The sequence below is a fragment of the Meles meles genome, chromosome 12 (assembly GCF_922984935.1).
Source record: "Meles meles chromosome 12, mMelMel3.1 paternal haplotype, whole genome shotgun sequence".
Lineage (NCBI taxonomy): Eukaryota > Metazoa > Chordata > Mammalia > Carnivora > Mustelidae > Meles > Meles meles.
In genome coordinates this window covers 58954784-59073991 of record NC_060077.1, presented here as the reverse complement: position 1 = coordinate 59073991, position 119208 = coordinate 58954784, and the positions used below count along the sequence as shown (strand labels likewise).

Genomic DNA, 119208 nt, shown 5'->3' with positions numbered 1-119208 from the left:
GTTTCTGCTGAGAAATTTGATAATCTTATGGAAGTTCCTTTGTATATGACAACTTGCTTTTCTCTTGCTGCTTTCAAGATTCTGCCTTTATCTTTGACTTTAGACAATTTCCTTATAAATTCCTTTAAATTTATTCTAGTTGGAGTTCTTTGAGCTTCTGGAATATATATGCCTATTTCTTTCCTCAGATTTAGGAAATTTTTGGTTTTAATTCCTCCAAATATACTCTCTGCCCCCTTTTCTCTTTCTTCCTTCTGAGACTTCTATAATGTGAACGTTGGTCCATCTGCTAGTGTCTCTTAAGTCCCTTAGGTTCTCTTCACTATTCTTTATTCTTTTTGCTCTTTGAATTGATAATTTCAAATGACCTGTTAATGAATTTGCTTGTCTGATCAAGTCTGCTGTTGAATCCTTCAAATTTTTTAGCTCAGTATTGTTGGATCTATCAAAGTTTCTCCCTGGTGGGCTATACCCTGGAGCTCCGGAACCAGATAGACCAGCAGAAAAAAATCTCGAGATCCTACCTCTGGAGGCTTTTCCCAGAAATTCTGATGTTGACTCAGTTCTCGTTGTTTGATCCCGGATGAGCCCCCAAATGTTGGGTCCGTTATCAAAGGAGTGAGACTGGGACGAAGTGAAAGTTATGCAAAGCCTTATTCTATGCCAAGCATTAGAAGTCAGACTGACCAGCCAGGGCCGCCTCCGAAGAGAGTGACCCCCCCTTGGTCGTACAGGCTAATTTTTATAGGGCGCAACCGCAGACCTCTACGTATGTGACTTTGGCTGATTGGATGTCTTTTACCTGTTTGGCCTTATTTTAGGTGTATGTTTTAGCAATGGTTACCCGGAACCGATATCACTAACTGCTGAGGCGTTTATTAAACAACAAAAATGTCTACCGAGGCAACATGGCAACAACAAAATGGCTATCTAGGCAACAAAATGGCTACCTAGGCAACATGGAGTCACTCTGGCTAAGTAGGCCCAGGCAGGCCCTAGGGGTTTAACAGGTTTTAACGTGGAATCGGCTTCAACAGTACTTGTAGTTTTCAGCTCCAGAATTTGTTCGCTGCTGCTGCTGCTGCTCTGGTGGCTTTTTTTTACCTTGATACAAGATAGCATTATGTCACTTTGTTCTTCTTTCTCAAAATTGCTTTCGCCGTTCAGGGTCTTTTTGTGGTCCCATACAAATTTTAGGAATATTCTATTTCTGATGAAAAAAAAAATGACATTGGAATTTTGATAGGGGTTACATTGAGTATTTTGGCATTTTAATATAAGCATTTTAACAATATTAATTCTTCCAGTCCATGAGCATGGGATATCTTTCCATTTATGTGTGTCTTCAGTTTCTTTCATCCGTGTCTCATAGTTTTTGTTATGTAAGTTTTTATCTCCTTATTTAAATTTATTCCTAGATATTTTTTTCTTCTTCCTAATCTTAGAGGAAAAGCACTTAGCTTTTTGCCATTCAGTGTGGTGTTAACTTTTTGTTGAGGTATGTTCTCTCTATACTCACTTTGTTGAGATTTTGATATGATTTTTATCATAAATAGATGTCTATGACAGATGCTTTTTATGCCTCTATTGAGCTGATCATGTTTTTTTATCCTTCATTTTGCTAATTTTTTAGAAAGATTTTATTTATTTATTTGACAGATAGATCACAAGTAGGCAGAGACAGGCAGAGAGAGAGAAGGGAGGAAGTAGGCTCCCTGTTGAGCAGAGAGCCCAATGCAGGGCTCAATCCCAGGACCCTGGGATCATGACCTGAGCTGAAGGCAGAGGCTTTAACCCACTGAGCCACACAGGCACCCCTCATTTTGCTAATTTGATGTGTTATATTGGTTGATTTATAGATGCTGAACCATCCTTACATCCCTGGGATAAATCCCACTTGATCATGGCACAATCTTCCTTTCTTCCCCTGAGTTCAGTGAGCATCTTTAGGACAATTACTTTGAACTCTTTATCAGGTAGATTGCTTATCTTCACTTCATTTAGTTCTTTCTCTGAAGTTTTGTCTTGCTCTTTGTTTGGAACATATTCCTCTGTCTCCTCACTTTGTTTGACTCTATGTTGGTTTCTGTGAATTAAGTGGAACAGACACTTCTCCTGACTTTGGAGGATTGGCCTTGTGTAGGTGATGAAACATCATTCATCCTTACTTTGCTCTTGGCTATCTGTCAAACCTTGTGATTGACCAGGAAGCCTACTTTAAATAACTCCCAGCATTCAAAGGTCTACTAGGGTCCTTTTATGTCCCAGATGGGAGGATGTTGCTCATCATCATTATCAGATTTAGGCTGACTGGAAACCAGTCCCTTCAGCAACAGCTTTTAAAGGATGCAAATATATATAATCCTGTAGGACTGCATAATCCCCACTGGCCGCCAGAGCCAGGATATTAGGAGATGTCTCACAAAAATGAGAGCTCCAGGGGCACCTGGGTAGCTCAGCCAATTGGACGTCTGCCTTTGGCTCAAGTCATGATACCAGGGTCCTGGGATCAAGCTCATCATCAGGCTCTCTGCTCGGCAGGAATCCTGCTTCTCTCTCTCCCACTCCTCCTGCTTGTGTTCACTCTCTCCCTTTGTCTCTCTGTCAAATAAATCTTTTTTAAAAATGAGGGCTCTAGATGAGCACGAAAGTTCCTTTCTGGAAGATAATTGTCAGCTGTAGTGAGGCAGAGGGAGAACTCAAAGGTGTATCCCTCAGTCTGTGTTCCCTCCACCTATGTATCTCCTAGATCTGTGCCAAAGCAGAAGCCTGCCCCTCAAGTCTAAGCTTCAAGACAAGCACATAGGCCTCTCTTACAGGAAGACTCAGGGTGTGTTTTTGCTATCTGTATAGTATACCCTCAGGATGGTAGCTTGCCAAGGACTCACTCTCCAATTGTTTTAGTCCTGAGGGACCTAGGAACACAAAATCCCTTGACCACCAGCGAAGCAATCAAGGGGCATTCCGTGAATGGCTGCTGCAAAAACCAGGTCACCAGACATAACAACTGGGGCACCAGATGCATGCAGAAGCTCCCACTGGGGACACTGATGCTCTGGAGTGCAGCAGGTGGAGAGCATGAAGATGGTACCTGCTGTCTAAAGCAAGGCAGAGGGGGAGTGCAAAGACAGCATCCACTTGAATAAAAGCATGGAGCCCACCAGCTTTAACAAGGCAGAGGGAAAGTGAGAAGATGACGTCTACCAGCTTCTTCCCCTCGAGAGTATCCTAGCAGGCCCCTGCCCCTCAGACTGATGGTTTAAATTTAGCAAAGAGCCTTTCACATAAAGTCTGGATGCCTTTCAAAGGGCTATTTCTATTCTAAGCAATGGGGGGAGTGAATCTACATGTAAACATTTGAAGACACATTTCTCAAATCACCACTCTCCCATGGGTCTCATGGGCATGAGTCCCATTGGTTTCCAAAGCTAGATGTTTTGGGGCTGTATCTCAGTTGCCAACCTTAAAAATTGGGATTCTTAATGTTGGGTAAGAAGCCATTGTTCCTCAGGGAGAAGCTCTGAGTTTTGTGTTCCCTCCCACTTGTGGCATCATAAGCCTGGGCATGGAGTTTATGGCAAGATTGTGTCTCAGCCTTTCCTACCTTTGGGGTGTGTGTGTGTGTGTGTGTGTTCATTCTCATTTGCCTGATGTGAAGGCATTTGTCCACTAGTTTTTAGGATTTTTTCGGAAGAAATGATTATATATGGAACTGTAGATTTGGTTTTGTCCATGGTAGATGGTGAGTTCAGGATCTTCCTACATTGTTTTCTTGAACCAGATTCCAAAAGCTCTTAGTTTTGGCCTGCCTGGGTGGCTCAGTGGGTTAAGCCTATGTCTTCTACTCAGGTCATGATCTCAGGGTTCTGAGATCAAGCCCTGCATCGGGCTCTCTGCTCAGCAGGGAGCCTGCTTCCCCCTCTCTCTGCCTACTGCTCTGCCTACTTGTGATATCTCTCTCTGTCAAATAAGTAAATAAAATCTTTTTAAAAAAAGCTTTTAGTTTTGATGAAGCTCTATTTCTGTATTTGCTTTCTACCTTTGCTGTTGCTTTTGGTTTTACATCTAAGAGATTAGTGCCCAGTGATCATGTCATGAGGATTATGGATATGCTTTCTTCTAAGGGTGTTCCAGTTTTAGCTCTTATATTTAGGTCTTTGATATATTTTGAGTTAAAAATTTTTTTGTATATGGTGTGATACAGGGGGCCTAACTTCTCTTCTTTTGCATGTAGATATCCAGTTATCCCACAACCATTTATTGGTATTCAGATAAATTTTCTTCACACCTTTATTCAGTATCTATTGAACATAAACATAGGGGTTATTTCCAGACTCTCAATTCTATTCCATTTATCTATATTTCTACCCTTATTCTACTGTCACACTGTCTTTATTACTATAGCTTTGTAGTAAGACTGGAAATTGAAAAGTCAACTTTTTTCTTCTTTTTCAAGATTGTTTTGGTTATTCCAGACACCTTGAATTTCCATATGAATTTTAGGATCAGCTTGTCTATATCTGCAAAAAGGCTTTGGGGATTGTGATAGGAATTGCATTGAAAACTGTAGCTCAATTTGGGAAACATTACCATCTTAAGAATACTCTTTTGGGGGTGCCTGGGTGGCTCTGTGGGTTGGGCCTCTGCCTTCGGCTCAGGTCATAGTCTCAGGGTCCTGGGATCAAGTCCCACATTGGGCTATCTGCTTGGCGGGGAGCCTGCTTCCCTCTCTTTCTCTGCCTGCTGCTCTGCCTGCTTGTGATTTCTCTCTCTCTCTGTTGAATAAATAAATAAAATCTTAAAAAAAAAGAATACTCTTTTGATTCATGAACCTGTGATTTTTTAAGATAATTTCTTTCATTGACCTGCTTTTCATTGTGTATGTCTTGTATTTTTTGTTAAATTTATTGTTAAGTATTTTATTCCTTTTGACACTATTTTTGAATTATTTATTGCTAGTGTACAGAAATACAACTGATTTTTCTATATTGATACTGTATCCTACAGCCTTGCTGAACTCATTTATTCTAATAATTTTTTAAAAAGATTTTTTATTTATTTGACAGACGGAAATCACAAGTAGGCAGAGAAGCAGGCAGAGAGAAAGGAGGAAGCAGGCTCCCCGCTGAGCAGAGAGCCTGATGCGGGGCTCGATCCCAGGACCCTAGGATCATGACCCGAGCTGAAGGCAGAGGCTTAACCCACTGAGCCACCCAGGCGCCCCTCATTTTCTTTTTGATAGTGATTTCATTATTTAATTTGTGGGTGTATAGGGGAGTGGGTTGTTTGTTCCTCCAAAAGACATTGTATTCTAGTGGTTTCCAGCAAGTGCCGTCTGTCTAGATTCACTTTTTTTCATCTGCAGACATCATAACTGTGGTTTAAAACTCTTGATCTAGGGGCACCTGAGTGACTCAGTTAAGTGTCTGCCTTGGGCTCGGGTCATGATCTCAGGTCCTGGGATGGAGCCTTACATTGTGCTTCTTGCTCGGTGGGGAGTCAGCTTTTTCCTCCACCCCTGCCCTTCCCCCCACTGGTACTCTCACTCTCTCTCAAATAAAATCTTAGATCAAGAGTTGTTTTTATTTAAACAGGCCTTGGGATGCCTGACTGCCTCAGTTGGTGGAGCATGTGATGCTTGATCTTGGAGTTGAGTTCAAACCCCACATGGCTGTAGAGATTATGTAAAAATGAAATCTTTAAACAGAAGCAGGCCTTTTGATCATAGAGGTGGCATCATCCTCATCACCACTTGTTATCTAGGAAAAGGGCAGAGTCAGTCAGAATACTCTTTGGTCTCCTTTACAGAGCAGGAGACTCCTTTATGTACCCTTTGACTCATAGGTGTAACCGAATTTTCCAATTTTATGTAGGGATCTTCAGTTCAATTCCCCAACTTTGTTCAGGCCTAAGGCCTAGGAGCTATCATTTCCCAAACTCTGGTTATTCTCTTTTGTTCTTAGGAGAGAAAGGGCTTTCATAGTTAACAGTTACTTCTTTGGCTCATTTATGTAGATTAAAAAAATTTTTTTTCCTGGACCTTACAGATTTTTCTGTATTTTCTTGTGTTCAGTATCTCACTTAATAGCACATTTATTGCAATTGAGCCAGCTTTGGGGAATTCTGTAGCAGTGGAAGACTTTTTAGAAAACTTGATGCCAGCAAGCTAAATATCTTACTGGCCCCCCTGTACTTTATTGCAGTATTACTTACATATGATAAAATGCATATATCCTCTTAAATATATAGCTCAGTAAAACTTTAAATTATGTGCATGTTGCCATTATCTAAATCAGTTAAGACTAATTCCATCATTCCAGAAAGTTATCATGCCTCTTTTGAGTCTATCTACTCACCCAGAGGTAAGCACCTTAGGGTTTGTTTTGCCTATTCTTGAGCTTCATATAAATATGTCTAGCATTCTTCCTTCAGTATTTTTATATTTATCCATATTGTTCTACCAGTAAATCATTTTTAAAAAATTGTAGACTAGTATTTCAATAACCATTACTTGATTATCCATTATGTTATTGACAGGTATTTGAGTAGTTTCCAGGCTAGGGGTTCTTTTAGATCTGCTCTCAATATTCTTGAATGCATCCCAATGTGGGCGATACATCCTTATTTCTCTTGGGTTTTATCCCTAGAAGTGGAATCCCAGAGTAGGCATGCATTTGTATAAAACTGGCAAGCAGCTTCCCATGGTGATTATACTAACTTCACACTTCTGCCACTGCTGCCCTTGCTCGCCATTCAGGCAGGTGTGCAATACTGTTTGCTGGAGGTTTCATTCTGCCTTCCCTGGCAGCTGATGTTGAACACCCTTTTCTATGCTAACTGTGCTAACTGTGCATCTGGATAGCTTCTGTGAAGTGTGTATTCAAGTCACTTATTAACTTTTATACTGTGTTGCTTTTGCAGTGGCTTTTAAACAGTTTTCCTGCGTGCGAGTCCTTTGCAACTGTTTTGTCCTTGGCTGCAGCATTGTTTTTCACTTTAGTATCTGATGAGAAGAGTGTAATTTTGGTGAAATCATTTTTTTTTCTTTTATGAAGTTTATGTCCTAAGATATCTTTTAGTATCCCAAGAGTCATGAAGATAGTTTGTTTTCTTCTCCATGATTTGCTTTGCCCTTCACATTTGGGTCCTGAGATCCATGATGAACACCTTGTGTATTGTGTGAAAGCAACAATGTTCAGAGATTTTTCCCTATGGAGTTACTTGTGTATTTGTTGAAAAGCCAATGACCATGTGTATGTATGGGTCTGCTTCTGGACTCTGTTCTTAATCCACTGATCTGTTTGTCCTAACTCTAATATCACACTCTTAATTACTGTAATTTTAAAGCAGTTCATGAAATCGAGTAGTGTTTTCTTCCAACCCTATTCCCCCAACCCTCTTCTTCAAGATTATCTTGGCTGTTCTGGATCTGTTGGATTTCTATATATATCTGCAATTTTTTATAAGAAAACCTCACAGGATTATTTCATTGGAATCTGGTTTCTAGAAATCAATTTGTGGGAAACAGATCTTGACAGTATGCAGCCTTTCAATTCATGAATATATTTATTGCAGCGTTCTGTAGTTTCAGCAACATTTTGTAGTTTTGTAGGGTAGAAGTCTTACATATTTCTTGTTAACATTCTACGTATTTGACTTATTTGATATGATTACACATGGTAAGAATTTAAAATTTAATTTTTTAAATTGTTGCTAGTATATAGACAGTATGACTGAGTTTTGCCACATTTCCTGCAAAACTATTAGTTCTAGTAGATCAAGCAAATTCTTATTAAACTTCAGGAAGTCAGAGAATGGTAAAAGTGTTATATAATTGAGAACACATCTAATTTTCCAGAGTAAAAAAATGGTTTAGTCTTTGTATACCTCTGCTCGCAGTTATTGCCTCAGAAACACTACCTTCTGATTTTCTTTCTTCTTTAAAAAACATGTAATTCTGGAGTCCAATCTGCTTTTGGTGTATTTCTTGAAAGATGGGGAGAGCACCAGACCTTTACAGAACTTCTCTTTTTCAGCTAAATGTAGACTAGGGAAATGAGGACATGGCCTACATGCTGCCCTTCATTTTACTATTTTTTTCAGACTGCCGATTAGAACAGAAAGACGTTAAAATGGATTGGGATTAGAATAAGGTGAATACATTTGAGAGATTTAGATTATCCTAGTCACACTTATGAATTCTTCAGTGATCCAATCATAATCCCCTTTTCATCTTTGGCTTTCTTTTTGATTCATTTTTTTTCCTTCCCAGTTTGACTTATTAAGAGTAGTTAGCATACAGCCTGACCTACAAATGGATATAATGACTAGGGATCCATTTTAACTTCAAATAAATCAATGTAAGGCACAACTATTGAGGAATATTTTATATTTTTCAAAGTATGTAGGAATTCTTTAATTAGAAAAATAAAGGCAATGGGAATATCATCAGGTTCTAAAAGTACCCATGAATTAAATCACTCACATCCCCCTCTTAAAAAAAACAGAACAAAACCTTAAATCACATTGCTATTAAGCTTTCTTACAGTAAGAAATAAGACCAAGCTATACTAGAGTACAAAAACCTGAAATTCTGAGCATGAAAATAATTTATTAGACATCTGGTTTATTCAAACATAGAGGCCTACTGAAGACAATTAACAGAGCTCATGGAGGGGGGAAGGGGAACCAATCCAGCACCTACTTTCCTGCAAATTTCCTGGGGACAAAATTTCTGCATTCTGTACTAGAGTCTCACCCTAAAGCATCCACATGTGCTTCATATTCTTGATACTGATTAACTTGAATAGGAGATGAGAAACTTTCCGTGGACTCAACTTCGCAAGTAGCATTAGTGACAGAACTTTCAGAAACATTCTTAGGCACAACAAATAGCACTGCCTGCAGTGAGAGTCCTTGATAATCAAAGAAAAGAATGTCACTAAACATAACCTTACAAATAAGGAAATACACTTTTGCCAATGAACTGCTTTACATATCAGAAAACATGTCACAATGAGATCTTTTATGAAATTAACTTTTGATTCTGAAGTTATTTTGTGGTATTAAAAATCAGAAAAAAAAAGGATTTAACCTAAACGGAAGAAATGCAGGACTATGTGGAGCAGTAGCTGCAGTTCCTCGGTTAACTCATTAAAACAAGGTCAAACATTTTCAGTCAAATTTTATTAAAAAAAAAAAAAGGGCAGCAGATCACCGTTACAGTTCAAGAACCTAATCTAAATATGCACTTGACAATAAAGCACATCTGAGTATGGAGTGAAAGTTTTCCAAAAACACTTCCATCATATCCTCTCTAAATATCCAAATAATCATTCTGCAGGCCTTTTGTTGAGTGGAATCATAAAGAACTGAAGATTTATTGCTGTGAAAATAAATCTGTAGTACAGTAGTATGAATCTTGGGTATTAAGCATAATCAGCTGAATCAAGTTAAGAAGTTCAAGATCTAATAAGAAATTTGTATGTGAAAGTCTACAAGCCAGTTGACCCAAGAGCAACTGAGAAATCTAACGTGTTCAGTGAGACCAGACATTGTGTTAAATCTTCATTCTTTGAAGGCAATTAAAAATTACAATTCCAACAGCCCATAAACCAAATAAAAAATTGAAGAAAGCAATTAAAACTATGTTCAAAGAGCTTTTTTTTTTCAGCTCAATTTCAGCACCCCAAGGAAAAAAAAAAGCATCCATGACTATCACAGATGAAAATGAATGTCATTGGAATCAGTTATTTTTCCCCACTGAGGTATAAAATCTATATAGAAATTTGATACTATACTATAACAAATTGTACTTCTCATAGTTCTGTTTTAATTTCCTTTAAACCCTGTTTAATATAGTTTCTTCTTAAATTGTAAAAATGTTGTTTTCATGATTCTGAAACTGGTTCCAGTTCTTTTTCACTTATTTTTATATCAATATTTAATATACTGGTTACCAGTTCTAATCAGAAAAAAAATCTTGGAAATCTCTTCATTAGGATCACACGTTCAGCAGCAGTTACTGACGTGCAAGCAAACCGTACGAGGGGCAGCTCTGGAAAGCACATTGTGTTGATTGGATCATTGTCTGAATATTCTTTACCATGATTCTTGATGACTCTTATGACTCTTTCAATCTTGTAAACATCAGTGTGCACAGTCTCGCTACTATGTAGTTTCACGTCCTTTGGACAAGAAGGCTGGTTCACAGCTAGTGAAAAGCGAGAGGAGTCTGTTTTAATGGCTGATAAACCTTACATCCCCGGAGGAGGAAAGCACTTTTCCTTTTTTGCTACTTAAGAATGTCGCAGAAATGTATGCTGAGGTAGCCCAGTCAATCCTTATTTTTTTTCTTTTTTCTTTTCTTTCTTTCTTTTTTTTTTCTTTTTTTCCTTTTTTTTTTTTTTGTAAATTTGGTCTCAGAATATTTCTGGAAGGGTGACATTTCGAAGAAGCCACTGCTGGGACCGGCTTCCATTGCAGTCTCTTATGCTGGGCACCTGGCTATCCTCTTCTGTGGCTTTATCCAGGCACTGATTACTGTTCACATGCTGCAGGGTTAATTTCTGAAAGTGACAGAAAAGAAATCTTAACATGAAAGTGAAAAATAAAATTCACACATCTCAACCATCATTTTTGGTAAGACTTAAACTGCTCTGTAGGAAAGTGTCTACATAAAGACCGCTGCAAGAGCTATGTGGGAGGGAAAAAGGCACTGGGGTATAGTGGGTTATGCTGAACTTGAAGTAAGATAACCAAAATGCTAAGTCCCAATTCTGCACAAGCTCTAAAGCACTGGGAGAAATTTCACTTTTGTGCTTCAGCTTCCGGGAAAAAAAAAAAAATCAGATTAGTGGTTCCTAATTTAGGATCCTCAACCTATTTTCAAAAAGCTATTTCAAAATCACTTCAACTTCCCTGTGATAAGGCTGTTCAAATTAATTCTGTGAGTCCAAACCTCAAGTCCTTAGAAACTCAGGTCCTTTAGAAGACTCAATCTTAAGAGATTCTAAGATTGATGAAGCAGCCCTTAATAAATGGCTGAGAGATGCAGCTATATAATTTTCTATGCCCTTGTCTGTGCTACAGATCTGATGCTGTCACGTTGATTTTGAATAATTTCAAAACGTTAGGACAGTGTTAGGAGTGATCAGTGTAGGTCAGTTCATTTGTTACTCAAAGAAGCAGTATAGGAATTTGAGTTAAGCATTATCCTGTAAACATATACAACTATACGGAAATGTGAAATATGTTTACTAACACACATTTATTTGACTCATACTCATCCCTCTATTTTATTTTATTTTTTTAAGATTTTTTTTTTATTTATTTATTTGACAGAGAGAGAGATCACAAGTAGGCAGAGAGACAGGCAGAGAGAGAGGAGGAAGCAGGCTCCCCGCGGAGCAGAGAGTCCGACGCGGGGCTCGATCCCAGGACCCTGAGATCATGACCTGAGCCGAAGGCAGCGGCTTAATCCACTGAGCCACCCAGGCGCCCCTCATCCCTCTATTTTAATGTAATTCTTTTATCTGGAACATGTCCTTTTCACGGGGAGTGTTGTCACTGTACTCAGAAGAGGACCCAGTCAGCACTGACTAGTCTCCATAAACAGTTGACAGCTGTAACCTTTGAAGGAGAGGATAAGAGCTGTAATTTTAATTGCCTGACGTCTACTTGTAACCTAGAAAAGATAATTTGCTGGCTCTTGCCCCTAATCTCTAGATATAACTGGATCAACATCTGCAATTTATTCTAGAGAGGACAGTTACGATCATCAAAGCACATGAACCGAATGTAATATAGAATATAAGTAAGGTGAAGATAGTATGGGACCGTGCAAAGAATCCTGGGTCTAGAATTCAGGCCTTGAGATACCGTTACATCATTTTATCTGCTCTGTGACCAATAATCTTTAAATACCTTTATGTAACAAAGGGTAAGTTCCATTCTCAGCTTCAGTGTCTCTACACCTATAAAACAAGGCCCTGAGTTTTATTTCTAGGGTTCCTTTGGAACCTAAGACATCATGACTTTAGGTTTATAAAGGGGCACCCAGCTGGCTCCAGGGAGCATGTGTGACTCTTGATCTTGGGTTCTTGAGTTCAAGCCCCATGTTGGGTACAGAGATTACTTAAATAAAACTTAAAATATGTATGTCAGTAATTTATTATTTTTTTTATTTCTCTAGCTTGCTGTGTTTCTGACCGATGGAGGCAGGACAACACTGACAGGCTGTCCCGGAGCTCCCTGTGCAGCTGGCTGAGTCTGGGGGAGCTGCAGCACGGTGCGACTCCTCCCTTTGCCCAACTCGGGCCTTCTCCCTCTCCTTTTCATTGGTGCGGATCCAAAGGCTGCTCCCTAATAAACACTGTGAACACTTAACTTATATCTGAGTCTGCTTCTGGTAGAACCCAGCCTGCAAACTAAAATTTTATCTCAGACAAGACTCTGTGCAAAGAGCTCCAGAGGTTTTAAAATTTTACACTCATAACTGCTGCTTTCTAAATCCTCTAAACCCACTTTAGCTCCTTAAATTTCTAACCAGATATCTACTTCTGGAATACCAGGTGTGGCGGACTGCGTACACAGGCTACCAGCAGTCATTCCCACTTCTGTCCCCCTTACACCAGCGACACCGGAACCCCAATGCCTGTTTAACCAGCCTCCCTTTCAGCTGGTGGAGGGGGTGTCAGGATGGGATGAAGTTCTGGCCCATAAGACAGCAGACTCTGCAGGGGATGTCCAGGAGAAGCTCCAACTTTCCTGATAAAGAGTAAAACATGAGGTAGGGCGATGTCCCTTGTTCTCTTCCTCCTCTCTTGAGTTGGGATATGAGGGTAAGAGCTGCAACAGCCATCTGTGGCCACAAAAAAGGCTAGGAATATGCAGAAAAATTATCCCTGACACCACTGTGCCACTGAATCTCTACCCCAGAAGCCACTTACTTCCACTTATTAAGAAGAGTAAGCCCGTATTTGTTCATGCTACTATAAACAGGTTTTATGTTTCCTAGTAGACTGTCATTTTTCACTGAATGATTGGGAGATTTTATTGATTTTTTTTCAAAGATTATTTATTTTAGAGAGAACATGAGCTGGGAAGGAGGGGCAGAGGGAGAGAATATCAAGCAGACTCCTGCTGAGCACAGAGCCAGCCTCAGGGCTCGGTCTCACAAGCCTGAGCTCACGACCTGGACACTTAACTGACTGAAGCACCCAGCACCCTTCCTGTTGAGTAACTGTGCCGTACCCTGGCACGTAGCCTCTGAGGGCCGAGAGGCTGCATGGCCTGCAGTGCTGGAGCAGCTACGCCCAGAGCGGCAGCAGCCTGTGCCCACGACCAACCGCAGAACAGCTGGTTCAGGCCATTTCTAACAGTGCTATTAACTGAACTCTCATATTTAGTATTACTTTTACCATAGTTTGACACTATGGAGGGAGACCTGGGATTTATAAAGCACAGTCTCTGCCCTCTAGGAGTTAACAGTCTAATAGTGGAGAGAAGACTGGAAGAGAAACGTACAAAGCAGTTGAGCATGACGGGTCAGGGAGGATTGGAACTAGAAGAGAGGGAGCTGATTTCTAGCTGGGCTTCAGGGAAGTGATGTCAGAGCTGGACCCTCAAGATGGAGTAGGATTTGTCAGAGGCAGAGGTTAACTATATGATCTTCAGTGCAGGTGCGAGGGTACAGGGCATGTTCCAGGAACGGTAGGGTTGATGATTAAAGCAGCCCAGGGTTTGCATATGACATGGTCATATGGTACAATCTCCATGGAAGGGGAAGAAAGCAGCAGCGGAGTAATCCAAGCAGATGGAGAGAGAGAAAGCTAAGAGGAGACACTAAGCAGCAGTGCACCTAAAGCCAATGGATAAAAGAATTTTAAAATCTCATCTGTTCCCCAACAGTAAATGCTAACAGAGAAGTTAGGGGAAAAGAGACAGGAATGGTCGTGGCTTTGCATCCAGGAGCTGTTTCAGTAGTGTCAGGCTGAGGCAGGAGCTAAGGCTGGAGAACCAAAGGCATGAATGTCGGCCACTCACTGTCATACAACACATGATGGACTGCAGAAAGTCAAGCAGGAGAAGTCTTTCCTAACGTGAAAGAGAAAACTGCAGGTGCAGAGGAAAAAGAACCAGAGAAAGACCTACTGAAGATTCTGGAATTGGTTCCAGAACTATAAAGCAAAAGCACAAGTTGGGAGATTAGCCAGGAACAAGGCACAGGAGAGAGACTCACTGGGCATGCTCTGACTGATTCTTCATGCACCTCTGTGTGAGTACAATATACAGTGTGTGGCAAGTGGGAGAGGTTCCAGAGGAAAGCAAAGATAAATATAAAAAGTTTAGTTATATGTCACAGAACAATCATGAGCCAGGGAATTTCATTATTTAAAGCTCACCTCATACTTAAGTGTTTAATTCAGTAATTTAAACTGCCTCTTCCTGGCTCCATTTCTCCCACGCAAGACAACAGAGCTTGAGGACAGACAGAAGAAAGAGTGGCTATAGTAGCAACAAGGACCAGAACTGGAGGCAAGGCCAATTACTGGGGAGATTATAAAACATGTCTCTTTTACTTGGGTTGTTTTTCCCATCTGTCCACTTTTTTTAAATTTATTTTTTTAAGATTTTATTTATTTGACAGAGAGATCTGATCACAAGTAGGCAGAGAGGCAGGCAGAGGGAGAGGAAGAAGCAGGCTCCCTGCTGAGCAGAGAGTCCGATATGGGGCTCAATCCCAGGACCCTGGGATCAAGGCCTGAGCCAAAGGCAGATGCTTAATCCACTGAGACACCCAGGCGTGCCAACATCTGTCCATTTTTAGAGTGTAAGAACAATTTGATACCTATTCAAACTCTAAGAATTAATTCTTTTCACTATAAAGAATTCCTTCTTCTAGCTACAAAACACACTTAACTTCACTCCTATATGCAATTGATTAACTTACCACTGGATCATACTCCCAAAGTTGGTTGCCTTTTAGGTGGTGACATTTGAGCATTGTGACTGGGCCATTAAGTTTAGAGACATCCAAGCAAAGGTCATCTGTTCTAATTTCTTTGTTGGCAGTATAAGAGAAAACCTGAAAAAGATGCACACATATAAGCTTTAACACTAAAAGAAAGCAGCCAATAATCTGGAAGAAAAAAAAAATCTCAAGATTTTTTTGAACTTGAGTAATGTAGTAATGTAATATATTGAGTATTTATTATAGTATTTATTATATTTCATATATATGCATATATTTCATATATATATTTATTATATATTCAAATATATTTATTATATTTCAGAAAAGCTACCGCTAATTTTGCACAGAGGAAAGAAAAAATGACCTTGAGCTCTCTGTATACACTGAGTGTATTGTCAAGAACTGTCATCTGTTTGACTAAAAAGGGCAAAGGAAATCTCATGCACAGCAATGTAAATACAGTTCTCACAAAGGGGCCTTTTACAAATGTTTCATTTCACAATTATCATTAGATTAAAAGCTCCCTTCCCCTAAAAGGTCTTTATTATTGTCTCTTCATAGGTTGGAAAATATTTCCTGAATGATGTAATGAGATAAAAGGGGCATAAGATTAAAACAAATCCAAAAATTATTCCTTTTAAAGCTTTACTAAAATACTCACCTGGTTACCTCCCATACCATGACAGTTAAAAATTCCAACTTTTTCATTCTCTTTTCTGGCCATGTTATCTAGACACTGATTTGTTTCCACATTTCGTATCTATGGGACAATAATGAAAACAGAGGAAGTTAGAGGTAAACTAGACAAACACACAGATACGTATGCACAGTAAGGTCTGCACTTTCCACTACAAACACACAGCGTGGACCAGACCAACAGCAGAATGCTCAGTAGCCTTGCTGCACTATCAATCCTTCTAGTTTCCTCACATTCCAAGTTCCATCTTGATGACTGTCTAGGAAGGAGAGGTAAGAGATGTCCTCTTGGGTAAGATATTTGGTAATCATCAGGATGTCTAATGAAACCGAGATTCTAAATTATCAGTGATCCTTAAACTAAAAGACTTGATGTAGGAAGAGGGGAGATTTCCTCGTTAGAATAGATACTCCTAAACATAAATACGGTCCTGATGTTCCCCTTAACCTGGCAGGAGAATAACTACTGATGGGATGGTCTGGAACCCTGATACGGTACTTCCCTGTGAAAGCTGTTCTAGGACGCACCTAAATTATTTGAGAGTAATGACGATTACAGAGGGCATACAGTAATTATAAGTTTGTTTTAAAGTGGATTTGGCAAGCAATGTGGTTACCTCAACTCAGGGCCTGGGCAGGGAGAAATGTGTCGAATGACAAGGCAGACAACCTCCTGTGTTGGCTGTTTGTGTTAATGTCTCCAGTGCTGTCTGGTAGAACTTTCATTGACGATGGAAGTGTTCTCTACTTGTGCCATCCAACGTGGTAGCTACTAGCCTGTGTGGCTATTGAGTACTTTATTATATTTCTTCTTTTACTTCTTGCTATTGGGCACTAAATATGCGGCTAGTGTGACTGAGGAACTGACTTTCAAATTTTATTTAATTTTAATTCATTTAAATACATTTAAATTTATTTAAATACAGCCACTGATGGCAAGCAGCTACCACACTGGATGTGCAGGACAGATGCGGACACAAAGGCTAAATAAGTTTTCCATGGTTTGAGAGGGACTCCTTGGCAGTGATGGGAAACAATGTGAACACACGCTAATGAAGCCAAGTTACCATATCCTTATCCCTCTGTGAAAGGTACATAAAAGTGCCCACTTCAGGTTCATACTTTCTGGAATTAGTAGAAATCTTAATGGATCTAAATTATTTCCAGGAGGAAAGTTAGCAGGCTAATGGTCCTTTTTATAGGATTTGTCTATGTCTGAGTAACACATCTTTCCTTACAGAGCCAGGCTTGCCAAGGAGCCAAACCAAAATGGTCCCAGGCACCATGTACAACAGGCGAGGAGAACAGGAAATAGGGAGCTTTCCACTTGGATCACAGCAACATCTGAACTACAGTGGTCAGGGGGGAAGAGGTGTATTTCTGAGGCAGGTGGGCAGGAGTGAAAGTTTGGGGTATGGGGACATGCAGATGTGGGCTTCTCTCCCTACTCTAGCATTACTAGCTACGAGACTGTGACCAGTTTGCACTCTAAGACGGTAACTCCCAGAACCATGATCTGAACAAAATTATCCAGCCAAGTGTTGACCCATGTGCCACTATACAGGGGGGTTTTGTGATCAAATGTGTTTAAAAATTACTGGGTTAAACAGATTTAAATAGGTTTCTTTGCTGAAGGACTTCTCAAAGCAATTTACTATACCATGAATTTTGGTAGGGGTGGGGACTGGTGGTAGAGAAGGATGTTAAGATATAAAAAGCAGCATTTCCCAAACATTTCTGGTCACAAAATCTACTCCCTCCTCCCCCATCCCCTGCCCTTCTAGTCGAGCACCTTGGGGGACATTAGATCTCAGTATTCTTTAGAACACAGTAACTGGGAAAGCTGTAAGAACCTCAGTTTCTCATCTGTGTAACAGGGGTACCAATCTCTCTCAGGTTTGCTGAGGGCGCTCAGTAAGGTAACCCATGCAGAAGCCTAACAGAAACTGACATGCAGTAGGCCCAGGAAAAATGTCAGGTTTTCTTCCTTATCCACACATTCAGCAACTCATCTATCATTACATCTATCATTACAATATGGAAGTTGAAAAAAACTGTGAACACACTCATTCCTAGGAACACGCAGGAACCCAGAGCCCAAGTTTCTTAGTTTTTGCTCAGTCTCCTCCAGAAGGTGGAACAATATAGGCCATTAAAGAATTTTTGGAATCTTGTATAATGGAATCTGGATTCACTTTTCCCCCTTCTGCCATAAGAGAAATATTGGTTGGATATGAGAAAGAGTATGGCTGTTAATGGTTACGAGCACAAGCTCTCAAGCCATATTGCCTATGTTAAAATTCTACCTCTTCCATTTCGCAGCTGTGACCTGAGGATGTTGTTCAAACCATTTAGGTATGCCTCAGTTTCCTTACTGTCAAGTGGGGATAATAGCACCTGTATCTCATAGTGGTGGTTTAAGGATAACATGAGTGTTTGTATAGCACTCAGACCGGCACCTGACAGAGTTCATGCTCACTATATCTCAGGGTTGTTAGATCTGCCTAAAGAAGCCATCGGTTGGTCCGTAAGACCGGCTAAGCTGTCAAAAGGTCTGACTTACTTGGTTTCTTTGGGTGTTTATTTTATTTATCACCTTGATTAACAGTTATTAGATATCACAAAGAAACACATCTACTCAATTCCAGGTCCTACAGGAGCTATGAGAGTCAGACTTAGTGAAGGTAGAGACTAAATTCCTCCTTCTCATTCCCTTTTACTCTAAAATCCTAGTATTTCAGGCTTCTCCAGACCTTTGATGTATGACAAAAGATCCCCAAAAGTCTAAATTCCAGTTTTTAGCGCAGTAAAGCTCATGTAGCTGGAGTTATGATCCCAGCATGAGATCCCCAGCTGCACTAGGGTGGGTGCTTAAGAAAGACCCTAACCCCAAAAGTTAGAGCAACTGCATAGGATGGCCTGATCTTAAGGGCAAACAAGCTTAGGACCATCTGCTTTGTTAAAAAGGCAGTGACAAGCAGGCCACAGATGGTAAAAATCTGTTTTTAAAAAGCCAGCTGTTAAGAGGCAGGTAAAGAACAAACTTGCCTTGGCAATCATCTACTGTGGGTTAGACAAGTGGTTCTTTGTAATATGCCTGTATTCTGGCCCAGTGAACAATGCCTAGGTATTATCCAAAATTGGGTCAGTTCAAGGGGAAAAAACAACCCCTTCTCTATTCTAAAGGCAAGGTATACTCACAACTATATGGTCAACTAATCTTTAATAAAACAGGAAAGAATATCCAATGGAAAAAACACAGTCTCTTCAACAAATGGTTTTGGGAAAACTGCACAGCAACACGCAGAAGAATGAAAACGGACCACTTACACCACACACAAAAATAAATTCAAAACAGATGCTTTCATCCATTTCTAAACATGAGGCAGGAAACCATGAAAATCCTAGAGGAGAACACAGGCAGAAACCTCTCTGACTTTAGCTGTAGCAACTTCTTACTAGACACGTCACCGGAGGGAAGGAAAACAAAAGCAAAAATGAACTACTGGGATTTCATCAAGATAAAAAACTTCTGCCCAGCGAAGGAAGCAATCAACACAACCAAAAAGGTAGCCTATGGGATGAGAGAAGGTATCTGCAAATAACATATCTGATAAAGGGTCAGTATCCAAAAATCTATAAAGAATTTATCAAATTCAACACCCAAAAAACCCAAATAATCCAGTTAAGAAATGAGAAGACCTTAGAGGCTGGGGTAAAAAAAAAAAGAAATGGACAGAAGACAGGAATAGACACTTTTCCAAAGAAGACATCCAGATGACTAACAGACCTGAAAAGATACCCAATGTCACTCATCATCAGGGAAAATCAAAACCACAATGAGATACCACCTCACACCTGTCAAAATGGCTAAAATTAACAACACAAGAAACAGGTGTTGGAGAGGGATGTGGAGAAAGGGGAACACTCATACACTGCTGGTGGGACTGCAAACTGGTGCAGCCAGTCTGGAAAACAGTATGAAGGTTCCTCAAAAAGTTAAAAATACAACTGTCTTATGATTCAGCAATTACACTACCAGATATTTACCTAAAGGATACAAAAATAGATTCAAAGGGATACATGCACCCCAATGTTTACAACAGCATTATCAACAGCCAAACTATGGAGAGAGCTCAAATAGCAAATGTCCACTGACTAATGAATGGATAGATTGTGTGTGTGTGTGTGTGTGTGTGTGTGCACATGCGCACATGCACGCATGTGCATGCACCGGGATATTAGCTATCAAAAAGAATGAAATCTTGCCATTTGCAACAACGTGAATGGACCTAGAGTGTATTATGCTCTATGAAATAAGCCAGAGAAAGACAAATACCACAGGATCTCACTCACATGGAATTTAAGAAACAAAACAGATGAACATATGGGAAAGGGGAAAAAAGGAGAGGGAAAAAAACCACGAGAGACTCTTAATGATAAAGAACAAACTGAGGGTTGATGGAGGGAGGTGGGCAGGGAGACAGGCTAGATGGGTGATGGGTATTGAAAGCACTTCTTGTGATGGGCACTGGGTGTTGTATGTAAATAACGAATCACCGAATTCTACTCCAGAAACCAATATTGCACTGTAGGTTAACTAAGTAAAATTTAAATAAATTTTTAAAAAGGCAAATTACAGGAGCAACTGCTATAAATCTTCCCATGGTACATCCCCCATATACATTTCATAGTACACTGAAAATTTTGATGGCCAATATTCACACCCCCCGCCCCACACAACCTCCCTTGACTGGAATGTGGCTATAGCAAAGGGAACAGTCTTATTAATGAAGCAAGAAACTCAGCATACTCCTCATCTGCTTGAGGATGAAGTTCTTAAATGACAACAAAGTTCAGAGGCGCCTGAGTCAAGCCTGAAGTAGCCTCAGTAACAACTAAGGGCGAACAGTAACCTGTACTCACCCTGGCATAGGCTGAATAGTTTCACTCTGACTCACCACTATCAGTCCCTGGGCTCCCCTCTGTGATGTATTTGCTCTCTGACACCCTACTCTACTCTACATCTCTTCCTCGTTCCCGACCCACCCCCTGCAAATCAATACCCTCTCTTCAGTTTCAACTGACAATCTTCTGTTCAATAAGGAAACAGAAGAATCAGAAGAGCTTCCTCATACTTCCACCACAAACTACCTGCTTCTACTCTCAATTCAACTGACCCTAACATTTGTCCCCACTCCTTCCACCTCCCTTCCAATTTCAATGGATGCCCTGCCTTCTCATCCTGTCCCCCACCATGACCATCTACTAAACATGACTCCTACAATCAATGGCTCTTTTTTAGCAAACAACCCCCCGCTTTCCTCCATATTTCCCTTTAGCTAAATGGTTATTTCTCTGCTCTCCTTTAAACAAAATTTCTTACAAGACTTGCCACGCTCATGATCTCCACTTCCTTGAAGCCATTAGGGATTTTGTCCCTACCAATCTCCACGGGAACCCTATGGACACAGTGAAATGGTGCCCAATGACAACTTCTCCTTTGCCAGTCCAGTGGCCAGTTCTCTGCACTAGTCTTTCTCAACAGCCAACCACTTCCTCTTTCCTGAAACACATCTTTCACTTAGTCTCTGGGACACCACTCTCTTGGTTCTATTTCAGTGGTCACTCTTTTCTAAATCTTTTTGGCTAATTCCCTCTCATTTCATAAATTCTACATTGTGGAGTTTCCTATGGCTTGATCCTCATTCCTCCCCCCTCATCTCCATCTACGCTTGCTCTTCCCAAGGCGATCTGATGCAGTTTCGTTTTATATATTGATAGTCCCTAACTTCAGATATCCAGCCCCAATCTCTCATTCAGACTGAAGATTTGTAAATGCAATGACCTACCCTATAACTTTACGTGGATCCAATTTAACATGTCCCAAACTGCAAGATGAATGTCCCTGCGCCTCCTTCACGAGCCTTCCTATCTTGATAATGCCAACTTTCCTTCCTAATATCTCAGGCGAAAATCTTAACACAGTCCTTTACTACTCTTTCCTTTCACCAAGACTCCAACTCTACTCTTGTCCCCTTATAGTTTTGCTCAATATAGCAATCTGTTCCTTTCCTGGTGAAGGTTTGCTTGGCTCTCTCTGCCTTCCCATCCTCAGAATAAAACACAATGTGCTTACTGTTGCCTACCAGCTCTATGTTATCTCACCTTTGGTATGTTTTGACCTCATCTTCTACTACCCTCCCCACCCCTGTTCACCCCATTTCAGACAACAGGCTTCTGCTGTTTCTGGAAGTGCTAAGTACACTCTTATCTTAGGGCCTTTGTACTTGTTTTTCCCTGGGCCTGGAATGCTCTTTCCCCAGGAATTCATATGACTTCCTCATTCACTTCTTTAAATCTCTGCTCAAAATCAAAACTCCTACGAGGGGCCTTTTTCGACTGCCCCCAACAAGCCCGCCAGTCATTCTCATTCTCCTTTGCCCTTAGTACTGCCTGCTATACTGTGCACTTTAAATACCTGGCTTCCTCCACAGACTATAAGACTCGCAAGAGCAAAGACTTTATTCCCTGCTATATTCCTTGTATGTAAGATAGCATCTACAGTAGATACTCAAATATTTGTTGAATGCACGGGAAGACTGAAGAAGTGGCAGCCTCCTATGGAGTTGGGGGGTGTGTGTGTGTGTGTGTTTACTTTCCCTGAGTGTCAGGAAGGTTCAGCCCTGGGATAGGGCCTGCTGTGGCCCTCTCCACACATATCATTTGCTGCTATGACTTACATTATATATGGTCTTCCAACTTTCCTTGTCAGTTCTTCACAATTTATCTTTACTTCTTTCATTTCAGGTTAATTAACACCAGGACATTATCTTTAGGAATGTATGCCTTCAACTAAATGGGTCAGTTTGTTAAAATAAGAAGTTTGCAGAAGACACTGAAATACTGAAATAAGAGTCCAACTCTGTAAAGTCAGGAGCGGAACATTCTTATTTTAATAAACTGCAACATGACAAAAAATCAACAAGATTTCAAATTAGGAGGTAGACGGTGTTAACCGACAAGAATTTTCTCACACTTGAGGTTATGTAATTTTGTATGAAGTGATTCCCTTGTTGGATGTTTAACCTCCATTGCTTTTGATGAATGAGAACATAAATAACCACATAGATTATATATATTTTTTACCTCTCCCAAAGAGAAATAGTGACGTGGAATCTGGGAATCAGGATAAATATTCTCCAGGTACCAGGAGAAAGGTTTGCATTGTAGTTTGTGTCTTAGACCAAGTCTTGATGATATATCTCCATAATCTACCTTTGTAACACCTGTTGAAAGAAATAATTGACTCTGAATTATTCATATTCTATTAAGTAACATGTTTATATTTAAACATTGCATTTAACGAGCCAGGCAAATAGGAAAAGGGGTACCATTTTGGTGTTGTGACTACAGAAGTGATATACCATAAATCCACGGTCCAAAATAAAATAAAAAACAAGGTGATATATTTACATGTGTTTTATTTTTTTCAAAGAAAAATTAATTTTTAAAAAAGATGATGTCAGGGAGCGATAGAGAGAAAACACATGCCTACAAGCAGGGGGAGCAGCAGGGTCTCTGCCAAGCAGGAAGCCCAGTGCAGGACTTGATCCCAGGACCGTGGGATCATGACCTGAGCTGAAGGTAGATGCTCAATGACTGAGCTATCCAGATGTCCCGAAAAATTAAATTTCTGTGAGAATTAAATACAATGCTAGCAGTACTACACACAAATGTAAGTTTTCATAGGCTCAGAAGACTTTCACATATGTGAAGGCAAAAACAAGAATCAAGATCTCTTTTGCCCAAATATTAAGCAGAGCAACTGTTTTCGGTAAGGTTTCTCTTGCACAACTCACTGGTGTGTGAACTGTGACTTGACAGTATTGTGGTAATGAAAAAACGAGGCTGGAATGCTAACAATGTCAGGAAGACTTAGGGCTGATGGAACCACTGTTCCCACAACACCCTGAATGGCAGAGAAGTTCCTGGACAGAAGTCCCATGAGGCATGCTACTGTGCTCGGCACTGGCCCTGAGAGACTCAAATTCTCATATAAATGTTCCACATTACAATTAGGTTAAAAATAAAAGAGAACACTGGTAACACCTGGGCTCACAGTAATGTCTGCAATACGGGCCTGGACAACTTACTGTTACTAACACAGCGGGCACTGTGCTGGGCACTTTGTACACAGTGTGTGATTTCATTTCATCCTTATGACAACCCTATGAGGTTGGTGCTTTGCTTTTTCTCAAAGCTTTTCTACCCCCTTCTTACCTCTTCTAAGATGCACTGGGATCAGGGACAAGAAAGTTCTAGTCTTATCTTTTTTTTTTTTTTTAGATTATTTATTTATTTGACAGAGAGAGAGAAATCACAAGTAGGCAGAAGTAGGCAGAGAGGCAGACAGAGAGAGAGGGAGAAGCAGTCTCCCCACTGAGCAGAGAGCCTGATATGCGGCTCGATCCCAGGACCCTGGAATCATGACCTGAAGGCAGAGGCTCAACCCACTGAGCCACCCAGGCGCCCCTAGTCTTATATTTCTAACGCAAAATGCTAACCTGGAGAAATTATATAGAAGAAATTCTTGAACTCATCCATCCACACTTCTGCAAGTCGTCTGTTATTTTTATTGATAATCTGTCCTGTGCCTCCCGGAAATGTGTAAGGTGTGGCTTTCCGAAACACGTGTCCAACATGTGAGCAGGTGACAATCTCTAAAGTCCCTCCACATTGCCAGATCTGAAAACAATGACGGTTTATTTATTTATTTTTAAGATTTTTATTTATTTGACAGAGACACAGCGAGAGAGGGAACACAAGCAGGGGGAGTGGGAAAGGGAGAAGCAGACTTCCTGCTGAGCATCAGGGAGCCCACCACAGGACTTGAGCCCACAACCCTGGGATCATGACTTGAGCTGAAGGCAGACAATTAATCAAATGAGCCACCCGGGTGCCCCTAAATTTAAATTCAAGTTCAAATTTTTTCTGTAGTATATGCATGGCTCATAGTCATGACCATGACAATGAGGACATAGTTTTGACCAGGGATTATTCAGCCAGAGTCCTATCTGTTTCTTCTTTTTCAAACTTGTCATAGCCTGTACAATAAACAGATCCTAGAAATCTAAACTAAATCTCTCATGAGTTATTCACTTGGACAGTGACAGGATACTCTATCATCTTCATGAGAATAAAAACTAAAAATGGGTAAAAGAGGGATCAAGTTTGGGTTCATATTCTTAGTTTAATGAAATTATCCTTTTGCTTTCAAAATGCATTTTTCTGTAAGTCAAAAATCTGTTATTTATAATTGAAACAGATTTTGAGAATTTCTGATTCTGTTAAATATTCAGTGTCTCTACTTTAAAGTTCTCCCAGGATCACAAAGTGATATGGCTGGATGGGATTTCTAAGATGATCTAGAGTCCAAACCTCTCCTTTTCTAAGAGCAAAGTAATCCACTAGGAACAAAGCGAGGTAGCTGGTTTAGGTTACAATGCAGTTTTGTGTGGTTTCCACTATAAGCTGTGTGTTTCAGGATGATTATCTCAGAAATACGCAATGTCACTTAACATGTTGATTTTAGTCAATGTGAAATACTTAAGAGTTTTATATAAGGTTGACTGGGTTAAATTAAGTTAGAGCAATTTCAGAATTCTTTTGCCTTTTTCTATTGAAAACTATAAGCCAGTAAAGTGACCAGGTTTTATGTAAGCAAGAATAATTCTCACAACAGAAGGACAAAGCATATTACAGAAAGTGAAATTATGTTTTTGGCAGTCAAGTACCATAGTAGCATATAGAAACTACATATTGTTTTTTATTTTTAGAGCTTGAATTACTTCCTTGAAAATAACAGGAATTCAAAACAACTAGGGAATCTTGTGTAAGTTTTACAGTTTAACTATTAAGATCACTGATTTATTGGCTTAAAATACAGTTTATAAGGAACCTTAATAGTAACATGAAATTTTTATGAACTGAGGCTTTTGAAGTCTGACAAAACTCATACTAAATTCAATTTTTATTTAGAGCTACATAATATGAATAATTAAAGTATATCTATATTTAAGGTTAAATAAAAGATTTTTTTTTTTCCAAAAGGAACTTACCCTAAAGGAAATTTCTAGGTTTTCTCCTCCCCAAATATCCATTCCAGCATCGTATGTTCCAATTTCCTGAAAGTAATCTCTGTCTATTGAAAAAAGGCCTCCTGCCATTGTAGGTGTTCTGAAATTCAATCATAATACTATGCTGTTAATTTTAAGAATTTAAAATTTACAATCGGTTTTTATTTTTAAAAGTAGTTTCATTAACTGTTCATAACTAGAGAACAAATGCTTTATCTTATACTCTTCAGAAACTTTCATAGGGACCTAAGGATTTTCTGTGTTTTTCTGCCATGCTATTTGGTCTTCAGACATGCTGACTGTTGGGCCTACCCTCTGTCCCAGCTTGTGCTCTGAGAGCCTTCTCTGCCCCATCCCAAGGCCTCTCCTGCTTTCAGTACCTTTCTGGGTCCACAGGTCCTGATTAAGTTTCCATCTGAAACTTCTTAAACAGAAGTTAGTTATCACAATTCTCTCCATCTGACTGGGTATCTTCCCGTAGCAACTACACTGACTATATTAACTAGATTTATGTTAGCAACTCTAACATACCAGGTTCTAAAGTGAGGCAAATACTGCAAAGAGGTAGATTACATAGGATGAAAACTTTGATGTCCCTTTTCCTAGTAGATGAGAAGTAGATGAGATGAAGTAGAGAATACAATCAGTCACTCCTAAGGGGACTGTTAGCCTGACCAAGAATGGTTCATTCTCTGCAGAAGAGGGGCCCAATTCATCAGAACATGGCCCAGGGATGTAGAGTGGGTGCAAACAGGTGGAATAAGCAGAGAAATGATAACAAAGGAGGACTGATATAAATGAGTATCAGTCAACCATTTGATTTCCATGAAGGATGAGCATGGAGAAAAATGGACTCCAACTAGAAGAAAACAAGTTCCAGGGACAGAGGAGACAATGGTGATAATACTTCAGGATGAATTGTCACCTCCAATTCCATGCCCTAAAAACAGACGGAGTCCATGCTGTTAGAAGGGCTACAGCATGTGCCTTTCCAGGACAAAGTCATTTCCACATAAAAGTTAGGACATACTTCGATCTTAGAAGAGAAAAAAAATGAGAAGTCTACTATCTTAGAAGTCAGAGGAAACAGGCCAACACCCAGAGTTACCATTTAGTACCAGGGTTTCTTGACCTAGGTTTTGAGAAATCTCTACATTTCTTAGAATTGTATGCTTAACCCGCTGTTTGCGCATGCGCACTTTCCCCCTATCAGAAAAGACTCCTAGCTTTTATCAGATTTCTCAAAGAAGCCCACCATGGAACGCTTAGGAACTCCTGATTTACGTGGTTATTTGAATTGTCAACAAAACCATGGAAAAGTATCTTTGCTATAGGAAAGGGCTTAGCATAGAATTAACGAAATTCTCCTTAGCTTTGCCAGAACAGGACCCAAGTGCAAGGGAAAGCAGGCCTGAGAAGCTCCGGAGGGAAGAAAGCTAAGACCTGGCCCTGATGGGCTCTTAGTGTCGACAGCGGCAGCAACCTGATGCTGCCCCGACGAATCCCAGGATGGCTTAAAGACTCATGGTCTTGATTTCAAGGCTCTGAATAGCATCAAGATTCTTACCCCTTTCTGAAAAAAAAATCTATAGATGATCAAGTATAAAACAGGGGAAAAATCAGAATGTGTTCACAGAAATCTTTTTTTATACTTCTGTCAATTCTGGTTATTTTTATATTTGAAACAAGCTTTTCTAACCTCATCAGTCAGTAACTACTACCCAGATGGTACAAGTCTGAATTTACAAGCTTGTATTTTGTTTGGTGCTATGACCCACTTTTAGGTAATATTTTCACATTACAATTACACTTAAATTAATTCAGGGATAATTGGATTTAAAGTTAAATATTATTATCCTTAACAACTGAAAGCACAAATCTGACAGATTTGCAAAATGCTGTTCATATAGGAATAAAAGAACTTATGCATGTTACCATCACTTTCCAGGTGCACTAGATTTATATAAATGAAAAATCCCAATTTTATTAATGGATCAGAGGAGAAAGCCCTCTTTAATATAATAATGTCTGTGTGGCTCTTAACTACATATATGGTACACAAATGTCTCATGTCTCTCAAAATATACTTAGAATCCTTTTGATACGATTCCCAAAGCTCCACTGTTCCCTGTCGATAACACCTTAGGGAAAATGTCTGACAAAGTAGTTACCTGACAGGAAGAGTCCGATCCCCTTTCCTTCGATCCATCTCTCTTTGGGGAACTGGATACCAGCGGAAATTAAGCTTCCAGTTGAAGCCACCATAGGTCATATCAGAGCCTGCCATGTACTCAAAAGTATCATCACTGATCACATCAATGATAGGACAGACCACTGTTTTCCTAAAATTATAAAAGCAAATGAAAAAATCTTCACTTTCCTTTTTGAGGGACAGCATAACAACTGTATTATAATTATATGCTAAGTGCTTTTAAAATAAAAGTACATTCTACAATGTTAAAAGCAATGGTGGAAAAATTTCATGCTGTATCCTACTAAGTTAGCATAATTATTATTTTTTTTTTATGTGTGAGAGAGAGAGAGGGAGGGAGGGAGAGGGATGGGGAGAGGGACAGACAGCCTTAAGCGGACTCTGAGCTGGGCACGATGCCAGGCTCATTCTCATGACCCAAGCTGAACCCAACAGTCAGATGCTTAACTGACTGGGACACCCAGGTACCCTTAAGTTAGCATCATTACTTATCACACTTGCAACTGTTGATAATCTTCCATTCCCTTTTCATTCATACTTTTATGTATTTGCCACATGTAAAAACACTGCAAATATTTCCAGTTTTCAAAAGTAATAGTTTTAAATGATTATATATTTAATCATTTTAAGGTAAGTTTTCTTAGTAAATTCTTGGATATTTGTGTTCCTTACAGTTTTTGCTATTAAAACTACAAGCACTGGGTGTTACATGCAACTAATGAATCACCGATTACTACATCAAAAACTAATGATGTACTATATATGCCAGCTAATTGAACATAATCATAAAATATAAAATACTTTTTTTTAAAAAAATAAAAGGATAAAATACTAAGTGCAAATGTTCATATAATCAGTATTTTGCTTTTAAGATAGGAATGGGTTTACTGAATTGACGGAATGAACTTTTTCTGTAACACTAATCTTTACCACTCTCCATATACATAGGTATATGTGTATATTTCTCCCTGCAGCTTCTTTATAAAGCTATCGACTTTGGATGATATTTTCTTACATTTTTTTCACAATATAATGTTAAATAGTATCTTACAATTTAAAATTTTTTATTTTCTAGTTATTAGAAAGGATATTTTCCCTGCAGGGTTGTATGTATTCATGCAAATTGCCTGATTCCCCCAGATATTAAAAATTTTTCCTGTTGGTATTGTGGTATTTTTTATAAACCTGAAAAAACTTCCACATGACCATAGCTCCTTCCTAGGAAAGGTGCACCACATAGAGTCCCCGGCAGCCACATTCTAGAGTATGTAACCTTTGCCATCTTCCCCATCCACACCATCTTCATCTTTCCCGTATTGTTTAAGGAATCTTTCCCTACACCAAAATCATAAAGATATTCTCCTATGCCGTCTTAAAGAGGATTATATTTTTGCTTTTCATATTTAAGTCTTTAGTCCTTACGGAGTTGATTTTGGTATGATATATAGTAAGTGTCCAACTACATTTATTTTCCTTACAGATAACCAATTATTCCAGCATGATTTATTTGATGGTCTTTTTTTCCTCTGTGGCAATTATCAATGTCTTCTCTGTCATAAGTCAAGTTTCCATATAAACATGGGATGGTTTCTAGACATTACTGTTTCACTAGTCTATTTGTGAATTCCTGCATCAGTAGGTCACTGCCACAATTAAGATAGCCTCAAAATAAATCTTGGTATCTGGTAGTGCACCAGCTCTGTTGTACGTGACTCTTCTTCTTCAAGGACATCTTAGCTATTTTTTTTTTTTATAATAACAGACGTTTATTGAATGTTTCTTATGGTTTAGGCATGGGTACATACATTTTCTCAGATTTTTAAAAAAATATGCATTTCCACATAACAGAACCAGCCAGTTCCTCCACGAACATTCTGTTGAGATTGCAACTGGAAATGCACTGAATTTATAGTTCATGTGGGGAGAACAGTTATTTTTACTTTTCTATCCATGAGTATCATCCTCTTCTCTACTTAGATTATCTTCTAGTAAATTCCAAAAGTGTTCTGTTTTATGGATTTTTTAAAATATTATTTATTTGAGAGACCCCGTGAGCACAGGAGTGGAAGGGCAGAGGGAGAAGGACAAACAGACTCCCCACTGAGCACAGAGCCCAATGCAGGGCTCGATCTCTGGACCCTGAAATCATAACCTAAGCCAAAGTCAGACATCCAACTGACTGAGCCACCCAGGTGCCCCTATGGGTACTTTGTTAAACATATTCCTAATTATAGCTTTTGATTTCTACTGCTATTATAAATGGGATCATTCCTTTTTTTCTTTTTATATCGTATTTTCTAACTATTCTTTGCTGTTGTGGAGAAAGCTTTTCTATAGAGATCGTATATTTGGCAACACTGCTAAATTATTATCTCTACTGTTTTGTGTAACACTTTTTCCATTAAGAACACACCATCTGGGGGCGCCTGGGTGGCTCAGTCGTTATGTGTCTGCCTTCAGCTCAGGTCACGATCCCAGGTCCTGGGATTGAGCCCCACAGTGGGCTCCCAGCTCTGCAGGAAGCCTGCTTCTCCCTCTCCCACTCCTTCTGCTTGTGTTCCTCTCTCCCTATGTCTCTCTGTCAAATAAATAAAATCTTTAACAAAACAAAACAAAACACACCATCCGCAATTGACAGTACTTTTTTTTTTCCTTTGTAATCCTTATACCCTTTTTTAAAAAATTTTTTATTTTTTATTAACATACAATGTATTATTAGCCCCAGGGGTATAGGTCTGTGAATCGCCAGGTTTACACACTTCACAGCATTCCCCATAGCACATACGCTCCCCAATGTCCATAACCCAACCACCCTCTCCGTACCGCCCTTTCCCCAGCAACCCTGTTTGTTTTGTGAGATTAAGAGTCACCTATGATTTGTCTCCCTCCCGATCCCATCTTGTTTCATTTTACACCTTTTATTTCTTATATTCCTGTAAAACTTAAGGCTTCCAATAATACTAACTAATAGTAGTAATTCAGGGCATATAAGAATGCACTACATCTTTTAGAAAATATTTTGGGGTGGGGCTATGTGGTTTAGTCCGTTAAACATTGGGCTCTTTGATTTCAACTCTGGTCATGATCTCAGGGTCATGAGATCAAGCCCTGTTATCAGGCTCTGCACATGGAGCCTGCTTAGGATTCTCTCTCTCCCTCTCACTTGCATGCATGTACTCTTTCTCAAAGAAAAAAAAAATCAACTTTTTTCTATTAATATGATGTTTGCTAGCTAAAGCTTTTTTTTAAAAGTCATCCTTCCTCAAATTAGTAAATTTCCATTCTGTACTAGTTCACTAAGTACTTTTAATCATAAACGGATGTTCAATTTAATCACAAGTGAACACGTTTTTTATTTATTAAAGTGATGACAGATTTTTAATGATAGGTTTTAAATCAGTTTTAGAAATGTTAATGAGACTGTATTATGTGAACTGGTTTTATATTATTAAACTAAACCAATTAGTCATATGTTCTTTTACATATTTTTCACATAAAAATAAAAATATTTTGGCGTGCCTGGGTGGCTCAGTCAGTTAAGCATCTGCCTTCAGCTCAGGTCATGATCCCAGAGTCCCAGAATCGAGCTCTGCGTCAGGCTCCCTGCTCAGCCGGAAGTCTGCTTCTCCCTCTTCCCTCTACTGTTTCCCCGGCTAGTGCTTGCGCTTGCTCTCTCTCTCTCACTAACCCTCTCTCTCATATAAATACATAAAATCTACATTATATATATTACATATTTATATATGTGTGAGTGTGTATTTTATATAATTATTTTTCCCTCCCAGTGGACTCAATTTTCTGGTATTATGAGATTTTTTGTTAGTGTTCATGAGTGGGTTTGGGTAATTTTCCATATATTTCTTTTCTGGCTTTGATATCAAAGTTATATTAGTCTCATGAAGAGCTGAGTTGCTTCCCTCTTTTTCTATATTGTTTACAAATTCTTAGGGGAGACTTGTTTCCCTGTCACCACCGCATACCAAGGTTGAAACAGGAAAGCTTTCTTTGATGTGGTAGGATGTATTTCTCATTCTCACTCACACGGAGGTACAAGATCCTAGCTTTACACAGGTGTTTGCTCTTCCTTCTCCAGCCTTAGGCAGGGCCGAGACCCTGTCTCCTACCTTCCCACCCATTTGTCTATCTAGTCAGAGAGGTTCTGTGTCCTCTAAGTTTGGCAGAACCTCTCCAAGTGAGAGCTGATTTTAGTGTTTGGACCACTCACTCATCTCACTTTGCTTTGATGTTTGCAAAACTTGACTTCAGTGCCAGCTCAGTGATGTATTTAAAAATGTGTCTTACAATTTATCTGGCATTTAAGCTCTTTCACTTGGAAATGTAAGTCAGGACACCTAATCTACCATACAGCCCAAACTGGAAATTGTGGTTCTCAGTTTAGTCAATCTCCCCTTTCATTTCTGCCATTTCCTCACACTGCTGCTTTCTCTCCCTGGGCCCAAGCTCTTGCTCACGTGTGGTCTTATGCAAGCCAGGATTTCCCAAATCAGTCAGGCACTACTCCTAGAAAACAATTTACAGAGATGGTCTCTTCCTTCTTCAGGCACTGTTCTTCCTAACGCTGCTGTACCTTCTTATTGCCCCCACGCTGGTTTTCCCCATTTATTCACCTTTGAAAGGGCGAGATGTAGTCCCAGTGTTTGCTAACAGAACAGACGCAGTGGCTTTTGCCATGTTTCACTCAACTAGTACAGTTTACCTTGCTAAAATCTAAACCTTAATGCTAAGTTGGCACAGACAGCCTCTGGCACAAACTGCAATGACAAGAAGAAATTCAACTAATGTTAAGTCTAGCAGATGGAAGTTAGCTTCTCTCCGGATACACAAGAACTATGCCAGGGACCAGCAGCAGGTAATTCTTTGAAAAATGCACGCATTGGGGCGCCTGAGTGGCTCAGTGGTTTAAGCCGCTGCCTTCGGCTCAGGTCATGATCTCAGGGTCCTGGGATCGAGTCCCGCATTGGGCTCTCTGCTCGGCAGGGAGCCTGCTTCCCTCTCACTCTCACTGCCTGCCTCTCCGCCTACTTGTGATCTCTCTCTGTCAAATAAATAAATAAAATCTTTAAAAAAAAAAAAAAAAGAAAGAAAGAAAAATGCACGCATTGCTCCCACTGCTCTTCCTGTATCATCAGAGAGTACCGTGCTTCTCCATATACAATGAAGCACTTTAAGATGCACTGTGTTATCTTCCCACCCCCCTTCTTCTTCTTGCCATGCATCAAGCTGAGGGCTAGAGTTCCAGTAAGGAAGGGAACAGGGATGAGATGACTTGCCTGCCCCAGTATTAGCCTTAGACAGCGGGGACAATAAAGGGTTTTACCTTACGTTTCCTGAGGTCACTGTCTTCTGTTCTGCTCCCATTTAGTAAATAGAGCATAAGGTATACATCTGAATATGTTTCCGAACATGTTTCCTAATCCAGCCTCACCAACAAGACTACAAACATTTCTTTGTGATTATCTTCCCTTTTAGTTTGAGTTCTTCATGGGTATTTTAAAGGAAACTTCAGAAGAAATTATTTTTGCATTTATTTATATACTCAGAATTTTTCAGCTTATCATACCATTTAGGACAAACACACTGAAAACAAATGTATAGACTTGAGAAACTTACCTGTCATGTTTGATTCTGGCTAAGAGAGGCTCCAGCCATCCCACCGTACATTCACAGTGAGCATCTAAGAAGGTGATCACTTGGCCTTTAGACACAGCAGCTCCTTTTAATCTAGCTCTGATCAAGCCAGAACGTTGTTCCATTCGAATTACATGAACTGGTACTTTTAATTTTTTCACATAACTCTCTAGAGGTCTTTTTAAAAAGTCTGAAAAATTAACAAAACAAAACAAAACAAAACAACATGAAAAGACTGACCTGGTGCTACCCAGATGTAAAGCAATTCTGATGCGCAATATTCATTCACCAACTATTTACTGAGCACTTTTAGTGAAGCTCCCTGACTCACAAACCCATTTCACTACAGGGAGGAGACTTTTTATCTCCTGAGACTACGTCCAGATTTGCCTCTGTCTTATTACGTGAAGAATTAGGAGAAAGCCTTTGGGCTCAGGCTCAAAGACAATAATGTCCCCCGTTCCCTAAGCAACTGTGCCAGCTTACTTCTTCTTTTTCTAATCATGCTTAAGGATCAGGAGTAGAAAGAAAGTAGTCCAAGAGCATTAACTCCAGACCTCTGTAGACAGAAGAAACAGAACATGCAACAACTGTTAGAATTCAGACAGTTGTGGGATTTCTCCAAGATCCACCCCGAGACTCACTGTCTTATGAACTACCACAGTCTTAAACTATGTAGTTCTTCTGCAGGAGGCAGTAAGTGAGGTCAAGCTCAGAAGGGAAATGCTGGACCAAACAGAGTTCCTTAGCAGACAGGTAGATCTAAGTAACAAAGGTTTTAAGAGGGAAGCGCAATTGAAGGAAAAGGGGGAAAAAGGAAAAGGAAAGGAAGGGGCTATGTGAAACCAGCATCTATCCTGGAGTGTTCAGATAGAGGTTATGCCTCTGAGCCAAGAAAGTCTTGCCTCCAAAGTACATATCTGACTTTAAAAAGCAGGAAAGGCTCAGCTTTCTCAACACAAAGAGAAAGAATTTTTCAGCTCAGGTTAGTCTGTGGAATTTCTGCTAGAGAAGTTTTTGAGGGTGATATGGTCAAATGTCCTTCCAACTAGTCCCAACAGGACAGTTAGGAGAATAATCTCTTTAGGGGAGGAAAAACTTGAGAGAGAACTGCTGGGACTCCCAGGACTAGCTCTGTCCCATAGGATTTGGCGTAAGGGGAAGATCCCAGAGAGCATGGTATATGTATTAAGGGTCTCCTTAAGTACTAAACATGGGAATCCAAAGGGCTTCCTATGTAGCGCAGAGAGAAAGACAAATAGGAGTGACATGGTTCTTGCCTCCTTGAACTGGTGAGACCAGAATGACTCAATAATGAAATAATCAGGATATGAAAATTTGAAATTGAAGGGTCTATGACCCCACCATACCAGACTACTGATTGTTTCCAGTTCTGCTAATGTATTTCCTAATTAATTTGGGCTAAAAACAGTATCTGTAAAATAGCTGGAGTAGAACTCCTACTAGGTCACCACTGTGATTTTATGAACCAGATCTTAGGGTCAGAGAGCTGTAACTCCATTCTGAATAAAAAGGCGAGGGGAATGTCAATCCTGGAGAAGAGCAAGATTCTGCAATGGCAGCTATAATTTTCTGTCTGTTTGGCACAATGCCAGGGCCTTTACCTATTTTATATCATTTAATCCTGACAACAGCAATGCTATGAGACTGTCACAACACATATTTTAGAAATAGAAATCTGAGACTTAGAATCTAAAATGAACCAATGAAAGTCACACAACTTGTTAAGGAGTGGATCCAAGATTCAAACCCTGGTCTGCCTGACTTCAAAGCTCATCTTTTCATCCACAAGAAATCCTAGAAGGGAACTAGAGAGAGAACAATTCAGGACTGTGGAATCATCTGCACTAACACAAATTTAACTTTATGTCCAGAGTGTGATGGACTCCCACGTGATGGGGTGTGGGGTATGGTTTAGTGCTTCAGACCGGTTAAGGCTGGGTGTGTCATACACAAGATGTCTCCCAATAAGCTTTCCCAAAAATATCAGATAGCTTAAAGTCTTCTTAAGAATCAAAGCAATCTAATTCCCAAGTCCCACGTCTTTGACAGTTAAAATACTCTGTCCTGTCTATAAATAAAATGAAAAATGCATGATTCTCTGGTCTGGCAGCTCAAAAAAGTTGCCATTCCACAAATTTTCTTGGCATCTTCATTCTACATCTTTGTGGCCTTCATGCAATAAGGCTAAGAAATAGGTGTCTGGGCGCCTGGGTGGCTTAGTCTGTTAAGTGTCTGCTTTCAGTTCAGGTCATAATGCCAGGATTCTGGGATCGAGTCCTATATCAGGCTACCTGCTCGGTGGAGAGCCTGCTTTTCCCTCTCCCTCTGCCCCTCCCCCCTGCTCATGCATGCGTGCTATCGCTCTCCCACTTACTCCCTCAATTGCTGCTCTCAAATAAATAAATAAAAAATCTTAAAAAAAAAAAGAAAAGAAATAGATGTCTTCCTAAAAGAGGATATAGAATTATGTACCCAGGGATAATTCTACAAAAATGAAGCCATGGGGGGGGGGGTTAAGTGACTATGAGTAGAAGCTACTATGTCATCTAAAAATAAGGGAGAATCTTGTTTATCAGAATATCTTTATAGCTATTAGCCTATAAATGGATCCCTCAGCATCTTTCCATCAGGGAACGTGAGGCTGCCAGAAAGGGTGTCAGGGAATATTTCACTGCTTACAGGAACATCTGAGAAATCATCGAGCAGTCGAAACAACAAGGAATTTAGAGTCTAAAAACTCTGACTCCTAATCCCTACTAAATAGGAATCTCTGCTTCCTTTTGCAAAAGATGAAAAAAACAATAGTCCTCAGATTAGGAACATTGTATCAGTTCTAAGTCTTAAGATAACCTTCTGAGATGACAATTACGAAACTTCTGACATGGAGTAGGGATTCATCCAGACTGTCTTCATTTTAGACCCTGTAAAAGTGATGTTATGAGACGTGAGTTATGCAGCAGTTAAGAGGCAAGCGCTAGGTTTACGCTACGCCTCACCAGTAAAACAGGGATAATTATAGCGCCTACTTCATACCTAATAAATGGAGCTACTGACAACTCAGCAGGTCAACTGTGAAACCGGGTATCCTGAGGCCAGAAGCAAACCAGGCACGCTAACGCAACCTAATTAGAAGTCTGCACAGACAAGAAGTAAAGGCAAGAATTAACTGACTGGTAGATCACTCTTTCATTCACTCGTTAAATTCTGGACTGTTTATGCAATAAGTGCTGTGGGCAATGAGGAAAGAGTGGTAAGGACACATGCTTGATGGAGTGTAGAGTCTGGTAGGGGAGACGGTCATTAAACAGATAAATAGTTAAAACTCTGATGAGAGCCATGGAGTGTAATGTTCCAAAACATGTTCAGAGGGACACGACCTGGTCTTGGGAATTCAAGGAAGGCCTCTCTAAATATATCTCAATTCTGAGTAAACATGTGAGCTGAACTGTGGGGATGGGGTGGGCAAGGGATGGCTTGGGATGTGAGGAGAGATGCAGGCAGAGGCCGAGTCATACAGGCCTCTGAGGAACGGGGTTAGACAGAAATGCCAAGATCAGAGCAGCATGTTTAAAATCTCCCAGGGCATGCAGCAAGGAGAACAGAGGGGGAAGGGTGTGTGTGGGAAGACCAGGCCAGCAGTCTGTTTCAGTAGCCCAGGTGAGAAGTGAGGGTGCCTTGCCCGTGTCTTGTGAGTAAGAAAGGCAAACTTAAAGAGTTACATAAAAACAGAGCTTGCTCTGGTTCTAGGGCCTACCAGTTACCACCCAAATAAGAGAGCCAAAGAAAGTTACACTAGGGAATTCTCAATCTGGATAAAAGGACTACAGTTCTAAGCACAACAACACAATACCTGGTGGTTCCCAACCATCAGAAATAGTGAGCCACACATCTGAGGCTTTCCAGGCAGGAAGACGGAGAACCAGACTCCTGACCGGGTCTCTGGGGTAGGACTCCGGGGTCTTGCTGAGTGAACTGAGAGCCCCAAGTAGAGCCATGAAGTAGATCTTGGTCCACATTTCTCTTATAGATTTGTACAGGTAGGGTGGTTAAGAAGGGCCCCAGTGAGGAAGGGAAATTATTATTAGTTTATGTGACTTTGTCAAGTTAGAGCTGTGGGTACATGTGTCGTTGATTAGGTCATGTCCTACAAAAACGTGCTCTTACAAACAGTCCTCCCAGGCACGCAAGAGAAGATCAGAGAACACAAAGGAGGAAATGGAAAAATAATTCGCTTTGTCTGAGGAAAAACAGCTCTCCTTGAGGAATATTTAACTTAGCAAATATCAACATGTAAGTAAAACAAACACAAGTCACTTCCAGGCTCAGTGTTTGTATATATTCCTGCTTCAATGAACTTGGGCTAATTTTCTTAAAGAGGGATTAATTAACTCCTAGCAAACAATTATCCACACGAGGGTTTACACTTCTATTGTCAACAGTAACTCTTTAAGTGTGCTATTCTTAATTTCTAACACCTCACTCATTTTGACATTAATTACATTATACACTATTATTTAAATGCTTTGTGTGTTTATAAATGGTCTTCTTAATCACATTAAGGAGGTAAGCTATATATTTTTTTGTTTATACTTCTACAATTTGGCACAGTGGTAAGATTTAAATTGTTATTAATGTGCAAATTACTCCCCATAATTAAGACATGAAGTGATTGTGATTAAATTTACATACTTAGTATAGTTATGGAAAGAGAGGTAAAATACTAAAAGAAAACACCTTAGTAGATGCAGAGAGAGATTTGGTGAGAAAGTTGACGTAGCAAAAGAGCTTGAAATGACGGTCAGGAAGTCTAAGGCTGGTGAAGGAAGGAAGGAAGAGCCATTTTCTGTAGTTCTTCCAAATTTTTCTCATGAGAGCACAGGAACATCGGGGGGATGAACACAAGACACCAATGGTTCTCAACAGTGGTGTGAGAAAAAAGCGCCTGGGAAATGCTGGGTATGTCTGAGTTTAACAGGTTTCCCTACAGACGGGACTTAGCAGAGCCTTTTTTACATCACCCCATGGTGTAAAATCTCTAAGAAGGATTCAAAATAAATAACGTTAGCTCAAGGTACTTTTAAAAACTTTCCTAAGAGAGTGTTTCATGAGATAATTTGAGAGATTCTAAGCTTGTGAAAAATTCTGAGATTCCTGGAAGAGTAAGAGTCACTGTAGAAATTTCTTATGAGGCAGAGTCATATTACATACCACTCTCCTAAGTTCCTTCCTCACCCTTTTATATAACTAGCTATAGGTCATTCCTGAACCTAGGAATGGAGAAAATGGGAAAACCTAAGAATAATCTGGAGAACAAAGGCTCACCCAGCTAAGGTTCCATTTGCCTGTCAGAGGTACTTCCCACTACACATGGAATTCAATTTCTCCATCCTGGCTCCAAGGAGGATCCAGTCTCTCTCCTTTAACTCATGGCTGCAGCTTCCCACAAGGAAAATTCTAACAAAATCGTGTGGGTTTTTTCACTGTTCTGCATAAATGTTTATATTATATACATTATTTCTTTTTAAAAAAGATTAAGCTGTGACACAAATGTTAATTAAGGTAATATTTTAAGTTTCACAAGGGCGTAATTTTTTGCATATGTGAATGAGTCTAAATGCCACCAATACTTTTAGGATAAATTAGAAGTTTGAATAAAATTATTAGGTTAAAAATGGTACCGACATTTCTTAACCATTAATGATAAAAGCTGTAGCATATTACTGGCATTAAAATTTAAAATTTACCTCTTTCACTGGCATCATCTACTAGAACAATTTCTTCTAGCATGTGTCTTGGTGAGCGATTAATGACACTATGGACAGTTCGCAGAAGTGTGCTCCAAGCCTCATTGTGGAAAACAATCACCACACTGGTTGTAGGAAGATTATCTGGATACACCTTTGTTTTACACCTAGAGACAAAGCAAATGCCTTTATAAAAAGTGACTGTTAAAACAGCATATTCAATGCATCTGGAGTAGAAGGGATAATAGAACAATAAAGACAGTTTGCTCTAGTGGTGGGATTCCTGGTAACTGTTCATTTACTTAAGTTTGGGTTAATGCTGCATGTTTAACAAATAGTACCTATTTAAAGTTATATGTTTAGACTTAAATTATCTTAGAGATATGAACTATATTCTTAAAATTAGGCCCCTCTTCCTGATCAGTGTCTTCTGCTGATTCATTTTAATGGACAATGTACCAAGACTACATCACCAATCGGAAACTGAATGTGTTTCAAGAATCCAATTAGACAAAAAAAATCAGAAACACTAGAAGTCTATGCAGTTTAATAATCTAAAAAAAAAAAACCTTCCAAAAAGGAGAGAACTAATATTTACTGAGCATTTTGTATTAGATACAGAAACTTCCTAAGAATCCTGGAAGGTACTTGGAGCCACATTTTCAGAGGAGAAGCTGAGGACAGACACAAGCGGGAGTGCAGAGCTTGAAGAGGACTCACAGTCCGTGCTCTGTTGAACAAACGCTTGAGGCTGCCTCCTCCATGGTGAAAATATATGGTAAAAACTATATCTAGAAATACAACCAACAAAAAGACTAAACACACCCAAACTATATGCGCACAAAATCGATGTATTAGTTGTATGTTTCCAGCACTTTTTTAGGCAACAGGGTCTCTCCCGCCAGTCTCATCTGCTATAGAGCTACCGCATGGGTGAGAACGGTAACAGCAGTAGGCAAGCGGACATCAGGGGATGCGGTTTAGAACATCTGCACTCCTAAAAAATGCACATGGAATTCTTTCATAGGTATCTCCAAACTCCAACCATTGGTTCCAGCCTTCTCTTTCCACCTTGATTTCCAGCTTTCACAAGCTCCTCAAACCTCATGGTCTCTCCCATCTCATGTTATACCTGCCAGTGGGACTGGAGACAGGAAAGAAGGGGGGAGGACCGAGGAAAATGCCAATAAAGCCCTCTTCTGACGTGGCCAAGACAGCCTAGCTACTGAAAGTGTCACCCGAGGGCCGCTGGCTGGCAGCTAGAAGGAAGGAAAATGGGAGGGGAAAGACATGACAAGGGTCAGGGGCTGAAAGAAAGAGAAACAGGAGAGGGTTCACTGTGGGCCCATCAACACCAGTTCCTCCTCTCTCCAAAGAGGAAAGGAGAAACAAAACGTTTCCATTGTCCTTTATTATATCCCTCTTCAGCCCCTACCATTGTCTTGACCGTTCTCCCCTTCACAGTGTGCTCTCCATCTCCTTCTACTAGTAACCCCACTCCTACTCACAGGCCTACAGACTCCTTTCTACACCAGTTGGTGCCCCTCACCCTGGGTTCACTCCAAGCCCCACTAGGAGCCACCACACAGCCTGCCGCCCTGTCTACAGCTCCTTTCCTCCAAGTCCAGACCGCAGAGGTGAGGACCAGAAGACCAGGTGCTTGGCTCTGGGAAGGATAATGTGCCCTTAGCATTCCAAGTAATATTTCTGAGAACAGCTTCCCATTAAAACTGTTATGTTATAAACAGAGGCTAGATTATACATTTATACTCAGTACTATATGCTTTAGGTACATCATAGGTGAGCAAGCCAAGACACTCATGTTTTCAGCCTGAATGCCTGACTCACAGACTACTGGCACAGGACTATGAAATCAGGAATGGGCCTGTATATGGGTAAAGGGAGCTCAGAAAAAGAGTTTCTAATATTAATTAACTGAAGTGTACTAAGTCATATATGACTTCTCTTCCCAAATAATCCCATTCATTACTGCAGGAGAACTGGGAAGCAGAGATTAGCCAGAGTGACTACAAAGCTGCTGGCTTACCAAACAACAAAAGAATGAAATCAAGTGAGACACAGAAGGCAAACTGCACAGTGTATAAGCAGTACCAGTAGCCATGTGCACGGCTAGCAAGTGGACAGGAAGAAGAGGAAATTCTGAGAACAGATTCTGCAGAAGAGAAGAAATAGGCCAGACATTTCTTGGAAGACACAGGAAAGAATTCAACTCTGAAACTATATGGAAAAGAAGACCATAAAGACAGTAAGAACACTAGAAATAGAGACTAAAATGGAAATTGTTCAGAGGAGGATGAAAGAATCACAAAGCAAAGCACAAATCAGGATCTAGACAAAAAGGAAAATAATTTCCTAAATCAAACAGTTAAATTTAATCATTCAGAGAATATAGTGAATTCATAAATATTCTCTCAAAATAGCATAGGAAATATAAAGAAAGTATGAAAAAGTCAACATAACTGATCTCAGAACATGTAAGCCCCACCCCAACCTGGGACATACATAGGGCACTCAAGGAAGAGATCCTTCCAGCCTTTTAGTTCAGCTACTCCCATGGAGGGACCAACTGTGCCCACCAGTAGGGAATCACTCTGGGGTTAGGAGTAGGTGGGAGTAGGGGATCATTCTGGGGGTGGGGGACACAGAGCTGAGGGTGAGCAGGAAGGCCACAGCTGTGTTACCAAGCAGCTTTTTTCCACTCTGTCCCAACTGAGTCTTTCATCCTGAGGAATGAAGATTAGCTAGTGTAGGATTGTGCTACTATTAAAAAAAGTTACATGCAGGTTTCACAACAGGGTGTAGGTTGGGGAAAGAGGGAAAAGAAGAGGCTGAACTTTTTACTGAAATTATAATACACATACAAAAAGCAGACAGATCATAAGCATGAATGAGTTTCCACCAAGTGAATGCATCAGCACCGAGATGAAAAAACAGACTATGACCTACACCCCAGAAGGTTCTTTTGTGCTCCCACCCAAAGTAACCAGTATGCTGAACCTTTAGCATTACTGATGAATTGTCTTTTGTTTGAACTTTAATTTAAAGGGAATAATACAGAGCAATAGTTCTCAAACTTTTGACTCATAACCCCTTTGTGTTTAAAAACTGATGATCCCAAAGCGCTTTTATGTAGAGTACAGCTGCTGGTATTTACGTTACAAACTGAAACAGAAAATTTTAAAACCTAAGAACCTACTAACACATATTATGCTATCAGAGATGATCCATGCTATCAGAGAGTGTGCCCATTATGGATTTATTGCCTCTTAGTTCCAAATACACCCTCCACTGCCTGCTCTGTGATCATGAGACTGGCTCCTATAAACATGTCTTCTTTGCAGCTGGCAAAAGGCATACGTAAGCTTTGCCCGGCACGCACACTCAGGGTATTGGAGGGACACTGCAGGAAGTACAAATTTCCCTTCCTGGTTCCAGCGCACTTTCGTTTTTCTTCTTCCTACTTTGGCGCTGCCTGTGGAGTGGGAGCTGCACACCCAGATGCATCATCCCACTGAGTTTCAGTAGCACCTACCCTCTTAGGCACATTCTCAGTCAGTCTCCCAGGTACCTCAGCAGCTGGCTTCCCAGTTTTGGCTTTCTGTATCCCAGAAGCGTGGTCCCTGTTTGCCAGTTCTGGCTCTGATTTCCTACTCACTAAGCCTGTCTGCCAGCCCTCACTCTGGAGGGTACTGCATGCCAGGTCTTGCCAAGGGTAACCAGCAAATTCCTCCACCATCCAATGAACAGCAAACACGACTTCTCCAACGAGGTCTGAAGCCCAGCATCGGGGAGCAGGCTCCCTTCAATGTTTGTCATTCCCTGGTACTCTCAGCCCTAGGATATACTTCATAACTGTCTTTACTCCCTCACAGTTAACCCCATTATATTAAAACTTTCTGTTCAAATTATTGTGTGATTTCTGTTTCCCTCTTAGACCCTAATTCACACAGCTTCTCAAACTCTATGGTGCGCTAGCTGAAGGGTAAGAGCGAAGGGGGAAACAAATGTCTTGGTAACACTATGAATACTTTCTGACCTTGCAGGCTCCCCGAAAGGATCTGAAGGACCTCCAAACGTCCCAGGACCACACTTTAAAAGAACTACTGATACAGAGCATATGCTTTTGTGTCTCAATTCTTTCCTTCAACACTGCTTGTATATCATCCATGCTGATATGGGCAAGTTTATTTTTACTGCTGCACAGTACTCCTTTAAAGGAATATATATCTGTATGTGTGATATATGGGTACACACATACCCCACCCCATACAGATATCATAGCTTCTTTTCTACTCTAATATTTATGGACATTAAGATACTTTCCAGTCTAGGCTACTATAAACAGTGCTGTGAAAATCACTCATGTACATGTCTTCTGGTGACTGCATGTATGCATTTTTGTCTTATTGGGCAATAAGGTATATACAGGCTCAGCTTTAGTAGATACCAAGAATGGTTTTCCAAAGAGGATGCAGTAATTTCCATTGTCAACAGCAGTGTGTCACAGTTTCAGTGTTCCACACACTATCAACATTGTCATTTCTTTGAAGGGGGTAATAAATTCTCTGAGTTCTAACAAATGCATAGCTTCATAAAACCACCACCACTTTTAGGAAACAGAACAGTTCCACCTTCAAAGAACCCCTTTTGTTATCCCTATATAGGGATATATAGTCTCAACCTTCCCCACATGTAACCCCTAGCAACCAGTATCTGTTCTCCATTAGTATTGTTTTGTCTTTTCAGAAATATCCTGTAAATGGAATTACACAGTGTGTAATCTTGGAGACTGGTTTGTTTTACTCAGCATGTCTCTGAGATTCACTGAAGTCCTATGTATCAAAAGTTTATTTTTTTATGAACAGTGCATCAGAAATCTCATCTTTCAGTGTCTTCATTCACTAGCTCTTTCCAGTTTAGGGCTGTTACGAAGAGTTGTTACATGCATTTAGGTACTGATTTTTATGTGAACATGTTTTCATGTTTTTACCCCTATTTCATCGGGGTAAATATCCAGGAATGGGCTACTGGGTTACACAGTTAAGTTTTGTTTTTTTTTTTAAGATTTTATTTATTTATCTGACAGGCAGAGATCACAAGTAGGCAGAGAAGCAGGCAGAGAGAGAGGAGGAAGCAGGCTCCCTGCGGAGCAGAGAGCCCGATGCGGGGCTTGATCCCAGGACCCTGAGATCATGACCTGAGCCGAAGGCAGCGGCTTAATCCACTGAGCCATCCAGGTGCCCCTAAGTATAAGTTTTTAAGTGTAATTCTGAAACTGCTAAACTGTTTTCCAGAGACTGTATCATTTTGCATTCCTGCCAGAAATGTATGAGAGTTCCAAATGCCCTGGATCTTTGTCAGCGCTTGATACTATATTTTTTGGTAGCCATTTAAAGAGGCATAGAGTGGTACTTCATTATGGTTTTAATTGGCATTTCCTCAATGGCTAATGTCTTTTCCTGTGTTCATTTGCCATCCATATGGTATCTTGGGTAAGTGTCAAGTGTTTTGACAACATTTTAGTGCTTTCATTTTTCTTAATTGGGTTATGTTTGAGAGTTCTTCATATATTTTTGATACGAGTCCTTTGTCGGAGGTATGGTTTGCAAATATTTTCTTTCACCCTGTAGCTCATTATTTCATTCATTTTTAAAAAAAAGATTTCATTTATTTTTTTGACAGAGACACAGCAAGAGAGGGAACACAAGCAGGGGGAGTGGGAGAGGGAGAAGCAGACTCCCCGCCAAGCAGGGAGCCCAATGCAGGGCTCAATCCCAGGCCCTGGGATCATGACCTGAGCCAAAGACAGATGCTTAATGACTGAGCCACCCAGGTGCCCCATCATTTCATTCTCTTAACAGTGTTTCCATCAGAGTGTAAGTTTTAAAATTTGATATTCAACTTAACAATTTTCTATTTTATGAAATGATGCTTTTGGTGTCATGTCTAAATACTCTCTGCCTAATGCCAATCCTGAATATTTACCCTAAAATTATAAACTTTTAGAGTTTAGATTATCCAATTTGAGCTAATTTTCAAAAAACACCTGAGATTAAGGTTGAGATTCTTATTTTTGCACATGGATGTCTAGCTGTCCCAACACTATTTGTTGAAAAGATAATCTTTCCTCTACTGAGTGGTTTTTACACTTTTGTCAAAAACCAAATAGCCATATCCATGTGGGTCTATTTCTGAACTATCTCTTCTGTTCCACTAGTCTATACGTCTGTCTCTTTGCCAAGAGCACACTGTCTTGATTACTGTAGCTTTATAGTACATCTTTAATTTGGGTACTGTTATTTAATCCAACTTTATTCTTTTAATAAAATATTTTTGCTATTTCCTTTGCTTTTCTGGATATATTTTTAAATATCTGGCTGGGATTTAGAATGGAATTGTATTAAATCTATATACCTACTGGCATAGAACAGCCGTCTTTTACACTGACGTTCCAACAGAGCTAGAAAGTGGAGGCTTTAGTTCTCTCACTCAGCTGAGCACTGCTGGTGCCTGTGTCTGTGCTCTAGGACCAGCAGCAGGACAGGAAAAGAGAAGCATGGGAAATTCTACCCAGGCTCTGGAGACCAGATATCCTCTGGTCAAAGAGATTCCCTTCCCTCAGCTTTAGTTGTTTGCCTGGCACTGCTCCCATGGCTGGGCAGCCCTGGCAACAACCCTAGGGACTGGGAGAGCAGAGAAGGGGAAAAAAGAAAATACAAAAATGGGGGGGGGAGCTGTTTCTCCACTAACCCTTAAAAATCCTGTTCTCATGCCTCAGAACAGAAAGAGTGGGTTTCTCTTGGGGGGTAGGGGCTCTCCTCCTGCACCCGGTACATACTTCTGAGTTCTGGAATGCCTTCAACCACAATGTTGAATAGAAGTGGAGAACAGACATTCTTTCCTTGCTTCTGACCTTAGGGGAAAGCTTTTAGTCTTGTACTATTAAACATGAGATGACACTAAAAGCATAATACAAACTAATACATTTAACTTTATCAAAATTAAAAATTTTTGTGTTTCAGAAAAAGTACCACTAAGGAAATGAAAAGACAAGACACAAACTCAGAGAAGATATTTAGAAATTATTTATCTGATAAAGGAGCTGTATCTAGAATATATAAATAGCTCTTACAGCTCTGCAATAGGAAGACAATCTGATAAAACATGGGCAAAAAATCCAGAGAAATTTCACTAAAGATATAAGAATGGCCAATAAATACATGAAAATATCCTCAGTATCATTGGTCACAGGCAATGCAAATGAAGATCACAATGAGATACTACTTCACATGCAGCAAAACATCTCTAAGAATAAGCACAGGTACAAAAAAATGTTGGTGAAGTTGTGGAGAAACTGGAACGCTCGGACATTTTGCAGGTGGGAATGTTCACAGTGCAGCCACTTTGGAAAAAAGTTTGCCAATTTCTTAGTTAAAAACAAAGTTACCCACTGAGTTTCTCCACAACTTCACCAACATTTTTTTGTACCTGTGCTTATTCTTAGAGATGTTTTGCTGCATGTGAAGTAGTATCTCATTGTGATCTTCATTTGCATTGCCTGTGACCAATGATACTGAGGATATTTAGGCCGCTGCCTTCGGCTCGGGTCATATCTCAGGGTCCTGGGATCGAGTCCCGCATCGGGTTCTCTGCTCAGCAGGGAGCCTGCTTCCCTCTCTCTCTCTCTCTCTGCCTGCCTCTCTGTCTACTTGTGATCTCTCTCTGTCAAATAAATAAATAAAAAAAAAAAATCTTAAAAAAAAAACCAAAAACAAAGTTACCATAAGACATAGCAATTAGGAATCTACAAGAAATATGAAAACATAAAGAATAAAAGAACAGTGTAAAGCTTGTTTTAAAAAGCTGTTCTCTCCCCTCTCTACCATTCTGTCCCTGTAAGGAAACCACATGCAATTCTTTGACCTCTTTCTCTTGGTATTTACCTCCATAATTCTAAACACTCTATCTGAATTTTTATTTGCTGATTTTTTTCTAGTTCTAGATATTGCATATTAACTTACTGCAGAATATAAGGATTTATTTCCCTCCTATCCCCATCCTAACACATACAATTGCTACTCCCTCGAGGTAGCTGTATTAGAAATTTGGTTCACTGTTATTTAATGTTTATATAAGGACTATGTAAAATGCTACTTATAGCTGATTCGTATATTGTGAATACTTTTCCTTTTCTCCACGACATTGCCTTCCACTTTACCCTAAGTTATTTTTGCCACTTTTCTTTGTTTCCTATGTATCTATCACTAATTCAAATCCAGACTCAACAAATCGTTTAAATAGTCTCTAAAGATGTTTGGAAGCACGAGCCGTAATACGAATGAAATCATCTTAAAGCAATCCCTCCTCAAGTTTTCTGGGTGGGTTGCCTCTGTGCCCGCACAACTGTGGTCCAGGGCTTTCCCTCTGCCATGCCCACCGGGATTCTATTGGCTGTCCTGCACACTGAATCTCCTGTCTTTCACACCCCATGCCTTTCTCTTCCCTGGTTTACTCCTTTGTTTGTCAGAGAGCACAGACTGAGAAAGGATGAGGGGAGATGGGCAGGTTTTTGAAACTATACCATCACTACCACAGTGGACAGATGCTTTTACTGGGAGTGAGTTATATACTGGAATGGAGCTGGAGTTGATTGAAAAATCCCTGATTTTACACAATGAGTGAAAACACAAGTGGTTTCATCTATGTTTCCATGTACAACAGTAATTAAAAGATGGCCTACATAACAAGAATTCTTGTTATAAGTGAGTGAAAAAATTACTGAATTAACTCTAATGCATGAAATTTACAATGTGGTCTGAGTTAGTTTGAGTGCCTGCCTGAGTGACTCAGCAGTGTTTTGGGAAATAGACAGATTATTCAATTTGCTTAGGATAGTGATCATCTCAGCAAGACTGGGCTTACCAGAGAATCAATCCACACAAACACCTAACAGTTCAGGAATGCAGAACAACAGAAGTGCCATGATAATTACTATTTATACTATTTTGCAACTGTTAAATTCTCATTGTACTTATTTTGGCCCTTTTAGGGCCTGAAATGGCATTACGAATTTTTACACATTGCCTCACTCTATCCTCACAATAACCGTCAGACAGAGGCACTGTTCTCCCAGTTTTACAGACAAGGAAACCAAGGCCTTGGGAAAGGAAACAGCTTTATGCTAAGTCAAGGTGAGTATGTGTATATTATCCAATTCTCTTCTCCATGTTCCTTTCAGCTATGATTTTTAAAGTATTTGTCATCCACTAAAGTTAGCCTATCACTACCATTTACCAACGACACATCAATATTTCTTAAGACGGGCCACCTGTCTGGCAGTGTCTGGCAACATTTTATAATTTTTCCTCCATGTACTGCCATTCAGAAAAGATCAATGAAGATCCTTCATACAAGTGATGGCAGAGCACATTGATTAAGATTACACGTTTGTCAATGATAGATTTCACTTGGATCGCTTACTAACTGCACTTAACACAAATCATTTAATCTCCCCAAGTCTGAGTTTCCCCATCTGTCAACTGGGCATACTACTATTTTACTCAACCACTTAAAAATAATAATGTGGGGGCGCCTGGGTGGCCCAGTGGGTTAAAGCCTCTGCCTTCAGCTCAGGTCATGATCCAGGGTCCTGGGATCGAGCCCCACATCAGGCTCTCTGCTCAGCGGGGAGCCTGCTTCCTCCTCTCTCTCTCTGCCTGCCTCTCTGCCTGCTTGTAATCTGTCAAATAATAAATTAAAAAATCTGTTTAAAAAATCTGGTTTTTTTAGTCGCTGGCAAGGCTCTGTGCATTTTTCTATATTAAGTTTTTATATTTTTACTATTCCCAGAGTTCTCTAAGTATATTGTGATCATTTCTATGGCTATATTTTAGTGATTATTGTATATTTATTAGTTTACATTGTTTTTTCTATTTAGTGCTTTCCTTTTGTGTATTACATCATCTTATACATTCAGATTGGAGATGGTTTTCAATTTAGTGTTTTGCTTTTGTGTATTACATTTTATATATTCAGATTTGAGATATTTGATTCTCTTTAAGTTTATGATGATACTCGATTTTATTTGTTGAATCTCTTAAAAAATTTTTCCAATTTTTGGACCTACTTGGAGTCTACTGAAATATTTAATGTGTGTGCCTTTGAATCTTAATTTGCCATTCTTACTCATTTCACTTCAGTATTTCTTCAAGGGCATTCTTTCTCCATTGTTTTAAGAAACCTTTTTAGTATATTTGAATTCTTTTTTAAAAATTTATTTATTTAGAGGTGCCTGGGTGGCTCAGTGCATTAAAGCCTCTGCCTTCAGCTCAGGTCATGATCCCAGGGTCCTGGGATCAAGACCCGCATCAGGCTCTCTGCTCGGCAGGGAGCCTGCTTCCCACCCCCACCCCCCTGCCTGCCTCTCTGCCTACTTATGACCTCTGTCAAATAAATAAATAAATCTTTTAAAAAATGATAATGTGTGTAGTGCCTGGTACATAATAAGCACTCACTAACTGGTATTACTTTTTTGTTGTTTTTAAGATTTTATTTGACAGAGAGAGAAAGTGAGAGAGGGAACACAAGCAGGGAGAGTGGGAGAGGGAGAAGCAGGCTTCCCACTGAGCAGGGACCCCGATGCAGGGTTTGATCCAAGACGCTGGGATCATGACCTGAGCCAAAGGCAGACAATTAAAAACTGAGCCACCCAGGTGCCCCTGGTATTACTACTTTTTGAACATCTGAGACTAATTACATAGGATGGAATTGCCACATTAGATGACTTGGAATTTGCCTCAAAGCTCCTTCCCTAAGATCACACATTACGAAAGTTATTCTTTGATTGTTTTTCACTCTTCTTGACACTTGAACAATGTTATTCTTTCCCCCAGTTTCCTGCAGGAAATGTGTCCTTGGAGATCCAGCAATAGAGTAAAGGCTCCTGGCAGGCACAGGATGGTCAAGACACTGCCAACTATACTACCAGGTATGCCCACGACTTAGGTCAAGCAGGGCTTTTCTGGATTCAGAAAAGGGGGTGAAAAAGCTGCACTCTGGGGGCTGTCCACACCACTTATACTTCCACCTCTGTAAAGTAGTCTAAAAGTAGTCTGACCTGTTGGCCAGCTTTGTTCATCTTAGTGCAGAGATAAATATACATCTCATGTTTCTTGTTGCACATTTCATTATAAATACACTGCAGAAGCCAGACAGAGCTTACTAAAAACAAATGGAGTGGAAAAGCATGCTTATAATGGCTTTTCATGAAACTTGTACTTGGACCTAGAGCTTACTCTGTGAACACAGGTCTTCCTTTTTCCTAGGTGCCAGGAAGTATTCAAAGCACTACAAAGCCTCACAACAGCCCTTGTTATATTTCTTACTGTACAGATAAGGATTCTCAAGTATAGAAAGGTCACTATCTCTTCCAAAGCCACAAAGCCAATAAATGGAGAGGGAGACCTGGATGTTGCCACCATCGAGATATTAATGAGAAATTCATTATATATAACTCAAAAAGGGACAAAGGGGGAAAAAAGTATAGACTGAGAAGCTCTAGTCTATGCATATGAATAATTCCAGAAGAACAAGCTGAGGGAATTGTAACATAGCAATATTTAAGATTACAGCCAGAAATATCCTAGAACTGAAGAATATGAACGCTCACATCAAGAGTACATGATGTGCAGTGAACATGTAGATAAAGATAAGTCCACATGTTGACAATTACAATATACCCAGTTCTTACTACTAAAGGAATAAAAATAAAATGTGCAGCTTCCAAACTAAGAGATAGAAAAGCATCAATACTAAAAATTTTATCTAATGAAACTGTATCAATTAGCAATGCAGGAGAGGAGGAAAAAATAAAAAGGATGGTAAACAAAAAAACAAGGTTAGATTGAACTTTATGAAATTCATTTTCACAGGTCAAAAATGGTTGAATATCAATTTTGTATGGTTCAACCTAAAAGAAATCCAAATTTAATAGTCACAATAAATGTAGACGCATCAAACTCACCTATTAAAAAATGATTGGTGTGAAATGAAAATATAAATCCAGCCATTTAATAGAGATATACATAAAATAAAATCATAGATGGCTGAAAGAAATAGAAAAAAAATAACAGACATACACAGGAAAATGTTAAACAGACTAAAAGTAGTATAGCAATATCAAAACCAGGGTAAAAAAATTACAGATATAATGAACACTGAGTTTAAAAGCAAGAATATACTATCAATCACTGCTGATGCATCAAATGATGCAATCTTGAAAAATAAAAGAACAAATTGAGAAACTGTCAAATCCATAATTACAGGGGACTTTTTTTAAAAATACAAATTAATCAGAATCTAACACGCCATGTACTAAGAAACAGGAAAAAACCCAGAAGTAACAGGCAACCAAATAGTTATTTTCAACTGCAGAGGAAAACATTTTTAAAAAGCTGAACACTTTCTAGGTCAAAAAGGAGATTTCAGGGGCGCCTGGGTGGCTCAGTGGGTTAAAGCCTCTGCCTTTCGCTCAGGTCATGATCCCAGAGTCCTGGGATCGCGCCCCGCATCGGGCTCTCTGCTTGGCAGGGAGCCTGCTTCCTCCTCTCTCTCTCTCTGCCTGCCTCTCTCCCTACTTGTGATCTCTATCTGTCAAATAAATAAATAAAAAAATCTTAAAAAAAAAAAAAAAAAAAAAAAAAAAAAAAAAGGAGATTTCAACCCATTTGAAATAGATCATATTTATATACAGGTCATGTTCTCTGACCATGATGAAATTAATCTAGAAATCACTAATAAAAAATGAGCAAATCAAAAAGCAGAAAGAAATGTACCTAGAAACATTTAAATGTATTTCTAGGTCATCCTGAGTTAAGCAGAAATCAAATGGAATTCACCAACTACTTAGGAATAAGTAAGAATGAAAATACATAAAACAATAGGCTGCACTGAAGTGTTCATAGAGTCTTTTTTTTTTTTTAAGATTTTATTTGAGAGACAATGAGAGAGAGAGAGAGAGAGAGCATGAGAAGGGGGAGGGTCAGAGCAAGAAGCAGACTCCCCGCCAAGCATGGAGCCGGATGTGGGACTCGATCCCGGAACTCCAGGATCATGATTGCTCAACCAACTGAGCCACCCAGGCACCCCAGATACAGAGTCCTTAATGACTATTAGAAAACAAAAACATTTTTTAAATAATAGATTAAGGATTTAACTAAAGAAGGGAGAGACCAGATTAAGCACAAAACAGAAGAGATAATTACACAGAAAACAAATTTTTTAAAAAATCAGATAAAGGAAAAGCTACTTCTTTTTTGAGAATTAAAAATTGCAAATCACTAGCAAGATTATTTAAAGAAAAAGAAAAGTAATAAAATATTAGAAATGAGAATAACTATACAATTATATACCTTGTGAAAAGGTTCTAAAACTGTAAGATAATGCAGTGAACAAGTGACAAAAAACCCAGGCCTTTCAGTTATTGTGAATTACCCAAATCCTAATTGCTACTGGCCTAAGGCTAACTAAAGCTCCTGACTTCTGTGAAAATTAATGGAGAGAAACCTCATGAAAAGTCAGGACCCTGTGGGGGGGGTGGCGCGGGGTGGGGGGAGGCAGGAAAAGGGAGCCATACTACCCAACTTCAGTTACAAGAATGTCAATTACAGACCCAACAGAAGAATGGTCAACAGGAATTCACCAACTACAGGTCCCAACAGGGAAAGATGTACATGCATCTTCTACAAGAAATTGAGTACCACCTGCACCTCAGCAAATGGGAAACCATCATCACCACCAATTCCTGCTTTTCTCTAATGAAATTTCACTCAAAACAGCTTCTCCTAGGGCACCTGGGTGGCTCAGTCTCTTGGTGAAGAGTCTGCTTGAGATTCTCTCTCCCTCTGCCCCCCCCCCACCGCGGGGAATGCTCTCTCTCCCTCAAAACAAAGAAGCAAACAAACAAACCCTCTTCCCAATTTCTTCTTCCATAAAAGAAGTCTTTCCCTTTGATCACTGGATTTGCCTATGGTTTTGTGTAGTTTGTCCTGAATTGCAATTCTCTGTTATTCCCAAATAAACCCATTTTGCAGGTAAAGTAACTGGTGTTTTATAACACCAGCACACCTTTCCACTTTGGGGCCAGGAATTCATGGTTTGACACTAGTAAAATCAGCTATATTCCTAATCCCCCCTTTTTTGAAGATTTTAAAAATTTATTTACTTGACACAGAGAGAGAGAGATCACAAGTAGGCAGAGAGGCAGGCAGAGAGAGGAAGGGAAGCAGGCTCCCTGCTGAGCAGAGAACCCAATGTGGGGCTTGATCCCAGAACCCAGGGATCATGACCTGAGCCGAAGGCAGAGGCTCTAACCCACTAAGCCACCCAGATGCCCTTCTAATCCCCTTTTTTTAAAGAAGTTTTAAATTTATTTGATAGAGCAAAAGAGAGCACAGGTGGGAGAGTAGCAGGTGGAGGAAGAGGGAAAAGCAGGCTCCCCCCTGAGCAGGGAACCCGATGGAGGGCACATTTCCAGGATCCCGGGATCATGACCTGAGCTGAAGGCAGATGCTGAACCAAATGAGCCACCCAGGCGCCTCCTCATAATCCCTTTTCTGAGTATTTCCTTCATCTTCTAGCACTAATTAAAATATTGTCAAGAAGACCACTTCCTAAGTAGTCTATTTTTTCTAAAGATTATTTATTTGAGAGAGAGAGAGAGAGCAAGTGAGAGGGAGGCGCAGAGGAATAGGGAGAGAATCTCGAGTAGACTTCTCAATGAGCATGGAGCCCAACATGGGGCCTGATTTCATAACCCCTGAGATCGTGACCTGAGCCAAAATCAAGAGTTGGGCAGTGCTTAACCAAATGAGTCACCCAGGCATCCTCTGAGTAATCTTCAAGAGGAGGCTGCTTTTCTTCCCTATTTCACATACCACTCAATCTGGAGGGGGTGGTAGATAAATCGCCTGTTCCTTACTGCTGATTGAAGAGTGTTGCTTTTCCCTAAGAAGGCCCAAGTCTTTTTAAGCGTCACAGTCTCTGGTCACCATCACCGTCCCCACCCCACCCCCATCCTTGCTCTTCCAACTCAATTACTCCAATAATCCTAGATCTTTGGTTTCCTTCACAGGGGTCTCCACTCCAGACCTTCCTTCTTCTTACTTTCTGTTGCCCCCTTCATGTTCTCCAGGTCCGCTACTCGCTTAGATCCATGGCTCTTTATCATTAGTGTCATCCTGGGCTCCCTATTCTTTTCTCTTACACTTGCTGGAATATCCCAACCCTAGCTAAGTCCAACTTTCTGCTGAGTTTGCATCTCACTTGAGGGGCTGACTACAGCCAAAGAAAGCATGCTGAATGGCCTCATTTCCAGTTTATAACCACAAACCTCAAGCAGGCTCTCAGCACTGTGCAGAGTTCTCCTGAATTTCCTACTCACCTCCTTCAATGTGCTTGTTTCACATGTCCACGGATTTTCAATACCTTTCCCACCTTCCTCACTCACAGGTGGCAATTTCAGCAAAAACACAGAAGCTGTCAGAGAATGTCCATACTCCCATAAACACATTTACCATCCTGTAGGCATGGTAATCGTGAACATTGTGCCTTTTTCCTATGACTCGAGGCCCGAATTATCCTGTTCCTGTCTGAAGCCAACTACATTCCTTCTCACCCACTCAAGTTAAATGCTCTTGCTGTAATACTCCCCTCTCAAAGTTACCCTGAGTGGGATCATTCCCATCAACACACAGACTGCATTATATACCATCTTTGAAAAAAGAATCTCCTGTAATCGCACAAGCACAACACCTCCACTTCTCTTTCTCCGATGATGCCTCCAAAGCACTGCCACCCCTACTGCCTCCACTGCTGCCCCCCACTTTGCTTCCCCCACTCTTCTCTCAAGTTGATTTTATTTGAAGTAAAGCGGAGTGCACAAAACATAAATTTAGAGCTGAATGAGTTATCACACAACAAATGCTCATGTAACCATGACTCAAGGGAAGAGAGAGAACATGGCCAGCACCACAAGTCCCCTTGCTCCCATTACGTTTTCTTCCTCCCCTAAGGAATCACTGTCCTAACCCTTACCATCACAGTTTTGTGGTGCCTATATCTGGCCTTTCTAGAGACAGAATAATTCCATATATACACTTCTGTGACTCTAGCTTGGTATAAATGGTGAAATTCATTCACATTGTGGCTTTTGTTCATTTCCACTGCTTGTAAAATATTCCATTGTATGGATCTACCACAATCACTGCTGATGCACACTTAGATTGTTTCAGTTTGGAGCCAATATAAAAGTACTACTATTAACATTTTTGGCCTTGTCTCCCGAAGCATTCGTGCATGCATCTGTTGGACACACCTAGGTGCAGATCTGCTGGGTCAAGAAGCATGCTGCTGCTTATTTTACTAGATACTGGCATGTTTTTCAATGTGGGTGTAACAATTTACACTGCCACCAACACTATATGAGAGTATGAAGTGGTATTTCATTAGTTTTCTGTTTTCTTGATTACTAAAAAGGTTGAGCACCTTGTCTTATGTTTATTGGTCATTTGGATTATCTCTTCAAGTCTTTCATCCATTTTCCTTTTCCTTTTTGACGTGTAGGAGTAATTTATATATTCTGGATCTGAGCATTTTTCTGCTTATAAGTATCATAAATTTCTTCTGTGACTTGCCTTTTCAATGTATTTTTCTTTCCACTTTTTTTTTTTTTTTAATGAACAAGAAGTCTTTAATGTAGTCCCATTTATCAAACTTTCCCTGCATTTTTTGGGTGTTTCTAAGTCCTGTTTAAAAAATCTTCCTCTCTCTCAAGATCATAATAAATTCTGTGTGATCTGCTAGGGGCTTTATTGCTTTGCTCTCACATTTATATCTGTAATACACGAGAATGATTTTCTACATTTTGTGAGAAAAAGTTAGTTTCAGTTTTGTCCTCAAATTATTATCAGGATGACCCAATACTGTTTACTTTTTTCTTTAGAAGAACATCCTTCTACTACTAAGCAGTGCTATCTTTGTCCTAAACCAAGTGTTCAAGTAGTATGGGACTGGTTACAGACTCCCTATTTTGTTTCCCCAATGTGTGTGTCTATCCTTGCAAAATTATCTTAATTATTATACCTTCTTGAGACATTTGGTAACTGTTACTGCAACTCCTCCAACCTTATTCTCCTACAAAAATGTCTGGCTATTCTCAGTCTCTGCACTTCCAGTTACATTTGGGAATGAATCTGTCAAATTATACACACAAACGTGGCGACGAGAAATTCACTGAATCTATAAATCAATTTGGAGAAAATCAACATTTTATAATATTGAACTGTCCACCCATAAAGATGGGCATTGTTCCATTAATTAGATTTTTAATTTCTCTCAATAACACTTTGGAATTTTCTTTGACGAGAATTTCTGGTATTTGATATTTTTTGATTGCACTGTAAGTGGTATTTTTAAAAAAAATCTGTTGCTCATCTTTTGTTAGAAAACTGACATAGAAATATAATTATCTTCATTATAAGTATCAACCTTAAAACAATACGTACTTATTGATTCTAATCTTTTATCTATACTTCTGAATTATCATTAGATATATAAAAATGGATTCCATACCCAATGTGTGGCTTGACCGAACTCATGACTGCAAGATCAAGAGTCACATGCTCTACCAACTGAGCCAGCCAAGTACCTCTGAATTTATATTTTTAAAATTTCTACTTTCTCCACTCTACTAATATTTATCTTCTTCTAGTGATAACCTTAAAAACTGCAACACACAACCTTGATTTATTAAAGTCTAATACTAATTTCTATCTTTACAACCCACAACTTGACAATACATACACACCCCCAAAAAACCTTACAAATGTTTAACTCCATTTATCCCCACCCAAAGAAAATGCTTTGTTCTGTATTTTAATTTTATTGATATTTTATGTGATAAGATATTCTTTACATAGTTGATCTTAATTTGTCTACATATTTACCAATTCCATCGTTCTTCCTTCATTTCCATACCTGATCATTCCAGTGGGATCATTTTCTTTCTGCTTAGAGAACACCATTTAGTGTTTTTTAGGGTAATGAATTATCTCAGTTTTGTTTCTCTTATAGGTCTTTATTTTTGAAAGGTATCTGTGCTGGGTATAAAATTTTAGGCTTATTTAAAGTTATCTCAGACTTTAAAAGACACCTTGTTATTATCTTTTGGCTTCCTTATTTTTTCTGTTGAGAAGTCAGCTGAGAAGTAGCTGTCAGACTTACTGCTGGACCTTTGAAGGTGATCTTTATCTTCCCCCTCCAACCCTTTGCTTGTTTTTATAATTCTTTTCTCTAGCTCTGGCTTCTAACAGTTTTATTATGATATGCCCAAGTATTATGTGGCAGGTATCCTGCTGAAGGTTCATCAAACTTACTGATTCTGTGCCTTAATGTTTTTAACATTAGTTTTAGAAAATTCCTGGCTATTATACTTTTGAATATTGGTACTCCTCTATTCTCTTTCTTATTTTGACTACAATTTGTTGGCAATCCTAGACCTTTTTATCTCCTGTATCTCTTACTATCTCTTCTTTATTTTCCATCCTCTATGCTTCATTCTGGATGTTTACTTCTGATTTATAATTCAGCTCACTAATTCTCTCTTTAGCTATGTCTAGTCTGCTGCTAAACCCATCCATTAGTCTTTACTTTTTATTACTGTACTTCTCCAGTTCTAGAATTTCCACTTGGTTATTTTTTCTTTTTTTCTTTTCTTTTTTTAAGATTTTATTTATCTGACAGACAGAAATCAAAAGTAGGCAGAGAGGCAGGCAGACAGAGGGGGAAACAAGCTCCCCGCTGAGCTGAGAGCCTGATGCAGGACTTAATCCCAGAACCCTGGGATCATGACATAAGCCGAAGGCAGGGGCTTTAACCCACTGAGCCACCCAGGAACCCCTCACTTCATTATTTTCTAATAGATTCTAGTTCTCTGCTGAAATTCTCAATCTTGTTTTTAAATCTTGAAAATATTATTATGTACAATCATTTTAAAGTCTATTTCTGATAACTTTATTACTTGGAGTCATTCTGGCTCTATTTTCATTGTCTATTGTTTTGTTTTCTTTCATGTGCCTTGTTTCCTTGGGTGTCTAGTGTAAACCAGACACTGTGTATGAAACACCATTTGAAAATTTAACAATAACTTCCTTCAGAGAGGATTTACATTTGAATTTAGGGGGAGCCAAGGCAGCAGTAAATTCGATTTTCTGGATTAAGATGGTTTAAACTTGGGCTTCAGTTACCACCAGGGCTGATCAACTTCAATTTCATCATTATTTCTAAGAACCTAAACTAAAACATGGAGGAAGGGATATCTGACTTTCCCCCCTCAAAACACACACATACAGACTTGATAGGTTCTGGACTCCAGGTGTTATGTCCCAGCACTAAAATGTTATCAAAAGTACTATTTATGGGAGCACCTGGGTGGCTCAGTGGGTTAAAGCCTCTGCCTTCGGCTCAGGTCATGATCTCAGGGTCCTGGGATCAAGCCCCGCATTGGGCTCTCTGCTTGGCAGGGAGCTTGCTTCCTCCTCTCTCTCTGCCTCCCTCTCTGCCTACTTGTGATCTCTCTGTCAAATGAATAAATAAAAATAAAAAAAAAAATTTTTTTTAAAGTACTATTTATGAACACTACATCTGAAACTAATGATGTACTATATGTTGGCTAACTAACTGAATTTAAATAAAAAAATAATCATATGGAATGTAAAAAAAAAAAGTACTATTTAGGTATTCACCTTCTGGAATGCATCAAGGTAAAAGTTCCAGGCTTGTTTCTCTGAGTCTTTACCTTCTCCCATAGTTTGGCTCTGAAATTCTTCCCTGCCTTCTAACCTCTATATGGTTTTAAGCAAATAATTTATAGATAGATAGATAGATAGATAGATAGATAGATTTTTCCCCCCGACTTTCTAATTGTCCTCAACTGAAGAGTTGATCTAAATCACCAAGGCTGCGCCATCACAGAAACTGGAAGTCTTCCTCATTCTTTTAAATGAGTTTCATTCCTATTACTCCACAGAAACAATTTTATCTAAGTTCCAACAGCATCCATGTACAGAAATCCATGGGTCAATTTAGAGACTTCATCATTCATCTCAGCAGAATTTAACAGAGTTGACCATTTACTCCTTGAACATTTGCTTGACTTCCACATACTTTCCCCCTCATACCTCGTTCTCTTACCCTTTTGCTAGATCTTCCTCTTCTCACTCTTCAAAAGCTGAAATGTCAATCATCTCACCTAACCTCTTTTTCCTCTCATCCACTCCGAAGGCTATCTCAATGAAGCCCATGATTCATTATATTCACTTTCCAAATTCATAGCTCCAGTTTCAACATCTCCCCTGAACTCCAGGCTTTTATAAATATACACTTATTGATTTCCTTCCCCATATTTCTATTTTCCTCTTCTCTCTATCTTGGCAAGTATCACTGTAATTGAGATGACTACTCAGGCCTAAATTTACTTTTCCTTTTCTCTTTTACTCCATATCCAACCCAACCGCATTCTGATAGGTTCCATCATAAAAAAAGGCAATCAAAAATTTAAAACATCTTCACCTGTGCTAGCCTGGTCCATGCCACTATTATCCTCTGCATGAACTTCTGTAGCTGGAAAATGTAAATTGGTAAATCAGTGTGGGAGTAGTTCTTTTAAAAAAATTGAGTGAAGGGGCGCCTGGGTGGCTCAGTGGGTTAAGCCGCTGCCTTCGGCTCGGGTCATGATCTCAGGGTCCTGGGATCGAGTCCCACATCGGGCTCTCTGCTCTCTGCTTGGCAGGAGCCTGCTTCCCTCTCTCTTTCTCTCTGCCTGCCTCTCGGCCTACTTGTGATCTCTCTCTCTCTCGCTGTCAAATAAAAATAAAATCTTAAAAAAAAAAAAATTGAGTGAAATAAAAAAGTGCGTACCTCTCAGCACAATTTCACTTCTACTGTCAAACACTTCTGGTCATAACTCTTGATAACAAATACATTTTATGTTAATCTAATACATCCTGAAATAATGGTTAATGAAAAAATACTTTTACATAAAACACACCCTGCTATCTTCTATTTCATTAATTAAAGTGCTAAGAGGTATTCACTAAACTGATTTTATGATCCATTAGTGAGTAAAGGGTCCTGAACTATAACTTGAAAAGCATTGTTCTACAGAAAACTCTTAACATTGTAGAAGAGAATACATGTAAAAGGATGTTTACAGAGACACTGTAACCGTAAAATATATATACAAAAAGCAAAAGAACAACAGATAAATTGTGGCATATTCATACAATGGACTTTTACAAAGAAGTTAAAATGAATGATCCAGAACTACATGCACATCGCTTCTCGGCCTTTTGGCTAAGATCAAGTGCAGAACTATATGCACTGACATGGATAAATCTCCAAATCAATGCTTGGGCAAAAACAATTCTTAAAAAGTTGTACAAGGATATGTGCCTATGCTCTACTACCACTTGTTAAGTAAAAATATAAAACTATAAACTATATTATTTATATATATATAGATATGAAGTACTTTAAAAGCATGAACAGTAATAGTAAGTAGAAAAACCAGAACAATGGTTAGAGAGAAGTGTGATGCAACTGGGAGAAGTATACAAAGAGATTCAACTACAGCCATAAGGTTTTATTGCTAAAAGCAAAATAAAAAGAAAATATGGCAACTTAAGATTCAATAGAAGGCTGGTGGTTGGAACAAAGGTTTGTAATCTCTTATAGCTTTCTGAATGTTTACATCATTTTAAAAAAATAACAGTTAAAGAGAAGAATCGGTTTTCCAAAAAAGAAGTAAAATTTTCAAGAGATCCCTAGTAAATGATGGAAAATACATGACAAAAAATACTTTAAGACAAATATCTTAAAGCAAAAAAAACCCTTTTTTTTAAAACTATTTTATTTCTTCAAGAGAGACAGAGCACAAATGGGGGGAGGGACAGAGGGAGAGGAACAAGCAGACTCCCTGCTGAGCATGGAGCCAGACTCAGGACTCCATCCCAGGACTGTGAGAACCTGACCTGAGCCAAAGTCAGATGCTTAACTGACTGAAGCACCCAGGCACCCCAAGCATATATTTTTTAAAGATTCTATTTATTTATTTGAGAGAGAGAGAGGGAAAAAGCAAGTGCACACATGTGCTTGGGGGAGGAGCATAGGGAGAGGGACAAGCAGACTCCCTGCTAAGCAGGGAGCCTGACACAGGGCTCCATCCCAGGACTCTGGGATCATAACCTGAGCAGAAGGCAGGCCATCGACTAACTGAGTCACCCAGGTGTCTCCACCCAAGCATATTTTTAAACTACTCATTACCACATCTTTCTGAGGCAAAAGATAGAACAGAAACAACAACAAACACACACACACACACACACACACACATATATCTATCAGGGAATTTTCTAAAGTTCTATAACAGAAAATTTACATTTCATGAAGCAGGTAGAAACCAAATTAGAAGACAAAGGTATGAAAAAGTAATATTTATGCTAGAATGTACACAATAAAATTTTATGTAACTGAAACAAAACACCTATCAGCCTTAGAAATCTCAATTATTTATAGAGCAAATATGTTACTGAAAACACCTGGAAAAGTTAAAATCTTAAAAATTCAAAGCAAAGCAACATCCACAAATTCATCAAAATCATCCAGAGGAGCTTATCTAAAAAATAAACAGAATTCTACTAAATACGTTATTTAAATCTGTTTCCAGAATTTAACTTAGCATTAAAAGGAATAGTTAAGAAAATGACAAAAAATAACTTCCAGCAATTAGGTAGAGAAAGAAGAGAAGTAAGAGCCAGACCTGGATCCAAACTCAATTTAATTACCCTGGGCCACAGCAATTTTTTTGAAGAACTTTAACAGCAACACCCTGATTCATGGAACTCATTATTTTTCTTTTAATTTATTTATTTTATCTGAGAGATCACATGCATGCATGAGTGGAGGAAGGGGCAAAGGGAGAATCTCCCACAGACTCCCCACTGAGCATGGAGCCTGACGCAGGGCTCAGTCCAAGAACCTGAGATTATGATCTGAACCAAAACCAAGAGCCTAATGCTTAAACTGAGACACCTAGGCACCCCAGAACTGATTATTCTTTAAAAGAAAGTTAAATTTACTTTAAAACTAGAAAGAGTAAGATGCTTTGTTATACTAGGGGCACCTGGGTGGCTCAGTGGGTTAAAGCCTCTGCCTTCGGCTCAGGTCATGATCCTGGGGTCCTGGGATCTAAGCCCCGCATTGGGCTCTCTGTTCTGCAGGGAGCCTGCTTCCTCCTCTCTCTCTGCCTGCTTCTCTGCCTAGTTGTGATTTCTCTCTGTCAAATGAATAAAAAAAAAAAAGAAAGATGCTTTGCTATACTAAATATCTCACAACTATTTATATGTATAAAAGTGGTAAAGTGTAGGGTTTTGTATCTACATTTTTTAAATGTCAGATAACAATGACAAAAACTTAGCAATAAAAAACTTAACAAATAAAAAATTCAAGAGAATAGCTCAAAGACAGTCTAGAAATTTTCCCTGGAAGAAGAATAAAGATAAGACAAAAATATAAGAGACTAAGAGAATCAATTCAAGTAGTCCAAAGCCTGGCTAATCGGAGTTCTAAGAAAGAAAAACAGATGGATGGGACATTTAACAGACCTGTCCAGTGGGGAGGCACATGACTGACTAGACTGCACAATACCAGAAGTACACAATTCAGCTGACTTGAAGGATACAAAATGTATCCTTCAAAATGTATCAAAAAAAGGGTACAAAATGCTTTTAACCTACCAATCCATAGCCAAGAGAGGAACAGAGGAACAGTCGATGACACTGTAGTGATGCAGTCCACACAATGCTGGCTGAGGAAAGATACAGATACTCTGCCTGGTCTCTGGGGGAAAAAAATGGAGAGGGAACCTGCAGAGACCGAGAGAGGCTTAAGAGACATGTGCACCATTTGCATTGTGTGGCCCTTATTTGGATCCTGATAAAAAACACTACAGGGATGCCTGGGTGGCTCAGCTGGTTGGGTGACTGCCTTTGGCTTGGGTTGTGGCCCTCGGGTCTTAGGATCAAGTCCCACGCAGGGCTCCCTGTTCGGTGGGAAGCCTGCCTCTTCCTCTGACCCTCCCCCTGTTAATGCTCTCTCTCTCTCACTTTCTCTCAAATGAATAAAATCTTTAAAAAAAAAAAAAAAAACCTACAAAAAAAGAAAGGTATGACATAACCAGGGAAATCTGAACACCAACTATTTCATGTTATTACGGAGTCACTGTTAAATTAATTTTTTAGGCTTGAAATGGTATCATGACCTTCCTTCCTATATGAGTCTTCATCTTTCAGAGATATATACTGGAATATTTACAAATGGTACACCTTTACCTGGAACTGGATAATATGCTTCTAATCACACTTAGCTGGTTATTCACAAAAGGCCACAAACCAGAGGGGTTTTACAATAGGACTGCTGCTGCTGTCAAGTCGGTTGGCTAATTCCAGAGCTAATGACCCAAGTGAGAATAAAAACCAAATTAGAAACCACAGTGTATTTTATAACCTAATCCTGGAAGCAACACTCATTCACTTGTACTGTGTTCTACTGCTCATACAGACTTACCCTAGAACAGTAGCAAGAAGATACACAGAGGTGTACATACTTACCAGAAGACAGAGATTGCTGGGGGACTATGAAAGGGTATAAGTAAGAGACAAAACTATTGGGCATTACTGAAGCAAGGTGAGGAACACGAGGGTTCCTTATACTACTGTCTCTTTTTGTACACATTTGAAATTCCCCGCAAAGTTACGAACAAACAAAAAAACTTTAAAAGATACCTGCACAGAGATGGAGCAAGAAGGTGCAAAAAGGCTACTCAGCGACAGTAGCGACTTTGTGCCAACTTCATAAGCGGCCCACTCCCACAGAGAACAAACGGTTGGCAAGGACTGCATATCAGCAGCTTGTGCGAGGTAAGACTTTCAAATCTAGGCAGTCCTCATCAACCCCAAAATTCAGTGCACAAGCATGTGTATCACACCACTTAAACACTGTTCAAAACATAAATGTTCAATAAAATGTGTTGAGAACAGGAATGTATATAGGGGAATACTCTACCAGGAACACTAACAATCAAGGCTCCTTTTAGCACAGACACCATTAACACTTCAACTGCAGGCTTCCCTGAAGAGTGCAGCTCTCTGTCTATATCGTTCAAGAGGGTTAACAGCTTGGGAAAACTTAAGGTTACAACGAAGCTTCTTTTGACTGACCGCCACTTAGCCAATCTGCTGGACGAACACACTGATACTTTCCATTCCCCACATAGTTTAATTTTTATATGAATAATATTAAATGGTGGCCTTCTAGGATGCATTCACAGCTGTGCCATGTACTAAACTATAACTGCTTATGCTTTCTCTGTACAACTTTTTAAATCTTCTCTGAAATTATAATATTTTCCCTGCTATGGTTTTCTATGCACTTACTAATTGCCTCCCAAACTCCCCATCGTCTAAATCTCTTCCAGAGGCCTTCAGCTGTATCATCATCTGTCTTCTTAAAGTCCTGCTTCCATCTGGGTGGTTGCCTCTTGGCCTAAAAACTGTCACCGAGGGCTCTCCCTTCACCATCCTCAAGGAATTCCTACTACATTTGTTTTAGGCCAAATCCCGTCTTCCATATCCTCTGTCCATCTTTTCCTGAGTTTAGGTCCTCATTTGGTGGATTATAATCTCCAGTAACCTTCCAAGAAAGGGTGTGTGGCAGTTCCAAGTTATGAGACTATTCATTTCCAAAAATGTCCTTTTTTTAACCTATGCATTTGATTGCAAGTAAGGACAGATACAGAATTCTAGACTAGTAATTCTTTTCCTCTGAAATTTTGCTCCTTTATTTCCAGGATTCCTGTTGAGTTGCACTAAGTTTTGCCCTTTTCTTTCTGTCTTTTTAAACACTCTTGGTTTTCCTAATTTATCATTTGAATAACAGCCTATTGCTTTATGGTTGTAATATGCTTTCTTATTTCATTGGGATTAATTCTTTTTAAGTTTTCTTCTCCCTTAAGAGTTTTTGCTTCCTCCAACTTGCATTATTTCTCTTCTGGGGACTATACTTTTCATGTTTGAGTGTTTCTTGTGATTGTCTAGTATTCCTTGGTTATGTATTTGTTATAAAACTAGGGAACCAAAAAGCTGAATATTGGCTTGGAGTGATGATTACTATGAGGTTTTTTTTTTTCCTCTATGCCTAGTCCTATTCTATCAAGAATGATCCTCCAATCTCAACCTGGCTGTTGGTGCTAATGGGAGGCCCAGAGGGCAAGGCGACTATGGTCCCAGGAGCCAAATGTGCACATTCACCTGCTCCATGTGTTTTCTATATAGTTCCTTTGCTTCTAATGGGGTCTGCTGTCCTCTAGCCTAGATACTTTATGTTACCTTCTTCATGTGGGGCAACTGGTCCTCTTACATTGGTGGTGGGAATGTAAATCAGTACAATCATCCTGGAAAAATGTCTGGTAGCACACACTAATGCTATACAAATGTATAATCTATTCCTTTCCCCTGTACATGCCAAACAGAAATGAGCGCCTAAGTCCTCCAAAAGACATGCACAAGAATGTCACAACTGCTTTACTCATAAGAGTCAAAGGTGGAGACAACCCAAACGTCTACGAGTGTGTAAATAAGTTATGGAATTCATCCACACAACACACATATCTTGATGTGGGTGACGATTAGACAGGTACATATGTATATGTAAAAATTTAGTCATCTGTACGCCTATGACTATATACATTACCGTTTTAAGTTACGTACCTCTTAAAAGAATCCTTTTTAAAAAGCTGATTATAGGAAGTTTAAAATCCCTTACTAATCTATTAAGATAAATTATTATTTTCCAAAGCCTAAAATTTATAGCCTAATGATCAGCAGTATTTTTATCAGTATTTAAATTTAAGTGGGTAAGTAATAACTTAGTGATCAAACATTCACTTTAAGAACAGTCAACACTAAAGTGTAATTTATTGGAAACTCAGAACACACTTTTCACTCAAATTCAATGCTGTTAGGACCACACCACATACTTACCCTTCTAACCTGACGTCTGGTAAAGATCTGTTGAGTGCGATCATCTCACTTGCCATTAAATTGAACTGATTGATTTTAAACATCTCTTTCATCTTTTCTTGATCCTCTTTAGGAATGACGACTGGTTTCCCCATTTCTCCAGGGCCTTCATGAGGCTTTTGTACTGGCTCTAGAACTAAGAATACAGAAGAAACTTAACTAACATCAATTTTATAGCAATTGATAAATGTTTTTATTTTAATAATATGAGTTTAAACTGGGCCCTCAGCAACCGGAGCCATTTCTGAGCCCTTCCTCTCCCAGTCTGTAAAACCTCCTAGCGGCTGCCCTGTCCTCCTCCTCCACACCAGCGTCCTCACTCAAGACCTCCTCACCCTGCACTACTCACCTGCATCACGCACGGCCTTGGCATTCCCATCTCAAATATCATTACCACATTAACCCTCTAAAGCACGACTTTCATTGTGGTATTCCTATGAGCTCTAGAGTCTAACTCTTTAATAGGGAATTTAACCTAACTTTCAAAGCTGACCATCTACTCAGCCCTCTACCAAGCCACTCCCCACCCCCACTTCGTACTTAATCCTTCAGTCAAACAGCAACTCGCTACTTTCTTTCATATGTGTCTTGTATTTTCCTGCTTTGGTGCCTTTGCTCACAGAAGTCCCCTCTCACTGCACCTCCCCAGTCTTATTTCTGTGATACCAAACACCTACTTGTCTTTTAAGGTCCAGCTAAAACAGATTCTCTTGTTTGCAGCTTTTCCAAATCTCTCTACAGTGATCACCTACTACTCTTGACTGCCACATCATTTCATCATCAAGGGCTCTTACGTCTCTTATCATCTGCTACCTCCTATGATTGCTAACATGTCCTGTGGGCCCCCCACTAGATTATATCTCTTTTTAGCTCCAGTTTGATTCATTTGTGTACCTTCTGTGGACTCACGATATTGTCCTATAGGAGTTTTATAACTATATGCTCAATTAAATGTGAGCACTATTCAAAATAAGTCAAAATGAAATCCTAGAATCAATTAAGACATCATAATAAGCACTAAGCAAGGTGGAGCATCATGAAAGATAATTCTAACCAGAAGTAATATTATCTTTTTTTAATTTTTAAAAAATTTTTTTATAAACATATAATGTATTTTTATCCTCAGGGGTACAGGTCTGTGAATCGCCAGGATTATCTCTTGATATGTACATAAAAAGAGTAATATTCAGGGGTGCCTGTGTGACGCAGTCGGTTAAACGTCTGCCTTCAGCTCAGGACATGATCTGAGGGTCCTGGGATCAAACCCCATGTTGCACTCCCTATTCAGTGGGAAGTCTGCTTCTCCCACTTCCTTTGCCCCGCCCCACTGGTGCACATGAGCACTCTCTCTCTCTCTCTCAGATAAATAAAATCTTAAAATTAAATTTAACTTAAAAAGTAATATTCAGCAATTTCCGAATACTGTTTCTTGTTTTACACTTTTGAGATGTTCAGAAGTGTTTTCTATAATTTTAAAGTTATTTCCTTTATAACTTCAAGAAAAATAAGTTCTCAGATACATTAAACTTGGAAAAAGGTATATTAAACTTCTCATCTAAAAGGCACAGGGAGAGAATGAGGTAAGGCCAAGAATGAGATAAAAATACCTGTTTTGTACATTACTTGTTTATTTTTAAAGTTGAAATTTCTATTCTCTCGTTGTTTATTTTTTTAGGCACCTCTAAAAAGTCTCTACACAAAAATAGAGACATTGAGACAGTAGACAAATCATCTCTCTTCAGCCAGGTTTCATCTGCTCAAGAATTCACTAGCTGGTAAAGCTGACCTATAAGATGGTTGTTTCAGATGGTGGTACAAAGCAACCTACAACACCAGGGCTGTAAAATATGAAGCTATTGTGTCTTCAACAACTCTATCTAGAATATAAAAACCTATCTTAGACAACCATCAAGAAAAAATGGTATAAAATAATTCTGTTCCTGTTCTCAGAATGAACTGTGATTTTAGGAGGGCATTACAATATTAGGAAATAACTTTAAAATTATAGAAAACTCATGTAAAACCATTTTTAAAAACAAATCCTGCCTAAGGTTTGCCAAGTAACTAAGCTCTTTATTTTTTTATAAAGATTTTATTTATTTGACAGAGATTTCAAGTAGGCAGAGAGGCAGGCAGAGAGAGAGAGAGGAGGAAGCAGGCTCCCTGCTGAGCAGAGAACCCGATGCGGGGCTCTATCCCAGGACCCTGGGATCATGACCTGAGCCGAAGGCAGAGGCTTTAACCTACTGAGCCACCCAGGCGCCCCAGCTCTTTATTTTTTTAAATTTCATTTTATAATGTGTTCTTTTTTAAAGATTTTTTTATTGATTTACTTGCCAGACAGAGATCACAAGTAAACAGAGAGGCAGGCAGAGAGAGAGAGGGGGAAGCAGGCTCCCCACTGAGCACAGAGCCAGATGTGGGGCTCGGTCCCAGGACCCTGGGATCATGACCCGAGCCGAAGGCGGAGGCTTTAACCCACTGAGCCACCCAGGCACCCCAAAAGGGAGGGCGTGCTGCATGGGCCAGGAATTGAACCCAGGCCTCCCACGTGGCAGGTGAGAATTCTACCACTGAACCACCCATGCACCTTATAAAATGTGTTTTTGAGAGAGCATGCATGTGTGCAAGTAGGCGGGGGGTAGGAAGAGGGAAAGAGAATCCTAAGTTGGCTCCATGCCCAGCTGGAACTCGAGGTGGGGCTCGATCTCCTGACTCTGAGATCATGAACTGAGCTGAAATCAAGAATTGGATGCTTAACTGATTGAGCCACCCAGGCATCCCAAGGAGAGAGAATCTTTTTTTTTTTTTTTAATTTTATTTATTTATTTGACAGAGAGCGAGAGAGAGATCACAAGTAGGCTGAGAGGCAGGTAGAGAGAGGGGGGAGGAAGCAGGCTCCCTGCTGAGCAGAGAGTCCAATATGGGGCTCTATCCCAAGACCCTGAGATCATGACTTGAGCCAAAGACAAGAGGCTTAACCCACTGAGCCACCCAGGTGTCCGGGGAGAGAGAATCTTAAGTAAGCTCCACACTCAGCCTAATGTGGGGCTTGACCTCATGATCTTGTGATCACAACCCAAGACAAAATCAAGAGTCTGGCACTTAACTAACTGAGGCACCCAGGAACCCCAAAGCTCTTTAAATATTAGGGTTGACAGATTACAAAAACTGTCAGTGACAAGTGTAATAAAAACTATAAAAAAAAGTATAATCCCCACATATAATTTTAAATGTTTAAAAATCATAAATTATAAAACACTTAGAGTCAATTCTACTTAATTACATGTCCCTGAAAAAAAAAGGAGCAGCCAACAGATTTGGGGATTGGGATGTTCAGGGGTCGACAGAAAGCAGTAGAGTTCTGGAGGTGGCAATCAACCTGTGTGCATGGCAGAGTTAACACAAATAGTAGGTAGGAGACATCTAGTGGCCTTAATTATAAATCTCTCTCAGTTATCTAAACCCTATTTTAGTAGAAGATGATACTTTAAAGAAAAGTTAAAATGAGAAAAAAGTTTTTCATGCTGTCTAGTTTTTGAATTAAGAAGAATATTAAGTTATATAGAACACCGTCTAGAACACATTATTGCTAGGGTGAGGTGACGGGGGTAGGGGTAGATCCTGAACTTGATCAAGCTTCCAGGCCTACCTACTAAATTCATAGAAAATATAGGGCACTGAAGGACATGACAAAAAATATTAAAGGGATGCAAATCCTGACACGGGAAACTGGGAAAAAGAAAACAGCCAATTTCTTCATCAACAACAACAAAAAGATTGAAAGGGCGGACAGAGAAAAAGAGGTACTCATGTATCCACGCCATAAGACTAGTCTTGAAGAATTGACAACTGCTGGAGCCAGATGGTGGGTATATGGGAGTTCTATTTTCTCTACTTTTATTTATGTTTGACATTTTCCATGGGGGTTGGGGGAGCATGGAGGAGGACTCCAGACATTATTACTGTGAGGACTAGTAAGAATAAACTTGATAGCTTACAGAGTAAGAGACTATATGGTCAGAATGTTAAATGCCCCATCATTATGAAGTAAAACTCTGGCTTTAATATCTTAAAGAAGCAGACAAACATATACAATCCTGCTGTTGCAACATTTTACTGATTTGACCACTTAGTACTTACTAGTAATCGGAATATCTAGTATAATGCCCACATTATATCATTTAACCTACTGGTACACATGAGATTTCCAAGCTACAGTAGAAATTACCAAGAATTATATGACTACTACATGACTTACAAAATCCACCACAATAATCTAGAGATTATAATATCCTAAAGAATTAAATGGACTAGTCAAATAGTTTCCTTTGGCAAAGAGCTCAGGATAAAATGCATGTGGATAATGAATATATTTTTACTACTAAGGTGCTAGCAGATTGAATGGTAAGCATTAACTTCCATGCATTCTACTTACCAGTCTTTTAGGTAAATTAAAAGTGAGTTCAGTGAAATTTTTGTTTCAGAGCAAGATATCATTTCCTGAACTGAAAGAAAATTCTTCTTGGCATAAAATTTTACATGTAGATCATTTCTAACAAATCCAACTTTGACAAGGGAGATATTCACATTAATGTTTATCCAAAGTATTATGTAAGAACAAATGCTTTTTATATTTCGAGTGAACTTCATTTATAAGACAATAAAGTATGTTTAAAAATTTAATTACCAAGAAAACTACAGATTGATTCTGAATGTCACAAATCATATCAATATACACAAACCACATGATATACCTTTGAATGTACTTTAATAAATCTTAGAAATTTTTTAATTTGTGGGGCGCCTGGGTGGCTCAGTGGGTTAAAGCCTCTGCCTTTGGCTCGGGTCATGATCCCAGAGCCTTGGGAACGAGCCCCACATCAGGCTCTCTGTCCAGCAGGGAGCCTGCTTCCCCCCACCCCTTCTGCCTGCCTCTCTGCCTACTTGTGATCTCTGTCAAATAACTAAATAAAATCTTTTAAAAAAAAAAAAAGGAAAATTTTAATTTGTGTTTTTCTGATGTAAACAGAATAAAAAAGTATAAAGTTATAATACCCTTTGGGGGAAAAATACTAATAAAAGGCTAAAATCATGTCTCCCAAATGATTTTATCTTCTTACAAAATTATCACTCTTACTGTTTTTAGGCATTATATTTTACCTATCCCAAAATGTTTTTTCCACATTTTAACAATCTCTGAAAATGGGATGTGGCTTAAATGATAACTGGAATGTTTCCACTTTCTTAGTGTAAGTATTCTATAAACAAAAGTATGTAAGATGGTGATGAAATACCACAAATTACCTGATTTTTTAAATGTCAAAATTATACGAGCACCCAGGTGGCTCAGTGGATTAAGTCTGACTCTGATTTCAACTTAGGTCATGATCTCAGGATCATGAGTTCAAGCTTGGCATCAGGCTCCATGCTGAGTGTGAAATCTGCTTGAGATTTCTCTCTCTCTCTGCCCCTTCCACCCCACCCCTCTTGTGCACGTGTGCTCTCTCTCCTTCTCTTGGGAAAAAAAAAATGTAAATCAAAATTATATAGTAAAATTCACTGATTAACTCTCTGCTACCTCAAATCCTTGTCAGTTTCAACCCTCATTCCAATGTTATGTTCAATTTATTTGTAATGTGTTCAGTATATAAACCTCTATACATGCAAAAAAACCTGTAAGTTTCTGAAAGCCTTTACTAATAATATTTTTTTAAGTTTTTAACCACCAAAAGGCTTCCTGATGTTTGAAAGTTGAAATAATCCTAGCATACACACATGAAAACTTGAATTATCAACATATTAATGATTGGAAAATTGAGTATTGTGCTGGCATAAACGTTCAATTCCTACTAGAAACTGCATCTGTAGAAACACTGAATATTTTATACAACACCCAAATCCATAAATTGAATGCATGAGCTAATTAGGAAGGCAGGAGGGCAACAAAAATATTCCCAGGACACAACCCACATTAACCCCAGTTTTTCAAGAGAAGCCTGTCTAATTCTCCAGCAAGAGAAGAATATTGCTATTTTCAAATAGCCTGGGGTATAAAATGCCAAGTATAAAACTATGAGACAGAACTGCTCAGGAAAACAAATCAAAACAACCTTTCTGTAATCACAAAGACTGGCCCACTATTACGTGAAGTAGGCAAGTAACAAGTAAATCCTAGAGAAGAAATTATCATTGACAATCTTTTAAGATATCCAGCATTATGGTAAAGATAACTGATTCATTCCACTTAAAAATAGGACACCTTTATTCACAATATAAAGACCAGAATTGGATAAATTTCACCAAATGGGCACAGTAAAGCAGTTCAAAGAATGTTCAGAATGAGATCTTTGTAATACTGAAATAGTAATTCTGTTCATTATTTTTTGCCTTATGCGTTTTTGGTTTTTCAAATGCTGTAAAAACCAAAGATCCTAGAGACTTCATGGTACTTTCAAGAGACCTCCACTCTTCCGATCACCAGGTGCACTTGCTTCTCCACTAAGAAGGTCCATGACCTTGGTGCTCTCAGCTATGTGTCCTTTCCCAGCCACTTCAGTGCAAGTTCTCAAGGGCACCACTGCAAGCCCTTCCCAGCCTTAAGCTGAGAACCCAGGGACTTCAGGATGCCAGCACCACCCACGACCTCCCAGCTCCTACTGCACTGAAACTTCACAGGGAGCAGATTATTCAAGCCATTCTTAGCACCACCTGTCCCCCTTCCTCCAATCGTTTTTCCCCTTTCCCTTTAACTCCTTAAGCCTACAAGGAACAAAGTTGCAAACGGAAGATCCACCTGGAATTGCCAGCCTCCCACTCTGTCTCCTTCCACACTGTCTCCTCACCCTCATGTGTACTGCTCAGTCCTCTCTTGAGCTTCCCTCCTTCTCAGTCGTCCCACCAAACACCCAAGATCCCCTCCCTGTAAAGCTGCTTCATCGTCTTTCTCCACAACACACAGGCCCCTTCCACTGGACTTAACTCAAATCTGCCCTCCCCCAGAGCCCACTAGCCTCACAAACCTCTTCTGGGAGAACTGGCCATTCTTTCCCAGGAGGTCCCAATGAGGGTTCAAAGCCTCCTGCTGCTTCTCCCAGATCATTTCTCCTTTAACTAGTTCTTTTATGCTTTGGTATAAAAGTCACTTCTTGTCTTTGATGCTCATGCCACAGTGGCTTTCAGAACTGTATCAACCTTGGCGAGTTCTTCAAATGCAATCCTTTTCTTACGGCTTTGATACCACACTGTCTCATCTGCTAAGAATGTGCTCCTTCGGGTATTGCATTTGTCCCTCATATTTTAAACCTCCCCCTTGTAGTACATAAACACACACACACACACACACACACACACAGACGACTTTGCCTCCATTCCTTTAACTAGTGCACTATACCTTTTCTTCTTCGTTTCTTCTTTTTGTTAAGATTTTCTTTTTAAGGGGCGCCTGGGTGGCTCAGTGGGTTAAAGACTGTCTTTGGCTCAGGTCATGATCTCAGGGTCCTGGGATCGAGCCCTACATCGGGCTCTCTGCTCAGCAGGGAGCCTGCCCCCCGTCCCCGCGCCTGCCTGCCTCTGCCTACTTGTGATCTCTGTCAAATAAAGAAAGAAAATCTTTAATTTTTTTTTTCTTTTAAGTAACCCCTTTACCCAATGTGGGGCTCAAACTCACAACCACGAGATCAAGAGTTGCATGCTCCACTGATTGAACCAGCCAGGTACCCCATGGAGATCCCCTTTTCCTCTGTGTGGAAGCTTCCTGAAAGAAGAGGCTACACTGTATCTCTGTTCCTTTGTGGGTACATCAAATTCCCTGGCACTGAAATGGCACCTGCCAGGGTCAAAAGAAACCCCATTACCAAATATAAAGAAGAACCTTATCTTCATCTCAGGTAAAATCTCTGACAAACACAACTCCTAGATTTTCATGACCACCCTCCCTCTGGTGTCTCCTTCCACCTCTGACTTCCTGAGAAGCCTCTCTTCCTTTACTGACCTCCACGACGTTCTCCAACCCCAGGTCTGTCTCTTCTAAGCCTACAAATGCTCCCAGCGCAGTGTTCTGCATAGACAAGGCTTACACTGCCACCTACATTCTGCACCTTGAACAACTGTCTTCTGTAGAACATTCCTACCAGCACCTCCTAGTCAAATACTCCCAAGCCAGCTCATCCTGCCACCCCCATCAAAGCTGCTCTACCTCTGGGGGCCTGCTTCCTGTCAACTCACCAATCAGGGAAACCTGAGAGAGATCTTAAACTTTTCTTTTATTACTACCTACATTCAATGGCTCCCCATGTTATATAAATTCCACCTTTTACATACTTCTCATATATATTGTTTTCCTTTCTATTTCAGTATCACTTCAGTGTAGGCCCTAAGAACTTCTCTTAAACTGTCACAACAGCCTCGCAGCTAGTCTCCTCCAGTACATCAGCCACATGACCACCAAACGCTTTCTCCTCAGTCTGGATCCTATCAGGTTACTTACTCCCCTGTTTAAAATCCTTCAATGGCATGCCGCTGCCTATAAAGAAATCCAAAACATTCAGCATGCCAGAAAAGGCCGTCCGCAGTCTGGCCTCTGCTAACTTCCCAAGCTTCATCTGTGCTCCTTCCTCTTGTTTTCTATCCATCAACTCTGTTCTCTCGCTTGCTTATCTTGCGAATGCTTCTTTCCCTTGCTTATTCATCAAACCTAACAAACACCTGGTTCACCCTGACACTGCTCAACACGAGCATTCGTTCTTTACTGCGCCCTCTCAGACACGTGTTCCTTCCGTTCTGCTCTTACACACATCTCTAGAATGTTATTTATTCTATCAGTATTTTATTATTATTCTTTCTCTCCTATTGGGCTATGAGTTTCCCGAAGGGAGGAATTTTGTCTTTTTGTTGTTGTTGTTGTTGAGCTGTTTATCACTAGCTCCTAATACACTGCCTAGCACGTATCAGAGTTTAAAAACACTCACCAGTGCTAGCCCAGTACTAGCCAAGGAGCCTATGAGCCTAATTTTAGGCAAATTTCCCAAGAATAAATAAACAGGACTGGTTAAATAATCTCATCAATAAAAATTACAGTAAATAGGCACAGTTAATCAATACAAATAAATATTTTTAGACTATAAACTTTAGAGGACCAGGTGGTCTCATAAACATAACAAAAAATTTAAATATGATCACATACTCAAAGCTTACATTAGAACAGTAGTCATTCACATATAATTCCTAAAAATAACAGAATCATTACACAGCCATATTTTCTATAACTAATAATAGAGAGTTCAGAGCTCAGAACAGCTGAATCATTGCCTCATTTTCATTATGTTAAAAAAAAACTAAAAGCAGGGGCACCTGGGTGGCTCAGTCAGTTGAGCTTCCAACTCTTGATTTCGGCTCAGGTCATGATCTCAGGGTTATGAGATCCAGCCCGAAGACAGGCTCCACACTCGGTGGGGAGTCTGCTTCCCCTCTCCCTCTCCCTTTACCCCCTCGGCCCATGTACATGTGCTCTCTCTCAAATGAATAAATCTTTTAAAAAATAAAAATAAAATAATTAAAAAATAAAAAGCAATATTTGTTTGTTGGTTTGAACACAAGAGGTTCAAAACTGAATTTTCCATGTGTCCACTGCCAAAAATATTAGTACTTCCAACCCAGGTCCTTCATATTTGTGTTTCCTTTCTTTTCCACACCAACTATCGCAATCTCACTCTCAACCTCTATCATATGGCCTCATCTTTACAAAAGCCCTCCCTAAAAGTGCTAACTAGAGCTATCTACAGCATTAACAAAAAGAAGTCTCCAGATCACATCCATCCAGAATGATTTCCCTGAAAACTGAGATGGGAAGGCAAGGAAAAAAAGTCTTTTGATACCAGATATTGTAATTTTAACACTCAGCATTTCTGGCATTACACTAATGCCATACAATTTTGTTGGTTCCAACTACTAGTCCTTACTAGTTTAATAATAGTTGATATTAGCTTTCCTACATTTCTTGGTAACACAACTTGCAGAAAATTAACCATGTGTTTAACACTGAACACAAATAATGAATTTAGCAATTCTATACATGATACTTTAATATTTTAACTGTTGGAAGAACTCACTGGAAAACTGTTAATAATATGATCATCATTATTTAGGAAGCCAGGGATTACTATTAATCTAAAAAAATAAAAATTTTGTAGCATCCAAATTAGTGAACAAACCAGTAATACACTTATTAAAACAGATGTATTATTATAAAATATCACTAACCATCCCCAGCAGGAAGTCCTCGCTCCTTTTTTTCATCACATTTGTTGCATTCACTGAAGTAAAGCAGCAGGAACATATCCAAGAGTACCCAAATCAAGGAGGTGGCTAGGACCACCTTGCAATATGCAAATTTTCTCATGGCACTTAAGTCAAATGCAAAATTTTAAAATATATATATATATATAAATATACAAAGGTCATGAAAATTATTCCAATCCAGTTTCATCAGAAATCACGTTCATAACCTATAGAGACAAAAAGAAAAAAAGATTAACTTAAAAATAACTATAATGAACTATAAGACTAATTAAGACTAATTTAACATGCATATGAAATTTTAGTATTAAGTTTAAAAATCAGACTTAAAAAATACAGAAAAATTAGTATCAAGAACATACTAATAACTCCTACAAATAAACACTGACTCGTCACTAGACATTCAGAAACACTGAGGGAAAGTGTAATGGAGAAGAAAAGAGGATCATATGATCTGAGACCTAGTCCTGGCTCTGACAGTAATTTTACAGATGTCCCTGATCTTTAGTTTCTATTCCCCTACCCCTACCCCACAACCTGTGAAAATAACATGAGAAAATGACTGGAGAAACTGTCACCAAATTTGGAAAGTCATTTGGGATAGTGTGACTAGTAACATTTCTGCTACATAAGAAGGTCATCTCAGGGAGCTCTGGAGGAGACTGAGGGACCTCAGAGAGGCCAGGAGTCACTGTGATGAACAGCAGACATGGAAGCTCAAAGGCCTATCTCACTGCTGAGCAGGAGGGAGACATGCCAAGTGCATTCAGATGAAGTAGATGGAGGAAACCCACACTTGGCACATACGCCTCACAGTGAAAGCCAAATGAGCAGATGTTCTCAACGACTGGGCTGATGGGCAACACAGCAGCTTCTCAAAGGGCACCTTAATGTTCCATGGTGGGCAGCAGAGGTATTTACCTGAACAATTCAGGCCAGGCCAGAGAGTTTATCTATGAAAAACATATAATAGTTCTTGCCTACTTCACGAGATTGCTAGACAGCAACCTGAAAAGCACCCCCCAAAAATCCCAAGGGATACTTAAAAAGTATTATTTGTGTTCTTTTCTCTCTGGGACTTGTGCTCTCTTGCCTATATTCCTTCCTTTATCAAACCAACATTTCCTGACTGCACAGTGAACAAGGATGCATGTTACTATCATATTCTTGCCTCAAAATCATACCTACTCAATATTTGATATCGAGTCACGTGCAGTGAGCAACTACTGAAGACTATGGTAACCATGATGAGGGGAGAACCAAAAACATTATAGTGCACAGCCTCATGAAACAACAGTTCTCTCCAGAAGAGCTAGATGTATATAAATTTATCTTCTGAGCTATTTTACACAAAAGGCTACCTCTTTTGGTCACTGGCAAAGTAAACAACGGTACTGCTGATACAGTATCTGAAAATCAAAAGTAACTTCATGTTCTCAAAAATATGATTTTTTTTAATGCTTACAGCCCAGATTACTTCAATGCAAATCTCTATTATTTTGTATCCATTCCTAATTAATTTTTCTAAGGCAGTACAGTTCGATTCAAAGAGCACCCTTAGCTCCTAGGATCACTAACTCTGCATCATATGACCTAACAGAGGTAGGAGAGATGGGACATTTCAATAGACCTATTCACTTAATTTGTAGCTGGAACTTCTGCCAGAAAAGCTAAAAACACTTAAAAACATGATAATTATCCTCTAACATAGTAAGGAAAGGCTAAATTAGTTTATTTACTAGTTATGTATTTTCCTTACTCTATTTCTCAATCAAAACCAGAGTCAAACATATTCATGCACTTATTTGTTCAATGCACACAAACTAAGTAAAAACACAGACTGTGTCAAATGCATGGAATACAAAAATGAACAGAATGCACACCCCTTGCCCTTATGAAATTTAAAGCTGGCTCCAGGAAAGCAGGGATTAGGCAAACAGCCACACCTACATAAAATTTCACTGGTGATCATTGTTTTGAAGGGAGGTACACAGCAATATAAACATCTGTATTACAAAGATTGGACTTTGTCAGGAAGGCTTCCCTGAGGAAGACAGGATTTGAGGAGAAAATAAGCACTGGGGGCAGTGAGTAGCAAAGGCTCTGTAGCAGGAAGGAGCCCAGCACTGAGAGGTCAGGGGATCAAAGACAAAAGAAGAGGAAACAGCGATGTGAGATAAAACTGGAGCTGGTAAGAGTGGCCAGACTCAAGAGGTACTCAGGGACAAACTCAACGGGATTTAAGGACAAATTAGATGGGGCGAAAGAGAAGGAAATCCTGGCTTGTACCAAAGGATGCAGAGTGGTGCCAGTCATAGAAACAGGAACCAATGAAAGAGGGCAGATCTTTGGAAGGAAGGAAGATGCAAGATGGAAAGAAACTTGTTTGACTTTGGACATGTTGAGTATCAGGTAATCCTGATACCTTCAAGAAGAAATATTAACCGCAGCTAAGGATACAAAAGTTTGGGGCCCAAAGGAACGGTCTAAGGTAAAGGTATACGGACAGAAGCCCTTGCTCCTATGCAACATCACTGGGGCAGACAGACTTTAAAAAAATCAATATGCAAAACAATTTTTTTGGAGTGTAATTTCCCTCCTAGCATGGGGCTGGACTTGGTGACATGCTTCTATTCAACAGAATATGGTAGAAGTAATGGTGAGAGATTTCAAGCCTGGTCATAAAACACACATCCTCAGCTTTCTCTCAGCTCACACTCTGGGGAAAGCCAGCACCCCCATGTCAGAAGGACACTTAAGTATCCTTATACAAAGGTCCACATGGTAAGAAACTGCCTCCTAAGCACAAGCAGTACTATCATGCCAGGCATGGAAGGGAACACTTGTGGAAGCAGTCACAATCAACCCTTCTGACAGCTGCAGCTCCTGCTGACATTCTGACTGCAATATGCAGAAAGATCCTGAATCAACACCCCTCTACTAAGCTGCTCCTGCATTCCTGACCCAAGCAAATACAAGATAAAAAATGTCTGTTGTCTAAAGCCATCACCTTTGGAGGTAATTCATCAATATAGGATTTCAACAACAAAAAAGGCCTAACAAGAGAATTCTTTAACCTACAGTAAATATATTTAATGACACATCTTGTCGACTTGTCACGCACTTCTGTAACATGAAATGACTTATGCATCCTTACTTCAATTTCACATCATACTAGAGTCTAAGCAGTAAGTCAAAAAAAGGAATAAGGATGAGGGGGAGAAAAAGAGACAAAATTATCTGCAGATGGCAAGATTTCTACCAGAAACTTAAAAGAAATCAATAGATAAATCATTAGAGCTAATTCATGACCTCATCAAGGTTGCTGAATACAAGGGGTGCCTGGGTGGCTCAGCTGGGTGGGCATCTGCCTTTGGCTCAGGTTATGATCTCAGGGTCCCGGGATCAAGCCCTAGGCCGGGCTCTCGCTAAGTTGAGAGTCTGCTTCTCCCTCTCACACTCCCTCTGTACTCTCTCTCAAATAAATAAATTAAAAAAATATTTTTTTTAAAAAAAAGGTTGCTAAATCAAGATGAACATATAACAATCATGTCCGTATAATAACAGTAACTACTCCAAATATATAAAAGAAAACAAATCATATTCAAAATAGTTATAAAAACCCTAAGATATTTGGGGATAAACTTGAACAAAATAGGGGCTCCTGGTGGCTCAGTCGGTTAAGTGTCTGCCTTCAGCTTAGGTCATGATCTCAGGGTCCTGGGACAGAAGCCACACAGGGCTCCCTGCGCAGCGAGGAGCCTGCTTCTCCTTTTCCCTCTGCCTGAGCTCTCTCACTGTCTCTCTCTCTCAAATAAATAAATCTTAAAAAAACAAAACAAAACAAAACCTTTAACAAAATACGTGCAAGACACAGAAAAAGTTGTAGAGCTTTACTGAGGGATATAAGAGAACTGACTAATGGCTAGTTATACTATGTTCAGGAGAAAAAAAATAATAGACTCTTTCCAAAATTAATCTATAAATTTAATACAATTCTAATCAAAACAAAAAGGAAGCTTTTCGGGACTGAATTTATAATAAGAAGAATCTAAAACCATGTGGTTCTCTAAAACAAACCCATACATGTACAGAAAACTGGTGCTACTACAGATGAGAGTAGAAAATCGATAGAGGGACAAACCGCTTTCCATATGATATGAAATAAATTTAGATCCTACCTTATACCAGTAACAAAAGAAAAGAAAATCTGTGAAAAGATAATAACGAGGCCAAAGTTGTCAAAACAAAGTCACAGATATTCTGGCCTTTTACTCACTGGCTGAGGTAAGTATGGCTCTAGTGCTTTAGCTTTTAATTTGATAGTTTCCACTTCCAGTGAAGTGTTTAAGGCCAACATTTCTCCCACTGTCTTTGAGTTGTCAAGTGATTACTTACTAAAATTTGGCAATGAGAAGACTCATTCACCAGCCAAAAACATGAACCAATTTTTAGGTATCAGCATACTCTCATTCTGACTATTTAACAAAAAATTAGTTAAGAACTAGTCTAAAAATTCTATACAAAATGATGTTCACATGCCATATAAATTTAGATATTCTCTTTCTCTAATTGTTTCCCAGGTGTTATTCCAAGTTTAGAGGTTGGTGAAACATGTTTACCATTTGGGGTACTCATGGTGTAGACTCCTATAAAATTTACCAGTATCTTGAATGGAATGTCAATTTCCAAGGTGATAAACTGACTTAACGTCTAGCAATACCTTTAAAAATTAATATTTTTCCTAATTATAAAGTAATACATGCTCAATGCAAAGGATTTGGCCAACAAAAAAGTAAAAGAAAAGATAGAAAACCCCCTGTAAACACTCATCCCAATTGAACACTACCACCAATTGGTTAAGTGTCCTCCCAGTCATTTGGAATATAGGAGGTATGTCTTAAAGCAACTTTGTAATGTCTAGTTTGACTCAAACATTTAATGTCTTAAATGTCCTTTTCAGGAAGAAAAGGAAGGAATGGGTATGACTATAAAGGGATAGCAAAAGAGATATTTGTGGTGGTGCTGTATTTTGATTTTCTTTTCTTTTTTTTTTTTTAAGATTTTATTTATTTATTTGACAGAGATCATAAGCAGGCAGAGAGAGGCGGGGGGAAGCTGGCTCCCAGATGACCAGAATGCCTGAAGCGGGGCTTGATCCCAAGGCCCCGGGACCACTACCCAAGCCAAAAGCAGAGCTTTAACCCACTGAGCCACCCAGGCACCCCTTGATTTTTCTTTTAAGTTATAGGTTCAACAGACATTTCTAACCCCTCTTACACCCCAACTACTGGATACCACGTTATAGGCAACATCGGATGTCTTAAGGGTCATTTCAAACTAGCCTTGATATTTACAAAGCTATGTCAAGGGGCGCCTGGGTGGTTCAGTGGGTTAAAACCTCTGCCTTCGGCTCGGGTCATGATCTCAGGGTCCTGGCATCAAACCCCCATGTTGGGCTCTCTGCTCAGTGGGGAGTCTGCTTCCCTCTCTCTCTCTCTGCCTACCTCTCTGTCTACTGTGATCTTTGTCAAATAAATAAATAAAATCTTTAAAAAAAAAAAGCTATGCAAATGCCATATATTGATTGATGTACCTATAAAAAATAGACATAAAATAGATATACACCAGGGGGGCTTTCTGGTTCATGATGCTGACTCTTGCTCTCACCCTCCCCCAAAGGTTTCTTCTGGTAACAGACCCAGCTCCCTGGTCACAAGATAGTCAAGTGACGTGGCCAGGCCAACCACAGGACCTCACCCCTTGGCTTTTCAAGTCACAGAGCTGGAGGCTATGCAAGCGGCTCTGCAGTCAACCACACTGCCCAACACATGGAGAAATGCCACCTTCAAGTCCAAAAGAATGAGCCCAAGGAGAGGCATACAGAACAAGAGGCAGAGGCCGAATGGCAACCAAGTCCCTGACGCTTCCTTTGCTTATTTGTGGAGCATAAGGAATAACACAGAGGACATGGGGAGATGGAGAGGAGAAGGGAGTTGGGGGAAATTGGAGGGAGAGACGAACCATGAGAGACTGTGGACTCTGAAAAACCATCTGAGGGTTTTGGAGGGGCAGGAGGTAGGAGGTTGGGTAAGCCTGGTGGTGGGTATTATGGAGAGCACAGATTGCATGGAGCACTGGGTTTAGTGCATAAACAATGAATTCTGGATCACTGAAAAGAAATTTAAAAAATAAATAAAAATTTAAAAAGAAAAGAAAAGAAATTGGTTCCTAACACAACCAGAACACCTGGGATGTGGAGAGGTGGGGAGGAAAGAGGAGGAGACCAACAGGTGAAACCAAGCAGGTTCTGGTCAACTGATGAGGTTCCCTTTTACTAGTTATAAACAACTGTACATCATAAGGCAAACTATACTATTTGAAAAGATGATGATCACTTCTCGGCCTTTTGGCTAAGATCAAGCGTACTATTTGAAAAGATGATTTTTAATACTCCAAATCACAGAAATATATCAAATATCAAAAGTATGTAGGAGGAACATCACTGAAATAAAGGATCATAACACACACATGTATCATGTATCCACCATCCAGTTTAAGAATAAGAAAATAATCTTCAAAGTTCCCTCTCCAGTACCATCTCTTTCCCAGCTCCTCAAAGGCAACTTCTATTCCAAACTTACCATTCTCTCTTTTCCTGACAGTTTTACCTCACTGGTATCCTTAGCAATGCCTTCTTTACATGTGTCTGTTTCTGAATTGCTCATAAATGGAAAAATCTGTCTTCCTTTTTTCTTTTTTTTAATACCAAGCTCCCGAGAGCCATCCGTATGTTGCTTGCAGTTACAATCAATTTGTGTTTACTACTCAGTAGTATTCCACTGGCTTAGCATACCACAGTTTATCCACTTTATGCTTAATGGACATGTGGTTCTTTCCAGGTTTCTATAGTTACAAACAGTACTGTTAGGAACATTCCTAAACATGTTTCCTGGCACACACGTGCAGGAGTAAGGGGTGCAGGGCAAGGGTGGTAAACTTCCGCAAAGGACAAGATGGTAAATATTTTAGGCTTTGCAAGACAGATCTATAGTGTAAGCATTCAACTCTGGTACTACACCACAAAAGCAGACGTAAATGACATAAACAAGTTAAGAGTGACAGTATTCCGACTGAACTTTATTTATGGACGGTGAAATTTGAATTTCATGTAATTTCCACATTATAAATTACATAATTTTGTTTCACTTCACAATTTTAAAATGTTAAAAATCTTTTTAAACTCACAAGTTGTCACACCAACCCCTGACCTAGAGAACACACAAAAAGGTATTAGGTCATAGGGAATGCATCTTTTCAGTAAGACTAAACATGACCAATTTGTTTTCCCAGGTGGTTGATGCAAAACAGTACGTAAAATGAGAGCTCTGGATGTGCTCCCTGGCAATACTTATTGATGTCAGACTTTTTGATTTTCTGACAATCTGGAGTGTGTAGTTGGTATCTTTTTTTTTAAAATATTTTATTTATGTATTTGACAGAGAGAGAGGTCACAAGTAGGCAGAGAGGCAGGCAGAGAGAAAGGGAGAAACAGGCTCCCCACTGAGCAGAGAGCCTGGTGCGGGGCTCGATCCCAGGACCCTGAGATCATGACCTGAGCCGAAGGCAGAGGCTTAAACCACTGAGCCACCCAGGCACCCCAGTGTGTAGTTGGTATCTTAATGTAGTTTTAATTTGCACTTCCCCACTGTCTCTGACATTACTGGTCATTCCATTTCTGCTTCTCTAATGTGCCTATGAAGTCTAGGCCACTATTCTATTCAGTGGGTTGTTCTGTCTTCTTCCTATTAGTTTCTAAAGACCTTTGTGCAGTCTGGATTCTAATATTAACATGGGCTACATGCACTGCAAGAATCTTTTCCCGGCTTATAGCTTGTCTTCTTAATAAGAGGTGGCTTTTGTGGTTCACATTTTCTATGTCTCAAGAAATTCTTCTCTATTTAGATATCATTAAAAATAAAGTTCTAATGTCTACAAATTTTTAAGTTTTACCTTTCAGGTTTAAGTAGAGATTCAACATGGCTTTCTTCCACGTGGCTAACGAAATGTCCAGCCACACTGTGTGGAAAGTTCATCCTCTTATTGAAGGTGTACATGCAATGCAAACTTTGTCATAAACCAGATTTCCAGGGTTCTATGTTCTGTTCCACCGGCCCATCTACCTTACACCACACTGCTGTCTTACTTACAGCTTTATAGCAATTCTTGATATACACTAAGGAAGTCTTCGCACCCTGCACTACTTTTTGAGGAGGGCCTTGGCTACTTTTGACCAACTGGCCTTCCATAGGTATAACAACCATAATTCCAAAAAACGATATTCCACCTACTGAAAAAAGAAACCTAGTAGTTAAAAGTTTACATGTCTATGATAGAACAATCCTACTGTTAGGATTAAAGTAAATTTTAAAAGTAATACAAGTCATAGAGAAGAAGTTGGTAATGAGGAGTTCAACTCAAGAGCCATTCAAGAAAAATTCCAGGGGCAGCTGAGTGGCACAGTCAGTTCAGCATCCGCCTCTTGGTTTCAGCTCATGTCATTATCTCAGGGTCCTGAGACTGAGCCCCAAGTAGAGCTCTGCGCTCACCAGGGAGTCTGCTTGTCCTTTACCCTCAACTCAACTTGTGCTCGGGCTCTCTCTCTCCCTCCCTCTCTAAAATATATTTTTTTAAATGCTTAAAAAGATAAAAGAAAAATTCTGAAAATGTCTTACAAAATGACATTATTAAAATGTACAGCACCTAACTTTTATGTCTACTATACTGCTGTTCCTTTAAAAAAAAAAAAAAGGGTTCAGTATTTTAGAGTCACAGTTCATCCCATGCTCTCTGGGTATTTACTGAGTCTTGGCCAATTACATTCTTGATACCAGGTCAGGTACCTAGGTGGTACAAGCCTGACGGCCATGATCCACACCATGAAAGCCCTTATCACACAGTTAAACACCAACCTAAGAGATGCACCATTCACATTACAAAAGAGAAACATCAACTCAGGAAGCCTGGCAGGAAAAAGACAGACAGATAGGGAAGTTTCTAACTAGTTTTTATCAGAAGGCAGTAAGATATTAAACTTTTCTGCAACAAGGTTCATTCTTTCTTTCTTTTTTTTTTTTTTAAGATTTTATTTATTTTTTTGACTGAGAGAGCAAGCAGGGGGAGCAGCAGGCAGAGGGAGAGAGAGAAGCAGGCTCCTAGCTGAGCAAGCAGCCCAGTGCAGGGCCTCCATCCAGGACCCAGGGATGGCAGACGCTTAACCAACTGAGCCACCCAGGTGCCCCGTCCTATTTTGTTCTAAAGAACACTGCACTGTGGGATCCACACCTGTGGGTTCTTACTAAAGAAACTCCATGGTCAAGTAAGTTAGAGAAATGTTATAGACTCTCTATGCCCTGGGAGATCCATACTGCACGTTATTGCCCTAAAGTTTCTGTGAAGTTTGACAATAAAGAAACATATCTAACTCTGTTAACTCAGAGAACTTATCATTTTCAAGCACAGAGCTTTCTCCATCTACTTTGTCTTTTTTGCACAATACAGATTTCAAATAGCAACACATAAAGTAATAAAGATTGGTTTCAAATCCTGGAATCAGCCAATTTTTAAACTATGAGTTATTCTTTTTCTGAAAACTGGTATTTCTGTGCATCTGCAAATTCCATAAAAAGGAAATCCTACCGTGTTCACAGGAAGATCTTTATAAAGTGAAGGTTAATTTTGTAATATTTTAACTGTTTACACTTCACATTTCTGCACTTTTCTTTAACATAACATATACAACCCACATAGTTGTGGACAAAAATGGTAAATCCAGAAGTCACCTAAATTATATATAAATTTCCTAAAGAGAAGAATCTAAAAGAAGTGAAAAGAATTCTAAGAGAAGTGAAATTTAGCAACTATATTTACTATTTTTTTTTCTAAGTTTAGAATATCAGATTCAGAAAAAATGTATCAGCATTAAATGTTACATTTAACAATACAATGAGATGCTGTGGGGAGAGAGTTAACACTGCAGGTCTGTTTTACTCAGGCCTTCCTAATCTCTGGGGGATGCCTGGAGCCATGGTAATGACCCCTGGCCAAACTCTGAGAACTAAACTCCTGGAATGTTCACAGTCACTGGCTAAGGATGTTAGAGACAGCAGGTCAGGATATATCAGAGGCTGTCAGCATTGTTTAAAGTAGGCATCAAAATTTATGATGTGCACCTGGTATCTGGTCAGGGTCCTAAGTTTTAGTCACCAGGGCTGGCCACAGAAAAACATGTTCATGTGAGCCTCACAGAGGAAAGACATCAACATTTGTGTCTTATCTTCCTAGCATTCACCTGCATGTAGCTTCTTCCTGCTGTTCCTGTACTGCATCTTTTGCTGTAATAAACCTTAGCCAGGAGTACAACATTATGTTAAGTTGGGGGAGTCCAGCAGATCAAAACTAATGGGCAGTTATGGTACTCCCATTAAACAAACACCATTAAAGCATTTGGTTTGCCATTATAACTACTTCTAAATGCTACATGATCATAATCACAATCTGCTTAAATGAATAAACCAATGTACAGGGTAAAAGTGAACACAGCAGTCACAAGATTACTATACCTAGAAAGGGCTTGGTTGCAAGGTGGGTCCTTGACCCACTTGTTACTTTGTTCAGTTAAGTTACTGGCATCTGGTAACGTAAATGATAAACAATTCCCTACACTGATATAAAACTCACCTTAAATGGTAAGTGTACCTAACTGTGCCTAACCAATTTGTCAAACAATATAGTTTGTGCAACACACATGACTGCCTTCCAGGAGACTGAAATTTTGGTACATGCTAGGCCACCATGACCAGCCCCAATGAAAACACTTGCACTGAGTTTAATGAGTTCCCCCAACTTGTAACACTTCACATGTGTTGTCACAATTCATTGCTAGAGCACATCGCGTGTGACTCCCCGGGAGAGGTTCTTGGAAGCCTGTGCCTACAGTCCTCCAGACTTCACCCCATGCACTTTTCCCTTTGTCAATACTGCTTTGTATCCTTTCACTCTAAGAAGTCTTAGTTGTTCTTATGACTATATGCTGAATCCTGTGAGTCCTCCTAGCCAATCACTAAACCTGGGGTAGCCGTGGGAACCCCAAACACAATCAGCATATTAAAAGAGAAGTGAGTATCTATTAGTCCAAATGCTGATATTCAAATCTGGATTCAAGTTTCAATTCCAACACTTACTAGCTAAGCAATCCTAGAAATGTTACTCTTTATTTGCGTATATCCGGGGCTCTTCCTTCCTTTGAGAAAAACAAGCTCACCTTATAGTCCCATTTCATTAAATTAAATGAGGTAATGTACATCACTTAGGTATCAGCACACCCTCAGTAAATATTAAATAGTATTTCTAGAGGTACGTTCTTAGATGAAACCAAAAACCAGGAACTTTTATATTTGTACTGATGCAATGATTATTCAAATGGCCATGCAGAGTACTACAAAAAGAAACTCAGAGGTAAACTTTTTTTTTTTTAATTTTTTATTAATTTTTAATTTTTTATTTTTTATAAACGTATATTTATCCCCAGGGGTACAGGTCTGTGAATCGCCAGGTTTACACACTTCACAGCATTCACCATAGCACATAACCTCCCCAATGTCCATAACCCCACTACCCCAAGCAACCCTCAGTTTGTTTTGTATATCACATCTTCTTTATCCATTCAGCTGTTGATGGAAATCTGGGCTCTTTTAATAGTTTGGCTGTTGTGGACACTGCTGCTATAAACATTGGGATGCATGTATTCTTTCAGATCACTACATCAGTATTTTTGGGGTAAATGCCCAGTAGTGCAATTGCTGGGTCATAGGTAGTTCGATTTTTAACTTTTTGAGGAACCTCCATATTGTTTTCCAGAGTGGCTGCAGCAGCTTACATTCCCACCAGCAGTGTTAAAGGGTTTCTCTTTCTCCACATCCTTGCCAACATTTGTTGTTTCCTGACTTGTTAATTTTAGCCATTCTGACTGGTATGAGGTGGTATCTCATTGTGGTTTTTTTTTTTTTTTTAATTAATTAATTTATTTTTATTTGCTTATTTACAGCATAACAGTGTTCATTGTTTTGGCATCACACCCAGTGCTCCATGCAGTACGTGCCCTCCCTATTACCCACCACCTGGTTCCTCAACCTCCCACCCCACCCCACCCCCTCCCGCCGCCCCTTCATAACCCTCTGGTTGTTTTTCAGAGTCCATAGTCTCTCATGGTTCATCTCCCCTTCCAGTTTCCCTCAACTCCCTCTCCTCTCCATCTCCCCATGTCCTCCATGTTATTTGTTATGCTCCACAAATAAGTGAGACCATATGATACTTGACTCTCTCTGCTTGACTTATTTCGCTCAGCATAATTTCTTCCAGTCCTGTCCATGTTGCTACAAAAGTTGGGTATTCGTCCTTTCTGATGGAGGCATAATACTCCATTGTGTATATGGACCACATCTTCCTTATCCATTCATCCGTTGAAGGGCATCTTGGTTCTTTCCACAGTTTGGCGACCGTAGCCATTGCTGCAATAAACATTGGGGTACAAATGGCCCTTCTTTTCACTACATCTGTATCTTTGGGGTAAATACCCAGCAGTGCAATTGCAGGGTCATAGGGAAGCTCTATTTTTAATTTCTTCAGGAATCTCCACACTGTTCTCCAAAGTGGCTGCACTAACTTGCATTCCCACCAACAGTGTAAGAGGGTTCCCCTTTCTCCACATCCTCTCCAGCACACGTTGTTTCCTGTCTTGCTAATTTTGGCCATTCTAACTGGTGTTAGGTGGTATCTCAATGTTGTTTTAATTTGAATCTCCCTGATGGCTAGTGATGATGAACATTTTTTCATGTGTCTGATAGCCATTTGTATGTCTTCGTTGGAGAAGTGTCTGTTCATATCTTCAACTCAGAGGTAAACTTTAACTGAATCTTCAACACTGATTCTATGAGTGATTCCCAGCCCACATGACAGGATTCTTGGGTGAGCTCAAGCATGTTAAACCCCATATAAGAAATTTTTTATTCCTAGACTGATATTCATCTAGTCTTCAAACTGACCTCCCTGAGGAAATACAAATGCACTAATTAACTAGTACTGGGACAATGCCTGATGGTTACATTTCTCAAATAACTGAATTTGCATTTTAATATAAGCCATTCACTTACGTATAGATGAGGCAAAAAGTCCCATCAACACATCAACACAAGTATGAAACCTCCACAGCTGTAAGAGTAAGCCCCAAGGCAAAGAGAAGTGCAATCCTGAAGTCATTCACTCCCAGCTATTAACTTACCCCAAAGTGGTTTTTCAAATGAATTCATATCCCAAATCCACATGTCCCACATTTCCTGTTGAAAAATAAATTTCCTAAAATCAGATTATTACAGAATAACTCTATCATCCCCCATTATTACTTCAGCCAACCTATCCCACTGGACTTTAAGCCAGCCATACCTGAGGGCAAAACTCATGTCTTATTTAGCCAGTTCTCTAATGCTGAACACAGGCACATAACAGGTGTTTCCCCAAAGCTTGCACATAATAGGTGTTCAGTTAATGTCTAATACATGAATAAAATATTACTGAGATCCAAGAGCAAGCTCAGCGGAAAAAAACTATCGCTTCTCCTCTTAGAAATCTATCAGGATATTAACTTTCCAGGTGGGAAGGCCAAAGACATAGAGATAGCACCTGCAGCAGGTACTATTTATTCCTTTGTTTTTTTGTTTCTTTAAGATTTTACCTATTTATTTGATAGAGAGAGCACAAGTGGGGAGAAGGAATGAGAAGCAGACTGCCTGCTAAGCAGGGAACCTGATGCAGGGCTCCATCCCAGGACCCTGGGATACTAACATGAGCCGAAGGCAGCCACATAACAGACTGAGCCCAAGCAGGTGTCCCAGTACTGCTTATTCCTTACCGCCCTCCACATACACCATGCTTCACTCCATTAGATCTCCATCTGAATTCAACTGATCATTCTCTGCTAGACTACCTTTTCTCTATTCATTCAAGCCAGTCAGGCTCTTCTATTTCTCTTCCTGGTGCAAGTGACCAAATCTCAACGAACAGGACCCAAGAGGAAAACTGTTGGGCACATTTACACTCTTTAGGAGAGCGTAACTTTTAGGAGGAATTATACCTGTAATGGGGGAGCTATTTATGTGTGGGGGCAGAAAGCACACGGGAAGTATCTACACCTTCCTCTCAGTTTTACTGTAAACATTTAACTGCTCTAAAAAAAAGTCTTTAAAAATAAAACATGAAAGACTTACACAGAGAAAGGTAAAGCGCTCCTACCGGAGTAACCCTCCCACAAACAATAATTACAAACTCTGGCCCAAACGTAAAAACCACTACTGATAAGCACTGGATAGGTTACATAGGTGATGGGGATTGTGGAGGGCCCTTGTGATGAGCAGCAGGGGTTGCACAGAAGTGCTGAATCACTATATTGGATGCCTGAAACTAATATTACACTGTATGTCAACTGGAATTCAAATAAAAACTTAAAAAATTTTTTTTTTAAATTAGAGAAGCACTAAATAGCAACCAAAACAGAGAAAAGTGAAGGCAACCCTTGAAACAGGGGAACTATACCAGGTGAGATTTGCCTTTTTATGGCCGCTTGCCTGAAGGCAGAGACCACCCTGCATCGTGTGCAGCAGGTAAAACTCAAGAAGGAGCTCTCATTCTCATTGGCTTGTGGCATCAAAGGATGAAGGCTGGGGCCAGTAGAGCAACTGGAAAGTAAGGAAGAAAATCCTAGATATATTTATATATGTAAACCTCACCACAATCCCTACCTAAGCCCTAAACACACAACACAGGAGACCCCAGAGGTCCCAAAGAAAAGCAATGGCTAAAATGGCTGAAAGAACTGAGCAAGAGATCAGGTTGTTGCCCAATGCAGGAGAAACAGAGTTTGGGATTTAAGTCCAGCCAGTTAACTGCCTGCTAGAACAACAAAGAATCAACAGTCTTTCAGAGAAAACAGAATTATGGATCACAAAAGCATTTATAACATTCAGTATTCAATTAAAAATAACTAGACATGAAAAGAAACAAGAAAATGTGACTATGGTTAAAAAAAAAAAAAAGCAGTCAATATATTTTGGACACAAGATTACCCAGATGTTGGAATTAGTAGACAAGGGCTATAAAGCAGCTACTATCAATGTGTTCAAGAACTTAAGAATAATAAAGGAAGAGAAGTAACTCATCAGGTAAATACAAAGCATAAAAAGGAACCATACAGGACCACAAAGAACACAAATACATGAAGTCTAAAATGTAGAATTCACTTCACAAGTTCAACAGTACATGAGAGGCAAGAGATACAGGCATATCTTAAAGATACTGTGGGTTCAGTTCCAGACCGCCATAATAAATAAAGTGAGTAATAATTTTTTGCTTCACAGTACATATAGAAGTTTACGTTTTAGTTTATTAAGATGTGATAGCATTGTGTCTAAAAAAAATGCTAACCATTATCTGAGCTTTCAGAGTCGTAATCGTTTTGCTGATGAAGGGTCTTGCCTCTGTGTTGATGGCTACTGACTGATTAGGGCAGTGGATGCTGAAGGTTGGGCTGACTGTTGCAATTTCTTAAAATAAGACAACAAAATTTGCCATATCAACTGACTCTTCCTTTCATGAACAACTTCTCTGTAGCATGCTAGGCTGTTTGACAGTATTTTACCGACAGCATAACTTCTTTCAAAATTAGAGTCAACTGGGGTACCTGGGTAGTTCAGTTGCTTAGGTGTCTGCCTTTGGCTGGGGTCGTGATCTCAGGGTCAAGGGATCGAGACCTGCGTCAGGCTCCCTGCTCAGTGGGGCGTCCACTTCTTCTTCTCCCTCTTCCCCTCTACCCTCCACCTTATGCTCTCTGCTCTCTCTCTCTCAAATAAATAAATAAAATCTTGAAAAAAATATTAGAGTCAATTTTCTCAAACTCTACTGCTGCTTGATCAACTAAGTTTATATGATATTGTAAATCCTCTGCTGTCATTTCAACAATCTTCACAGCATTTTCACCAGGAGTAGATGCTATCTCAAGAAACCACTTACGTTGTTCATCACAAGAAACAACTCCTCATCTGTTCAAATTTTATCATAAAAGTGCAATTCAGTCACATCTTCAGGCTCTACTAATTCTAGTTCTCTTGCTGCTTCCACTACATCTGCAGTGACTTCCTCCACTGATGTCTTGAACCCCTCAAACTCATCCATGAGGGCTGGAATCAACTTCTTCCAGAGTCCTATTAATGTTGATATTTCAGCCTCTTCCCATGAATCACATTATGTTCATCACAGCGTCTAGAGTCCTTTCCAGAAGGTATTCAACTGACTTTGCCCAGATCCATCAGAGGAATCATTATCTATAGCAGCTATAGCCTTACAAAATATATTTTTTAAAATAATAAGACTTAAAAAGTTAAAAATATTCCTTGATCCATGAGCTAAAAAATGGATACTATGTTAGCAGACATGGAAACAACGTCAATCTCATCCTCTATTTCCATCAGAGCTCTGGAGTGACCAGGTCTATTGTCAATTAGCAGTAAAATATTCAAAGGAATTTTTATTTTTTTCCTGAGCTGTAGTTCTCAACGATGGGCTTAAAACCATGTTGTAAACAGTAAACCATGTTGTAAACAGATGTGCTATCATTCAAGCTTTGTTGGTCCATTTCTAGAGAAAAGGCCAGGATTTAGCATAACTCTTGAGACCTGGGATTTTCAGAACGATCAATGAGCATTGGTTTCAACCTAAAGTCACCAGTTGCATTAGCTCCTAATAAGAGAGTTAATCTGTTCTCTGAAACTTTGGAATCAGGCACTGACTTCTGTCTAGCTATGAAAGTCCTAGATGGCATTTTCATCCAATAAAAGGCTATTATTCTGTCTTTACCGAAAATTTGTTATTTAGTGACGACACCTTCATTAATCACCCTGGCTGGATCTTCTGGGTAAGTTGCTGCCACTTTTTCATCAGCACTTGCTGCTTCACCTTGCACTTTTACGTTACAGAGATGCCTTCCTTCCTCAAACCTCATGAACCACCCTGTCTGCCAGCTTCAGACTTTTCTTTGCAGCTTCTGCACCTCTCAACATTGCTTCATGGAACTGAAGAGAATTAGAGGCTTGTGCTGGATTAGGCGCTGATTAAGGGAATGTTGTGGCTGGTTTGATCTTCTATTCATACCACTAAAACTTCCTGCATATCAGTAATAACACTGTTTGGCTTTCTTATCACTCTTCACTGGAGTAGCATTTTTACTTTCCTTCAAGCACGTTTCTTTTGCATTCCCAACTTGGTTGGCAGATTATATGGAGCTTTCACCCTATCTCAGTTTCAACATGCCTTCCTCACTCAGCTTAATCATTTCTAGCTTTTGATTTAAAGTAAGAGACATGTAACGCCTCCTTTTACTTGAGTACTGAGAGGCCACTGTAGAGTTAGAATTGGCCCAATTTCCATATTCTTGTGTCCTGGTAAACAGGCAAGCCCGAGGAGAGGGGGAAGAACGTGAGGCGGGGTACACGACAGTCAGTAGGTGAAGCAGTCAGAAGACACGTAACATTTACCAATTAAGTTCACCAGATCTTATATAAGCACAGTTTGTGGCAGCCCAAAACAAGTGCAATAGTGACATCAAAGCTCACTGATCAAAGGTCACCATGACAAACATAATAATGAAAAAGTCTGAAATATTATAAGAATTTGACATAATAAATTTGACATAGAGACTCAAAGTGAGTAAACACCACTGGAAAATTATGTCAATAGACTTGCTCAACATAGGGTTGCCACAAACCTTCAATTTGTAAAAAAAAAAACAAACCACGGTATCTGCAAAGTACAATAAAATGAGGTATGCCTGTAAAGGGTCAGTCAATTTAAAGACACATCAAAAGCAAGTATCCAATCTGAAGATCTGAAAGAAAAATTTTTCAATGAACAGAGAGCCTCAGTGAATTATGGTACAATATCATAAAGTTTAGTGTATGTGAAATCAAAGTGCCAAAAGGAGAAAATTATATAAAAATTATATATACAGAAAAGTATATGCAAAAATAACAGCTAAAAATGTTCACAATTTGGAGAAATCACAAATCTAAGTCCAGTGAACCCTAAGTATGATAGATACAAAGAGAATCCCAACTAGAGCTCATCATATACAAAGGCTAAGCACTAAAGATACAGAGAGTAACCTGAAAGCAGTCAGAGGGAAAAAAGACATACTATATACAGAGGTAAAAAATGACTGACTTCTCATTATATGAAACAATTTTCAGGTAAAGAGAAGCCAAAACAGGGGCGCCTGGGTGGCTCAGTGGGTTAAAGCCTCTGCCTTTCGCTCAGGTCATGATCCCAGGGTCCTGGGATCGAGCCCCGCATCGGGCTCTCTGCTTGGCAGGGAGCCTGCTTCCTCCCCTCTCTCTCTCTGCCTGCCTCGCTCCCTACTTGTGATCTCTATCTGTCAAATAAGTAAATAAAATCTTTAAAAAAAAAAAAAAAAAAAAAAAAAAAGAGAAGCCAAAACAACTCATCTCTTTGCAGACCTGCACTACAAGCAAGGCTAAAGGAAATTCTTCAGGCAGAGGGAAATGACACCAGATCTGTAAGAAGAGAGGAAGAACAGAAGCAATGGTAAATGTAGGAGCAAAGGTAAAAGCCTGATTCCTCCCTCTTGCTTTTTTTTTTTTCCCTTCAATTTTTATTTAGGGATATCTGGGCTCAGTCAATTAAGCGTCTGCCTTCAGCTCAGGTCACGATCTTGGGGTCCTGGGATTAAGTCCCATATCAGGCTCCTTGCTTAGCATGGAGCCTGCTTCTCTCTCTGTCTGCTGGTCTTCCTGTTTGTGTGCTCACTCTCTGAAAAAATCTTTTTTTAAAAAAATTTATTTATTTGAGAAAGAGAGAGTACACAAGGTAGAGAGTACAAGCAGGGGAAGGAGCAGAGGGAGAGGGAGAAGCAGGCTCTCCATTGAGCAAGAATCCCAATGTGGGGCTTGATCCCAGGACACTGAGATCATGACCTGAGCCAAAGGCAGACGCTTAACCAACAGAACCACACAGGCGCTTCTTCTTCTTGCTTTTTTAAAAGACATACGGCTGACTAAATTAAAACTCTTAACTTTGTAGTGCATTAATTTCTTAATATGAAGATGTAATATATGAAAAAAATAGAGCAAACAAGAGAGGTGGGAGTTAGGTGGAACTGCATAGTTGCCAGGGACTTGTTTTACGTGAAATACTACAACCTAGCACCTACTCATGATATTTACAAAGAAATCCCAGGAGATTGAAATTAAGAATAAACTCTGTTAGTCTGATAAAGGATATCTGCCCCAAATCTACAGTAAACAAAACAGTTTCTCATAAAGTGTTGGAAGCATTCTCTTTCAAGTTAGTGAAAGGATAAAAATGTATTCTGTCACTTCTTCCTGTTAAGAATGTACTAGAAATTCTACCCAGAAGAGTAAAACAAAAGATTAAGGAATTGGAAAGAAGAAGAAAAACAAAGAAAATGATAGAAAAATCCAAAACAAAAAAGACAATGAGAACTAATGAAAACTTTTGGCAAGCTTGCTGGATACAAGTTTAACAGGCAAAATTCAATAAATTCTTATTGCCAATAAATAGAATATTGCTTTAAAAGATCTTTAAAAAACAAAAACAGCATTGTCAAATACGGATAGTTTATTAAAGAAATAGAATCTCTCAATATTAATCTATATACTTAATATGCTTCCAATCAAAATCTCAATATAATTTTCTTTACAGAACTGTAAAAGCAGGCTAAAATCACATGGAAGAACAAAGACACGAAAGTCAATAAAATTTTGAACAGGGTGAAAGTACTTTGTCTACCATATACTAAGCTACAGTAATTAAGTCAGTGTGATACATGGGCAGAGATAGATTAAGGAACCAATAAAACAGAAAAGAGTCCAGAATCAGACCCACATGAATATTCAAACTTGATATAGGACAGAGGTGGCACTACAAATCAGTGTGAAAAAGACAGGCTGTTTGATAAATGTTCATCCGCCTGTAATAATGAAATAAAACTCCTACCTCACACCATACAAGAGAACAATTCCAGGTGAATTAAAGTTTAAGGATATATGTTCTACAACTTTAAAATAAAATATAGGCAAATATCTTCTTCATATCTTTGGGTAAGGAAGAATTTCTTAATACTCAAAAAGCACAAACCGTAAAAGGAAAGTAATCTCCACTACATGAAAGTTAATTTTAAAAAAAGATTTTATTTATTTATTTATTTATTTATTTATTTATTTATTTGACAGAGAGAGAGCGAGCGAGCACACAAGCAGGAGGAGCAGCAGAGGGAGAGGGAGAAGCAGGCTCCCCACTGAGCAGGGAACCCAACATGGAGCTCCGTCCCAGGACCCTGGGATCTTGACATGAGCTGAAGGCAGACACTTAACTGACTGAGCCTCGGAGGCGTCCTAAAAATTAATTTTTAAAATATAACCAAAGATGTCATCATAGATAGTCAAATGGTAAACCAAAGACTAGGGGAAAATAATCAAGAAAAGATTAATATCAGAATGCATTAAAAACTTTTCCAACTCAAAACAACACACAAGTGAAAAATGGCATGGTAATGGGCAAATGAGAGGCAAGGAAACATATATAGTCAATGAATGTATGAAAATATGCTCAACTTAGTAGTTTGCAGAAAAATGAATTTGACCTCATCGATCTGGCAAAACACAAGTGTTAGTAAGGAACAAAGAAATGTGACACTCATACAATGTGGTTCCAAGTGTAGTAATTTGGCACAGCCACTTTGGAAAGCAATCCAGTGATATCTAGAATAGCTGAAGAAACCACTACCCCATTATTCAGTAATTCCACTTCGGGTACATACCCTGGAGAAACTCCCACACATATAAGAAGACATGCACAAAGAATACAACATTGTTTATAATGGAAAAAAAAAAAAAAGGTAACAACCTAGATACACAGCAAGAGGAAATGGGTAAATAAACTGTGTAACAGAATAATATACAGGCAGTTAAAATGAAACAAGAACTGTATGCATCAACATGGGTAAACACTGGTGAATGAAAAAAAGCAATACATGCGGGATATGTATAGTATGTTCCATTTAGAAAGAGTTTTAAAGCTCTTAGAATAATACATTATTCATAGACACAAACATATATTGTAAAGACAGAATAATATGTAGAATATAATACACCAAATTCACATTATGGATATTTCTGAGGAGGGAGGGAAGGACTTCAATACTACTGGAACTTTTTTTATATAAAATATCTAAATTGTGGGGGCGCCTGGGTGGCTCAGTGGTTAAAGCCTCTGCCTTCGGCTCAGGTCATGATCTCAGGGTCCTGGGATCAAGCCCCCCTTCGGACTCTCTGCTCAGCGGGGAGCCTGCTTCTCCCTCTCTCTCTGCCTGCCTCTCTGCCTACTTGTGATCTCTGTCTGTCAAATAAATAAATAAAATATTTAAAAAATAAAATAAAATAAAATATCTAAATTGTGGCAGACTGCTACAATTTGGTTTCTTACCCAATTCTATTTTCCTCTTTGGTCTTACAAATCAAACTGCTCTAAGAGTGGCAAATTACACATCTTGGCTTGCACAGTGGATTAAGGTAGCCAATAAGATAAAATCAGAAATCACTGGATTGGGCCATAGGAAAGATACTGAAAGGGTAAGGACTTCATGGGAACATGGGCCCTTTGCCGCTACTCCCTTTATCCTCCAACCTGGGATAAGAACGTGAGGGATGGAGTCACAAGGACCTGCTCAGCAACCATGAGATGACCTTGAGAAAGAGAGCTACAAACTAAGGACTGTAAAGCAGAAAGACAGATGTGCAGTCCTTGTTGACCACAGAGCTGCCATGTCCTGGGAGGAAAAAAGGCCTCTTTAAAGCACCTTTTGGGGGGGGGGGGGGCTAGGGGAGGGGTGCGGTGTAGGGATCTTTCAAATGCAGCCAAACCTAATGCTAATTGACACAGAACAAAGTAGGGGGGAAGATGTTAAGACATAGGGGAAAGGTAGATTCTGCTACTGTACTTTTCTATGTTTTTAATTTTTTATTAAAAACTCTCACTGGGCGCCTGGGTGGCTCAGTGGGTTAAAGCCTCTGCCTTCTGCTCAGGTCATGATCTCGGGGTCCTAGGATTGAGCCCCACATCAGGCTCTTTGCTCAGCAGGGAGCCTACTTCCCACTCTTTCTCTCTGCCCTGGCTCTCTGCCTACTTGTGATCTCTGTCTGTCAAATAAATAAATAAAATCTTAAAACAAAAACAAAAAACAAAAAAAAAGCTGTTTCACGTCCCAGATTTGAAACAGAGATTCTCAAATGTTAACCACAGACAACTGCTGGCCCACAGATCAAGAAAAAATACAAAGGCAACACATACAATTTATGAGGTGGCCAACCAGAGTGGATAAAGAACTCACTAGAAACTGGCCAACCACACTTGGAGAATGCAGACAGCTACTACGCTATTGCCACCAACACTGCTGCCGCCGGTTTGGATGACAAACAATCCCACAGTCTCTTGGCTCTGGGCTAGGGATGAGAAAAACCAAAAACAATCTGCAGACTAAACGGAAATCTCTGCTGTCATTCCCTTTCCCTATTTTTCCTTCTCCATACATTCCCCAGAGCTCAGGGCCATAGTATTCTGTTTCCACAACTGGATCATCAGAGGAGCAAAAATATCACAGAATAGTACCTTCAGAGGAAATTCAGTTGTCTTTTATAATCGCAAACAGGAAGGTTCTTTTGAGAACTACTTCACCTAAAACACTGTCTGATGTTACTTCGATATTAACTCAAGTGACCTTCTCTGATCTAAAAGGTTTTAAAATTTGCTCGACAGACCAGATGAAAACACAAGTTTGGAATGAAGGTAGGTTTTAGATTTCGGCCCCAGATAATGGTCTGAAATAGTTCTCATGTGAAAAAGAACAGAAGAAACAACGACAAAAACTCTCGTTCACTTACTGGCCTATTACAGAAAGATAATGATCTAGTCAGTCATGATTTATCACAGGTACCATGCAGTGCAAAACATGCTCTTCATCTTTTTTCTTTAGCTAGTCAGCAATATGGTACCTTCGTTTTTGTGGATTTTTTTTCTCCCTAATTTGATTTCTCACTTATTCGGTTTCTTCCTAATGCCACTTAATTTCATTTCTCAGCTTGTAACATCAGTGGTTGTTCTGCATTCTCTCTTGCATTTTACTCACTTTCTGGCCCCTTGCCTTTTGTTTCTGTGAATAGCTATTCTCTGCCTCACTCCCTCAGTATGGTTTTCCCTACTCTCAGATGGCTTCTGTACGGATACTAACTGAGATCCACACTAGGCCCTATCATCCCAAGAGCCTTTTTCCTGGAATTTTTTTTAGCCCTTTGAGGGTAGATGATAGGATTTGCTTCCTGATCTCACAACCAAACAAAAACAAAAAACCACTGTGATCAGGATGTTTATATTTAAGAATGTAATAGCTAACAGGAAAAATTTTAAAAATCCCTGAAAGAATCTTGCTATATTCACATCAATAATCCAAAACATTTCTGCATTTTTTTCAATTCCACTGAATTCTCAAAATTGTATTCTGCTAAAACCTCTGAATACTTGGGTTCTCTCTCCTTCCTACTTACACTAAACAGCTGCACATGTTTTTCTTTATTACCAATAAAAATGTAACTAAAAGATAATTGTTTCTGCAGATGACCCTTTTCCACTTCAGATTTAGAGAATTTAAGAACTGGGTTCACACACGAGCAGATTTTTTTCAAAAACACATACTTTGTTACATCTTGGATTTAGCTTCCTTCTTATCACTATAAATTCAGAGGAATAACTAAAATAGTGAAGATACATTTAAACATTATCGAAAAGCATATACTTTTTAATTAATATAAAATAATTTTACAGCTTTAATGAGAAGTACTAACAGCACTGCAGAGAACAGTTAAATTTAACTACAACTCAGTTTTGCATTTTGCTGTGCTGTTAAGTGTAGTACTGCCCTATATACATGAAGTGTGTGATTACCAAAAAAAGAACAGCAAAGCAGTCTTAAAGGAGAAGATGAAAGCTTTACCTGATACAGCAAAGTTTATGGTTTCATGATAAAGAAACTTAATCTTGAGGTAGAGTTATTTTAAAAGGAGCAAAGCAGAAAGGGAGAGAAATAATAAAAACTAGGTATTGTTCTATTTCTCCACAGAAGAGTTGTTTGTTTTTGTTTCATAAAAACCAAATGCAATGTGGACTTGTTAGACTTTTGAATCTATAAACTAACTCAAGGCATTTTAGGGACCATCAGCAGAAAACTGACCACACACTGGGTATTAGAAGATACTAAGGAATTACTGTTAATTTTACCAGAAATAACAACAGCATTATGGCTAGATTTGAAAAAATTTTCTCATTTTTTAAAGGTCCATACTAAAGAATGTTAGAGGTAAAATGACATGATGTATTACTTTAAAATATTTGGGGCTTGGGGGTCGGGGCGGAGGGATTGAGAGGTGAAGCAAATCTTAATATTTGCTGAATATCGAAGACGGAGACAGGTTTAAGTGGTTTCGTTTTATTCTTTCTTCTACTTTTATATATGTTGGAATTTTTTTGAAATACAAAGAAATAACTTTTAAGTTTATTCCAGATAGCTAAAAGCTAAGTTAGGATTATGAATGGTTTAACATCCTACTCTGGCAGGCCAAATACTGCAAACATTAGTGTTTTGTGAACAAAATCAAGGCATCAATACATTCATTCACTTAACTTCAATTTAGTAATACCTATTTACTATATGCTAAGCATTTCACCAGACCTGAGAGAGCAAAGAAGGGTTAGACAATGTCCCTGTTGCTAGGGACAGGACAGTCACCATGAATACTATGTATAAGATTCCAGGTGGTCTGGCAGAGCGCACGGAGCACAGCAGCCAGAGAGAGAAGACAGAGAGGGAAAATGTCAGACTGCCTGCTATGTTCCATACACATTACAACCAGGTATCACTGCTGCCCAAATGGGAGAGGAACCGCTCATGAAGCTGTGTTTGTCTTCACACAAGACTCTACCCCAAGCACAAATGAATCTGAATCTGTGGGTATGGGTTTCCTCTACAGATGACTGCATATGAGAAAATTATAGCCTAACAACAAACCTTTCAAGTGGGTTTTATATTCATGTTTCAGCTGAGGAAGCTGAAGAGTCATAGATTTTAAGGGTGAACAGAATATGCATATTTAAAGACCTGAAAGGTCTAAGAGGTCAGAAAAGAATCTGGAGAGCGGTACATAAAACCAAAAAGAACCAAATTCTCAGAAAGTTCTCCACAAGGCTAACTGCTACAGAGGAAGGTTAAATGACACTGGGAGCTGTGTTTGTCAATATTTAGCAAGCTTCAGTGAGTTGGGTGACTTAAACATGACACTAAAAAACATCAGAGGTGGCACCTGGGTGGTGACTCATTCAGTTAAGCGTTTTCCTTTGGCTCAGGTCATGATCTCGGGGTCCTGAGATCACCCCTTGATGGGCTCCCTGCTCAGAGGGGAGCCTGCTTCTCTCTCTCCCTCTGCCCCTCCCCCTGCTCATGTGCCCTCTCTCTCAAATTAATAAATCTTTATTTTAAAAAAATTATAAAAATAAAAAACTTAAAAGGGGGTGCACCTGGATGCCTCACTCTGTTAAGCAGCCAACTCTTGGTTTCAGCTCAGGTCATGATTTTGGGCTTGTGCTTGAGCTCAGCAAGGAGTCTGAAGATTCTCTCCCTCTGCCCCTCCCCCCCATTCATGCACCCACTCTAAAATAAATAAATAAATCTTTTTTAAAAATTAAAAAATAAAATACATCAAAGTGTCTCATAAACTGTGCTAGGTAAAGAAATGAAACCTTACTCAAGACTTCAGGATATTTCAAGCTTTACTACTAGTCCCATTAGGCATACGCTGTGGAAGGCTGGATAAAACAAACAATACCTAGACTTCCTACAGCTAGAAAGGCTATTCTCTCCTTTAATGGGGATAGAAGTTAAAGGAGAAGGAAAGCACCACAAGGGGTGCTTGGCACTTACTGAGTGCTCGGCGTGTTCAGAGGCACTCTGTAGCACAGTCCCCCCAACAAGTAGTGAGCTAGGTACTCTGCCGCTCATCACCTCACTGATAGAAAACTGACACTTTGAAGGGGTTGGGTAATTTGGCCAAAGTCACAGTTTGTCAAGACCAGAATTCAAAATCAGTCAAGTCCCAGTAATATCTGTACCCTTTACAGTTTACCTCCAGAACTTATATAAATGGAATCATAGTATAATGTATTCTTTTGCTACCTTTTTACCCCAATGTGTTTTTAAGATTTGTCCACATTGCTGTATTAACAGTTCATTAACTTTTGTCAACGGTTCACCAACTCTTCTCTGGTGCCACAGAGCAGGAGGTGGCAAACTGCTATTTTTACAAACAAAATTTTATGGGAACACAACCACACCTATTCTATGTCTTTATGAAGGACCTACAGCTGCTTTGGCACTGTCACGGCAATGCTGAGTAACCACACCAATGGACTATGGGGACTGCAAGGCCTAAAACACTCACTGTGTAGGACTTTACAGGGAGTTTGTGGACTTCTGCCCTAGCACATTGACTGCAGTGGTACACTTGATATTGTCCAAGTTTACAATCAATGTACTTTTCATATGCATTTCCTTGTTGACAAATATTTAATGCCTGTTCATTTTTTTTCTATGAAATGGCTTTTCTATTGCCCATTTATCTTTTTCACACTGGCACAGATGTGTGACATATAAACGTGTGTGTAGAGATTGTGTATGTAGACATATAGATGTGTGTATATTACTGTAATAAAAATTTTTTGTCAATTATTAGAAATTCTTCTATTTCTGTACTTGTGACTAGTCTCTGCATTCTGCCACAAAGAAGAAATAAAAGATCTAATTTTAATATAGCCACATTTATTAACCTTTTCATGTTAACAATTATGCTTTTAGCATCTGGTTAAGATAGCCTGAGGTTACAAAATACTCTAGTATTTTATTCTGAAGACTTATGTTTTTCATTTCATAATTAACTTTTTAATCCATCTGGAATTCGTTTTTTTAATATGGTGTGAGGTAAGAAATCATTTTTCCCCCAGTGTAGCTAAATAACAATACCGACATCATTTACAGAGTATTCTATTTCCTTATTTGATTTGTAACACTAGCTCTGTTATATATCAGATTTCCAAGTATGTAGAGTTCTATTTTTCACCTTGATTTGCTTCCATTACCTATTTGTCTATCCTTGCCCTACTATTACATGATCTCAATTACTAATGTTACACATTAAGTCTTAAAATCTAGTAGGACAAGTGGTCTTCAGAAATATCTTGGTTACTCGTGGCCAAATTTTAGAATTACCTTGTCAAGTTCCAGAAGAACAAAGAAATAAAAACCATACCCTGTGGATTTTTACTGAAATAGCAATAATTTTTCTATTAATGACAGATTAATTGGTAAATTTACAAGACAGTCTTTCTCCCTATGAGCATGGCTGGCCCCCAAATTTATTTGGGTCTTCTTTAATGTCTTCCAATATAACTTTTATAACTTCCTGTATAAAGATCTTGCCACCTCTTTTCATATTTATTCCTAGGTAGCTTTTTTTTTAAACTGTTATGAAATATCACTTTTTTTTTTATTGTGAGCTGTTAGGTTATAATAACAGCACTAATTTTACTAAATTGATCTTATATTCAGTTAACTATTATAAACCCTAAAGATTTATCTGTGGATTTGAATTTCCTATGACAATATTCATAATGACTTTAAAGAAGACCATTTTATTAATTTCTTACAGCCTTGTAACTTTCTTTTTCCCACCAGAACAATGCTGGCGAGATGAGGTAGCTGATTTTTAAAGCAGTATTTTAAGAAAGTTTTGGAATTTCTTTCCTACCTCTTAGTTTTTGTATCCTAAAAGAATACTGAATTTTAATCAATTTTTTCCTGCATCATTTCAGATGACACTTTTTTTAAAATTAAGAAATTTAGAAATTAAGAGATATTTCTAATGCATGACCTAGCTTGCCTTCTTGGAATAAACCCTTTATTCAATATGTATTTCCTTCATACATTACTGAATTCAGCTTACCTAATTAATTTTGATAGCCTCTTGCTTGTAAGCCATATTTTTATACTCTCTGAACCTATTAAACATTTATTTTCTATTCTGTACCTAACAACTAGACTATCTGCAGTTTCTGAATGCCATACTATACAGTTTCCTAGTTGAGCTGATTAACTCATGGTGACTTATTTGAAGTGTTTTTGATTTTTTTAATTGTGAGCTCATGTTCCTAGAAACTTTATCTGTGTCAACTCCCTGAGGTCTGTGTTCCCCATACTCCTTCACAGACAATTTGCTTCACAGGCCTAACAACCTGAGACCACTTTCACAAAATTCCTGGCTTGGGTTTTTTTGCTCCATTCAATTAGTATGAGCTCCAACCCCAAATCCAGTGAAAGTAAACTTGTCATTACCCTTTCTCAAGAAAGACTTACCTCTGCAGTGAAAGACAGACTGAGACAGGGAGCCTGCCTTACCCCACTCAACCTCTTTCCCCACAGTGTGGGACAAATGTTTCATTTTTTTCCCTAGTTTACCCATCAGCACCTTTCTAGGAGTTTCAGCTTTACATACGGTCTCTGCATCTTCCCACCTTGCTTGATCCCTAGACTCTACCTAGCACCCCATAGTCACTCTGCAAAATCCAAAGCTCTAGGCTTCCAGGGATCTACAGATACCGGAACCCCCAGCATAACGGCCAGCATCACCTTTAGTTTATCTCTCCGGATTCAAGATTTCTTGTTTTTGACCCCTGAGGAGTTCCTTACTTGTCAGTTCAACTCTATGTTTTTAAAAATATTGTGAATATCTAGTCCAGTATTTTTAATGTTTCATAAAGGGGAAATTAAAAAAAAATCTTTAATCATCACAATTCCAGAAACTGAATCCTCTTAACATTTTGAATAGTCTGCTAGCTGAGCATTTTCCCCCCAGAAGAAATGTATCTCTACTCCTAAATGCCAAAGGAAAAATAATTCATATTCAGTTTACAAATATCTACCGAACACTACTATAGGCACTTGCATAAATCAGTAAATCAAACAGAGACTGAACAGAGAGTTCAAAAACTCTATGAGGGAGGAGAGGTGCAGACAGCAAACAAAAAACATAAGTAAACTGAATTATATCACAGAAAGCAGTAAGAGAAATTGGAACGAAAGAAGAAATCGAGCGGTTGGGTAGAAGGATTAGGAGTAAGGGGTTGAGGGCACTATCTTCAACAAGGCACCTATTACTGTATTTCCCCACAACATTAAAACAATTATTTTGTATTAAACATAAAATTACAAGAAACTTTGAATATTTTTCTCTTCTCTTGATGTGAAGTACTATGGTAAGCAACCTACGGACTTGTTAATACTATGATTCCACCCACTTCAAAGAAACTGCAGCACATTTTAATATCAATAATTGGAGAGGATGCTCAAAAAGTTATGATGCTACCTATTCAAAAAATAAAACTGAAATAAAGGGAATTTAAAAATAAACTTATGGGGGCACCTGGCTAGCTCAGCTGGAAAAGCATGTGACTCTTCATCCTAGGGTCATGGGTTCAAACCCCCCACTGGGTGTAGAGATTACTTAAATAAACTTAAAAAAAAAGTTTTAAAAAATAAACTTAGGATAAAAGCAGACACTTAAATATTTACTGAAAAAAAGTTAAATGAGTATTAGCTTTTATATTTCTAAAGATACTTAAATTATCACCATTAGGCAGTTCTTATAAATGTTAAATTTATGCAACCCAGAAGGCAATTAGTCCAATTATATCTCCTTATATCTTTTTTGGAGACGTACCCTATTTATAACTCTTTAAAATGGGCTTTTCTCTTTCTGTAAGAATCATGTCTGAAGTTGACTTATTAAATCATGCCTTAAAATATTTAACTCCAAGTCCAAGACAGTACTTTTCAGTCCTGTAATTATTTTATTTATTTATCTATTTGACAGAGAGAGAAAGAGAGCAAGCACAAGCAGTGGGGGAGCAGGAGAGGGAGAAGCAGGAAGCCCAATGTGGGACTTGATCCCATGCCCCTGGGATCATGACCTGAGCCGAAGGCAGATACTTAACTGACTGAGACACACAGGTGCCCCAGTCCTGTGATTATTTTCACTGCTTTTCTCCATATCACTCAATTTTTCCTTCCATGTCTTGTAAAGTAGACAATAAAGCTGGAGCTTTATAAACACTGTGTTATAATTATATACAATAGGTGATCTCTCTCTCTCTTTCTTTTAATGATAGAGGTAATAAATACTGATGGTAATGAATGAATGTTCCAGCAAAGCCACTTTTATTTGTCTCTCAAATAAAACATCCTAAGGACAGGACCAATAAAACTTAAAGATTTACTTGCAACAAAAGAACCTTTACAGGGGCACCTGGGCAGTGGGTTAAGCCGCTGCCTTCGGCTCAGGTCATGATCTCGGGGTCCTGGGATCGAGTCCCGCGTCGGGCTCTCTGCTCAACAGGGAGCCTGCTTCCCTCTCTCTCTCTCTCTCTCTCTCTCTGCCTGCCTCTATCTGCTTGTGATCTCTCTCTGTCAAATAAATAAATAAAATCTTAAAAAAAAAAAAAGAACCTTTACAGGAAACTTGCAACCCTCTTTTTCAAGACAAAAAATTTAGAAATGGTTCCATGTAACAAAATAAACTAACTTGAGAATACTGCCTGACGCAGACAAACAACAGCATTTTAACACAATACCATACAAAAATCAGGGGAGGGAATGATGCTTAAAGCTCCATCCAAGCTCTGGTCTCACTCCTGCTAGCTGCGGGCCATTCTCTTCCCTTCTCAAGGTCATAAGTACTCTTCCTCCTTTTGGCAACTAGAATGAGTCTTCCTCCAGCTCCTTACTTTCTTCTAGCTTCTTACCTTGATTGAGCCTTGAGTAAATTTTATTTTATATACTCTCAGGTGTGCAAAGATAGCAAACTGTCCAAAACCTGAGTTAGATGTCTAATGACATAAAAACTTTTATAAGGTTGCTGCAAATTTCAGTTACATTTTCTTACTAAAACAAAATTGAAAAAGCAAACCTCAGAAACAAAATAAGGCCTCTGGTTGCAATTAAATCTTTTTATGAAAGTAAACCTATGACACTGTACTTAAAAGAAACTGGACTTGATAAAATATCAATACAAGTATTTCGATGCTTTCAATGATATAAAATTATGATATAAGGAGCCACAAAAGAAATTACTGAAAGCTAAGCTAGGGTAAAGTAGAAAATCTCCAAGTATGCTCACCTGCTTCACTCTCTTACACACAATATTCCCATGCTGGAGGTATCGAACCCTTGGTCCAATTTAACAGCTAGCCAAGGAAATGACAAAGGAAAAGGAGAGCCCCAGGGACCTCCCCCCTCCTCCCTAACTTCCAACACATATGCACCTTTATCTGCCCCATATGCTGAAGCTTGGTAGCAGATACCTGCAAATGTACTCCTGCTACCAAAAAGTTTCAAAATCATCTACCTACTGCAGTAGATCTAAAAATGATCATACAGGGACCACCTCCTGGGGTCCTCAATACCCTTTTAAGGGCTCTTCAAGGTCTAAACTATTTGTAAACTAATACCAAGAGCAGTATTGAGGACACTGTCTGATTCATAGTGGTAGGTGCCTATTAACTATCAAACCATGACTAAATCACTGAATCACATTTGTTATTCTAACAACAGCTATTTTTATGTCTAATCTCTTAAAGGTGGGCATTAAGTGCTATCTTTCTATCAGCCACTCAGTCTACCACTGGGCCTTATATATCATACGTATTTCATAAGTGTTTGTCACATTTCTGAATTTCATCTGTAAAGCACTTAATAAATTTCAAAGCCTTTTGTAAAGGGCAACATTCTCCAACAGGAATATCTCCTGTTCAGTTTTTACCCAGTGGTAAGAGGAGGCCAGAATCCACACTGCCAGTCTCAGCTCCCAAAGAAGCAAAGTCTCGTTAGATAAACACCAGACAGTAATAAAAGTCACTCAAAAACAGAAAGTTAGGTAAAGTGGATTCCGCTTTTCTAGCACGCAACTGCACACAGCAAGCGAAACAATAAAGGATGACCCTTAAACTATTTCATTTAGAAGGACGTCTGTTCTTCCTGTTGTTCCTCAGCTAAAGTGATTTCTGTGATGTGAGAGCCAGCTCTACCACACTGTAGCTGTTTACATTACAAACTCCTTAACCTCACTGTAGTCCCAATTCTCGTGTGCTATGAACAATCTGTTTACTCACAGAACTTTTCTGGAAGTTCTCTTCAGTTGGCTATCCAAGGTATTCACCTGAGCCTGCAATGCTAGAGGACCAGGTCTTATTTGCATTTTATTGTCTGTGAGCGAAAACCTCAAACAAAACTGTGTAAGCTAATGAAACAAAAAAGTGCCCCCCAAAGTAGCGATTATAGGGTCAATATTCAAATTTTAAAGTGATTTAATCATGAATCACACTTAAGCAGCAGGTTGCTTCCATCTATTTCTATCAGCAGTCACAATTAAAGTGATTCTGCTGAAGGTGTGATTAACAGCGAAACTATAGCAACAAGGGTGTATACAGCAGATTTTCCCCAACAAATACGTGCTGCCTATTCTTCCACTTGTCCTATGTACAACAGGACACCTGCCACAGTGATACAGGCACCACTCTCGCCTGTAAACTGTGCATCTACATTGGAGCTTATAAAGGCCCTTTGCTTCTCTTTATTCCCCTTCCTGTAGGTCCTTTCAAGGCCCATTAGAACTCTCAGAGAATTTACAAGAAAACAAAGAAGTTTAAATCTAAGCCAATAAATTTTGCAGCAGGACAAAAACTGATCGATTAAAAAACAAAAGACCTTGTTGGATGGAGAATTAGTAAATAATTCAGGATAAAATTCTTTGGGATTATTTATTTCAACTACCCACACCATTGCTTTTATGACCACTGAGAAAAACTGACAGTAATTTTAAATTACACTAACTATGGCATCAGATTTAAAGGTAGCAAAAAATTAAAACTTTCAGAAGCATCAGTTTTTTAATGCTGAGGTCTTGATCCTGCTATACAGGAATAATTTATCAGCATTTGGTTGCATATAAAGGTAACACATCCTTATCTATAAATGGGCAGACCTGTGCTGAAAGAATTCTAAGAGTTCCTTACAGTGCAGTTTCACGGACCCTGTGACCTGTGCCGTCCCATAGGCACCAAACTTAGAAGGGCCCTGCATTGGGTTAATGCTCTGCCATCACTGTCTTCAGGTTTTTAACAGTTGGGCTTTTTTGTTTGTTTGTTTGTTTTTTAATAAAAAGTGGTCCCATGTCTTTCATTTTACACTGGACTCATATTATATAGCTGGTCTACTCCCTGAAATTCAAAGACTCTCGTTACTCTGTGAAAGCACCCCCTACCACTCCAGGCACAAGAAAGATAAAAAACAGAAAACTGAAGGGACCCACGTTCCATTTGTTTCAGAATAATGACTCAGAACTATTTTCTACCTCTGTCAAAAAGAAACAAATGCACAGGGAAGACAATTCAAATCCTAGGGATTGGGGTGACTGGGTGGCTCGGTCGGTTTAATGTCTGCCTTCTGCTCAGGTCATGACTTCCAGGTTCTGGGATTCAGCCCACGTCAACCTCCAAGCTCATTGGGGAGTCCGCTTCTCCTTCTCCCTGTGCCCCTCCCCCTGCTTGTGCTCTCTCAAATGAATGAATAAAACCTTAAAAAAAATCCTAGGGGTTAATTTCATTTTTAAACATGAAGAGTATTAAATATTATTTGGAATCCCATTATTACAACATATGTCATTCAAAGCAGAGAATCTGGGGCGCCTGGGTGGCTCAGTCGTTAAGTGGCTGCCTTCGGCTCAGGTCGTGATCCCAGGGTCCTGGGATCCAGCCCTGCATCAGGCTCCCTGCTCACCGGGGAACCTCCTTCTCCCTCTCCCACTCCCCCTGACTGTGTTTCTCTCTCGCTGTCTCTCTGCCAAATAAATACATAAAATCTTAAAACAACAGCAACAACAACAAAAAAAAAAACAAAGCAGAGAATCTAAAGGGATAAATACTAGGCACAGAGCAGATCATAATACAACAAAATAATTCCCTTTATTTATTTGAGAGAAAGAGAGAGAACATGAGTGGGGTGAGGGGCAGAGGGAGAGGAGACCACATTGAACAGGGAGCCCGATGTGGAGCTCAATTCTGGGACTCCAGGATCATGACCTGAGAGAAAGGCAGATGCTTAATCAACTGAGTGACCCAGGCGCCCCTCCTACCTTCCACTTTTGAAAATACAGTTGACCCTTGAACACTATGGGAATTAGAGGTGCCAACCTCCATGCAGTAAAAAGTCAATGTATAGATTCTGATTCCCCAGAAACTTAACTACTAACTGATAAAAGAAACATTAGATCAACACATATATCTTGTATATGTGTTATATACTGTATTCTTACAATAAAATAAGCTAAAGAAAAGAAAATGTTACAATCTTAATAAAGAAAAAACACGTTCACAGTACTGGACTGTATTTAGTGAAATATATTTACATATAAGTGGACCCCCACAGTTCAAACCTACATTATTCAAGGGTCAGCTATAATTCTATTATAGGAAAACTTCTTGGGGAGACAGTCCCAATAGTATCTATAGTATCAAGACAGTAAAGAACTAAAATTTGGAGCTATAATTAATCCAAATAATCTACTACGGAAAATAGTGTTTTCAACGCATAAAACGAACACAATCTGACAGAGCAAAAAGAGAGGAGGCTCAATGGTAGTAATGGGCTCCAGGTAAAATAATCAAGGAGAAAAGACCATTTCAAGGAAGAGGTCTGAAAAACAAAGCTATTTTCCACATACCAGGAGATGGGCTGCAGAAACAATGCTTTATTACTTTCATTTTATTCCATATATTCTGTATAAGCTGACAGCATTTTAACCAGCCTGAATTTTTTGTTGTATAAAAATTTCATTTCAATCTAAGCTTTTGTGTAGATATCCCCTAAAGCACCACTAATATCAAAGATCAACTTTTTAAAGACATAAAAAAGAAAAGTCAATGAGGATGAGATTTCAAGTAAAACAAAACACCATTGGTAAGTCAATGTAAAGACTGTCACGTAAAGAAATGTTCAAAAGAAAACCTGGCTTTCATAAAACTAGGTAATTGGGGGGTACCTGGGTGGCTCAGTCGGCTGAGCGTCTGCCTTGGGCTTAGGTCATGATCCTGGAGTCCTAGGACTGAGTCCTTCATCGGGCTCCCACCTAAAAGGGGAGTCTGCTTCTCCCTTTGCCTCTGTTCCTTCTCTCTCCATCTCTCTCTTTCTGGCTCTTTCTCTCTCTCAAATAAATAAATAAAGTGGTTTGAGCCGCTGCCTTCGGCTCGGGTCATGGTCTCGGGGTCCTGGGATCGAGTCCCGCGTCGGGCTCTCTGCTCGGCGGGGAGCCTGCTTCCCTCTCACTCTCTCTGCCTGCTTCTCTGCCTACTTGATATCTCTCTCTGTCAAATAAATAAAAAATAATAATAAAAAAATAAATAAATAAATAATAAAATAAAATAAAAAATTAAAAAAACAAACAAACACAACACTAGGTAACTGGATTATGTGGAAAGCTGGGATTTGTAATGAGAAGAATTTTCCATGGCATAAAGCACTGTACATACAGTGTTATGTATATTGCTCTTTTACAGTTATAGGCTTAGAGATTTGTTTTTAAAAAGCTCCATTCTGGGAGCACCTGGGTGGCTCAGTCAGTTAATAGGCTAACTATTGACTTTGGCTCAGGTCATAATCTCAGTCAGGGTCCTGGTAATCTCCCAACTCAGTGGGAAGACTTCCTGAGTATTCTCCCTCCCTCTCCTTCTGTCCCTTCCCCTACCTGGGTCTGCTCTCTCTCTCTCTTTCTGTAAAATAAATAAATCTTTAAAAATAAAAAGCTTTCATTCTGTTCATTGATAGGGAAGACTTGGGAAATTCTTGTAAGAAAGAATATCCCAGTTTGGACTGACACCACCCCTGTCATGGTTAATGCTTAGTCAGAGCCAAGGTGTGGGTCTTCATGTCACAGGACTTGAAGAAAAGAGATAGAAGATACAGCCAACATTCTTTGTCAGTCCAGTAGATATACTTTACACCTTTGACAAAAAATTTCGTCATTGCATTTATCACACTACACTGTTACTACTTACTTACACATTTCTTTCTCTGTGTCAAAATGTGAGCTTCTTGAGGGCATTAATTATACATTGTTTCATTTTTGTATCTTTTCAATACCTAGGGCCATACCTGAAGTACACAGACATCAATAAAATGTTTAATAAATGAACACACGAGTAAATCTTGGTTTTGGCTGAACCAATTAATGGAGCGGAAACTCAAGTACAAAAGGGTATAAAATGAAAGAAGGAAATGCTAAGAGGTAATTTAGACTCTCTTCATACCAGAGCACACGGACCACCTCAAGCAAGAGTTTTCTTTTAAGACACATAAAGCAGACTAAGAGGTGTCACTCAATACTCATGCCCAACTTTTCTGCAGTTTCAGTCCCCCGATTTTTACCAGACCCATAGACTGCTGGAATGAAGATATGTTTCCCAATATCCCTTGCAATGAAATTCTAGTTGATAAAATATGACCGAAGTCTCATATGCAACTTCTAGAGTTGTCTAAAAACACCACAGAATACCCCTTCTTCCACTCTTCCTACAGCAGTAATTCTGCCTCTTCCCTGGTACACTGTATCACCTGAGAGAACTGAAAAGTCTATCTTCCAGAAAGAACCAGGATCCAGGGGTGCCTGGGTGGCTCAGTGGGTTAAAGCCTCTGCCTTTCGCTCAGGTCATGATCCCGGAGTCCTGGGATCGAGCCCCGCGTCGGGCTCTCTGCTTGGCGGGGAGCCTGCTTCCTCTTCTCTCTCTCTCTGCCTGCCTCTCTCCCTGCCAAATAAATAAAAAAAATCTTAAAAAAAAAAAAAAAAAAAAGAACCAGGATCCAATCCTAGAAACTGGCATTTTCTCTCTTGAGGATGTTTTCTAATTATCTGATCTAAAAGAGGATTTAATAACAAGAACTGGGATGCCTGAGTAGCTCAGTCATTTAACCATCCGACTGGATTTTGGCTCAGGTCATGATCTCAGGGTCGTGAGATCCAGGCCTGCGCTGCGCGTGAAGCCTGCTTAAAAGGTTCTCTTTCCCTCTCCCTCTGTCCCTCCTCCTTTCCCTCCCAACACTGCAAGCACGTGCATTTCTCTTTCTCAAATAAACAAATAAATAAATAAAATAAGCAAGAGTTAAGAAAACACTGAGCTTAATTTTAGTAACACTGCCAATACTTGGTCTTAAAAGGTAAACGGGTCTTGGGGTGCCTGGGTGGCTCAGTGGGTTAAAGCCTCTGCCTTCAGCTCAGATCATGATCCCAGGGTCCTGGGATCCAGCCGCGCATCGGGCTCTCTGCTCAGCAGGGAGCCTGCTTCCTCCTCTCTCTCTATCTGCTTCTCTGCCTACTTGTGATCTCTGTCAAATAAATAATATCTTAAAAAAAAAAAAAAAAAAGGTAAATGGGTCTTGAAACCTGAGCTGTTAACACATAAAGTTCAAAGGCAGATGAGATGTTGTATTTTTCACAAAGCTGTGATAGTCATTAGTTCTAGCCACCAAATTTTTTTGGTTCTCTTCAGACACATGGCAGTTTTGCATTCTTCCATCCCCTTGTAATATGTTTAGCCATGTGACTTTCTTTGACCCGTGACTAGAAATGACATGCCTTAATTCCACAAAGAAGCTTAAAGAGACAGTGCTGCTCTCTATTTACCCTGCTGTCTATCCTTCTGTGACAATGTTGCCAACATACAGGGCAGTAACTGCTCCCTTAGCAGGGGTCCCTGAGGAGGGAGAAGTCGAGCAGAGTGCCAAGACAACCAGTAACAAAGCCAACAATTTGCATTGTTGTAAGACCCAGATTTGGAGGGTGTAGATTAGTACTGCATAACTCATCCTACCTTGACATGTACAAATACGAATGCCTAAATACTCACAATTGTTAGCCCATAATTGCTAATATAAAGTTTTAGTTTTCACAGTGTTGTAACTTCTTTTGATGCCGAAAAGAACAATATTAAATAAACATATGCAGGCAACTGAAACCCGAAAAGCAACGGAGACCTAACTTAACTCCAAAGTTTACTTGGGAAAAAGTCTGTCTAGAAGAGTGAAATGTAAGCGCTTATAAGCTACTGGTTTCAAGACTGTCAAAATGCTGATAATTCCCAAGGTGAGAAGATGAATATATGGGAAGTTCATTATACCATTCTATTTCTACATATAAGCCACAATAAAAGGTTACACACAGCGACAGAGAGAGATTCTCCGTCTGAACATTCGGAAGAATCTTAAAAGAAAAAAAAAGTACTGCTGATTTTTTTAAAAAGATTTATTTATTTATTTGACAGAGAGAGATACAGTGAGAGGGAACACAAGCAGGGGGAGTGGGAGAGGGAGAAGCAGGCTTCCCGCTGAACAGGGAGCCCGATGCAGGGCTGGATCCCAGGACCCTGGGATCATGACCTGAGCTGAAGGCAGATGCTTAATGACTGAGCCACCCAGGTGCCCTAGTACTGCTGACTGTAAGCCCTCAGGATTAAAAAAAAAAAAAAAAAAAAGAAAAAAAAAAGCTTTAATAACACCGTTAAAAGATTTGTCAGTGCTACTTACAGACAAGTTGTACAAATCGAATGTCTTGGCACTATTGGATTATAGTACAAATCTGAGATGGCTCACTGCTTTACAGAAAACATCTTCTTAATTCCTAATCAAGTTTAGCTAGATATTTTTCATGGGTTCCAAAATTAAAGAATATTTGAGATGAAAAATCCAATATAGCATCTCCAGGGCAATCTCCTTTTTATTATTGGTAAGGTAATTTAAATCCGGTGACATAGGTAGTTAATGGCTAAGGAGAAACTAAAACCCAGGTCCTTTTCGACTCTGACTCATGCAGTTACTACCTTGCCAGATTAGGGTACTAGCCTATTTAACAGTATCTTGATTATTTTACTTTGAACATTCAGCAGAAAAAATCTTGTTATCTCTTCCTGTGCAATTCTGCATTACATCAGTTGGGACACCATTTGCTGTTAAGTGAACAGTAATCACACCTCAAACTGCTTAAATATAAAGATATAACTGGTAGGCCATGGGTAGGATGAAATTCAGGGTTGGCTTAACCAAGCAGCTTTAGCTCCAACCCTCTACAGTCCTCTCAGTTCTGCCATCTTCCTGAGCTAGTTTCCTCGTTAGGTTTGATAACAAGATTGCTGTAGCAGCAGCTCAGAGCTCATTTTCACATATGGCAATGTCTACACGGAGAGGTGGCCTCTTCCCATGCAAAAGTCAAGGAAAAAGTCTTTCTTAGAAGCTTCTGCAAACTTTCTTCAGCCTAAAATGGTAACATCCCTATTTCTTTCTTTCTTTCTTTCTTTCTTTCTTTCTTTCTTTCTTTCTTTCTTTCTTTGACAGAGAGATCACAAGTAGGCAGAGAGGCAGGCAGAGAGAGAGGAGGAAGCAGGCTCCCTGCGGAGCAGAGAGCCCGATGCGGGGCTGGATCCCAGGACCCTGAGATCATGACCTGAGCCGAAGGCAGCGGCTTAATCCACTGAGCCACCCAGGCGCCCCACATCCCTATTTCTGAATCAATCCTTAGCAAAGGGAATAGGATTTCCATGATTGTCTTAGATTATCTGGGGTCCAAAAATGATGATTCCTAGTCTACAGCCCAAAGAGCCTTGGGAAGTTGAAGAAATGCCTAACTCTTTGAGTAAATTATATAACATGCTTGTGTTATACAGAGAAACATGTTTTCAAACTGTTTAAAAGTATGTACAGGTATTCTAGAATAAATAAAATCCAAATCCAATTAAAAGTATTAACTAATTCAGGGGTCTTGAGTGGCTCAGTGGGTTAAGCATCTGCCTTGGACTCAGGTCATGATCTCAGGGTCCTGAGATAGAGCCCCACATCAGGCTCCCTGCTGAAGAAGGAGCCCACTTCTCCCTCTCCCTCTGCCCCTCCTGTCCCACTTATTCTCTCTCTCAAATGAATAAAATCTTTAAAAAGTATTGGGACACCTGGGTGGCTCAGTGGGTTAAACCCTCTGCCTTGGGCTCAGGTCATGATCCCAGCATCCTGGGATGGAGCCCCGCCTCGGGCTCTCTGCTCAGCAGGTAGCCTGCTTCCCCCACCCCTTCTGCCTGCCTCTCTGCCTACTTGTGATCTCTGTCAAATAAATAAATAAAATCTTAAAAAAAAAAAAAAAGAAAAAGTATTAACTAATTCATGGTTATTTTTTAATTAGCGTAGAGGCAATGCAGCACCAGACTACCTGGGTTTGCAGCTGGCTCTGACACCTGTATCAAGTTCACACAGGTGATTACCCATATCACAAGATTATCCTGACTATTAAAAGGGCAGTCTGTAAAGGGCTGGGATCAGGCAGAGTATAAATCATATCTAGCATGTACTAAATATATTCCTGCTATTATTTGTCTCATACAGGTAAACTACTATGACGTGAAAAAAAATAATTTTTTTTTCAAATGCCAAATATGGGCCTATAGAAGAGATTTCTTTTTAGATGTCCAGCATCCATCTGCTTCCCCTTCCTAATTTCCTTTTGAAGAATTACATCTCCCTGGTCTTGTACAGTCTTGCTGACATGCAAACCCATCCATCTACCTTCCCACTATGGAGACCACAGGGACTCCAGGCAGTTCCTACAACTAAATTCCTCCCTTCACCACTAAGCAAGACCTAGGCTTAGCCAATCAGATGTGCTCTCCAGGGGTCTGAAATTTTTTTTTAAAGAGGTTTTTTCGTTTTTTTAATTTGACAGAGAGAGATTACAAGTAGGCAGAGAGGCAGGCAGAGAGAGAGAGAGAGGAGGAAGCGGGCTCCTCGCTGAGCAGAGAGCCTGATGTGGGACTTGATCCCAGGATGCTGAGATCATGACCTGAGCCAAAGGCAGAGGCTTAACCCACTGAGCCACCCAGGCGCCCATGGGGTCTGAAATCTTGAGCAAGTTACTTGCAAAAATGAAAGAAACAAATGGAGTTCATCATCTCAGTGGTGACATCCCAGGGGAGATCATTCCTGTAATTTTGTTTCCCAGTCCCCCAATCTGGGTTCTCTACTAGTTCTGTCAGTTCAGTTTCTAATTCCTTTCCAATAATTTACCTCTTGCTTAAGTTAGGTAGAGCTGAATTCTACTGCTTGCAGCTAAAGAACCCAACTGAGAGGCCAACTAAGATCAGTCACTGAATACAGCACAAAGGTACTGTGCTGAGACTCAAGAAGAGTAGAACTAGGACTCTGTAAGGATAAAAAAGGAAGTCTTAGAAAAGTGTTTCTGGAAGTACTGGGAAAAGCCAGAAGGCCAAGTTGTGAAGCAATGGGGCAGTTTTTTCCAGTGCAGGGATAGGAAGGATTGCCCCAGAGATCTGGTCAAACCATCACTGGAGAGGTTCAGTTACATGGGAAGGAGAGCCCAACTACTTGCCCAGCCACACTTTCTGCCAAGTGAAATGGCAGGGCAAAGAGTTTTATGAGACCTCTTTCAAAGACTTACATGATAAAAAGCATAACCTCAGGTACACTGGTGACATCTATACAAGAACACAAAGGGGGAGGCCTTCCCCCTCTCACTCTCTCTGGTGGAAGTTCTTTTCCCTAGGTCAGCACACTTTGGCCTATAGAAGGTAAATTCTGTTACAGCTCAATAGCAAGAAACTATTCAGAAGTAACAAAACAAATAAAAGTTATCCAACAGGTCTGGTTCAGGTTTAAAGTCAACACTTTCCAAAAATTCTATTTTTACTATCCAAGTCTAAATCACTAAATCCCAGTCTGCTTTGACTTAACTACCTATTTCCACCTTCCCCCCAATCTGAATCAAGCCACTGTTTTTAGCTTCTATGTTGAATCACTGAAGAAAAGGAGTTTAGCCCAGTTCAGGACTCAGATAAACTCATGTTAAGTGACTTTGTACTTCTCTCCACTCTG

At 39.4% G+C, this 119208-nt stretch overlaps 1 protein-coding gene and 1 non-coding gene across 2 annotated transcripts; both read right to left on the bottom strand.

Annotated features, from left to right (window-relative positions):
* Positions 1 to 7547: 7547 nt before the first annotated feature.
* Positions 7548 to 90343, bottom strand: GALNT1 (polypeptide N-acetylgalactosaminyltransferase 1). Its single transcript, XM_046025425.1, has 12 exons — positions 90289 to 90343; positions 76914 to 77158; positions 66615 to 66789; positions 39442 to 39608; positions 33656 to 33863; positions 27984 to 28154; positions 25795 to 25912; positions 24241 to 24421; positions 22823 to 22962; positions 15639 to 15737; positions 14954 to 15088; positions 7548 to 10568 (listed from the first exon to the last, which is right to left on the bottom strand). The coding sequence occupies exons 2-12, from the start codon at positions 77050 to 77052 to the stop codon at positions 10422 to 10424; spliced, it is 1680 nt and encodes a 559-aa protein (XP_045881381.1). The 5' UTR covers positions 77053 to 77158; positions 90289 to 90343; the 3' UTR covers positions 7548 to 10421.
* TRNAG-GCC lies at positions 69171 to 69241 on the bottom strand. The gene has a single exon. It is a non-coding gene; the product is annotated as a tRNA-Gly (tRNA).
* Positions 90344 to 119208: the final 28865 nt, after the last annotated feature.

Coding starts and splice junctions, on each gene's coding strand:
- GALNT1 (XM_046025425.1), bottom strand. CDS start 77,052: ATGAGAAAATTTGCATATTGCAAGGTGGTCCTAGCCACCTCCTTGATT. Junction 66,790..76,913: donor AGGACTTCCTGCTGGGGATG/GTTAGTGATATT, acceptor CTGTATTCTTAG/TTCTAGAGCCAGTACAAAAG. Junction 28,155..33,655: donor GCCAGAATCAAACATGACAG/GTAAGTTTCTCA, acceptor TTATAATTTTAG/GAAAACAGTGGTCTGTCCTA.